Source organism: Lithobates pipiens, unplaced genomic scaffold (genome assembly GCF_037356315.1).
Source record: "Lithobates pipiens isolate NorthernLeopardFrog02 unplaced genomic scaffold, aLitPip1_a1.2 Scaffold_28, whole genome shotgun sequence".
NCBI classification, from domain to species: Eukaryota; Metazoa; Chordata; class Amphibia; order Anura; family Ranidae; genus Lithobates; species Lithobates pipiens.
The window spans coordinates 229,093,574-229,237,376 of record NW_027507789.1 but is presented as its reverse complement, the minus strand read 5'-3'; the positions used below and the strand labels follow the sequence as shown (position 1 = coordinate 229,237,376).

Sequence of the window (143,803 nt, the reverse complement as noted above, 5' to 3'; positions counted from 1 at the left end):
CATCGAGGAACAAGCCTCCATCGAGGAATGAGTCTTCATTGAGGAATGACCCTTCATTGAGGAATGAGTCTTCATGGAGTAATGAGCCTCCATCGAGGAATGAGTCTTCATCGAGGAACAAGCCTCCATCGAGGAATGAGTCTTCATTGAGGAATGACCCTTCATTGAGGAATGAGCCTCCATTGAGGAATGACCCTTCATTGAGGAATGAGCCTCCATTGAGGAATGAGCCTTCATGGAGTAATGAGCCTCCATTGAGGAATGAGCCTCCATTGAGGAATGAGCCTTCATTGAGGAATGAGCCTCCATCGAGGAATGAGCCTTCATCGAGGAATGAGCCTTCATCGAGGAATGAGCCTCCATCGAGGAATGAGCCTCCATTGAGGAATGAGCCTCCATCCAGGAATGAGCCTCCATCGAGGAATGAGCCTCCATCAAGGAATGAGCCTCCATCCAGGAATGAGCCTCCCTCAAGGAATGAGCCTCCATCAAGGAATGAGCCTCCATCGAGGAATGCGCCTCCATTGAGGAATGAGCCTCCATTAAGGAATGAGCCTTCATCGAGGAATGAGCCTCCATCGAGGAATGAGCCTCCATTGAGGAATGAGCCTCCATCCAGGAATGAGCCTCCATCGAGGAATGAGCCTCCATCAAGGAATGAGCCTCCATCCAGGAATGAGCCTCCCTCAAGGAATGAGCCTCCATCAAGGAATGAGCCTCCATCGAGGAATGCGCCTCCATTGAGGAATGAGCCTCCATTAAGGAATGAGCCTTCATCGAGGAATGAACCTCCATTGAGGAATGAGCCTCCATCGAGGAATGAACCTTCATCAAGGAATGAGCCTCCATCGAGGAATGACCCTTCATTGAGGAATGAGCCTCCATTGAGGAATGAGCCTTCATGGAGTAATGAGCCTCCATTGAGGAATGAGCCTCCATCGAGGAATGAGCCTCCATCGAGGAATGAGCCTTCATCGAGGAATGAGCCTCCATCGAGGAATGAGCCTCCATTGAGGAATGAACCTCCATCCAGGAATGAGCCTCCATCGAGGAATGAGCCTCCATCAAGGAATGAACCTCCATCCAGGAATGAGCCTCCATCAAGGAATGAGCCTCCATCGAGGAATGACCCTTCATTGAGGAATGAGCCTCCATTTAGGAATGAGCCTTCATTGAGGAATGAGCCTCCATCGAGGAATGAGCCTTCATTGAGGAATGAGCCTCCATTGAGGAATGAGCCTTCATCGAGGAATGAGCCTCCATCCAGGAATGAGCCTCCATCCAGGAATGAGCCTCCATCAAGGAATGAGCCTCCATCCAGGAATGAGCCTCCATCCAGGAATGAGCCTCCATCAAGGAATGACCCTCCATCAAGGAATGAGCCTGATGTAAGGGGGTGCTGATGGGACACTCTGATGTAAGGGGGCTGGTGATAGGACACTCTGATGTAAGGGGGCTGGTGATGGGACACTCTGATGTAAGGGGGCTGGTGATGGGACACTCTGATGTAAGGGGCTGGTGATGGGACACTCTGATGTAAGGGGGCTGCTGGTGGGACACTCTGATGTAAGGGGGGCTGGTGATGGGACACTCCGATGTAAGGGGGCTGGTGATGGGACACTCTGATGTAAGGGGGCTGGTGATGGGACACTCTGATGTAAGGGGGTGGTGATGGGACACTCTGATGTAAGGGGGCTGCTGGTGGGACACTCTGATGTAAGGGGGGCTGGTGATGGGACACTCCGATGTAAGGGGGCTGGTGATGGGACACTCTGATGTAAGGGGGCTGGTGATGGGACACTCTGATGTAAGGGGGTGGTGATGGGACACTCTGATGTAAGGGGGCTGGTGATGGGACACTCTGATGTAAGGGGGTGCTGATGGGACACTCTGATGTAAGGGGGTGGTGATGGGACACTCTGATGTAAGGGGCTGGTGATGGGACACTCTGATGTAAGGGGGCTGGTGATGGGACACTCTGATGTAAGGGGCTGGTGATGGGACACTCTGATGTAAGGGGGCTGGTGATGGGACACTCTGATGTAAGGGGGCTGGTGATGGGACACTCTGATGTAAGGGGGCTGGTGATGGGACACTCTGATGTAAGGGGTCTGGTGATGGGACACTCTGATGTAAGGGGGTGCTGATGGGACACTCTGATGTAAGGGGGCTGGTGATGGGACACTCTGATGTAAGGGGGCTGGTGATGGGACACTCTGATGTAAGGGGGCTGCTGGTGGGACACTCTGATGTAAGGGGGGCTGGTGATGGGACACTCCGATGTAAGGGGGCTGGTGATGGGACACTCTGATGTAAGGGGGCTGGTGATGGGACACTCTGATGTAAGGGGGTGGTGATGGGACACTCTGATGTAAGGGGGCTGGTGATGGGACACTCTGATGTAAGGGGGTGCTGATGGGACACTCTGATGTAAGGGGGTGGTGATGGGACACTCTGATGTAAGGGGCTGGTGATGGGACACTCTGATGTAAGGGGGCTGGTGATGGGACACTCTGATGTAAGGGGGCTGGTGATGGGACACTCTGATGTAAGGGGGCTGGTGATGGGACACTCTGATGTAAGGGGTCTGGTGATGGGACACTCTGATGTAAGGGGGTGCTGATGGGACACTCTGATGTAAGGGGGTGCTGATGGGACACTCTGATGTAAGGGGGCTGGTGATGGGACACTCTGATGTAAGGGGGCTGGTGATGGGACACTCTGATGTAAGGGGGCTGGTGATGGGACACTCTGATGTAAGGGGGCTGGTGATGGGACACTCTGATGTAAGGGGGCTGGTGATGGGACACTCTGATGTAAGGGGGCTGGTGATGGGACACTCTGATGTAAGGGGGCTGGTGATGGGACACTCTGATGTAAGGGGGCTGGTGATGGGACACTCTGATGTAAGGGGGCTGGTGATGGGACACTCTGATGTAAGGGGGCTGGTGATGGGACACTCTGATGTAAGGGGGCTGGTGATGGGACACTCTGATGTAAGGGGGCTGGTGATGGGACACTCTGATGTAAGGGGGCTGGTGATGGGACACTCTGATGTAAGGGGGCTGGTGATGGGACACTCTGATGTAAGGGGGCTGGTGATGGGACACTCTGATGTAAGGGGGCTGGTGATGGGACACTCTGATGTAAGGGGGCTGGTGATGGGACACTCTGATGTAAGGGGGCTGGTGATGGGACACTCTGATGTAAGGGGGCTGGTGATTGGACACTCTGATGTAAGGGGGCTGGTGATGGGACACTCTGATGTAAGGGGGCTGGTGATTGGACACTCTGATGTAAGGGGGCTGGTGATGGGACACTCTGATGTAAGGGGTCTGGTGATGGGACACTCTGATGTAAGGGGGCTGGTCTGGATGAAGTCCAGGGCCAAATTTCTGTCCCAGTCCAGTCCTGGGGGGAACCTGAAGCATCACCTTCTGGATGACTGGGATTGTCCTACAGTGGAATAGGTTGGTGAAGTGGCGTCCATGGACCATTTTGCTTGACATAGAAGTGTATAGAAGGTTGTGGGGGGGGGGGGGCTCTGGGGATCCATTTTCTTTATCACATGAATTATGCAGAGTGAGTGTTAAGCAGGGGCGGATCCAGGGGGGGGGGGCAACGGAGCAATTTCCCCCTCCGAGAATACGGCCGGCGGGTGACGGCACGGCCGGTTCACCTGGTATGGACTTAAAGGGGAAGCCCTACGGTGAAAAAACGGCGTGGGGGTCCCCCCCAGGTCTATATTGGACCCTTATCCAAGCACGCTACCTGGCTGGTCAGCAAAGGGGGTGGGGACAAGCAAGCGCCCCCCTCCTGAGCCGTACCAGGCCGCGTGCCCTCAACATAGGGGGCGCTTTGGGGAAGGGGGGGCCGTGCGGCCCCCCCACCCCAAAGCACCTTGTTCCCATGTTGGTGAGGACAAGGGCCTCTTCCCGACAACCCTGGCCGTTGGTTGTCAGGGTCTGCGGGTGGGGGGGCTTATCGGAGTCCGGGATGCCCCCTTTAATAAGGGGCCCCCCGGATCCTGGCCCCCCACCCTATGTGAATGAGTATGGGGTACAATGTACCCCTACCCATTCACTTGTGAAAAAAATGTAAATAAAACACAACACACAAGGGTTAAAAATAATTTATTGCACAGCTCCGGGGGTCTTCTTCCGTCTTGGGGGGTCTTCTCGCCAGACTCCTTCGCTATCTTATGCTAGCTCTTTTACTAGTGGAGGAGCCCGGCTTTCTTCTTCGCCGCCGCCCGGGGGTCTTCTTCCGACTTCGGGGGTCTTGTCCCCCTCTTCGGGGGTTTTGTCCCCCTTTTCGGTTCTTCTTGCCGGGCCTCCGCTCCTTCTTCCAGCTCTTTTACTGGCGGTGGCCCGGTCTTCTGTCGCCGCTGTCTTCGCCGCCTTCTGTTCTTCTCTTCTTGAGAACCGAAGAGGGGGACAAGACCCCCGAAGTCGGAAGAAGACCCCTGGGCGGCGGCGAAGAAGAAAGCTGGGCTCCCCCGCTAGTAAAAGAGCTAGCAGAAGATAGCGGAGGAGTCCGGCGAGAAGACCCCCCAAGACGGAAGAAGACCCCCGGAGCTGTGCAATAAATTATTTTAAACCCTTGTGTGTTGTGTTTTATTTACATTTTTTTCACAGGTGAATGGGTAGGGGTACAATACTCATTCACATAGGGTGGGGGGCTGGGATCTGGGGGCCCCCTTATTAAAGGGGGCTCCCGGATTCCGATAAGCTCCCCGCCCGCAGACCCCAACAACCAACGGCCAGGGTTGTCGGGAAGAGGCCCTTGTCCTCATCAACATGGGGACAAGGTGCTTTGGGGTGGGGGGGCCGCACGGCCTCCCCTTCCCCAAAGCGCCCCCTATGTTGAGGGCACGCGGCCTGGTACGGCTCAGGAGGGGGGCGCCCCCCCTTCCCCAAAGTACACCTCCATGTTGAGGGCACGCGGCCTGGTACAGCTTAGGAGGGGGGGGCGCTCGCTCGTCCCCACCCCCTTTCCTGACCGGCCGGGTAGCGTGCTCGGATAAGGCCCTGATATGGTGATATGGACCCACTACCGTTTTTTCGGCATAGGGTTTCCCCTTTAAGTCCATACCAGGTGACGGGGCCGGCGACGTGTCAATCTCGCCACCAAAGGCGGTGAGATAAACGTCCTTCGCTAGTCCTGGCTACCTGGAGCCGCGCTCAAAATGAACGGACTTTCCTCCTTGCGGGAAAGTCTGTTCATTTCAAAAGTATGGCGGACTAGCACACACACGGCCGTAGCAGGCCGGCGGACAATATTTGAGTCAAAACTACCTTTTAAATACGCCGGACTTTTGGGTAAAAAAAAAGTCCGCCAGAGCCCACACACGGACTTTTCCGACGGATAGTTTGATCGTGTGTACGCGGCATCAGACTAAAACTAAATAGAAATTTGACTTCAAAATTAACATTGGTCTGTAGTGCATAGTCATACCTCAATGCCATAATAAATAACATATTAGATTTTTCACTCCAGCGGTATATAATGAGTTTGGAGATTGTAGAGAAATGTTAAAGAGGAAGTAAACCCTGATGAGTGTTACTTCCTCTTTTTTTCCCTGCAAAGGTAAAGCATAATGGACTACTATGCATCGCATCGCATCGCATCGCATTAGTAGCCCATTATGTGTCACTTACCTGACACAGGAGCCAGCGAAGTCGCCGCTGTCCCCTGTAGTCCGCCGCATCCATCTTGCTTGTGGCGTCTCGCAGCTCCGCCGCTGTCATTCGGCGAAGCCGCGATGACGTCACTCCCGCGCATGCGCACGGGAGTCGACAAATGCGGCAGCTCCATTTTTGGAACTGCCGCGTTTAGTGCGCCTGCGCGCCGCTGTCTACGGCGCATGCGCCGTAGACAGCGGTGCCTGTCTTCAGGCAAATATCTCCTAAACCGTATAGGTTTAGGAGATATTGCTTGGACCTACAGGTAAGCCTTAATCTAGGCTTACCTGTAGGTCAAAGTGGTTTGTAAGGGTTTACAACCACTTTAAAGTGCATCTTTGTACAGATTTCAACTTCTTCTTTACATTTGCTTATAAGCACCGCCCCCTCCCTCCCAATAATGTCTGGGAGGACAACGGGGAGAGGCAGACGTTCCCTTGGCACTGTAAGGGGGGCAGCAACAAATGTGTCCACAGGCAAAGGTGGACATGGTGGTCACTCCTCAGGCAGAGCATCATTTCCTCTGTTTAGTGAGTTTGCCCGTGCTATTCAGCCAAACCTTTCCTCATCCTCCTCATCCTCTGTCAGGCAAGCAGAGACAAGTGTGGAGTCCCCTGCAGTTGCCAAAGTGTTAGGGCTGGACTCAGCCCTTCCTTCTCTGAGCTGGCCGCTCAGCTGTTGGCTAATTGTCAGCTCCGGTCTCTCCATAGTTACTCAGCTGTTGATGATATCCTGCTCGTCAGTCCTGCCTACATAAGCCGTCCGGCCCAGAGGACCTCTGCTTTCACCTTGGTCAACAGCACAGAAACTTTTCTGACATGCCTTCTGGCTCCAGATCCTGCTTGCTGTTCCATTATATTGATCCCTGACTTCTGGCTTGGCTGACTATCCCTTCTAGTTACTGAACTTTGGCTAAGTTTTGACTACGTTTGTTCCTTTTACTTTTATTATTAAACAAGTGTGATTTAACTGTACTTCTGTCTCGGTCTGATTTCATGGTTTCTGACAGTAGACGAAGGCCATTGAGAATCTCTGCTCCTGTGTTGGCACATCCTGATCCTACATTGCCTTTTATCCTAGAAGTTGATGCTTCTGAGACTGGAGTTGGCGCCCTTCTGTCACAACGTCCTACCTCTGAGAGCGCTATGCATCCGTGTGGCTACTTTTCTAAGAAATTGTCACCTGCTGAGTGCAATTATGAGATTGGGGACAGAGAGCCGTTGGCGATCATTTTACCCCTGAAAGAATGGAGACATCTCCTTGAAGGTACCACTGTGCCCGTTCTTATTCTTACTGACCATAAGAATCTTACATTCTTGTCTGAGGCTAAGCGACTCTCTCCCAGAAGGGTGCGGTGGGCTCTTTTCTTGTCGAGCTTTAATTACATTGTCTCATTCTTACCCGGTACTAAGAATGTAAGGGCGGATGCCTTGTCACAATAATTTTCCTCCACTTCCAAGTCGGAGTCGGTTCCGGTTCCTATGATTCCTCCTGATCATATCTTGGCTATGATTCGCACCAGTCTTACTTCTCCTCTGGGTGACAAAATTCTTGCTGCTCGGGTCCATGCTCCTCCTGATAAACCTTGTGACCGCTGCTTTGTCCCCGAGAGTCTCCGTACTGCAGTGCTCCAGACTTACCATTCTCCCAAGGCAGCTGGCCATCCTGGGAAGAATCAACTCATTTGGCTCATCTCCCAACAATTCTGGTGGCCTAGTCTACGGGCTGATGTTACTGCCTTCGTAGCTGCCTGTCCCGTGTGTGCTCAGAGTAAGACTCCACCACACCTTCCAGTGGGCCTCCTACAACCCATACCCAATGGAGAGAGGCCCTGGACCCACCTGTCTATGGATTTCATTGTGGAATTGCCCAACTCCCAACGCAACACTGTTATCCTTATGGTGGTTGACCGGTTCTCAAAAATGTCTCATTGTATTCCACTTAAGAAGTTGCCCACCTCTAAGGAACTGGCTTCCATTTTTGCTCGGGAGATCTTTCGCTTACATGGGCTACCCAGGGTGATTGTTTCGGATAGGGGCAGTCAGTTTGTCTCCCGGTTCTGGCGAGACTTTTGTACACAGTTGGGAATCCAGCTTGCTTTTTCCTCTGCGTATCACCCGCAGTCTAATGGGGCTGCAGAACGAGCCAATCAGTCCTTGGAGCAATTCCTATGTTGCTATATTTCTGACCATCATAACAACTGGTCAGACCTCTTACCATGGGCAGAGTTTTCTCACAACAGTGCCTTGAATTCTGCTTCCCGATTGTCTCCATTTATGGCGAATTATGGTTTCCAACCTTCCATGTTGCCCGACTCGTTTATTCCGCAGAGTATTCCGGCATTAGAGGAGCATCTCCGTGGTCTTTGTTCCATTTTATTTCTATTACAAGGGGTATACAGATCCTTTGTGATAGAAATAAGGGATGACAGGTCCTCTTTATGGAGAGATCTGGAGTCTATAAGAACCCCAAATCTCTCTTCTACTTTTAAAAACAAAAGATTAACCAAAAAAAAAAAAAAAATTATCTTTTGCTTTTAAAAAATAAAAATAGTTTTCTCCTGGAAGTTCCAGCACCTATTCTCTGAGATAAAAATCCCTGGGGGCCCTTATCCAAGACCTTGGGGCTGCGCGTCCGCCATTCGAGACGTCATTTCCAGTTTTCGATCTGGTTTGAACATTCGGACGGTTTGGAATGCACGCCGGCTCGGACCGAGCGGTGGGGAGGATAATCGAACAGGCTGGTTGTGTTGGTGCTGACTATGGCACCTCGAAATGTGAGTGGCAAATTTTATATTTTAATTTAATCCTTGTTTTGACTTTTAATAAAAGGGTATCGCACTTTGCTGGATTATTATCTCTCCCTGGGTCTCGGTTATTGGTGTTTGAGGAGATCAGCTGGTGGTGGTTTCCCATCTACCATTCTCAAGGTGGGACATTGTGAAAACAACATGCAAAAAAGGGTGGTACCCTATGATTTGGAAGGCGCAAATCATAGATGCTGTTGGTAAGTGTGCATTTTGTACACTTTGTGGTGGAGCACTTATATGAGGACTATCTGAGGCACCTTTAAGACCAGGAGCACAGTGATTGGAGCTTTCTTCAGCAAGATTTAGGAAAAAAATTTTGGACTGTGCAAAATGTATTAATAATTCTTATAAATAATTTTTTTTTTTTACCTTTTGGACTCTCAAGTATATTTGAATTTTTTTTAAATCCTTTATTCACTTGCAATTATGACAGATGTGTTAGCGCCTTGCTTTTCATTGGTTCCCTTTATCCAGGACCGACTCACACCAGTCCCTGACACAATAAGGACTCTTATCCCAGACCAACTCGTATGTAGATCATCAATAACCCCCACCACAATGAATGGAATGTTACCCCCAGAGACCCTGGGCTCCTTACATGTAGGTCATCAATAACCCCCACCACAATGAATGGAACGTTACCCCCAGAGACCCTGGGCTCCTTATATGTAGGTCATCAATAACCACCACAACTATGGAACATTACCCCCAGAGACCCTGGGCTCCATACATGTAAGTCATCAATAACCCCCCCACCACAATGAATGGAATTTTACCCCCAGAGAAGCTGGTCTCCATATATGTAGGTCATCAATAACCCCCACCACAATGAATGGATTGTTACCCCCAGAGACCCTGGGCTCCTTATATGTAGGTCATCAATAACCCCCACCACAATGAATGGAACGTTACCCCCAGAGACCCTGGGCTCCTTATATGTAGGTCATCAATAACCCCAACCACAACTATGGAACATTACCCCCAGAGACCCTAGGCTCCATACATGTAGGTCATCAATAACCCCAACCACAATGAATGGAATGTTACCCCCAGAGACGCTGGGCTCCATACATGTAGGTCATCAATAACCCCCACCACAATGGATGAAACGTTACCCCCAGAGACCCCGGACTCCCTATATGTAGATTATCAAAACCCCCCCACCACAATGGATGGAATGTTACCCCCCAGAGACCCTGGGCTCCATACATGTAGGCCATCAATAACCCCTACCACAATGGATGGAATTTTACCCCCAGAGACGCTGGGCTCCATACATGTAGGTCATCAATAGCCCCCACCAAAATGGATGGAATGTTACCCCCAGAGACCCTAGGCTCCATAAATGTAGGTCATTAATAACCCCTACCACAATGGATGGAATGTTACCCCCAGAGACCCTGGACTCCATACATTTAGGTCATCAATAACCCCCCACCACAATGGATGGAGCATTACCGCCAGAGACCCTGGTGTCCCTATATGCAGATCATCAAAAACCCCCACCACATTGGATGGAATGTTACCCCCAGAGACCCTGGGCTCCATACTTGTAGGTCATTAATAACCCCCACCACAATGAATGGAACATTACCCCAAGAGACGCCGGACACCCTAAATGCAGATCATCAAAAAACCCCACCACAATGGATGGAACGTTGCCCCCAGAGACCCCGGGCTCCCTATACATAGATCATCAATAACCCCCATCACAATGGATCAAACATTACCCCCAGAGACTCTGGGCTCCCTATATATAGGTCATCAATAACCCCCACCACAATGGATGGAATGTTACCCCCAGAGAGCCCAGGCTCCATAGGCGTGCGCACATGGTGTGCCAGAGCCCTAATCACCCTGTGTGGTGCATATTCCCCCTGTTTAGACCCCTAATATTTCATCAAATAAAAATAAAAAAAGATCTCCTTTTTTCTGCAATTTTTTTTTTTTTAAATAATAAAAATAAAGGTATATGCACACACACACCCAACATGCTGTACAGACCTATGCTGGGCTCCATATACAGGTGATACTTGAAAAATTAGAATATCGTGCAAAAGTTCATTTATTTCACTAATGCAACTTAAAAGGTGAAACTGATATATGAGATGGACTCATTACATGCAAAGCAAGATAGTTCAAGCCCTGATTTGTGATCATTGTGGTGATTATGGCTTACAGCTCAGGAAAACCCCAAATCCACAATCTCAGAAAATTTGAATATTATGTGCAATCAATAAAACAAGGATTGTACATAGAACAATATCGGACCTCTGAAAAGTATAAGCATGCATATGTACTCAGTACTTGGTTTGGGCCCCTTTTGCAGCAATTACTGCCTCAATGCGGCGTGGCATGGAAGCGATCAGCCCGTGGCACTGCTGAGGTGTTATGGAAGTCCACGATGCTTCAATAGCAGCCTTCAGCTCTTCTGCATTGTTCAGTCTCATCTTTCTCTTGGCAATGCCCCATAGATTCTCTATGGCAGTGGTCATCAATCCTGTCCTCAAGGCCCATTAACAGGCCAGGTTTTATGTATTACCTCGGGGGAGATGCAGACTAGAATACGGCAATCACTGAGCAGCAAATGATATCACCTGGGATGTATTTTAGTTATCTGGCAAACCCGGCCTGAGCACAGGAGTTGATGACCACTGCTCTATGGGGTTCAGGTCAGGCGAGTTTGCTGGCCAATCAAGCACAGTAATCCCACGGTCATTGAACCAGGTTTTGGTGCTTTTGGTATTGTGGGCAGGTGCCAAGTCCTGCTGGAAAATGAAGTCAGCATCCCCGTCTGCGGAAGGAAGCATGAAGTGTAGGGTTGCCACCTTTTCTTCAAGTCGAACACTTTAGCGGCGCACAGCAATCTTTTTTTTATAGTATAAACTATACATATATTTTGCTACTAAATAACATTTCTAATTATATGAAGTTAATAACAAGAGTTCCCCCTTTACATCTGAACTTGCAGAGTTTACTGTAAGGGGGGACTCTTCAGACTCTGATGTAAGGGAGAACTCTGGGGACTCTAACATAAGGGATGCTCTGGGAACCCTCATCTAAGGGGGGACACTGAGAACTCTGATGTACGGAGAGGACTCTGATGTAAGAGGGAACACTGTGGCCTCTGGTGTAAAGGGGAACTCTGATATAAGGGGTGCTCTAAGAACCCTGATTTTCCTTAGTGTACTTACTCAGAGGCAAGAGAGTGAAGGGGGGAGACTTCAGTCACAGATGGATGGATGGTGAGATGGATGGTGAGCTCACTCACCTCTTGACAGTCAACGCCTCTCATCCAGTTGGATCTGAGGCTGCTGGACTTCAAATTTCTGGCCCAAATTTCCCTTTTCTGAGGCACAGTGCCAGGGATTGGAGTGTGGGCAGACAAAGAGGGGTAGGGGTGGGGGGGAGGGGAGAGGTACAGATCAAGCCCTCTCTCCTCTCCCGTCTGTATGTGTTTGGGGGGGGGGGGGTTGTTAGTGCTGGCTTTTGGGAGTGTGAAAAAGAGTGTAACAGGCACTCTCAGCTTAGACAACTGCAGCCAGTAACCCTGCTGGGAAGCCATAGGCCAGTCTAAATAATGTGTCCGGGTTGCAGACAGTCTGAAACCCGGACACATGATTCCAAATCCGAACTGTCCGGGTGAATCCTGGACAGATGGCAACCCTAATGAAGTGCTCCAAAATCTCCCGGTAGATGGCTGCGTTGAGCCTGGACTTAATGAAGCACAGAGGACCAACACCAGCAGATGAAACGGCTCCCCAAATCAACACTGACTGTGGAAACTTTAAACTGGACTTCAAGCATCTTGCAGTGTGTGCCTCTCCATTCCTCCTCCAGACTCTGGCTCCTTGGTTTCCAAATGAGATGCAAAATTTGCTCTTATCAGCAAAGAGGACTTTAGACCACTGAGCTACAGACCCGGTCTGATTTTCTTTAGCCCAGGTAAGACGCTTCTGACGTTGTTTAGAAGTTGGTTCACAAGAGGAATAGGACATTAGAAGCCCATGTCCAGGATCCTTCTGTGTGTGGTGGATCTTGATGCACTGACTCCAGCCTCAGAGCCCGTTCACACTGAGGCGGCACGACTTGCAGCGCGAGTGCCTCAGGCGACCGGGATCCGACTTTAGCGGCGGCTTGCGAAATGACTTCTGTATAGAAGTCAATGCAAGTCGCCCCAAAAGTCGTACAGGAACCTTTTTCTAAGTCGGAGCGACTTGAGTGGCTCCGATTAGGACGGTTCCATTGCATAGAGCGGGACGCGACTTGTCAGGCGGCTAAGTCAGCTGACGGGTCGCCCCCTGTGTGAACCGGCTCTTAGTCCACTCCTTGAGAAAGTCCCCAACACATTTGAATGGCCTTTTCCTGACAATCCTCTCCAGGCTGCGCTCATCCCTGTTGCTTGTGCACCTTTTTCCTTCCATATAACTTTTTATTAACCTCCCTGGCGGTATTCACAAGCCTGGCTCGGGGTGAGATTTAATTACCATAAGCGGTATTCCCGAGCCAGACTCGGGATCGCATCGCTGGATCCATGGAGGGGGTTACTTACCTTGTCCCCTGGATCCAGCGATGTCTCCCCGCTGTGATCAGCGTGAGCCGCCGTGTCTCACTTGATCTGCGACAGCGCAGAGCTGCATTTCCAGCGAGCGTTGCGACGCACGGGGACGGAGGTCGGCGCCAAATTCAAAAAAGTCAATAACACTGTATAGAAACAGCAATCTTACAGATGACAGTACTGTATAAAATAATCACACATCCCCCTCTGTCCCTCGTGGTCTGTCCCGTGTCCTGCATGCAGTTTTATATTATAAATACTGTTCTTTATGCCTGGAAACTGGAGATTGTCCATAGCAACCAACACACGTCCCTTTACATCAAAAGTGGTTATAGACCAGCTAGAAAACAGCGACTATAAATTAGAATCACTCGTAGAATTGAGCGATAGCGATTTGTGGGGAACTTTGTCATCAAACACTAAAAGTAACGACAGCGACAATTCTGCAACTCCACATATTCCAGTGTTTTTGATTTGATTACATTATTGAATAATTTTTATTATTATTATTTGTTATAATTATTTATAGTTATTTATTTTATTATTATAAATTATTTATATATATATATATATTATGATTACATATTTCAAATTTTATCATACCCGGGATGTCTATTAGACTCTTGTTTGGACGGATTTAAGTGAATTATTTCTAAGAATTCCAGGCCTACAATATAAAATGCCAAATTTCCATGCAAAATAATGGTACCGCTTTCAGCACCTAAAATCTAAAATAATCGTCCCGCCAGGGAGGTCAATGTGTTTGGATGCAGCACTTTGGGAACATCCAACTTCTTTTGAAATTACTTTTTGAGGGTGTCGGTGATGTTTTTCTGCACAACAGTCCAGCCAGCAGTCTTTCCCATGTTTGTGATTCCTACTGAACCAGACAGAGAGATCCATTTACACTTTGCAGGTGTTAGGACTTAAAGCGGGAGTCCGCCGGGAGTTCCGCTGTTTTTTTTTTTTTTTAAAAGCCAGCAGCTACAAATACTGCAGCTGCTGACTTTTAAAATAATGACACTTACCCGCCCAGCGCGCCCGCGATGTCGGCACCCGAAGCCGATCTCTCGGTCGTCTCTCGGGTGCTGCCGCCGCCCTACTTGGGTATGGGAATCAGGAAGTGGAGCCTTGCGGCTTCATTTCCTGGTTCCCTACTGCGCATGCGCGAGTCGCGCTGCTCAATAAGGACGGTCCCCGCTGTCTCTGGGATCCGTGTGTTTCCCAGCAGGCAGCGGGGGACCTTCAGAAAGGGGCGTAGATTCTGCGGAAAGGGGCGTACCTTCTGCAGATATCTATGACGGAAGTGGGTGCAGATACCTGTACTGTACAGGTTCCTGCACCCCCCTCCCCCCTGAAAGGTGCCAATTGTGGCGCCAGAGGGGGGGGAGGGTTCCAATGAGCGAAGCTCCACTTTAGGGTGGAGCTCCGCTTTAATTATCTGATTAGAGTGGAAGACTTTAAGCCTAGAATGTCGCACCTTTTCACAATATTCTAATTTTCTGAGATTGTGGATTTGGTGTTTTCCTGTAGCTGTAAGCCATGATCATCACAATTATGACAAATCAGGGCTTGAACTATCTTGCTTTGCATGTAATGAGCCCATCTCATCTATCAGTTTCACCTTTTCAGTTGCATTAGTGAAATAAATGAACTTTTGCACGATATTCTAACTTTTTGGGTATCACCTGTATGTAGGTCATCAATAACCGGCATCACAATGGATGGGAAGTTCCCCCCAGAGACCTTGGGTTCCATATATAGTAGGCCACCACTAACCACCATCACTGCAATGGATGGAAAGTCCCCCAAGAGACCCCGGGCCACATACTGTATATGTAGGTCATCGATGACCACCCCAACACAATGGATGGAAATTCACCCTCAGACACCCTGGGGCGCCATATATGTGGATAATCACTTATTTTTATTTTATTAAAGGGGCTGCAAACCCTTAATGCATCCTATGCATGAGGTGAAAAAACTTTTGGCAGCCACGCCCCCCCCCCCATTTTACTTACCTGAGCCCCGTATTTTCCTCTTTGGAGAGACGCTGTCCCTCTCTTCTGCACGGGGCCCCCGGCTCTTGATTGGATCGTTTGATAGCAGTGCAGCCATTGGCTCCCGCTGCTGCAGTGTTAATTTTGGCAGCAATTTTCTATTTAGTTTTAGTCTAATGCCCCATACACGCGGTCGGATTTTCCGACGGAAAAAAGTCAGATCGGATCATGTCGTTGGAACATCCGACCGCATGTGTGGGCCCCATCTGACTTTTTCCGTCAGACTTTCCGACGGAAAATGTGCGATCGGATCGTGTTGTCGGAAAAATCCGACCGTGTGTGTGGGGGCTCCATCTGACTTTTTCCGTTGGATTTTCTGACGCACAAAGTTTGAGAGCAGGAATCTAAAATTTTCCGACAACAAAACCCGATCGCATAAATTCCGATTGCGTGTGTAGACAATTCCGACGGGCAAAGTGCCACGCATGTTCAGAATAAACGAAGAGACGAAAGCTATTGGCTACTGGTCCCGTTTATAATCCTGACGTACGTGTTTGACGTCACCTCGTTTAGAACGATCGGATTTTCCGACAACTTTGTGCGACCACGTTGTATGCAAGACTAGTTTCGGTCAAAATCCGTCTGAAAAAATCCGACGGATTTTGTGGTCAGAATGTCCGATCGTGTGTATGGGGCATTAGTCTTAGGACTAAAATGGCATTTTAGTTTTTTAGTTTTAGTCCCATTTTAGTCTTCAGCAGTTGTTTTAGTTTTACTCGTATTTAGTTGTCTAAAAATCAAATAGGTGTAATTCAATTGTAATGCATTAGTTAACCACTTGCTTACTGGGCACTTAAACCCCCCTCAGTCCCAGACCAATTTTCAGCTTTCAGCTCTGATGCACTTTGAATGACAATTACGCGGTCATACAACACTGTACCCAAATGACATTTTTATCATTTTTTTCCCACAAATAGAGCTTTCTTTTGGTGGTATTTAATTACTGCTGGGAGTTTTATTTTTTGCTAAACAAACAAAAAAAGATGCAAAAAAAAAAAAATCATGTTTTAATAGTTTGTTATAAAATTTTGCAAACGGGTCATTTTTCTCCTTCATTGAAGTGCGCTGATGAGGCGGCACTGATAGGCTGCATTGGTGGGCACTGATGGGCTGCATTGGTGGGCACTGATAGGCTGCACTGGTGGGCACTGATAGGCATAGTTAAGGCGGCACTAATAGGCACAGATAAGGCGGCACCGATGGGCACAGATAAGGCGGCACTGATGGGCAAAGATGGGCACAGATAAGATGGCACGGATGGGTGGCACGAATGGGTGGCACGGATGGGCACTGATAGGTACCACTGATAGATGGGACTGATGGGCACTGATAGGTGGCACTGCTGGGCACTGATGGGCGGCACTGCTGGGCACTGGTAGATGACACTGATGGGCACGGATATGTGGCACTGGGGTGCAGCACCTTTGAGGCAGATTGTGGGCACTGCCGGGTGGCACTGCTGGGTGGCACTGTGGGCACTGCTGGGTGGCACTGACGGGGGGCACTTACTTTTATTAAATGTGGCACTGCAGGGGGCAGGTGGGCACTGGCAGGGGGCAGGTGGGCACTAGCAGGGCTGGCCGTGATCGGGACTGATGTCCCGATCACGGCCGCCGGTGATCAGCTTTTTTTTTTCTCCTTGCGCTGACAGCATGACAGGAATAATAGCCGATTACCGGCTCCGTTATATCACATGATCAGCTGTCATTGGCTGCACGGATCGGTGATCAGGCGAGTCTCACGGACTCGCCGATCACAAAGCGCGCCGCGCGCCCCTCAGTACACGGGACTACGTCTATTGACGTCGTCCCGAAAAAGGAGATCCGCGCTTTAGCCGTCATTTGGCTATAGCGCGGGTCTCAAGTGGTTAAAGTGGTTGTAAATCCTTACAAACCACTTTGACCTACAGGTGAGCCTAGATTAAGGCCTTCCTGTAGGTCCAAGAAATATCTCCTAAACCTGCACGGTTTAGGAGATATTTGCCCGAAGACAGGCACCGCTATCTACGGCGCATGCGCCGTAGACAGCGGCGCGCAGGCGCACTGAGCGCGGCATTTCCAACAATGGAGCTGCCGCGCGTGTCGGCTCCCGTGCGCATGTGCGGGAGTGACGTCATCGCGGCTTCGCCGAATGACAGCGGCGGAGCAGTGAGACCCCACCGAGAAGATGGATGCGGCGGACTACAGGCGACAGCGGTGACTTCGCTGGCTCCTGTGTCAGGTAAGGGACACATAATGGACTACTATGTGATGCGATGCGATACGATGCGATGCGATGCGATACATAGTAGTGCATTATGCTTTACCTTTGCAGGGAATGAAAGAGGAAGTAAACTCATCAGGGTTTACTTCCTCTTTAATCAATGTAAAGAGGTGTTAGGTGTAATAATAATTCTATACTCACACTACACAGACACACTCCACAGATATGTATCTATGTCTATAGTCTATACTGAGTCTTTTCTGATAGCGGCTGGCTCTAGGTGTGAGGTTTATCTCCAGGACCATCTCCCAGCTCCAGAGTCTGCTCTGTATCTATGTCTATTCTGAGTCTTTTCTCAGACAGATATGGTAGAGGAGAGCTTGGCTGAGGCTGGATCCCACCCAGGAAATATCTGTACGTTGGCGGGATCCGCTCTCAGACGGCCCGTGATACCCGGCACATGGAAGTCCCTGCGCCATTGGGATCAGCATGGTTAACTGTTCACATGCTGGGGGAGGGGGGAAGACAGACATGAAGGACCGGGCTGGTGTTTGATGTGGTGAGTGGGGGTCACATGCGATAACCCGGGGGGACTCAGATCATAGATATCATCTGCTGCTAAATGAAATACATAGAATGTTGGGGGGGGGGGGGGGACAAAGTCCCATCAGTCTGGGAGATGATATCAGCATCCAAGAGAATGAGGACTAACTCTCGACTGAACTTGGTGCATGTGACCAAGATGGCCGCTACATGGACGCGGGAGGGGCGTAAACAGGCCATGGCAGTGAGAAGTGACTCAGTAGACATGTGCAATTCTTTTCATTCATAATTTTTTTTTGAAAGAATTTCAACAAATTTGTTAATTTGGAAATATCCAAATTAACGATAACCAGTAAAAATTAAAATTTTTTAAAACATTTGTGAATTCGGAAATTTGAAAACCCTTGAAAATTCGAAAATCTGAAATAATAACTAATAATAACTTAATTATAACTAAATATTAAATGATCGGTATTGCAATTTCTTTTCAAATTTGGCTATTAGTGAAGGTAACGAATACGAATTTATCCGAAGTTTACGAATTATGCGAAAATAACGAACGCTGCATCTAAACGAATGGAACATAACAAATTAATAATAATAAATAACAATAATAATAATAATAAAAAAACTTTTTATTATTATTATTTAATATTAATTTGTTCCGTTCCATTTGTTTAGATGCGGCGTTTGTTATTTCGGATAATTCGTAAACTTCAGAGATACATTTTTATTCGTTACGTTTCACTAACAGCCAAATTTGAAAGGAAATCCCAGTGCCTAGAATTGAATATTTAGTTAGTTATTCTTTCGAATTTTTGGATTTTCTTTCTTATTTTCGAATTTACGAATTTTCAAAGTTGCGATTTGCTGTCATATAACGAATAACCCCCCAAAAAAACAAAAAAATAAATAAACAAAAGAAACGTAAACAAACTGATTTTTCGGCAGTGCACATGTCTATGACTCTGTGTGACTGGGTGGATTTGGTGATATATTCTGTAAGGGCCAACACAGCCAGATTCAGCAGGCTTTTTACAGTGCATCCAAGGAAGTGTACACTGTGCTGTCCCCTAATGCTTTTAATGAGTCGGTGGAGCCACTATGAGCTCATAGAGGAGGGGGCGGACCTGCAACCTAGGAACACACAATCTGCATTTCTCAGAGAGAGAGAGAGAGAGCAGAGCTGTGGGAGGGGCCCAGCAAGCTCCACCCACTACTGAAGACTACAGGAGGGGGGCGGAGACAAGACCAGTCCCCCTGCACAAGTAGAGAGCGGTCTTTATTAGGCTTGGTTCACATCTGTGCATTTTTTTTTGCAGTCCATTTAACATGGTTTCCTATGGGACACGTTCACATCTGTGCATTTTTTTGGAAAGGGTCAGGGACTTTTCCTCCCGCATCAGATTGCATTTTTTGCATGTAATCGACTTCAGTGGACCCGCAGCAAAAATACAAGCGTTGCGTTTTTGATGCGTTTTTGCCTGCGGTTTGTGTTTATTTTTTTATTTTTTTGTGTTTTGTTTTCTAATAGGAAAGGTACCTTTTTAAAAAGTGTGAATAGACAGTTGTTAGGAAGCTGGCGGCTGCCACGTGCCTTAACAACCAATGACTCATCAGCTGTCAGCGGGCTTCCCCACTGACAGCTGAATGTAAACAAATCAATGAAAAGCTTTAAAAAAAAACCTTCGGGTCTGGTAAGGATTTTAAGAGGAACCCCACGCCAACATTTTTTAAGAAAACAGTGTGCCCCCCCCCCCCCCCAAAAAAAAAGGAATCTATACCACACCCTTATTCGAGCATGCAGCCCGGCAGAGCCAGGAAAGGAGGGAACAAGCGAGGGCCCCCACCCCCTCCTGAACCATACCAGGTCCCATGCCCTCAACATGGAGGGGGCGGTGTTTGGGGTGGGAGGGGTAGGGGGGCCCTTCCCCCAAAGCACCTTGTTCCCATGTTGATGAGAGCAAGGGCCTCTTCCCCACAACCCTGGCCCGGTGGTTGTGAGGGTCTGCGGGCAGGGGGGCTTATTGGAATCTGATAGACCCCTAACTAAGCATCTTAACAAGGCCCCCCCCACCTATGTGAATGAGTTTGGGATACATAGTACCCATACTCATTCACTACCCCCCCCCCACCAAAAAAAAAAAAGTGTAGTGTAAAAAAAACACAGGCGGCAGTTTTTTAAAAATTATTTTATTTAAAAAAAAAAACAGAAATGTAAAAAAAAGCCCCCCCCCCCGGTGTAGATCCATCATCACTCACAATGTCCACCACCGCCGGCGTGCGAACAGAGCAAGAGCAAGCAAAGAAAAAAAGACGCATGCAAAAACGCAAAACGTGTCAAAAATCCACATCAACCGCATACATATGAACTCTGGGATCCTATTGGCTGGGGGGGGGGGGGGGGGCTTGGGTTATAGGAGATATTGGGCCTCCCCGGGTGTCTAATGAATACAATGTCCCGGATGGTTTCCAGATCTCTTATTGAATACACAGAGAGAGATGGAGAGAGATGTGAGGACAATGCCCCCCCCCCCCCCCCGCACAGGTTCACTTCCTCTTTCTGGACGCACACAGCAGCAGGTTTGGTGACGTCACCAACATAAAAATACTTTCACTTCTGTGAAATCTCTGCAGACTGTCACTCCACCCAGACCCAGCGCTCAGCCCTTCACCCACTTCTCCACCGCCAACAATACACAGTCCTCACCACCCCGGGGGGCGATCCTGGGGGGGGGCTTAGTGTTGTAGATAGGGCCGGGACAAGGTGACAACATTGTGCTCACCCTTGTGTGGGAAAAGCACACAGAACGTGGGTTTCCCACACTTTTTTCTGGTGTGAGCCGGTGTCCTATCATATAAGGTCCCCCATCGGATAGTGTCCTCTGTGTAGTGCGCATGCGCAGTACACAGCACACGCAGATTCCGACAATTGCCGAGGATGAACGGCGCCTGCGCACTGAGTCCAGGTTCTATCCCCACCATCCAAGTGGATATAGAGTAGGAATATAAAAGAGCCGAGCGCGAAGCGTGGCGAGCGAAGCGTGGCGAGCGAAGCGAGGGGCCCTCTAATATTCCCAACCCTATGTCCGCTTGGATGGTGGGGCTACCACCTCCACTCACCGCGCAGGCGCCGCGCAGGCGCCGTTCAGCTTCTGAGATTTTCCCAAGCTTCGTCTGCCCCGTACTGCGCATGCGCAGTACGGGGCGGACACTATATGATGGCCGGACGCTATACGACAGAACACCGGCCCTCAAACTCAGTCCTGACAGCCAGAGAACTAGCATTTCCTGAAACAAAGGTCAGCAGTGACTGCCTGCTAGTTATTCCCCTTTTATCCCCTCAATCAGCATGAGGGAATGGGGCCAGTGGAATATCCTGGGAATCATCAGCCAGCGGGGATGGGGCCCTTGGAATATCCTGGGAATCCTTAGCCGGCGGGGATGGGGCTCCTGGAATATCCTGGGAATTCTCAGCCGGTGGGGATAGGGCCCTTAGAATATCCCGGGATTCCTCAGCCGGTGGGGATGGGGCCCTTGCAATATCCTGGGAATCCTCAGCCGGCGGGGATGGGGCCCTTGGAATATCCCGTCATTCCTCAGCTGGTGGGGATGGGGCCCTTGCAATATCCTGGGAATCCTCAGCCTGTGGGGATGGGGCCCTTGGAATATCCCGTCATTCCTCAGCTGGTGGGGATGGGGCCCTTGCAATATCCCGGGAATCCTCAGCCAGCGGGGATGGGGCCCTTGGAATATCCCGGGATTCCACAGCCGGTGGGGATGGGGCCCTTTGAATGTTCTGTGAATCCTCAGCCAGCAGAGATGGGGCCCTTTGAATATCCCGGGATTCCTCAGCCGGTGGGGATGGGGCTCCTGGAATACCCTGGGAATCCTCAGCCAGCGGGGATGGGGCCCTTGGAATATCCTGGGAATTCTCAGCCGGTGGGGATAGGGCCCTTAGAATATCCCGGGATTCCTCAGCCGGTGGGGATGGGGCCCTTGCAATATCCTGGGAATCCTCAGCCGGCGGGGATGGGGCTCCTGGAATATCCCGTCATTCCTCAGCTGGTGGGGATGGGGCCCTTGCAATATCCTGGGAATCCTCAGCCTGTGGGGATGGGGCCCTTGGAATATCCCGTCATTCCTCAGCTGGTGGGGATGGGGCCCTTGCAATATCCCGGGAATCCTCAGCCAGCGGGGATGGGGCCCTTGGAATATCCCGGGATTCCACAGCCGGTGGGGATGGGGCCCTTTGAATGTTCTGTGAATCCTCAGCCAGCAGAGATGGGGCCCTTTGAATATCCCGGGATTCCTCAGCCGGTGGGGATGGGGCTCCTGGAATACCCTGGGAATCCTCAGCCAGCGGGGATGGGGCCCTTGGAATATCCCGGGAATCCTCAGCCGGTGGGGATGAGGCCCCTGGAATATCCTGGGAATCATCAGCCAGCGGGGATGGGGCCCTTGGAATGTTCTGGGAATTCTCAGCCAGCGGGGATGGAGCCTCGGGAATCCTCAGCCGGCAGGGATGGGGCCCCGGGAATCCTCAGCCGGCAGGGATGGGGCCCCGGGAATCCTCAGCCGGCAGGGATAGGGCCCCAGGAATCCTCATCCGGCAGGGATGGGGCCCCCCGGGAATCCTCAGCCGGCGGGGATGGGGCCCCATGAATCCTCAGCCGGCGGGGATGGGGCCCCGGGAATCCTCAGCCGGCGGGGATGGGGCCTTATTGATCTTGGTGGTATTTTCCCGAGTTACAATGTATCATTATACAGAATAAAGGAAAAGATTTCTTATATTGCAGCTGGCCAATCCTTAGATGTGACGGCTGCATTTGTTTTTCTTTTTTTAGGCTTTCTTTGCCTTATTTTTATCTGGTGATCCAGCCAGTAAGTCTGTTGTTTCTCAACAGAACAAGTTCTCCAGTAGAATGTATCAGTTTACAGGGATGAGACAAACCATTTTACCCCTGACAGGGGTGCTTACAATGATCAGCTTTTATTGATGTAAATAATTTATCCCAAAAGCACAAAAGAATCCGTGTTGCTGTAACTGATTATAAAAAGTGAGGTGGGGGGGTTTGTCTTTATTGTGTTGGTGTATCTAAATCTGCTAGTCCAGCCTGTGACACCAGTAAAAGCCTTCCAGGGGCGCTAGCCTTCCCCTATGGAAACAAGGAAAAGCATTTGTATTTCTATGTGCCCTTGTTGCAGATTTCCCCTCACTTCCTGTCTGGTAAAATGTTGTCACCAGGACAGGAAGTGAGGAGCGATCTCTGTCATGAAGTCTTGGATCGCAGTAAAAGCCTGACAGGGAACCCTTCCTCCCTATACCAGTCCAGAATGGGAAGTGTTTTGTCTGTAGGACGAGGGGGGGAGGGGAATGGGGTGAGTTCACCCCACACCAATACAGAAGTGAAAGGGGAAGTGGGCCGCCCGGCTCTGTGTGTGATCCATCCTTGGGACCCTCTGCCTTCTCCCTCCCCCCCGGGGAATGGAACTTGTCCCCCACCAGAGACGGAGCTCCCACCTTTCCCGAGACATTCCAGGGGCCCCACCCCCCCCTGGCTGAGAATTGCTGGGACATTCCAGGGGCCCCACCCCCCGGCTGAGGATTCCCAGGACATTCCAGGGGCCCCACCCCCCCGGCTGAGGATTCCCAGGACATTCCAGGGGCCCCATCACCCCTGGCTGAGGATTCCCAGGACATTCCAGGGATCGTAACCCCCCCCGACTGAGGATTCCCAAAACATTCCAAGGGCCCCATCCCCACTGGCTGAGGATTCCTGGGACATTCCAGGGGCCCCACCCCCCTCCCCGGCTGAGGATTCCCGGGACATTCCAGGGGCCCCATCCACCCCGGCTGAGAATTGCCGGGACATTCCAGGGGCCCCACCCCCCCGGCTGAGGATTCCCAGGACATTCCAGGGATCATAACCCCCCCCCGACTGAGGATTCCCAAAACATTCCAAGGGCCCCATCCCCACCGGCTGAGGATTCCCGGGACATCCCAGGGGCCCCATCCCTGCTGGCTGAGGATTCCTGGGACATTCCATGGGCCCCATCCCTGCCAGCTGAGGATTCCCGGGACATTCCAGGAGCCCCATCCTCACCGGCTGAGGATTCTCGGGGCATTCCAGGGGCCCCATCCCTGCCAGCTGAGGATTCCCAGGACATTCCCCGGGCCCTATCCGCGTGGGCTGAGGATTTCTGGGACATTCCAGGGGCCCCATCCCCCCTTCTTAGGATTCCCAGGACATTCCAGGGGCCCCATCACCACCAGCTGAGGATTCCAAGGACATTCCAGGAGCCCCATCCTCACCGGCTGAGGATTCTCGGGGCATTCCAGGGGCCCCATCCCTGCCAGCTGAGGATTCCCAGGACATTCCACAGGCCCCATCCCCGTGGGCTGAGGATTTCTGGGACATTCCAGGGGCCCCATCCCCCCTTCTTAGGATTCCCAGGACATTCCAGGGGCCCCATCACCGCCAGCTGAGGATTCCCAGAATTTGGATTCTATACATTCAGAACTGACATTTCTGGAAGTTCCGTCTTCATCCGTAACAGGAGGATCCCAATGTGCGGGAAGTTGGTCACATCCCCCCCCCCCCCCCCCCCGCACACAGAGATCTCCTGATTGTCACAATGTATCCAAAGAGCAGATTGTATCTCATCATCCCAATTCTTCACCTGGGGATCCTGTCCTAGGGTGACAACACTGACTGCATGGGAAAAGAGCAGTGACTACAGAACCCCTCCCCTCCATGTGTGGCGGCATTATCTTCACCGTACACAAGACCTGAGATGAACCCATACACCTCCCATCATAGGTCAGAAAATCTGCCAATCACCCAATCTGTAAAGGGGAACTCCACCCACACCTAACATTACTCACCCGCTGTGCCCATTATGAGGGGTTCCCCCCATCCCTGTGCTGAGTTCCCGGGTCTGTACACCCGCTGTGCCCATTATGAGGAGTTCCCACCATCCCTGTGCTGAGTTCCCAGGTCTGTACACCCGCTGTGCCCATTATGATGGGTTCCCACCACCCCTGTGCCAAGTTCCCGGGTCTGTACACCCGCTGTGCCCATTATGAGGAGTTCCCACCATCCCTGTGCTGAGTTCCCAGGTCTGTACACCCGCTGTGCCCATTATGATGGGTTCCCACCATCCCTGTGCTGAGTTCCCGGGTCTGTACACCTGCTGTGCCCATTATGAGGGGTTCCCACCATCCCTGTGCTAAGTTCCCGGGTCTGTACACCCGCTGTGCCCATTATGAGGGGTTCTCACCATCCCTGTGCCAAGTTCCCGGGTCTGTACACCCGCTGTGCCCATTATGAGAGGTTCCCACCATCCCTGTGCTGAGTTCCCGAGTCTGTACACCCGCTGTGCCCATTATGAGGGGTTCTCACCATCCCTGTGCTGAGTTCCCGGGTCTGTACACCCGCTGTGCCCATTATGAGGGGTTCCCACCATCCCTGTGCTGAGTTCCCGGCTCTGTACACCCGCTGTGCCCATTATGAGGGGTTCCCACCATCCCTGTGCTGAGTTCCCGGGTCTGTACACCCGCTGTGCCCATTATGAGGGGTTCTCACCATCCCTGTGCTGAGTTCCCGGGTCTGTACACCCGCTGTGCCCATTATGAGGGGTTCCCACCATCCCTGTGCTGAGTTCCCGGGTCTGTATACCCGCTGTGCCCATTATGAGGGGTTGCCACCATCCCTGTGCTGAGTTCCCGGGTCTGTACACCCGCTGTGCCCATTATGAGGGGTTCCCACCATCCCTGTGCTGAGTTCCCGGGTCTGTATACCCGCTGTGCCCATTATGAGGGGTTCTCACCATCCCTGTGCTGAGTTCCCGGGTCTGTACACCCGCTGTGCCCATTATGAGGGGTTCCCACCACCCCTGTGCTGAGTTCCTGGGTCTGTACACCCGCTGTGCCCATTATGAGGGGTTCCCACCATCCCTGTGCTGAGTTCCCGGGTCTGTATACCCGCTGTGCCCATTATGAGGGGTTCTCACCATCCCTGTGCTGAGTTCCCGGGTCTGTACACCCGCTGTGCCCATTATGAGGGGTTCTCACCATCCCTGTGCTGAGTTCCCGGGTCTGTACACCCGCTGTGCCCATTATGAGGGGTTCTCACCATCCCTGTGCTGAGTTCCCGGGTCTGTACACCCGCTGTGCCCATTATGAGGGGTTCCCACCATCCCTGTGCTGAGTTCCCGGGTCTGTACACCCGCTGTGCCCATTATGAGGGGTTCCCACCATCCCTGTGCTGAGTTCCCGGGTCTGTACACCCGCTGTGCCCATTATGAAGGGTTCCCACCATCCCTGTGCTGAGTTCCCGGGTCTGTACACCCGCTGTGCCCATTATGAGGGGTTCCCACCATCCCTGTGCCGAGTTCCCGGGTCTGTACACCCGCTGTGCCCATTATGAGGGGTTCCCACCATCCCTGTGCCGAGTTCCCGGGTCTGTACACCCGCTGTGCCCATTATGAAGGGTTCCCACCATCCCTGTGCTGAGTTCCCGGGTCTGTACACCCGCTGTGCCCATTATGAGGGGTTCCCACCATCCCTGTGCTGAGTTCCCGGGTCTGTACACCCGCTGTGCCCATTATGAGGGGTTCCCACCATCCCTGTGCTGAGTTCCCGGGTCTGTACACCCGCTGTGCCCATTATGAGGGGTTCCCACCATCCCTGTGCTGAGTTCCCGGGTCTGTACACCCGCTGTGTCCATTATGAGGGGTTCCCACCATCCCTGTTCTGAGTTCCCGGGTCTGTACACCCGCTGTGCCCATTATGAGAGGTTCCCACCATCCCTGTGCTGAGTTCCCGGGTCTGTACACCCGCTGTGCCCATTATGAGGGGTTCCCACCATCCCTGTTCTGAGTTCCCGGGTCTGTACACCCGCTGTGCCCATTATGAGGGGTTCCCACCATCCCTGTGCTGAGTTCCCGGGTCTGTACACCCGCTGTGTCCATTATGAGGGGTTCCCACCATCCCTGTGTTGAGTTCCCGGGTCTGTACACCCGCTGTGCCCATTATGAGGGGTTCTCACCATCCCTGTGCTGAGTTCCCGGGTCTGTACACCCGCTGTGCCCATTATGAGGGGTTCTCACCATCCCTGTGCTGAGTTCCCGGGTCTGTACACCCGCTGTGCCCATTATGAGGGGTTCCCACCATCCCTGTGCTGAGTTCCCGGGTCTGTACACCCGCTGTGCCCATTATGAGGGGTTCTCACCATCCCTGTGCTGAGTTCCCGGGTCTGTACACCCGCTGTGCCCATTATGAGGGGTTCTCACCATCCCTGTGCTGAGTTCCCGGGTCTGTACACCCGCTGTGCCCATTATGAGGGGTTCCCACCATCCCTGTGCTGAGTTCCCGGGTCTGTACACCCGCTGTGCCCATTATGAGGGGTTCCCACCATCCCTATGCTGAGTTCCCGGGTCTGTACACCCGCTGTGCAAATTATGAGGGGTTCCCACCATCCCTGTGCTGAGTTCCCGGGTCTGTACACCCGCTGTGTCCATTATGAGGGGTTCCCACCATCCCTGTGTTGAGTTCCCGGGTCTGTACACCCGCTGTGCCCATTATGAGGGGTTCTCACCATCCCTGTGCTGAGTTCCCGGGTCTGTACACCCGCTGTGCCCATTATGAGGGGTTCCCACCATCCCTGTGCTGAGTTCCCGGGTCTGTACACCCGCTGTGCCCATTATGAGGGGTTCTCACCATCCCTGTGCTGAGTTCCCGGGTCTGTACACCCGCTGTGCCCATTATGAGGGGTTCCCACCATCCCTGTGCTGAGTTCCCGGGTCTGTACACCCGCTGTGCCCATTATGAGGGGTTCCCACCATCCCTGTGCTGAGTTCCCGGGTCTGTACACCCGCTGTGCCCATTATGAGGGGTTCTCACCATCCCTGTGCTGAGTTCCCGGGTCTGTACACCCGCTGTGCCCATTATGAGGGGTTCTCACCATCCCTGTGCTGAGTTCCCGGGTCTGTACACCCGCTGTGCCCATTATGAGGGGTTCCCACCATCCCTGTGCTGAGTTCCCGGGTCTGTACACCCGCTGTGCCCATTATGAGGGGTTCCCACCATCCCTATGCTGAGTTCCCGGGTCTGTACACCCGCTGTGCCCATTATGAGGGGTTCCCACCATCCCTGTGCTGAGTTCCCGGGTCTGTACACCCGCTGTGCCCATTATGAGGGGTCCCCACCATCCCTGTGATGAGTTCCCGGGTCTGTACACCCGCTGTGCCCATTATGAGGGGTTCCCACCATCCCTATGCTGAGTTCCCGGGTCTGTACACCCGCTGTGCCCATTATGAGGGGTTCCCACCATCCCTGTGCTGAGTTCCCGGGTCTGTACACCCGCTGTGCCCATTATGAGGGGTTCCCACCATCCCTGTGCTGAGTTCCCGGGTCTGTACACCCGCTGTGCCCATTATGAGGGGTTCCCATCATCCCTGTGCTGAGTTCCCGGGTCTGTACACCCGCTGTGCCCATTATGAGGGGTTCCCACCATCCCTATGCTGAGTTCCCGGGTCTGTACACCCGCTGTGCAAATTATGAGGGGTTCCCACCATCCCTGTGCTGAGTTCCCGGGTCTGTACACCCGCTGTGTCCATTATGAGGGGTTCCCACCATCCCTGTGTTGAGTTCCCGGGTCTGTACACCCGCTGTGCCCATTATGAGGGGTTCCCACCATCCCTGTGCTGAGTTCCCGGGTCTGTACAACCGCTGTGCCCATTATGAGGGGTTCTCACCATCCCTGTGCTGAGTTCCCGGGTCTGTACAACCGCTGTGCCCATTATGAGGGGTTCTCACCATCCCTGTGCTGAGTTCCCGGGTCTGTACACCCGCTGTGCCCATTATGAGGGGTTCTCACCATCCCTGTGCTGAGTTCCCGGGTCTGTACACCCGCTGTGCCCATTATGAGGGGTTCCCACCATCCCTGTGCTGAGTTCCCTGGTCTGTACACCCGCTGTGCCCATTATGAGGGGTTCTCACCATCCCTGTGCTGAGTTCCCGGGTCTGTACACCCGCTGTGCCCATTATGAGGGGTTAATTTTGTTTTATTGAAAATCTTACAAACAACAACTTATATACAATAAAACCATAATAAATAAATAAAAACATATTTACAAAATAATTGAATATCATTATACAGACCAGAAAGAACAAGAACAAAATAAACAGTGCAAAAACAGATTGCGCATTACATAATCCCTATGGGAGAGCCAGACTAAGGAACATCACCGTCACCATGCATGGAGCCTTTTATCAAAATTGTATTTGATCTGAAAATCTAAGGGAGTGAAAGAAGAATACAAAGAAAGCCGCACACCCCGAGATCAACAGGCAGCAGCTACAGAGCCCTGATATTCCTCCACGCCTTTATCCAGGCCTCCTGCTGCCACCTGTCTTTCTCAAGACCCCGAATCTTCCCAACCTCACCCAGAATGTTCTGCATCACCACTTCCACAGGGAGGATTTTACCCCGTAAGGATACCTGACACCGTGCACTCCACGTGAAATAACGGACTACTAAACTAACTAAAAAAAGTGTTTCCAAATCATAATCCCGACGAGTCTGGAAAGCCCCATACACCCACTCTGCATAACTCATATGGGGGAGGAAGGGTATACTCAGAGCCCTCCCCACCCTCTTGTACACCTCTATATTAAAAGGGCACTGAAGTAGAAAGTGATCCATGGACTCCACCACTCCTCCACACTCCACTCTCGGGCAGCCCCGATCACTCATGGAAAGAAACTTCAAGTTGCCCTTCACATATAGTTTTCCATGAAAGGCAAGCCAAGCCTGATCCCTAAACTTCATTGGGATTCTCTCCAAATTAATCAACCGCAAACCCACCCCCAAAACCAGGCTTGGGCAATCCCTCAAGGCCAGTGGCTCGCAAAAAACAGAGCTCATGATCCGCTTCTCAAGAAGTTTCCTTGGAAGAGATCTGACTTCTCCTGCTGTTACTTGCCACTGCCGAAGCATTTTCAAACACGGGGCAACATAAGCCGGGAGCTTATCATGCTTGACCCTCAGGCTCTTCACTGGCCCACCATTTTCCCAGTCTCGCAGAAAGGGCCTAAACCAGGACTGGAAAATACCAACCCACCCAGGCGGTCTCTCTGCCAACATGTTACCAAGATTGTACTTCACAAACATCAGAGAGAAAAAGACTACAGGGTTGATCATCCCTAGACCACCCTCCCGCCTAGAAAGGTAAGTCACATTCCTTTTGACAAGGTTTATTCTGTTCCCCCATAACAGCTGGAAGAAACAAGTATAGACCCTGGTATAGAGAGAAGCTGGCAAAACGCAAACAAAACTGACATATAGAAAAATCGGAATCAGGTAAGTCTTGATCAGATCAACCTTTTCCCTCAAGGAAAGCTGCCAACCTTTCCAGCTTGCCACCTTGGCATCGGCATTCTCCAGCCTGTTCACCCAATTTGCATGACCATAGTCACCTGGGCCAAATTCAATGCCTAGAACTCTAATTTTTTGCTGGGGCTCCGGGAAGTCATCCGGGAGAACAAAGCTCTCACCTTCCACGCCCATCCAGAAAGCTTCACACTTGTCCTGGTTGACCTTTGAACCTGATGCCTCTGAATACTGCGTTATCACTGAGACCACCTCCTGCGCCTCTCCAGTCCCAGAGACAAAAACAGAAACATCATCAGCATAGGCCACAACTTTCAAAGGAGGCTCACCAGCGATGCCCAAAGGTACTCCACACAATGGCCCATTCTCCAGCCTTCTGATGAAGGGGTCAATTGCAAATGCATATAACAGAGGACTCAATGGGCACCCCTGACGCACACCCGAGCCGACCACAAAGGGTTGCCCGACCCAACCATTAACTAGCGGAAAGCTTTCAGCCCCTTTGTACAAAATCTTAAGCCAATCAATGAAACCCCCCTCCAGGCCATATCTGCCAAGAAGCAGCCATAAGTACTCATGATTAACCCGATCAAAGGCCTTAGCCTGATCCAATGTCAGCAAAAATTTACCCCAACCAGCAGCCCTACAACGCTCCAAGGCCTCCCGGACGGCTAACACTGCTGAGAAAGTGCTTCTACCTTGGACCGAACAGTGCTGGTGGTGGGATAACAAACTGCCTGCCACTGGCGAAAATCGCCAGAAAAAAATCTTTGCCAGTATCTTTCTATCGACATTAAGAAGGCTAATGGGGCGCCAATTCTCAATCATCGAAGGATCTTTACCCTTTGACAGAAGGATCACTGCAGATTGCCTCATGGAGGGAGGGAGAGAACCCTCCTGCAAACAGCTATTAAAAACCTCCGCAAGGTAGGGAGCCAGGATCGTCTTAAAACATTTATAAAACTCAGCTGTCAACCCATCTGGCCCTGGCGTTTTCTTGATGGCCAGTTTATCAATAGCCTGGACTACCTCATCTGCAGTGATTTCATCTGTCAAATTCATCAAAGGAACATTACTCTCCAGTCCTGGTGTAGAGTCCAAAAAACCCAACATCCTTGTCCGATCAAGGTTCCTTCCTCCCAGGAGATCTGCATAGTATGACCTGACCACCTCCAGGATCCCTGACCTAGACTTCGTCAGGGAGCCCGTACTGTCCTTCAGGCCATGGACCGTCTTAACTGCTACGCTCTGTTTACAGTTCTGGTAAGGGTCAGGTGAATGGTATTTCCCGTAATCCCTCTCCTGAACCAAAGAGGCGTGCCGGTCATATTCATGTCTCCTAAGGAGGAGCTTCACCTCAGAGATCGCCCCAGAATCTCCTCCATTCGAAACAAGGCGGTCAAGTTTCCTCCGCAAACGCTGGTAGGTGATATACTTATCTTGCTGCTTCTTTCTTCCTATGGCCTTGAAAAGCCTAACAGTCCGCTGTTTTACAAGCTCCCACCATTCTGACTTGCTGTTGCAAAAGTCTAGGATCGTTACCTGTGCTTGAAAAAAATCCTCAAAGGATTGTCTTACTCTCTCGTCTTCCAGGAGGGCCGAATTCAATCTCCAGATACCCCTCCCCCTAGGTGGCATGTCTGAGGCATTCAGAGTCACAGACAGAATACAGTGGTCAGAAAACTCCACTGCCCGACACACAGGGGCCGAAAAAGCAGAGTCTCCCTTTAAAAAAAACCTATCTATCCTACTCTGACTACTACCTCTCTGAAAAGTGAACCCCGTGCTGTCTGGGCAACGCTTAATGTGCGCATCTACCAGACCTGCTTCCCTAACTATCGCATTGAGAAAAAGGGTGTCATAGCCCAGCTTATCTCTGAAACCTCTCCTGTCTTTAGACCTAGTAATGGTGTTGAAATCACCTCCAAAGATAACCTGCTGGGCCGTAAAAAGAAAAGGCTTAATCTTTGTAAGGAGGCATTTCCTGCCCCACTTTGTCTGGGGACCATAGATGTTAATCAGGCGCAAGTCCTGCCCCCTTACAGAGACGTCCAAGACCATGCATCTCCCAATCTCTACCTCAATTACCCGCCGGCACGTTACCATACCAGAAAAAAGGACTGCAACCCCGCTGTAAGGCTCGGCCGCAAGAGACCAAAATGAGGGACCACGTCTCCACTCCTTCTTTGCCAGATGTATATCGGCCAGACTACTCAGATGGGTCTCTTGTAAAAACAAAATGTCAGCATCAAACTCGCTGAGCAAAAATAAGGCCATATGACGAGCACTTACTGATCTCAAACTGGCAACATTAATGGTTGCCACTTTTAACGGAGTGGGAACTGCCATTAGGGTAATTGAGGCAGACGTTTCTTAGCCTGACTACTCCCTCTGCCTGGAGAACCAGCACGCTTTGTTGCGCCCTGGCACTCATCGTCCATGGAGGACGCTGAACTGAACGAGTCCCAATCATCATCATCGTCCGACAGGACCTTAAACTTATTTTTCAAAGGCAAAACTTCAGGATTGAAGGGAACTGAACCCCTTTTTTTCCTTATTTTGCCCCTCCTCCTCCTATCCTCCAACCACTCCATATCATCTTTGGATAAACCACAACCAGCCTCCCCACACCTATCCTCCCCTTCAACCCCCTCCCCCCCACTCTCCCTTCCCTTATCTACCACCAGGCCAGCCTCCCCACTATTTTCCCCACTCCTCTGGCCCCCACGATCTGCAATAGGAACCCTGCAGCGTCGGGGGAGGGGGACTGGCACCACACCTGATGCACCAGCCTCAGCACCTCTTGCTGCCTCTGCAATTTTAGAAGACACAGAAGGATAAGACACAGAAGGATTGGACACATTCTTGGCAACTGAAACTTTACATACAGGCTGGGAGGACACAGGCACATTGGGTACTGGCACAGACTGGGGAGACACAGACCCATTGGGTATGGGCACAGACTGGGGAGACACAGACCCATTGGGTATGGGCACAGACTGGGGAGACACAGACCCATTGGGTATGGGCACAGACTGGAGAGACACATTGGGTATTGGCACAGACTGGGGAGACACATTGGGTATTGGCACAGACTGGGGAGACACATTGGGTATTGGCACAGACTGGGGAGACACATTGGGTATTGGCACAGACTCAGATGGGATCACAGGCCCTCCAGCTGATGAGCTCTGCGCATCCTCCATGTCCGGACGGAAAAACTCCCTCATGAGCTCAGGCTTATTGTGCATTGCCTCAGGACACTGACTATAAGGATGTCCCACTGCATTGCACAGATTACACCTTATAATATTACAATCCTTTGCCAAATGCCCTATACCCTGACACAGGGAGCACTTCATTACTGGACAGGAGGATGCAAGATGCCCTTTATCTCCACATTTATTGCAGAGCTTTGGCTGGCCCGGGTAGAAGATGGTCAGCCTGTCCCTCCCCAGGAAAGCTGAGGATGGCAGATGTTGGACAACATTGTCAATAACCTTTAGTTTCAGCTGCACAGACCATCCCCCTGTCCATATTCCCCGATCGTCCAAAATCTTTCTCAGGGGGCTCAGGACATCCCCATACCTCCTCAACCATACAGTCAGATCCCCTTGTGGTATGGATTCATTGCGCACAAGAATTGTCACCATCTTAATGAGGGGCTGGCGGGAAATAAGTTTGGGGATGAGCCCTTTCCAGTCCGGCAGGCCCCTACACACGTGTTCAAACTTCTCCCAAAATATGTCCAGAGACTCGGGACGGATAAAGGACAAATCATATTCATAGGAACCTGCCGGACTGATCAGGGCGAAGATATCCGCAGGCCTAAACCCCATCTGCAGAATTTTATCCACCACCACCCTCCTATGTGGGGGGTTTCCATCACCTTCCCATTTCAATTGTACAACATTCCTCCTTTTAAACAGGGAGAAAGATAGAAAGTCCCCATGCTCCTTCCCTGCTTGTTCCCCCTTTCCAGATCCTGTGGCAGCAACACCAGCATAAGTTTTTCTTCCAGCATTTGCAGTCTTGTCCTCAGATACATTCAGACCTGCTGGCAGAGAGTGTGAATCAGCTGGGATAGCAGTCTTCTGATTAGCAGGACCCACCCCCTCCCCCGAACACTCAGCTGCAATCCTGGGAGATATCACAGTCTTGGCTGCTGCAGACTCCTGGAGAGCTGTAGTACTACTGCTCCCAGCATCTCCTCCACCATTCACAGGAACAGCCGCTGTGCCTGGTCCAGGCAAAGTCACTGTATTGTCCATGGACCTCTCTGCAGACTGAAGCTGACAGTTATTAGCAGATGTATTTGCTTGCTGTATATTGTCTATGGGTCTGGGCTGACTGTCTGCAGTACCACAACCCTCAGCAGGCCCATTGTTATTAAAGATCCCACCATCCTGCACACACACAGTACCTGCACCTGCTCTCTCCACAGGAATAGGAACGGTGTCCATCTTCTCCTCACCTTCCTGGGGAGCTGAATCTGGACTGGCCTCCAGTTTGCTGATCAGATCCAACATGTTAGAACCTTCATCCTCCTGCTGGGATGTTCCACATTGCTGGGGAGGGAAGGGGACAGAGGCCTCCGCCATTGAGGGTTCAGCAGATGTCTGAGATGTTGAAGAGCTGGGCTCATCCTCCGGGCCCACTTTCTCACTCTCTGCTTCCATCTCCTCGCTCTCCATGCAGGAAGAAGCTCCTTTCCTCAGTTGATTAAATCGCTCCTCGTTTTTATATTTTTCTTTAAAAGCTCCACTATTCTCCTTCAGAGAACTCACCAATTCTTTCTGCTTCCGCAGAGCTTGTTCCAGGTCCTTCAATTCAGGCCTCAGAGCCGGTCTCTTCTTACTGAAGACTTTGGCACAAATCTGCTTCTTCTTTTTAAATTCAGCTTTCAAAGCTCCCAACTTCTCCTCTTCCTTCTCAATCCGCTTCAGCGTTTCCACAATCCTCCGTCTAAAGGAAGACAGAGATTCATCCTTCCTTGGGCCAGGCCCAGAATCTTCCGCAGGTTGAGGCCTATCCAGGGGGCCCCCGCCAGGGTCCTCCCCAGGATCCAGCATCCTTCCTGGGGCAGAGGAGTAACTCTAGCCCCTGGTCTCTGGAAGCACAGGAGCAAAGGAACTAGCAACCTCTCACCTCGCTGTCAAGGAGAGGAATGGCAGTTTCCCACCATCCCTGTGCTGAGTTCCCGGGTCTGTACACCCGCTGTGCCCATTATGAGGGGTTCCCACCATCCCTGTGCTGAGTTCCCGGGTCTGTACACCCGCTGTGCCCATTATGAGGGGTTCTCACCATCCCTGTGCTGAGTTCCCGGGTCTGTACACCCGCTGTGCCCATTATGAGGGGTTCCCACCATCCCTGTGCTGAGTTCCCGGGTCTGTACACCCGCTGTGCCCATTATGAGGGGTTCCCACCATCCCTGTGCTGAGTTCCCGGGTCTGTACACCCGCTGTGCCCATTATGAGGGGTTCTCACCATCCCTGTGCTGAGTTCCCGGGTCTGTACACCCGCTGTGCCCATTATGAGGGGTTCTCACCATCCCTGTGCTGAGTTCCCGGGTCTGTACACCCGCTGTGCCCATTATGAGGGGTTCCCACCATCCCTGTGCTGAGTTCCCGGGTCTGTACACCCGCTGTGCCCATTATGAGGGGTTCCCACCATCCCTATGCTGAGTTCCCGGGTCTGTACACCCGCTGTGCCCATTATGAGGGGTTCCCACCATCCCTGTGCTGAGTTCCCGGGTCTGTACACCCGCTGTGCCCATTATGAGGGGTTCCCATCATCCCTGTGCTGAGTTCCCGGGTCTGTACACCCGCTGTGCCCATTATGAGGGGGTCCCACCATCCCTGTGCCGAGTTCCCGGGTCTGTACACCCGCTGTACTATATGTCAGAGCTATATAAATGTATAATAATAGTGTATGACTGTGGGGGAGGGGACATTAGAGTGTAAGCTCCTCTGTACAGAGACTGATGTGAGTGGCTGTGTTCTCTGTGCGGCACTGTGGTATATGTCAGAGCTCTATATACACATAATTCTGTGAATAGTAATAAGAAGACAATATATAATCAGGCAGGCTTGTTTCTGTTGCTCTGGCTGGTAAAGGGTTAATTGCTGTCAGCTCTCACCCTGTACAGAGCGCCTCTAGTGGTCAGAAAATGAAGTGGCTCTTCTTTAGAATGGAGGTGCCCAGTGCGCCCTCTGGTGGCCTAATTCCGTGCTGCAGCCACTCAGCTGAGCATGCAAATGAGAACAGCTGCTGTGTGGCTGCTGATTGGCTGCAGTTTGGAGGATCCTGAGCTGGGAGAGGGGCAGAATCCCTGAGCCCACCACAACCTGAGTGTCTGCTGTGTGTGTGCTGCTATCTCTCTGCAGCCAACATGACTGTCAAACACCTAGACCAGGGCCAGCACTACAGGCCCAGGATGGCATTCCTGAGAAAGGTGAGCATTGCTGCCAGTGCAGAGTGTGGGCAGAGCTCTGACATTTGTTGCTTGCATGGAGTGTGTACAATATGTGTGCATGGAGTGTGTACAGTGTGTATGTCATGTACAGTGTGTAGTGTTTATGTTATGGAGGTGATCATTGGTTATACACTGTGTGCTCTCAGTGTTTGTTTACTGTACCTCTGATCAATGTTTATACAATGTATGTGATCAATATTTATATATACAATGTATGTGATCAGTGTTTTATGTAATAGATCTGATCAATATTTATATATAAAATGTGTGTGATCGGTATTGATACATTGTGTGCATTCGGGTTGTTGTTTAATGTATCAATTGATTAATGTGCTTCTGATCAATGTTTATGCAATGTTTGTGATCGATATTTATAATTAAAATGTGACTGATCAGTATTGATACAGTGTGTCCAATGTTTACACAATGCGTGCATTCAGTTGTTGTTGTTGTTGTTTACTCTATCAATTGATGAATGGACTTCCGATCAATGTTTATACAAGGTATGTGATCAGTGTTTATATTATAGATGTGATCAATTTTTATATATAAGATGTGTCTGATCGATATTGATACAGTGTTTACACAATGTGTGCATTCAGTATTTAATGTATCAATTGAGGAATGTTTATTTCCACTATAAATGCGCAGAATCTGTGTGCGGGATACAAATCGCACACAATGTATCTATGTGTCACACAGATGGGTACATATAAAGTGTACATTTATATATATATATCCATATTCACAATGAGGTTTATGATTTGGTGATTGAAGTGAATACTCAATCAATGTATTGATCCTGAAGTACTTTTAATCATCCCCCCGGGTCTGTGCAGTGTATGATTTACAGTGTGTCTAGGTGATCGGTGTACATTTTTGGTGATCGATGTGCGGTGTGTTATACAAGGTGTTGAGTTGTCACCCTGCCATGGTCATCCTTGCTCATGCTGTGTGTGTATAATCTCCAGCCGGCTCCTCGATTGGCTGTTGGTATCTCCATGTATTGATCTGTATCCTATAATTGGGTAATGGAGCGTGGGGTGTACATTTCCTTATATGATATAAATTGAGGGACGCTGGCGGTGGGATCGCTGTCCTGGTTCCTGAGAAGCGGTCATCTCGCTGACTGACATCCGTCTGTAGGGTCCCCGTAGAACCATCTCCAGATATGGTTGAATCTGGATACGTTGATGTCTGTGGGTGCCTGGCAACCCTCTAGGTGACCAATTGGTCCCACAGAATAGTTTTTTTTTTCTGGCCAATCAGGTCTGTTCGCCTGAGGATACAGTACATTACATAACATGTGTGCTCACCTAATATAGTGTTCATGTGAAGGGCGTTATCAGTCTAAAGGCGGGTACAAACTATAAGAAAAATTCTGTATGGGGATCGATCGTTTTGATTTTCTTATACTGAGTGCACAACTTTCCACATCCAATTCAGACTTTCTAAATGAAAACTTCCGAAGGTACAATCGAATATTCCCCGGATCAACTTTACCTATAAATGCCAGTACCCAGTTCTATTATTATTATATTATGTACACATAGGAAAGAATCCAGGACTTTTTTTTAAAGCAATCTACTGAGCTGGCCAGAACGACCTCTGGAGGGAGTCATTTTCATACAGGAAAAATCAGATTCGAAAAACTGCGCATGATCAGAAGTCATAAACAACAAAAAAAGCCTTTGTCATTCAATTTTTAAATGATAAGTTCCATCCTTGGGTTCAACTTGCTGTTAAACATCAAGGAATCCTTTGCTCGATTTTCTTTTAGTGTGTACCCAGTTTTAACAATAGTTCATGGATTGGATTATTTGATGTCCTCCTTTCTGGGATGGATTTGTGTTGGTCGGTTTCTGGGATGGATCTTGTGTTGGTCGGTTTCTGGGATGGATTTGTGTTGGTCGGTTTCTGTTTCAAATCCATTCTTTATTATTTTTATAAAAAACATTAACCAACCATATCCATTTACAACAACATCATACAACAATATTCCCAAAACATAAGACATTTTACTCAACCTAAAAAAAAAAAAAAAAAAAAAAAAAAAAAAGATTTGTGTTGGCCGGTTTCTGGGATGGGTCTTGTGTTGGCCGGTTTCTGGATTGGATCTTGTGTTGGCCGGTTTCTGGATTGGATCTTGTGTTGGTCGGTTTCTGGGTTGGATTTGTGTTGGTCGGTTTCTGGGATGGATTTGTGTTGGTCGGTTTCTGGGTTGGATTTGTGTTGGCCGGTTTCTGGGATGGGTCTTGTGTTGGCCGGTTTCTGGATTGGATCTTGTGTTGGCCGGTTTCTGGATTGGATCTTGTGTTGGTCGGTTTCTGGGTTGGATTTGTGTTGGTCGGTTTCTGGGATGGATTTGTGTTGGTCGGTTTCTGGGTTGGATTTGTGTTGGTCGGTTTCTGGGATGGATCTTGTGTTGGCCGGTTTCTGGGATGGATTTGTGTTGGTCGGTTTCTGGGATGGATTTGTGTTGGTCGGTTTCTGGGATGGATTTGTGTTGGCCGGTTTCTGGGTTGGATCATGTGTTGGCCGGTTTCTGGGTTGGATCATGTGTTGGTCGGTTTCTGGGTTGGATCTTGTGTTGGCCACCAATGTAAGGAACATTCTTCTCACTGATCACCAATGTAAGGAACATTCTTCTCACTGATCACCAATGTAAGGGACATTCTTCTCACTGATCACCAATGTAAGGAACATTCTTCTCACTGATCACCAATGTAAGGAACATTCTTCTCACTGATCACCAATGTAAGGGACATTCTTCTCACTGATCACCAATGTAAGGAACATTCTTCCCACTGATCACCAATGTAAGGAACATTCTTCTCACTGATCACCAATGTAAGGAACATTCTTCTCACTGATCACCAATGTAAGGATCATTCTTCCCACTGATCACCAATGTAAGGAACATTCTTCTCACTGATCACCAATGTAAGGAACATTCTTCTCACTGATCACCAATGTAAGGAACATTCTTCCCACTGATCACCAATGTAAGGAACATTCTTCTCACTGACCACCAATGTAAGGAACATTCTTCCCACTGATCACCAATGTAAGGAACATTCTTCCCACTGATCACCAATGTAAGGAACATTCTTCTCACTGATCACCAATGTAAGGAACATTCTTCTCACTGATCACCAATGTAAGGAACATTCTTCCCACTGATCACCAATGTAAGGAACATTCTTCCCACTGATCACCAATGTAAGGAACATTCTTCTCACTGATCACCAATGTAAGGAACATTCTTCCCACTGATCACCAATGTAAGGAACATTCTTCCCACTGATCACCAATGTAAGGAGCATTCTTCTCACTGATCACCAATGTAAGGAACATTCTTCTCACTGATCACCAATGTAAGGAACATTCTTCTCACTGACCACCAATGTAAGGAACATTCTTCCCACTGATCACCAATGTAAGGAACATTCTTCCCACTGATCACCAATGTAAGGAACATTCTTCCCACTGATCACCAATGTAAGGAACATTCTTCTCACTGATCACCAATGTAAGGAACATTCTTCTCACTGATCACCAATGTAAGGAACATTCTTCTCACTGATCACCAATGTAAGGAACATTCTTCTCACTGATCACCAATGTAAGGAACATTCTTCTCACCGATCACCAATGTAAGGAACATTCTTCCCACTGATCACCAATGTAAGGAACATTCTTCCCACTGATCACCAATGTAAGGAACATTCTTCCCACTGATCACCAATGTAAGGAACATTCTTCCCACTGATCACCAATGTAAGGAACATTCTTCTCACTGATCACCAATGTAAGGAACATTCTTCTCACTGATCACCAATGTAAGGAACATTCTTCTCACTGATCACCAATGTAAGGGACATTCTTCTCACCGATCACCAATGTAAGGGACATTCTTCTCACTGATCACCAATGTAAGGGACATTCTTCTCACTGATCACCAATGTAAGGGACATTCTTCTCACCGATCACCAATGTAAGGGACATTCTTCTCACCGATCACCAATGTAAGGAACATTCTTCTCACTGATCACCAATGTAAGGAACATTCTTCTCACTGATCACCAATGTAAGGAACATTCTTCTCACTGATCACCAATGTAAGGAACATTCTTCTCACTGATCACCAATGTAAGGAACATTCTTCTCACTGATCACCAATGTAAGGAACATTCTTCTCACTGATCACCAATGTAAGGAACATTCTTCTCACTGATCACCAATGTAAGGGACATTCTTCTCACTGATCACCAATGTAAGGAACATTCTTCTCACTGATCACCAATGTAAGGAACATTCTTCCCACTGATCACCAATGTAAGGAACATTCTTCCCACTGATCACCAATGTAAGGAACATTCTTCCCACTGATCACCAATGTAATGAACGTTCTTCTCACTGATCACCAATGTAAGGAACATTCTTCTCACTGATCACCAATGTAAGGAACATTCTTCCCACTGATCACCAATGTAAGGAACATTCTTCTCACTGATCACCAATGTAAGGAACATTCTTCTCACTGATCACCAATGTAAGGAACATTCTTCTCACTGATCACCAATGTAAGGAACATTCTTCTCACTGATCACCAATGTAAGGAACATTCTTCTCACTGATCACCAATGTAAGGAACATTCTTCTCACTGATCACCAATATAAGGAACATTCTTCTCACTGATCACCAATGTAAGGGACATTCTTCTCACTGATCACCAATGTAAGGAACATTCTTCTCACTGATCACCAATGTAAGGAACATTCTTCCCACTGATCACCAATGTAAGGAACATTCTTCTCACTGATCACCAATGTAAGGAACATTCTTCTCACTGATCACCAATGTAAGGAACATTCTTCTCACTGATCACCAATGTAAGGAACATTCTTCTCACTGATCACCAATGTAAGGAACATTCTTCTCACTGATCACCAATGTAAGGGACATTCTTCTCACTGATCACCAATGTAAGGAACATTCTTCTCACTGATCACCAATATAAGGAACATTCTTCTCACTGATCACCAATGTAAGGGACATTCTTCTCACTGATCACCAATGTAAGGATCATTCTTCCCACTGATCACCAATGTAAGGAACATTCTTCCCACTGATCACCAATGTAAGGAACATTCTTCTCACTGATCACCAATGTAAGGAACATTCTTCTCACTGATCACCAATGTAAGGGACATTCTTCTCACTGATCACCAATGTAAGGAACAGTCTTCCCACAAATGAATAGGTTTAGAAGGGGTTCCCTAAGACATAAAACTAATGTTGGGGTTGTTTAGGGGTGGGATGGTGGAGAAATGATCTCATCTCATAAAGTTGGGACATATGAATACACAGCAAATGGTGGAAGGAGGGAATGTAGACAGGAAGTGGCTGAGAGAGGTTGAAGTAGATCAGCAGCACTGAGACGCAACAATGGATGAAACTAATGTTTTTTGAAAGGGAAGTGGTAGAGCCATGGAAGAATGGCTTTATGGATGCAGCGAGTGACATCTTGTCCCCCATCGTTCATTCACATCTGCATCATCTTCATTGTCATTGTGTGTGTGTGTGTGTGTGTGTGTGTGTGTGTGTGGCGGGGGGGGTTGTGACTCCTGTTTAAAGGGGGGTTCCGGATTCATATCTGAGTGGGACACCTTGCTGGGACCCGGGCCCCTGCCGCCTGTCCTCCAGGCTGGGTGCAGTGGATGAAGCCTTCCAATCTGCTCTAATCCCGGAACTCTGTCTTATGTCTCCTCCACCCGAGGCTTATCCCGCTGAGGAGAATTACACTGATGGCCTGTGACAAGGCCAGCTGCTCCCTGCGGCCGATGCGCTTCTTGGGCTCTGTACCGGCACTGAGGAGATTTGTGCCGTCCGGCCTGTCGAGGCTTAAAGTATACCCAAAACTTGTTCAGCTGGAGTGTGAATGGTGTCAGGTATTTAATCCTGAAGGTGATCAGTGTACGGAGGAGTCCCCCCTTATCTTCTCCATATCCCTGAAGGTGATCAGTGTACGGAGGAGTCCCCCCTTATCTTCTCTATATCCCTGAAGGTGATCAGTGTAGGGAGGAGTCCCCCCTTATCTTCTCTATATCCCTGAAGGTGATCAGTGTACGGAGGAGTCCCCCCTTACCTTCTCCATATCCCTGAAGGTGATCAGTGTACGGAGGAGTCCCCCCTTACCTTCTCCATATCCCTGAAGGTGATCAGTGTACGGAGGAGTCCCCCCTTATCTTCTCCATATCCCTGAAGGTGATCAGTGTAGGGAGGAGTCCCCCCCTTATCTTCTCCATATCTCTGAAGGTGATCAGTGTAGGGAGGAGTCCCCCCTTATCTTCTCCATATCCCTGAAGGGGATCAGTGTACGGAGGAGTCCCCCCTTATCTTCTCCATATCCCTGAAGGTGATCAGTGTACGGAGGAGTCCCCCCCTTATCTTCTCCATATCCCTGAAGGTGATCGGTGTACGGAGGAGTCCCCCCCTTATCTTCTCCATATCCCTGAAGGTGATCAGTGTACGGAGGAGTCCCCCCCTTATCTTCTCCATATCTCTGAAGGTGATCGGTGTACGGAGGAGTCCCCCCTTATCTTCTCCATATCCCTGAAGGTGATCAGTGTATGGAGGAGTCCCCCCTTATCTTCTCCATATCCCTGAAGGTGATCGGTGTACGGAGGAGTCCCCCCTTATCTTCTCCATATCCCTGAAGGTGATCAGTGTATGGAGGAGTCCCCCCTTATCTTCTCTATATCCCTGAAGGTGATCAGTGTAGGGAGGAGTCCCCCCTTATCTTCTCTATATCCCTGAAGGTGATCAGTGTACGGAGGAGTCCCCCCTTACCTTCTCCATATCCCTGAAGGTGATCAGTGTACGGAGGAGTCCCCCCTTACCTTCTCCATATCCCTGAAGGTGATCAGTGTACGGAGGAGTCCCCCCTTATCTTCTCCATATCCCTGAAGGTGATCAGTGTAGGGAGGAGTCCCCCCTTATCTTCTCCATATCCCTGAAGGGGATCAGTGTACGGAGGAGTCCCCCCTTATCTTCTCCATATCCCTGAAGGTGATCAGTGTACGGAGGAGTCCCCCCCTTATCTTCTCCATATCCCTGAAGGTGATCGGTGTACGGAGGAGTCCCCCCCTTATCTTCTCCATATCCCTGAAGGTGATCAGTGTACGGAGGAGTCCCCCCCTTATCTTCTCCATATCCCTGAAGGTGATCGGTGTACGGAGGAGTCCCCCCCTTATCTTCTCCATATCCCTGAAGGTGATCAGTGTACGGAGGAGTCCCCCCCTTATCTTCTCCATATCTCTGAAGGTGATCGGTGTACGGAGGAGTCCCCCCTTATCTTCTCCATATCCCTGAAGGTGATCAGTGTACGGAGGAGTCCCCCCTTATCTTCTCCATATCCCTGAAGGTGATCGGTGTACGGAGGAGTCCCCCCTTATCTTCTCCATATCCCTGAAGGTGATCAGTGTATGGAGGAGTCCCCCCTTATCTTCTCCATATCCCTGAAGGTGATCAGTGTATGGAGGAGTCCCCCCTTATCTTCTCCATATCCCTCATAGTGTACGGAGGAGTCCCTATCACCCCCCCTCCCCCCCCCCTCGGGTCACTGGTACTGCTGGTTCACCAGTCCAGCACTGAGTGCCTTTCCATGTTCTCTCTCTGGGTGAATTGCTCTTTGCAGCGGATGAGACATGAGGGGCCCGACTACATCAAATGAAAAACATTTCTCATGTCATCCGCCATGTTCTGCTCAAACATTCATTAATGGGGGTGTGTGTGTGGGGGGGGGGGGGGCCTGAGGCCACCAATTGGGCTGAACATCTCATTGGTCTCCAGCAGTCGGGATAATAGACGGAGATTGTGATTGGTTGTTGGTGGACGCTAAATGTTTCTAGTGGCTTTCTGGGAGAAGGTAGAAATTTTGAGGAGAACCTGGCTGGGATTGGCTCTTGGGCTGTACAGGACAGTGGGTCATACGTCTCATCACCTGGGGGTCCGGCTATTACCTCCCAGTGGAAGTTTATATCGTTTTATACCACCATAGGTACACTTACAGGTGAGCCAAGACCTGGTCCCACTACCTGCCTCTCTCACCTAGCTGGTCCAGCCCAGCATCCACCAGTTACTACAGTGCCACTACTGACCTCATCTGGGGGCTTAGAGAGACCCCAACGCCAAATACTGAGAGATAACATCAGCTCAGCAGCCATGATACCAGCCTCCTCCATGGGCAGACCCTAACACCAAATACAAGGAGATGCCATCAGCTCACCTATGTGGCCTAGCCCAGCAACCACCTCTTACCGCCACCATGATACCGGCCTTTTCTGTGGGCTTAGAGAGACCCCCCAACCCCAAATACCCAGAGAGGCTATCGTGCTCGGCTAAATGGTGCAGCTCTGCACCCACTGTCAACTGCGGTCATGATCCCGGCTTGGTCCTTGGGCTTAGAGAGACCCCAAAACAAATTAGTTAAACATACCAACAGCTTACCTAACTGGTCCAGACCAGCATCTGCCACTTACTGCCCTGCAATCGGCCTCATCTCTGGTCTTAGAGAGACCCCAACACCAAATGCCCAAAGATGCCACCAGCTCACCCAAATAATACAGCTAAGCACCTGCCATTGATTGCAGCCATGATACTGGCCTCATCTCTATGCTTGGATAGACCCCCAACACCAAATACCCAGCACCCACCTCTTACCGCAGCCAAGATGCCAGCCTTTTCTGTGGGCTCACCAAGATGATCCGGCCCAGAACTTGCCACTTACTGTAGAGCCACTACCAGCCTCATCTGCTGGATTAGATATAACAACCAACACCAAATCCTCAGAGACGCGGTCAACTCACCCATCTGGTCCAACCCAGAACCCACCACCTACTGCAGCCTCAATACCGGCCTCCTCTCTGTGCTTAGAGAGACCTCCACACCAGATACTCCGAGATTCCAATGGTTCATTAAAATGATCCGACCCCCCCAGCACTTACTGTAGAACCGCCACTTACCTCTTCTCTATGCTTAGATAGAACTCAATGCCAGATACTCAGACGCCATCAGCTCACCTATGTGGTCATGCCCAGCACCCACCTCTTACCACAGCCATGATACCGGCCTTTTCTGTGGGCTTAGTGAGTCTCCCAACACCAAATACTCAAAGCTACATCAACTCGCTCAAATGGCCCGACCCTGAACCCGGCACCTAATACAGCCTCAATACCGGCCTCGTTTCTGGGTTTAGAGAGACCCCAACACCAACTACTCATAAAGGTGCCATCAGCTCACCTATCTGATCCAGTGCAGCACCGGGCAGTAACTGGCGCCCCACTAACGGCCTCCTCTCCGGGCAGACACCAACTACTCAGAAATGCCACCAGCTCACCGAAATAGTCCGGCTCTGCACCCGCCACTTACTGCATCCGTGATACTGGCCAAATACTCAGACACCATCAGCCCACCTATTTACGTCTGGCCCAGCACCCACCTCTTACCCCAGTCCCTCTCGTGGATTCATCTATGGGCTTGGTGAGACCCCCAGCACCAAATACTCAGAGGAAGCCATCAGCTCATCTCACTGATCCGGTGCAGCACCCGCCAGTTACTGGCACCCCGCTACCGCCCATATTTGTGGGCAAACTTCAACACCAACTACACAATGATGCCATCAGCTCACGTCATAGTCCAGCTCTGCACCCACCATTGACTGCAGCCGTTAAATCTGTGGGCTTAGAGACCCCAACACCAAACACTCAGAGCCCCACCATCAGCTCTTTCTCTTTTAGTGACCTTTTATTTATTTTTTATACATTTTGTACCTTTTTGCTCTGTCTTCTCCTGCGCTGTCATTGTCGTTGGTGGGCCCTATAACGCAGGTTGGCACATCGCATTATGGGCAGCGCATGTGGACACGTCTCACGGATCTGACCCAGCAGAATATTATACAACGTCTCACCTGTGTGCATGTGATGGTGTGATTCTTATAACACACCCTAGGGGCCCATTTTCTATGCTCAGTATGCATGGATGGCTTTTTGTGGTGCGTCAGTTTGGGTTGTATCAGCCGGTGTGCTTATTATCAGCCCTCAACACATCACACAAATGTTCTGACCTTTGCATTGGCCGGTGCTTTCTGTTGTGTGCATGTGGGTGCCCTGAGGGTCAGGTGTGTGCATGTGGGTGCCCTGAGCGTCAGGTGTGTGCATGTGGGAGCCCTGAGGGTCAGGTGTGTGCATGTGGGTGCCCTGAGGGTCAGGTGTGTGCATGTGGGTGCCCTGAGGGTCAGGTGTGTGTGTGTCCCAAGGGTCAGGTGTGTATGTTGGGGTGTCTTGAGGGTCAGGTGCGTACGTCGAGGTTGTGCTGAGGGTCAGGTGGGTACGTCGCGTTGCACTGAGGGTCAGATGGGTGCACTGAGGGTCAGATGGGTACGTCGGGGTGCGCTGAGGGTCAGATGGGTACGTTGGGGTGAGCTGAGGGTCAGGGGGGTGTGCTGAGGGTCAGGTGGGTACGTCGCGGTGCACTGAGGGTCAGATGGGTGCGCTGAGGGTCAGATGGGTACGTCGGGGTGCCCTGAGGGTTAGATGGGTACGTTGGGGTGCGCTGAGGGTCAGACGGGTATGCCGGGTGTGCGTTAAGGGTCAGGTGGGTACTTTGGGGTTTCCCTGAGGGTCGGATGCGTATGTCGGGGTGTGCTGAGGGTCTTTTGGGTACACCGGGGTGCTCTGAGGGGCTTGTGCGCAAGTCGGGGGGGGGGGGCGGGGGTCTGGTGGGTACGTCGGGGTTGCACTGAGGGGCTGGTGGGTACGTCGGGGTTGCACTGAGGGGCTGGTGGGTACGTTGGGGTGCACTGAGGGGCTGGTGGGTACGTTGGGCTGGTGGGTATGTCAGGGTTGCACTGAGGGGCTGATGGGTATGTCGGGGGTTGCACTGAGGGGCTGGTGTGTATGTCGGGGGTTGCACTGAGGGGCTGGTGTGTATGTCGGGGGTTGCACTGAGGGGCTGGTGGGTACGTCGGGGTTGCACTGAGGGGCTGGTGGGTACGTCGGGGTTGCACTGAGGGGCTGGTGGGTACGTCGGGGTTGCACTGAGGGGCTGGTGGGTACGTCGGGGTTGCACTGAGGGGCTGGTGGGTACGTCGGGTTGCACTGAGGGGCTGGTGGGTACGTCGGGGGTTGCACTGAGGGGCTGGTGGGTACGTCGGGTTGCACTGAGGGGCTGGTGGGTACGTCGGGGTTGCACTGAGGGGCTGGTGGGTACGTCGGGGTTGCACTGAGGGGCTGGTGGGTACGTCGGGGTTGCACTGAGGGGCTGGTGGGTACGTCGGGGTTGCACTGAGGGGCTGGTGGGTACGTCGGGTTGCACTGAGGGGCTGGTGGGTACGTCGGGGTTGCACTGAGGGGCTGGTGGGTATGTCGGGGTGCACTGAGGGGCTGGTGGGTACGTCGGGGTTGCACTGAGGGGCTGGTGGGTATGTCGGGGTTGCACTGAGGGGCTGGTGGGTATGTCGGGGTTGCACTGAGGGGCTGGTGGGTACGTCGGGGGTTGCACTGAGGGGCTGGTGGGTACGTCGGGGGTTGCACTGAGGGGCTGGTGGGTACGTCGGGGTTGCACTGAGGGGCTGGTGGGTACGTCGGGGTTGCACTGAGGGGCTGGTGGGTACGTCGGGGTTGCACTGAGGGGCTGGTGGGTACGTCGGGGTTGCACTGAGGGGCTGGTGGGTACGTCGGGTTGCACTGAGGGGCTGGTGGGTACGTCGGGTTGCACTGAGGGGCTGGTGGGTACGTCGGGTTGCACTGAGGGGCTGGTGGGTACGTCGGGGTTGCACTGAGGGGCTGGTGGGTACGTCGGGGTGCACTGAGGGGCTGGTGGGTACGTCGGGGTTGCACTGAGGGGCTGGTGGGTACGTCGGGGTTGCACTGAGGGGCTGGTGGGTACGTCGGGGTTGCACTGAGGGGCTGGTGGGTACGTCGGGGTGCACTGAGGGGCTGGTGGGTACGTCGGGGTGCACTGAGGGGCTGGTGGGTATGTCGGGGTGCACTGAGGGGCTGGTGGGTATGTCGGGGTGCACTGAGGGGCTGGTGGGTATGTCGGGGTTGCACTGAGGGGCTGGTGGGTATGTCGGGGGTTGCACTGAGGGGCTGGTGGGTATGTCGGGGGTTGCACTGAGGGGCTGGTGGGTACGTCGGGGGTTGCACTGAGGGGCTGGTGGGTACGTCGGGGGTTGCACTGAGGGGCTGGTGGGTACGTCGGGGGTTGCACTGAGGGGCTGGTGGGTACGTCGGGGGTTGCACTGAGGGGCTGGTGGGTACGTCGGGGGTTGCACTGAGGGGCTGGTGGGTACGTCGGGGGTTGCACTGAGGGGCTGGTGGGTACGTCGGGGGTTGCACTGAGGGGCTGGTGGGTACGTCGGGGGTTGCACTGAGGGGCTGGTGGGTACGTCGGGGGTTGCACTGAGGGGCTGGTGGGTACGTCGGGGGTTGCACTGAGGGGCTGGTGGGTACGTCGGGGGTTGCACTGAGGGGCTGGTGGGTACGTCGGGGGTTGCACTGAGGGGCTGGTGGGTACGTCGGGGGTTGCACTGAGGGGCTGGTGGGTACGTCGGGGGTTGCACTGAGGGGCTGGTGGGTACGTCGGGGGTTGCACTGAGGGGCTGGTGGGTACGTCGGGGGTTGCACTGAGGGGCTGGTGGGTACGTCGGGGGTTGCACTGAGGGGCTGGTGGGTACGTCGGGGTTGCACTGAGGGGCTGGTGGGTACGTCGGGGTTGCACTGAGGGGCTGGTGGGTACGTCGGGTTGCACTGAGGGGCTGGTGGGTACGTCGGGTTGCACTGAGGGGCTGGTGGGTACGTCGGGTTGCACTGAGGGGCTGGTGGGTACGTCGGGTTGCACTGAGGGGCTGGTGGGTACGTCGGGGTGCACTGAGGGGCTGGTGGGTACGTCGGGGTTGCACTGAGGGGCTGGTGGGTACGTCGGGGTTGCACTGAGGGGCTGGTGGGTACGTCGGGGTTGCACTGAGGGGCTGGTGGGTACGTCGGGGTTGCACTGAGGGGCTGGTGGGTACGTCGGGGTGCACTGAGGGGCTGGTGGGTATGTCGGGGTGCACTGAGGGGCTGGTGGGTATGTCGGGGTGCACTGAGGGGCTGGTGGGTATGTCGGGGTTGCACTGAGGGGCTGGTGGGTATGTCGGGGTTGCACTGAGGGGCTGGTGGGTATGTCGGGGGTTGCACTGAGGGGCTGGTGGGTACGTCGGGGGTTGCACTGAGGGGCTGGTGGGTACGTCGGGGGTTGCACTGAGGGGCTGGTGGGTACGTCGGGGGTTGCACTGAGGGGCTGGTGGGTACGTCGGGGGTTGCACTGAGGGGCTGGTGGGTACGTCGGGGGTTGCACTGAGGGGCTGGTGGGTACGTCGGGGGTTGCACTGAGGGGCTGGTGGGTACGTCGGGGGTTGCACTGAGGGGCTGGTGGGTACGTCGGGGGTTGCACTGAGGGGCTGGTGGGTACGTCGGGGGTTGCACTGAGGGGCTGGTGGGTACGTCGGGGGTTGCACTGAGGGGCTGGTGGGTACGTCGGGGGTTGCACTGAGGGGCTGGTGGGTACGTCGGGGGTTGCACTGAGGGGCTGGTGGGTACGTCGGGGGTTGCACTGAGGGGCTGGTGGGTACGTCGGGGGTTGCACTGAGGGGCTGGTGGGTACGTCGGGGGTTGCACTGAGGGGCTGGTGGGTACGTCGGGGGTTGCACTGAGGGGCTGGTGGGTACGTCGGGGGTTGCACTGAGGGGCTGGTGGGTACGTCGGGGGTTGCACTGAGGGGCTGGTGGGTACGTCGGGGGTTGCACTGAGGGGCTGGTGGGTACGTCGGGGGTTGCACTGAGGGGCTGGTGGGTACGTCGGGGGTTGCACTGAGGGGCTGGTGGGTACGTCGGGGGTTGCACTGAGGGGCTGGTGGGTACGTCGGGGTGCCCTGAAGGTCAGGTGGGTACGTCGGGGTGCACTGAGGGGCTGGTGGGTACGTCGGGGTGCACTGAGGGGCTGGTGGGTACGTCGGGGTGCACTGAGGGGCTGGTGGGTATGTCGGGGTTGCACTAAGGGGCTGGTGGGTACGTCGGGTGCACTGAGGGGCTGGTGGGTACGTCGGGGTGCACTGAGGGGCTGGTGGGTATGTCGGGGTGCACATCGCTGTCTGCCCTGTCACATGTCATCAGCAAACCTGTCCTAATTACAGCCAATCGCAGAGAAGGACAGAAACCCAAATCCCCCTCCCCTGGGAGGAGTGAGTCTCTCTTGCGGCATTGGGGGTAGAGCTGGGGGCAGAGCTGGGGGCAGAGCTGGGGGCTCTGTGCCGGGGGTCCTCCTCCCAACACTGGATTGTGTATTTTCGGTGGGCAGACGGGACCCCATACACTGCGCCAATACAATGCAATCTACACCGACCGGCCAGAACATTCTGACAGGTGAATAATATGGATTATGTGGTTACAATGCCACCTAGTGGGTGGGCTGTATTAGGCAGCGAGTGAACATGTTGTCCCTGAAGTAGAGAGCAGATGAAATGACTTTGCAGTGTGTGGTGTATGTGTCGGGGTGCCCACGCTGACCCGTCTCCACAGACAAAGGCCCCTACAATGGGCACGTGAGCACCAGAAGGGGAGCAATGGAAGAAGGAGGCCCGGTCTGATGAGTTCAGTAACGGTTTGAGGAACACAACAAGGTTGAAGTGTTGACTTGGCCTCCAAATTCCCATCCAATCGATCATCTGCGGGATGTGCTGGGAAAACATGTCCGATCCATGGAGGCCCCCCCCCCCAACTTACAGGACCTAAAGGATCTGCTAGTGACGGTTTGGTGCCGGAGACCACAAGATACCTTCAGAGGTCTAGTGGGGTCCATCCCTGGAGGGGTCAGGAAAGGGGGACCTACCCAACATTAGGTGGGGGGAGGGGAGGGGGGTCATAATGTTATGGCTGATCGACGGCCCTTCAAGTTGTGAAGAATCTGCTCTCTGGCCGCAGTGTGAGAACATCGAGCAGAGCCGAGACCCAACGTGACCAGAGCAGGCCATGGAATCCAGATCTCCCCGCAGACCCAACGTGACCAGAACAGGCCATGGAATCCAGATCTCCCCACAGACACAACGTGACCAGAGCAGGCCATGGAATCCAGATCTCCCCACAGACACAACGTGACCAGAGCAGGCCATGGAATCCAGATCTCCCCACAGACACAACGTGACCAGAGCAGGCCATGGAATCCAGATCTCCCCGCAGACACAACGTGACCAGAGCAGGCCATGGAATCCAGATCTCCCCACAGACACAACGTGATCAGAGCAGGCCATGGAATCCAGATCTCCCCGCAGACACAACGTGATCAGAGCAGGCCATGGAATCCAGATCTCCCCGCAGACCCAACGTGACCAGAGCAGGCCATGGAATCCAGATCTCCCCGCAGACCCAACGTGACCAGAGCAGGCCATGGAATCCAGATCTCCCCACAGACACAACGTGACCAGAACAGGCCATGGAATCCAGATCTCCCCGCAGACCCAACGTGATCAGAGCAGGCCATGGAATCCAGATCTCCCCACAGACACAACGTGACCAGAACAGGCCATGGAATCCAGATCTCCCCACAGACACAACGTGACCAGAGCAGGCCATGGAATCCAGATCTCCCCACAGACACAACGTGACCAGAGCAGGCCATGGAATCCAGATCTCCCCACAGACACAACGTGACCAGAGCAGGCCATGGAATCCAGATCTCCCCACAGACACAACGTGACCAGAGCAGGCCATGGAATCCAGATCTCCCCGCAGACACAACGTGACCAGAGCAGGCCATGGAATCCAGATCTCCCCGCAGACACAACGTGACCAGAGCAGGCCATGGAATCCAGATCTCCCCGCAGACACAACGTGATCAGAGCAGGCCATGGAATCCAGATCTCCCCGCAGACCCAACGTGACCAGAGCAGGCCATGGAATCCAGATCTCCCCGCAGACCCAACGTGACCAGAGCAGGCCATGGAATCCAGATCTCCCCACAGACACAACGTGACCAGAACAGGCCATGGAATCCAGATCTCCCCGCAGACCCAACGTGATCAGAGCAGGCCATGGAATCCAGATCTCCCCACAGACACAACGTGACCAGAACAGGCCATGGAATCCAGATCTCCCCACAGACACAACGTGATCAGAGCAGGCCATGGAATCCAGATCTTCCCGCAGACACAACGTGACCAGAGCAGGCCATGGAATCCAGATCTCCCCACAGACACAACGTGACCAGAGCAGGCCATGGAATCCAGATCTCCCCGCAGACACAACGTGACCAGAGCAGGCCATGGAATCCAGATCTCCCCACAGACACAACGTGACCAGAACAGGCCATGGAATCCAGATCTCCCCACAGACACAACGTGATCAGAGCAGGCCATGGAATCCAGATCTTCCCGCAGACACAACGTGACCAGAGCAGGCCATGGAATCCAGATCTCCCCGCAGACACAACGTGACCAGAGCAGGCCATGGAATCCATATCTCCCCGCAGACACAACGTGACCAGAGCAGGCCATGGAATCCAGATCTCCCCGCAGACACAACGTGACCAGAGCAGGCCATGGAATCCAGATCTCCCCGCAGACACAACGTGACCAGAGCAGGCCATGGAATCCAGATCTCCCCGCAGACACAACGTGACCAGAGCAGGCCATGGAATCCAGATCTCCCCGCAGACACAACGTGACCAGAGCAGGCCATGGAATCCAGATCTCCCCGCAGACACAACGTGACCAGAGCAGGCCATGGAATCCAGATCTCCCCGCAGACACAACGTGACCAGAGCAGGCCATGGAATCCAGATCTCCCCGCAGACACAACGTGACCAGAGCAGACCATGGAATCCAGATCTCCCCGCAGACACAACGTGACCAGAGCAGGCCATGGAATCCAGATCTCCCCGCAGACACAACGTGACCAGAGCAGACCATGGAATCCAGATCTCCCCGCAGACACAACGTGACCAGAGCAGGCCATGGAATCCAGATCTCCCCGCAGACACAACGTGACCAGAGCAGACCATGGAATCCAGATCTCCCCGCAGACCCAACGTGACCAGAGCAGGCCATGGAATCCAGATCTCCCCGCAGACACAACGTGATCAGAGCAGGCCATGGAATCCAGATCTCCCCGCAGACCCAACGTGACCAGAGCAGGCCATGGAATCCAGATCTCCCCACAGACACAACGTGACCAGAGCAGGCCATGGAATCCAGATCTCCCCGCAGACACAACGTGACCAGAGCAGGCCATGGAATCCAGATCTCCCCGCAGACACAACGTGACCAGAGCAGGCCATGGAATCCAGATCTCCCCGCAGACACAACATGACCAGAGCAGGCCATGGAATCCAGATCTCCCCGCAGACACAACGTGACCAGAGCAGGCCATGGAATCCAGATCTCCCCGCAGACACAACGTGACCAGAGCAGGCCATGGAATCCAGATCTCCCCGCAGACCCAACGTGACCAGAGCAGACCATGGAATCCAGATCTCCCCGCAGACCCAACGTGACCAGAGCAGGCCATGGAATCCAGATCTCCCCACAGACACAACGTGACCAGAGCAGGCCATGGAATCCAGATCTCCCCGCAGACACAACGTGACCAGAGCAGGCCATGGAATCCAGATCTCCCCGCAGACACAACGTGACCAGAGCAGGCCATGGAATCCAGATCTCCCCGCAGACACAACGTGACCAGAGCAGGCCATGGAATCCAGATCTCCCCGCAGACACAACGTGACCAGAACAGGCCATGGAATCCAGATCTCCCCGCAGACACAACGTGACCAGAGCAGGCCATGGAATCCAGATCTCCCCGCAGACACAACGTGACCAGAGCAGGCCATGGAATCCAGATCTCCCCGCAGACACAACGTGACCAGAGCAGGCCATGGAATCCAGATCTCCCCGCAGACACAACGTGACCAGAGCAGGCCATGGAATCCAGATCTCCCCGCAGACACAACGTGACCAGAGCAGGCCATGGAATCCAGATCTCCCCGCAGACACAACGTGACCAGAGCAGGCCATGGAATCCAGATCTCCCCGCAGACACAACGTGACCAGAGCAGGCCATGGAATCCAGATCTCCCCACAGACACAACGTGACCAGAGCAGGCCATGGAATCCAGATCTCCCCACAGACACAACGTGACCAGAGCAGGCCATGGAATCCAGATCTCCCCGCAGACACAACGTGACCAGAACAGGCCATGGAATCCAGATCTCCCTGCAGACACAACGTGACCAGAGCAGGCCATGGAATCCAGATCTCCCCACAGACACAACGTGACCAGAGCAGGCCATGGAATCCAGATCTCCCCACAGACACAACGTGACCAGAGCAGGCCATGGAATCCAGATCTCCCCACAGACACAACGTGACCAGAGCAGGCCATGGAATCCAGATCTCCCCGCAGACACAACGTGACCAGAACAGGCCATGGAATCCAGATCTCCCCGCAGACACAACGTGACCAGAGCAGGCCATGGAATCCAGATCTCCCCGCAGACACAGCTGGAGCCCATTGATTTGCTGCCTCCTGGATTCCTGAGAACATCGCCTGTCACTGATGGTGACACCTGGAGAGAAGTGCCTGCTGATCACAGCTGTGCTGCTACCTGGAATCCAGCAGGATGTGGCCAGTTAGGGTGGAAGGAGGTGGGACGGGTAGGCTGTGCTAATGATTCTGGGACTTCTCTCATACATTGCTGATGGAATTTTTCATCTTTTTCCATTTGTAGAAGTGACGGCGGAGTCATGTGACCCGTTCTGACTCCTCTACATCCTCCAGCTGCTGCAGCATTACAATGGTGGTGGTAGTAGGCCTCTTCTATTCTCTATACAGCAGAGCTCAGACTGGGCGAGGCAGAAGCATTACAATCAGCCCATATGCTAACAAGTATTCTGATAGGAGGAGTGACGGGGAGATGACCTCACACTGATGGGAGGAGAGAGTGGAGTGACGGGGAGATGACCTCACACTGATGGGAGGAGAGAGCAGAGTGATGGGGAGATGACCTCACACTGATGGGAGGAGAGAGCAGAGTGATGGGGAGGTGACCTCACACTGATGGCAGGAGAGAGCAGAGTGACGGGGAGAGAAGCTGTTATATTCCAGGCCCCGCCCGATATTTTTTGTGGTTTTCTTTCATATTTATGAGTCAATGAAGTGAGAGCTGGCCATACAGTGATGTCATGTGGTCAGTCTGAATAACCAATGAGGTGACAGCTGGGTGTACAGTGATGTCATGTGATCAGTCTGAATAACCAATGAGGTGACAGCTGGCCGTACAGTGATGTCATGTGATCGGTGTGGGTGGGTGTTCCTCCGGCCCGGTCAGCGTGTTCCTGCCAGTAGATGGGATGTGGAGTTGGATTGTATGCGGGTTCCTGGTCTCTGAGTATATATAATATATACAACATATGACGGTCTTCTCCTCCCCCTTCAGTAGAAGGTGTGCTGGCTTTGGTGTCCGATGGTCTTCTAATTAATGTGTAACCCCCCCCCGGACGCCCCGTATGGTCGCTGTGCCTGGCGTGCTCCGCTATTAATGACCCCTTGGGGAGCAGACTGGGGGGGGGGGGCGCGTTCATCCTAATTCTTGTTTATTGTAGATGGAAAACAATGAAATTTCCCCTGCCCCCCCCTGACAGCTCAGCCTGGATGGCGTCTTGCCCTTTCGGAGGATTCCGCCCCCTCAGTGGCGCTCAGCGGTCTGCGCTCGGCTCAGAAGTGGGTTAGGTGTGAAGGGAGCGTGAATTATACATCACCATCCACTCTGTGTGTTCCGGGGGGAGGGGGGCTCGGCGCTCCGGCACAGACGCTTTCTGTACTTTTTAATTTTTTACATCAAATTTTATTGAATTTTAATGGCGGCCGAATTCTCCAGACGTTCGGCTCTGCGGAAGAGCGCAGGCGACCTTTCCTGCGCCGGATTATTCTGCATCTGTAATTCAGATCCCCCACCTCCCAGGTTCCTTTATTTATTTATTTATTTATTTAGTTATTTATTAAAATGATGCAAAGTGCAGAACTCACAGCAACCAATCGGGTGAAAGTAAATTCAGATCATTCCTTAAAGTAAAACTCCGGCTCCAAGTGCTTTCTGATATGCAGAGATCAAAAACAAGACAACGTGTGAACACCGGTGCAATGTAAATGGTTTCTAATATATTAGATGTAATGTAACTCAATTTAGTGTAACAGCATGTAAGGTGTTCCGTAGAGGAGGTGCAGCACTAGAGAAGACCTGGAGAAGAGAGTGGGTAGTAAGGAGTTTCATAGAGGAGGTGCATCATTGAGAAGACCTGGAGAAGAGAGTGGGTAGTAAGGAGTTCCGTAGAGGAGGTGCATCACTAGAGAAGACCTGGAGAAGAGAGTGGGTAGTAAGGAGTTTCATAGAGGAGGTGCAGCACTAGAGAAGACCTGGAGAAGAGAGTGGGTAGTAAGGAGTTTCATAGAGGAGGTGCATCACTAGAGAAGACCTGGAGAAGAGAGTGGGTAGTAAGGAGTTTCATAGAGGAGGTGCATCACTGAGAAGACCTGGAGAAGAGAGTGGGTAGTAAGGAGTTACATAGAGGAGGTGCATCACTGAGAAGACCTGGAGAAGAGAGTGGGTAGTAAGGAGTTTCATAGAGGAGGTGCATCACTAGAGAAGACCTGGAGAAGAGAGTGGGTAGTAAGGAGTTTCATAGAGGAGGTGCATCACTGAGAAGACCTGGAGAAGAGAGTGGGTAGTAAGGAGTTTCATAGAGGAGGTGCATCACTGAGAAGACCTGGAGAAGAGAGTGGGTAGTAAGGAGTTTCATAGAGGAGGCGCATCACTAGAGAAGACCTGGAGAAGAGAGTGGGTAGTAAGGAGTTTCATAGAGGAGGTGCATCACTGAGAAGACCTGGAGAAGAGAGTGGGTAGTAAGGAGTTTCATAGAGGAGGTGCATCACTGAGAAGACCTGGAGAAGAGAGTGGGTAGTAAGGAGTTTCATAGAGGAGGTGCATCACTGAGAAGACCTGGAGAAGAGAGTGGGTAGTAAGGAGTTCCGTAGAGGAGGTGCATCACTAGAGAAGACCTGGAGAATAGAGTGGGTAGTAAGGAGATGCATAAAGAGGGTGCATCACTAGAGAAGACCTGGAGATTAGAATGGGGGGTAAGAAGTTCCACAGAGGAGGTGAGCTGCCCCCAGTGACTCATAGTGACTGGAAATTTTGTGTGTCTTCCAGATCGAGGCGTTGTTGCTGGAGATGCAGGACGTGGAGGTGGGAATAAAGACTCACACCCAGCGCCTGATGATCACCACCATCCCTCATGCAATCACAGGTAACTCATATTTTTGGTACCCCACTTCAGAGACCCCCATGATCTGGATTTCTGCTTTTGCTAAGAAATTCTGTTCTAAAATCCTCTCCAAACAAATGCTTCACATGGAAGGTATTGTCAGCCACTGGCCAATGGGGACATTTCTCCACTGTAGCACAGTAGTCAGTGTCTCCACCCCTCCCACAATGATGAGGTTTCCCCACATTATTTGTGTCTCTGTCCCTCCCACAATGATGAGGTTTCCCCACATTATTTGTGTCTCTGTCCCTCCCACAATGATGAGGTTTCCCCACATTATTTGTGTCTCTGTCCCTCCCACAATGATGAGGTGCCCCCACATTCTCTTGTGTCTCTGCCCCTCCCACAATGATAAGGTGCCCCCACATTCTCTTGTGTCTCTGTCCCTCCCACAATGATGAGGTGCCCCCACATTCTCTTGTGTCTCTGCCCCTCCCACAATGATGAGGTTTCCCCACATTATTTGTGTCTCTGCCCCTCCCACAATGATGAGGTGCCCCCACATTCTCTTGTGTCTCTGCCCCTCCCACAATGATGAGGTTTCCCCACATTATTTGTGTCTCTGCCCCTCCCACAATGATGAGGTGCCCCCACATTCTCTTGTGTCTCTGTCCCTCCCACAATGATGAGGTGCACCCACATTCTCTTGTGTCTCTGTCCCTCCCACAATGATGAGGTGCCCCCACATTCTCTTGTGTCTCTGCCCCTCCCACAATTATGAGGTTTCCCCACATTATTTGTGTCTCTGTCCCTCCCACAATGATGAGGTGCCCCCACATTATTTGTGTCTCTGCCCCTCCCACAATGAGGTGCCCCCACGTTCTCTTGTGTCTCTGCCCCTCCCACACTGATGAGGTTTCCCCACATTATTTGTGTCTCTGCCCCTCCCACAATGATGAGGTTTCCCCACATTATTTGTGTCTCTGCCCCTCCCACAATGATGAGGTGCCCCCACATTCTCTTGTTTTTCTGCCCCTCCCACACTGATGAGGTTTCCCCACATTATTTGTGTCTCTGTCCCTCCCACAATGATGAGGTGCCCCCACATTCTCTTGTGTCTCTGCCCCTCCCACAATGATGAGGTTTCCCCACATTATTTGTGTCTCTGTCCCTCCCACAATGATGAGGTGCCCCCACATTCTCTTGTGTCTCTGCCCCTCCCACAATGATGAGGTTTCCCCACATTATTTGTGTCTCTGCCCCTTCCACAATGATGAGGTGCCCCCACATTCTCTTGTGTCTCTGTCCCTCCCACAATGATGAGGTGCACCCACATTCTCTTGTGTCTCTGTCCCTCCCACAATGATGAGGTGCCCCACATTCTCTTGTGTCTCTGCCCCTCCCACAATGATGAGGTGCCCCCACATTCTCTTGTGTCTCTACCCCTCCCATAATGATGAGGTTTCCCCACATTCTTTTGTGTCTCTGCCCCTCCCACAATGATAAGGTGCCCCCACATTCTCTTGTGTCTCTGCCCCTCCCACAATGATGAGGTTTCCCCACATTATTTGTGTCTCTGTCCCTCCCACAATGATGAGGTTTCCCCACATTCTTTTGTGTCTCTGCCCCTCCCACAATGATAAGGTGCCCCCACATTCTCTTGTGTCTCTGCCCCTCCCACAATGATGAGGTTTCCCCACATTATTTGTGTCTCTGCCCCTCCCACAATGATGAGGTTTCCCCACATTCTCTTGTGTCTCTGCCCCTCCCACAATGATGAGGTGCCCCCACATTCTCTTGTGTCTCTGCCCCTCCCACAATGATAAGGTGCCCCCATATTCTCTTGTGTCTCTGCCCCTCCCACAATGATGAGGTGCCCCCACATTCTCTTGTGTCTCTGCCCCTCCCACAATGATGAGGTTTCCCCACATTATTTGTGTCTCTGCTCCTCCCACAATGATGAGGTTTCCCCACATTCTCTTGTGTCTCTGCCCCTCCCACAATGATAAGGTTCCCCCATATTCTCTTGTGTCTCTGCCCCTCCCACAATGATGAGGTTTCCCCACAATATTTGTGTCTCTGTTCCTTCCACAATGATGAGGTTTCCCCACATTCTCTTGTGTCTCTGCCCCTCCCACAATGATGAGGTTTCCCCACATTCTCTTGTGTCTCTGCCCCTCCCACAATGATGAGGTGCCCCCACATTCTCTTGTGTCTCTGCCCCTCCCACAATGATAAGGTGCCCCCACATTCTCTTGTGTCTCTGCCCCTCCCACAATGATAAGGTTCCCCCATATTCTCTTGTGTCTCTGTTCCTCTCACAATGATGAGGTGCCCCCACATTCTCTTGTGTCTCTGCCCCTCCCACAATGATGAGGTGCCCCCACATTCTCTTGTGTCTCTGCCCCTCCCACAATGATAAGGTTCCCCCATATTCTCTTGTGTCTCTGCCCCTCCCACAATGATGAGGTGCCCCCACATTCTCTTGTGTCTCTGTTCCTCCCACAATGATGAGGTTTCCCCATATTATTTGTGTCTCTGTCCCTCCCACAATGATGAGGTTCCCCCATATTCTCTTGTGTCTCTGCCCCTCCCACAATGATGAGGTGCCCCCACATTCTCTTGTGTCTCTGCCCCTCCCACAATAAGGTTCCCCCATATTCTCTTGTGTCTCTGTTCCTCCCACAATGATAAGGTGCCCCCACATTCTCTTGTGTTTCTGGCCCTCCCACAATGAGATTTCATGCCATCCATTGATGAAATCTATGTCCATCGTGATGACCGGTGGCCCCTCCCAATCTGCACAGGCCACACCCCCTTTGCTAAATGACAAATTCCTGTCTGCAGAGAAAAATATTCAGCCAGCAATCTTGGGTAACGTCTCCTGGGATCCCCAAATTTGGTCATTGACGTCACCTGGGATTGCCAAATTTGGCCATTGACATCACCTGGGATCTTCAGATTTTGGCAATGACGTCTCCTCGGATCACCTGCGTTTAAATTTAAGGGACACCGGCCCGGGAATCGGTCATTTAGCAGCGGGAGTGCGGCATGGACTGCCCACTGGAATTTTGTCACCATTGACATCTTTAGATTTTCAGCCTGTTGGCAAATCTACCAGGAAGGTTACCGGCCGTCCCCAGACCTGAACGTTCTGCGCTGCAGCTTTATTCTATGAGAATACAGAGAAGGGGAAATGAGGTCCTGTATTGGAGGAGGTGATGGCAGCTGTTGGCGATATGTCATGGACTTCCCCAGGATACCCTCTGTGTTCGGTGAAGGAGGAATGTCCCCCCTGTTATCTGTCTATGGTAGTCAGGGCCATCTTTAAGGCAGGGCAAAAGGGGCAGCTGCCCTGGGCCCTGTCATTGTTGTGGGGCCCAAATCAGCTGCCTCATACATGCCAACTATCCCAGTTTAAATTCCCTTGTCCCTTGAAGTTTTAGTCCACAATAACAATGGTGGTATCTGTCTGTGATAGTCATGAAGAACCCCCAAGGACAGAACAATAATGGGGGTTCTTCATGACTACCATAGATAGATACCACCATTGTTCTGTCCTCGGGGGTTCTTCATGACTACCATAGATAGATACCATCATTGTTCTGTCCTCGGTATCTATCTATGGTAGTCATGAAGAACCCCCGAGGACAGAACAATGGTGGTATCTATCTATGGTAGTCATGAAGAACCCCCGAGGACAGAACAATGGTGGTATCTATCTATGGTAGTCATGAAGAACCCCCGAGGACAGAACAATGGTGGTATCTATCTATGGTAGTCATGAAGAACCCCCGAGGACAGAACAATGGTGGTATCTATCTATGGTAGTCATGAAGAACCCCCGAGGACAGAACAATGGTGGTATTTGTCTATGGTAGTCATGAAGAACCCAGAGATCAGAACAATGGTGGTATCTGCAGACTGACGCACACACCGCAGCACTGCCTCTATGTGACGCAGAGGAACATCTCGCCATCTTCTGGAATTGGATGGAGATGACCTTGTCTGACCTCTTCCGTCACACTGACCATTGGATGGGGCTGATATAGATCTAGGGAAATCATTACACCATGTGACAGACCGTTCTCTTCTCAGCCAATCACATCTTACCCCAGGGTACAGAGCGATGAAAGATTTTGATTGGCTGCAAACCCCCTATGTGTGAAGAAGTCTGTATACACTGAGTTATGTGACCCGACATCCTGACAGGTAGATATATAATGGTACACACGCCCTTCACCTGTGGAGGGAAGACGAGTCCCAGCAATCCTTGTCAGTCCTTTTCTGGGGATTGTAGTGCAGTTTTACAGCCCAGCAGGCGGGGTGATGTCTAATGAATGGCGGCCAGCCTTTGCTGTTCCATATTTCTGATGAGGATGTGAATTGTGAAATGATTGGTGTTGGTGATTCCTCCTGATTGGTGTGTTTTATTGGACAGGTCACGACATCCTGGAGTGGCTCATTCAGAGGTTACAGATCGGAGATGAAGGTGAGTGAACGACGCTCGATGTTCTGGCAAGTGTGCATGACGATGAGGTAGGGGGGGCCAGAGTGTGCATGACTATGAGGGAGGGGGCCAGAGTGTGTGTGACGGTAAGGGAGGGGGGGCGAGTGTGCATGACGATGAGGGGGGGCCTGAGTGTGTGTGATGATGAGGAGGGGACCTGAGTGTGCGTGATGATGAGGGAGGGGGGACCTGAAGTGTGTGCGTGATGATGAGGGAGGGGGGGCCGAGTGTGTGTGTGTGTGATGATGAGGAAGGGGGGCCCGAGTGTGTGTGTGTGTGTGTGTGATGATGAGGGATTGGGGCCCAAGTGTGCATGACGATGAGGCAGGGGGCTGAGTGCGTGATGATGAGGGAGGGGGGCCAGAGTGTGCGTGATGATGAGGGAGGGGGCTGAGTGCGTGATGATGAGGGAGGGGGGCCAGAGTGTGCGTGATGATGAGGGAGGGGGGCCTGAGTGTGTGTGTGTGTGTGTGTGATGATGAGGGAGGGGGGCCCGAGTGTGCGTGATGATGAGGGAGGGGGGCCCGAGTGTGCGTGATGATGAGGGAGGGGGGCTCGAGTGTGCGTGATGATGAGGGAGGGGGGCCCGAGTGTGTGTGTGTGTGTGTGATGATGAGGAAGGGGGGCCCGAGTGTGTGTGTGTGTGTGTGTGTGTGTGTGAGATGATGAGGGATTGGGGCCCAAGTGTGCATGACGATGAGGCAGGGGGCTGAGTGCGTGATGATGAGGGAGGGGGGCCCGAGTGTGTGATGATGAGGTAGGGGGGCCCGAGTGTGTGTGTGTGTGTGATGATGAGGGAGGGGGGCCTGAGTGTGTGTGTGTGTGTGATGATGAGGAAGGGGGGCCCGAGTGTGTGTGTGTGTGATAATGAGGAAGGGGGGCCCGAGTGTGCGTGATGATGAGGGAGGGGGGCCCAAATGTGTGTGTGACGTTGAGGGGGGCCCAAGTGTGTGTGATGAGTGAGGGGGGGGGGATCAAGCGTGCATGACGATGAGTAAGCATATCCCCAGTCTCCAGCCTAACCTGCAGCATATCCCCAGTCTAATCATCTGTTATTTATGTCCTGTATTCCGGGTACTAAACATTGTGTGGCCCTTTGGTGATGTCAGGGGCCACAGTTGAGGCCCCTAGATCTTATGCTGCCAACCATGTTTTAAATCTTCCCCGCCCCATCGTAGAGAAGAGAAGTTTGGGCTTTAGATAACATTTCCGCAGCATTTCTCTGGAGACAAAAGGAAGGATTCCAGTTGGCTGGCGATGAGCGGACACATGGAATGGCCGGAGACTTGGCAAATGTCCGCCATCTTTTCTGCCTCCTGCAGTGCAGTCCATATAACAATGGAGTCCACATTGAGTGGTGATGTTTTGTGTAATGAGAAGGGATCTATACATGGCAGATATATCAGGAAGGTGGTGCCCCCCCTGTGGCCCCCCCAGGCCCGGGACCCCTCTGGACTATTTCAGGTACAAAGCTGCTTCTTCCTGGTGAGTTAATTACCGCAAAGGTCATCGGAGAGATCACCAGTGTGCCGGGAAGACATTTACCGCTCTTGTATAATGGCCAATTATCTAGCCTCATTATTGGCGTGGCTGATCCGTGTCTTCCCTGTGTCGGCGCATGTTGGGCTCATGTTACTTGGAGGGCTTTGTAGTGCCATTGTCCTCCATCTGGGGGCGCAGATGAATCATCTTCTCTATATTAGATGAAATGAGGGAAACGATGCTGTCAGGGGCCAGGTCATTGCTGACTGGTTGTCACCTCACAGCGCCCCCCAGTGGAAGGATGATCATGAAGCTGTGTGTCTGATATCTTCAATCTGCAGAAAGACACCCAAGTGTGAAGTGTCAGCTCTGCAGGGTAGTAGATTGCATCTTTTATCATGTTCACTGTCCATCCTGTATTTACTCCATATTCCAATATTCTATATGGATATTCAATTTCATTTCTCACTTTTAATGTTGTGTTACCACAGAGGGGATCGGCCTGACAGACCTTCTCCATGATACCTGTCCATTATCTGCTGATCTGTACTTCTTCTTCTCCTAATGCCTGTCCTCCCACCCTAATACTTCCCCTGTCATCCTGATCCCTTCCTGCCCCCTGCTTTGTCATCCTGATCCCTTCCTGCCCCCTGCTTTGTCATCCTGATCCCTTCCTGCCCCCTGCTTTGTCATCCTGATCCCTTCCTGCCCCCTGCGTTGTCATCCTGATCCCTTCCTGTCCCCTGCCTTATCATCCTGATCCCTTCCTGCCCCCTGCTTTGTCATCCTGATCCCTTCCTGCCCCCTGCTTTGTCATCCTGATCCCTTCCTGTCCCCTGCCTTGTCATCCTGATCCCTTCCTGCCCCCTGCTTTGTCATCCTGATCCCTTCCTGTCCTCTGCCCTATCATCCTGATCCCTACCTGTCCCCTGTCTTGTCATCCTGATCCCTACCTGTCCCCTGTCTTGTCATCCTGATCCCTACCTGTCCCCTTCCTTGTCATCCTGACAAGGAATGATGAGTGAGGGGGCTCGAGGGTGTGGAGCAATGAGTAAGCATGTCCCCGGTCTGCAATGTAACCTGTCATGCTGTCCCCAGCCCTGTCATCCTGTCCCCTGTCCCCTGTGACGATGAGCGAGGGGGCTTGAGCTGGCGGGACAATGAGTGAGGGGGCTCGAGGGTGCGGAGTGATGAGTAAGCATGTCCCCAGTCCTCGGCCCCCATGACGTCCCGTCCCCGGCCCCCATGACGTCCCGTCCCCCATGACGTCCCGTCCCCGGCCCCCAGACGTCCCGTCCCCGGCCCCCTGTCATCCCATCCCCGGACCCCGCCCTCTGTCCCCCTGTTATCCTGTCCCCAGCCCCCAGTCATTCTGTCCCCAGGCCCCCTGACGTCCCGCCCCCGGCCCTCTGTCCCCCTGTTATCCTGTCCTTAGCGCCCGCTCATTCTGTCCCCGGCCCCCGGTCATCCTTATCCCAGTCTATCCTCTGTCTTCTTTTTCCTGCCCTTTTGTTTCAGTCACCTGGCAGCGCTCCTCTGTTCTCTGTGGTCATCACTGGTTTTAATTTGTTTTCTCTCCACAGAGGGGCAGCATTTGGGCAATTTGATGGTGAAATGCGGCTACATCTACCCTCTGCAGGAGCCCACCAACCTCATCCTGAAACCAGACACCAGTCTGTACCGCTTCCAGGTCTGGGGGTGCAGAGCGGGTGTATGTTGTGAAGATGGAAATAGGGCAGGGGGAAGGGAATGTGGGAAATGGGTGATGATGGGTTGAAGGTGTGGAGATGAGCTGGAGGGTAATAGAAAGGGGGTGAAGCTGGTCGAAGAGGTGATATTTGGGATTCAGGGTGGGGAGGTTGCAATGAAGATGGTTTGCAGGAGGAGAGGAAGGGGTTGCAGGGGAAGAGGAAGGTGATTAAGATGGAGGAGGTGAAGATGGGGTTCAGGCTGAGAGGAGGAGGAGGTGAAGATGGGGTTCAGGCTGAGAGGAGGAGGGGGTAAAGATGGGGTTTAGGCTGAGAGGAGGAGGAGGTGAAGATGGGGTTCAGGCTGAGAGGAGGTGAAGATGGGGTTCAGGCTGAGAGGAGGAGGGGGGGAAGATGGGGTGCAGGCTGAGAGGAGGAGGGGGTGAAGATGGGGTTCAGGCTGGGAGGAGGGGGAGGTGAAGATGGGGTTCAGGCTGAGAGGAGGAGGAGGTGAAGATGGGGTTCAGGCTGAGAGGAGGGGGAGAAGATGGGGTTCAAGCTGAGAGGAGGAGGGGGTTCAGGCTGAGAGGAGGAGGAGGTGAAGATGGGGTTCAGGCTGAGAGGAGGAGGAGGTGATGATGGGGTTCAGGCTGAGAGGAGGAGGTGAAGATGGGGTTCAGGCTGAGAGGAGGAGGAGGAAGTGAAGATGGGGTTCAGACTGAGAGGAGGAGGGGGTGAAGATGGGGTTCAGGCTGAGAGGAGGAGGGGGTGAAGATGGGGTTCAGGCTGAGAGGAGGAGGGGGTGAAGATGGGGTTCAGGCTGAGAGGAGGAGGGGGTGAAGATGGGGTTCAGGCTGAGAAGAGGAGGAGGAAGTGAAGATGGGGTTCAGACTGAGAGGAGGAGGAGGAGGTGAAGATGGGGTTCAGGCTGAGAGGAGGAGGGGGTGAAGATGGGGTTCAGGCTGAGAAGAGGAGGAGGAAGTGAAGATGGGGTTCAGACTGAGAGGAGGAGGTGAAGATGGGGTTCAGGCTGAGAGGAGGAGGGGGTGAAGATGGGGTTCAGGCTGAGAAGAGGAGGAGGAAGTGAAGATGGGGTTCAGACTGAGAGGAGGAGGAGGGGGTGAAGATGGGGTTCAGGCTGAGAGAAGGAGGGGGTGAAGATGGGGCTCAGGCTGAGAGGAGGAGGAGGTGAAGATGGGGTTCAGGCTGAGAGGAGGAGGAGGAAGTGAGGATGGGGTTCAGGCTGAGAGGAGGAAGGGGTGAAGATGGGGTTCAGGCTGAGGAGGAGGGGGTGAAGATGGGTTTCAGGCTGAGAAGAGGAGGAGGAAGTGAAGATGGGGTTCAGGCTGAGAGGAGGTGGTGGTGAAGATGGGGTTCAGGCTGAGAGGAGGAGGTGGTGAAGATGGGGCTCAGGCTGAGAGGAGGAGGAGGAAGTGAGGATGGGGTTCAGACTGAGAGGAGGAGGGGGTGAAGATGGGGTTCAGGCTGAGAGGAGGAGGGGGTGAAGATGGGGTTCAGGCTGAGAGGAGGAGGAGGTGAAGGTGGGGTTCAGGCTGAGAGGAGGAGGGGGTGAAGATGGGGTTCAGGCTGAGAGGAGGAGGGGGTGAAGATGGGGTTCAGGCTGAGAGGAGGAGGAGGAGGTGAAGGTGGGGTTCAGGCTGAGAGGAGGAGGAGGTGAAGATGGGGTTCAGGCTGAGAGGAGGAGGGGGTGGTAAAGATGGGATGCAGGCTGAGAGGAAGTAGATGGAGAAAGAGGTGAAAATGGGGGGCAGGCTAAGAGGAGAAGAGGTGAAGATGGGGTTCAGGCTGAGAGGAGGTGAAGATGGGGTTCAGGCTGAGAGGAGGAGGAGGTGAAGATGGGGTTCAGGCTGAGAGGAGGAGGGGGTGGTAAAGATGGGATGCAGGCTGAGAGGAAGTGGATGGAGAAAGAGGTGAAAATTGGGTGCAGGCTGAGAGGAGGAAGAGGTGAAAATGGGGGGCAGGCTAAGAGGAGAAGAGGTGAAGATGGGGTTCAGGCTGAGAGGAGGTGAAGATGGGGTTCAGGCTGAGAGGAGGAGGAGGAGGAGGAGGAGGAGGAGGAGGAGGGGGTGGTAAAGGTGGGATGCAGGCTGAGAGGAAGTGGATGGAGAAAGAGGTGAAAATTGGGTGCAGGCTGAGAGGAGGAAGAGGTGAAAATGGGGGGCAGGCTAAGAGGAGAAGAGGTGAACATGGGGGGGCAGGCTGAGAGGAGGATGAGGGGAAGATGGGTTGCAGGTTGAGAGGAGAAGAGGTGAAGATGGGGTTCAGGCTGAGCGGAGGAGGTGAAGATGGGGTGCAGGCTGAGAGGAGGAGGAGGAAGTGAAGATGGGGTGCAGACTGAGAGGATAAGAGGTGAAGATGGGGTGCAGAATGAGAGGAGGAGGAAGTGAAGATGGGGTGCAGGCTGAGAGGAGGAGGAGGAGGAGGAAGTGAAGATGGGGTGCAGGCTGAGAGGAGGAGGAAGTGAAGATGGGGTGCAGACTGAGAGGAAGAGGAGGTGAAGATGGGGTGCAGGAGGAGAGGAGGAAGAAGTGAAGATGGGGTGCAGGCTGAGAGGAGGGGGAGGTGAAGATGGGGGGCAGACTGAGAGGAGGAGGAGGTGCAGATGGGGTGCAGGAGAACTGGAAGGGGGTGAAGATGGGGTGCAGGGTGAGAGGCGGATGAGGTGAAGATGGGGTGCAGGAGGAGAGGAGGAGGAGGAGGTGAAGATGGGGTGCAGGAGGAGAGGAGGAGGAGGTGAAGATGGGGTTCAGGAGGAGGAGGAGGAGGTGAAGATGGGGTGCAGGCTGAGAGGAGGAGGAGGTGAAGATGGGGTGCAGGCTAAGAGGAGGAGGTGGTGAAGATGGGGTGCAGGATGAGAGGAGGAGGAAGTGAAGATGGGATGCAGGCTGAGAGGAGGAGAAGGAGGTGAAGATGGGGTGCAGGCTGAGAGGAGGAGGTGAAGATGGGGTGCAGGCTGAGAGGAGGAGGTGAAGATGGGGTGCAGGAGGAGAGGAGGAGGTGAAGATGGGGTGCAGGAGGAGAGGGGGAGGAGGTGAAGATGGGGTGCAGGCTGAGAGGAGGAGGAGGAGGTAAAGATGGGGTGCAGGAGGAGAAGAGGAGGAGGTGAAGATGAGGTGCAGGCTGAGAGGAGGAGGAGGTGAAGATGGGGTGCAGGAGAAGAGGAGGAGGAGGTGAAGATGGGGTGCAGGCTGAGAGGAGGAGGAGGTGAAGATGGGGTTCAGGCTGAGAGGAGGAGGTGAAGATGGGGTTCAGGCTGAGAGGAGGAGGAGGAAGTGAAGATGGGGTTCAGACTGAGAGGAGGAGGGGGTGAAGATGGGGTTCAGGCTGAGAGGAGGAGGGGGTGAAGATGGGGTTCAGGCTGAGAGGAGGAGGGGGTGAAGATGGGGTTCAGGCTGAGAAGAGGAGGAGGAAGTGAAGATGGGGTTCAGACTGAGAGGAGGAGGAGGTGAAGATGGGGTTCAGGCTGAGAGGAGGAGGATGTGAAGATGGGGTTCAGGCTGAGAGGAGGAGGGGGTGAAGATGGGGTTCAGGCTGAGAGGAGGAGGGGGTGAAGATGGGGTTCAGGCTGAGAGGAGGAGGGGGTGAAGATGGGGTTCAGGCTGAGAGGAGGAGGAGGAAGTGAGGATGGGGTTCAGGCTGAGAGGAGGAAGGGGTGAAGATGGGGTTCAGGCTGAGGAGGAGGGGGTGAAGATGGGTTTCAGGCTGAGAAGAGGAGGAGGAAGTGAAGATGGGGTTCAGGCTGAGAGGAGGAGGAGGTGAAGATGGGGTTCAGGCTGAGAGGAGGAGGTGGTGAAGATGGGGTTCAGGCTGAGAGGAGGAGGTGAAGGTGGGGTTCAGGCTGAGAGGAGGAGGAGGTGAAGATGGGGTTCAGGCTGAGAGGAGGAGGGGGTGGTAAAGATGGGATGCAGGCTGAGAAGAAGTGGATGGAGAAAGAGGTGAAAATTGGGTGCAGGCTGAGAGGAGGAAGAGGTGAAAATGGGGGGGCAGGCTAAGAGGAGAAGAGGTGAAGATGGGGTTCAGGCTGAGAGGAGGTGAAGATGGGGTTCAGGCTGAGAGGAGGAGGAGATGAAGATGGGGTTCAGGCTGAGAGGAGGAGGAGGAGGAGGAGGGGGTGGTAAAGGTGGGATGCAGGCTGAGAGGAAGTGGATGGAGAAAGAGGTGAAAATTGGGTGCAGGCTGAGAGGAGGAAGAGGTGAAAATGGGGGGCAGGCTAAGAGGAGAAGAGGTGAACATGGGGGGGCAGGCTGAGAGGAGGATGAGGGGAAGATGGGTTGCAGGTTGAGAGGAGAAGAGGTGAAGATGGGGTTCAGGCTGAGCGGAGGAGGAGGTGAAGATGGGGTGCAGGCTGAGAGGAGGAGGAGGAAGTGAAGATGGGGTGCAGGCTGAGAGGAGAAGAGGTGAAGATGGGGTGCAGAATGAGAGGAGGAGGCGGAAGTGAAGATGGGGGGGCAGACTGAGAGGAGGAGGTGAAGATGGGGTTCAGGCTGAGAGGAGGAGGGGGTGAAGATGGGGTTCAGGCTGAGATGAGGGGGTGAAGAAGGGGTTCAGGCTGAGAGGAGGAGGGGGTGAAGATGGGGTTCTGGCTGAGAGGAGGAGGTGAAGAAGGGGTTCAGGCTGAGAGGAGGAGGGGGTGAAGATGGGGTTCTGGCTGAGAGGAGGAGGGGGTGAAGATGGGGTGCAGGCTGAGAGGAGGAGGAAGTGAAGATGGGGTGCAGGCTGAGAGGAGGAGGAGGAGGAGGAGGAGGAAGTGAAGATGGGGTGCAGGCTGAGAGGAAGAGGAGGTGAAGATGGGGTGCAGGAGGAGAGGAGGAAGAAGTGAAGATGGGGTGCAGGCTGAGAGGAGGGGGAGGTGAAGATGGGGGGCAGACTGAGAGGAGGAGGAGGTGCAGATGGGGTGCAGGAGAACTGGAAGGGGGTGAAGATGGGGTGCAGGGTGAGAGGCGGATGAGGTGAAGATGGGGTGCAGGAGGAGAGGAGGAGGAGGAGGTGAAGATGGGGTGCAGGAGGAGAGGAGGTGAAGATGGGGTGCAGGAGGAGGAGGAGGAGGTGAAGATGGGGTGCAGGCTGAGAGGAGGAGGAGGTGAAGATGGGGTGCAGGCTAAGAGGAGGAGGTGGTGAAGATGGGGTGCAGGATGAGAGGAGGAGGAAGTGAAGATGGGATGCAGGCTGAGAGGAGGAGAAGGAGGTGAAGATGGGGTGCAGGCTGAGAGGAGGAGGTGAAGATGGGGTGCAGGCTGAGAGGAGGAGGTGAAGATGGGGTGCAGGAGGAGAGGAGGAGGAGGTGAAGATGAGGTGCAGGCTGAGAGGAGGAGGAGGTGAAGATGGGGTGCAGGAGAAGAGGAGGAGGAGGTGAAGATGGGGTGCAGGCTGAGAGGAGGAGGAGGTGAAGATGGGGTGCAGGAGAAGAGGAGGAGGTGAAGATGGGGTGCAGGCTGAGAGGAGGAGGAGGTGAAGATGGGGTGCAGGCTGAGAGGAGGAGGTGAAGATGGGGTGCAGGCTGAGAGGAGGAGGTGAAGATGGGGTGCAGGAGGAGAGGAGGAGGTGAAGATGGGGTGCAGGAGGAGAGGGGGAGGAGGTGAAGATGGGGTGCAGGCTGAGAGGAGGAGGAGGAGGTACAGATGGGGTGCAGGAGGAGAAGAGGAGGAGGTGAAGATGAGGTGCAGGCTGAGAGGAGGAGGAGGTGAAGATGGGGTGCAGGAGAAGAGGAGGAGGAGGTGAAGATGGGGTGCAGGCTGAGAGGAGGAGGAGGAGGTGAAGATGGGGTGCAGGCTGAGAGGAGGAGGTGAAGATGGGGTTCAGGCTGAGAGGAGGAGGAGGAAGTGAAGATGGGGTTCAGACTGAGAGGAGGAGGGGGTGAAGATGGGGTTCAGGCTGAGAGGAGGAGGGGGTGAAGATGGGGTTCAGGCTGAGAGGAGGAGGGGTGAAGATGGGGTTCAGGCTGAGAAGAGGAGGAGGAAGTGAAGATGGGGTTCAGACTGAGAGGAGGAGGAGGTGAAGATGGGGTTCAGGCTGAGAGGAGGAGGATGTGAAGATGGGGTTCAGGCTGAGAGGAGGAGGGGGTGAAGATGGGGTTCAGGCTGAGAAGAGGAAGTGAAGATGGGGTTCAGACTGAGAGGAGGAGGGGGTGAAGATGGGGTTCAGGCTGAGAGGAGGAGGGGGTGAAGATGGGGTTCAGGCTGAGAGGAGGAGGGGGTGAAGATGGGGCTCAGGCTGAGAGGAGGAGGAGGTGAAGATGGGGTTCAGGCTGAGAGGAGGAGGGGGTGAAGATGGGGCTCAGGCTGAGAGGAGGAGGAAGTGAGGATGGGGTTCAGGCTGAGAGGAGGAAGGGGTGAAGATGGGGTTCAGGCTGAGGAGGAGGGGGTGAAGATGGGTTTCAGGCTGAGAAGAGGAGGAGGAAGTGAAGATGGGGTTCAGGCTGAGAGGAGGAGGAGGAGGAGGTGAAGATGGGGTTCAGGCTGAGAGGAGGAGGTGGTGAAGATGGGGTTCAGGCTGAGAGGAGGAGGAGGTGAAGGTGGGGTTCAGGCTGAGAGGAGGAGGAGGTGAAGGTGGGGTTCAGGCTAAGAGGAGGAGGAGGTGAAGGTTGGTTTCAGGCTGAGAGGAGGAGGAGGTGAAGATGGGGTTCAGGCTGAGAGGAGGAGGGGGTGGTAAAGATGGGATGCAGGCTGAGAAGAAGTGGATGGAGAAAGAGGTGAAAATTGGGTGCAGGCTGAGAGGAGGAAGAGGTGAAAATGGGGGGGCAGGCTAAGAGGAGAAGAGGTGAAGATGGGGTTCAGGCTGAGAGGAGGTGAAGATGGGGTTCAGGCTGAGAGGAGGAGGAGATGAAGATGGGGTTCAGGCTGAGAGGAGGAGGAGGAGGAGGGGGTGGTAAAGGTGGGATGCAGGCTGAGAGGAAGTGGATGGAGAAAGAGGTGAAAATTGGGTGCAGGCTGAGAGGAGGAAGAGGTGAAAATGGGGGGCAGGCTAAGAGGAGAAGAGGTGAACATGGGGGGGCAGGCTGAGAGGAGGATGAGGGGAAGATGGGTTGCAGGTTGAGAGGAGAAGAGGTGAAGATGGGGTTCAGGCTGAGCGGAGGAGGAGGTGAAGATGGGGTGCAGGCTGAGAGGAGGAGGAGGAAGTGAAGATGGGGTGCAGGCTGAGAGGAGAAGAGGTGAAGATGGGGTGCAGAATGAGAGGAGGAGGCGGAAGTGAAGATGGGGGGCAGACTGAGAGGAGGAGGAGGAGGTGAAGATGGGGTTCAGGCTGAGAGGAGGAGGGGGTGAAGATGGGGTTCAGGCTGAGATGAGGGGGTGAAGATGGGGTTCAGGCTGAGAGGAGGAGGTGAAGAAGGGGTTCAGGCTGAGAGGAGGAGGGGGTGAAGATGGGGTTCTGGCTGAGAGGAGGAGGGGGTGAAGATGGGGTGCAGGCTGAGAGGAGGAGGAAGTGAAGATGGGGTGCAGGCTGAGAGGAGGAGGAGGAGGAGGAAGTGAAGATGGGGTGCAGGCTGAGAGGAGAAGGAGGAGGAGGAAGTGAAGATGGGGTGCAGGCTGAGAGGAAGAGGAGGTGAAGATGGGGTGCAGGAGGAGAGGAGGAAGAAGTGAAGATGGGGTGCAGGCTGAGAGGAGGAGGAGGAGGAAGTGAAGATGGGGTGCAGACTGAGAGGAAGAGGAGGTGAAGATGGGGTGCAGGAGGAGAGGAGGAAGAAGTGAAGATGGGGTGCAGGCTGAGAGGAGGGGGAGGTGAAGATGGGGGGCAGACTGAGAGGAGGAGGAGGTGCAGATGGGGTGCAGGAGAACTGGAAGGGGGTGAAGATGGGGTGCAGGGTGAGAGGCGGATGAGGTGAAGATGGGGTGCAGGAGGAGAGGAGGAGGAGGAGGTGAAGATGGGGTGCAGGAGGAGAGGAGGAGGAGGTGAAGATGGGGTGCAGGATGAGAGGAGGAGGAAGTGAAGATGGGATGCAGGCTGAGAGGAGGAGAAGGAGGTGAAGATGGGGTGCAGGCTGAGAGGAGGAGGTGAAGATGGGGTGCAGGCTGAGAGGAGGAGGTGAAGATGGGGTGCAGGAGGAGAGGAGGAGGTGAAGATGGGGTGCAGGAGGAGAGGGGGAGGAGGTGAAGATGGGGTGGAGGCTGAGAGGAGGAGGAGGTAAAGATGGGGTGCAGGAGGAGAAGAGGAGGAGGTGAAGATGAGGTGCAGGCTGAGAGGAGGAGGAGGTGAAGATGGGGTGCAGGAGAAGAGGAGGAGGAGGTGAAGATGGGGTGCAGGCTGAGAGGAGGAGGAGGTGAAGATGGGGTGCAGGAGAAGAGGAGGAGGTGAAGATGGGGTGCAGGCTGAGAGGAGGAGGAGGTGAAGATGGGGTGCAGGCTGAGAGGAGGAGGAGGTGAAGATGGGGTGCAGGCTGAGAGGAGGAGGTGAAGATGGGGTGCAGGCTGAGAGGAGGAGGTGAAGATGGGGTGCAGGAGGAGAGGAGGAGGTGAAGATGGGGTGCAGGAGGAGAGGGGGAGGAGGTGAAGATGGGGTGCAGGCTGAGAGGAGGAGGAGGAGGTACAGATGGGGTGCAGGAGGAGAAGAGGAGGAGGTGAAGATGAGGTGCAGGCTGAGAGGAGGAGGAGGTGAAGATGGGGTGCAGGCTGAGAGGAGGAGGAGGTGAAGATGGGGTGCAGGCTGAGAGGAGGAGGAGGTGAAGATGGGGTTCAGGCTGAGAGGAGGAGGTGAAGATGGGGTTCAGGCTGAGAGGAGGAGGAGGAAGTGAAGATGGGGTTCAGACTGAGAGGAGGAGGGGGTGAAGATGGGGTTCAGGCTGAGAGGAGGAGGGGGTGAAGATGGGGTTCAGGCTGAGAGGAGGAGGGGGTGAAGATGGGGTTCAGGCTGAGAAGAGGAGGAGGAAGTGAAGATGGGGTTCAGGCTGAGAGGAGGAGGAGGTGAAGATGGGGTTCAGGCTGAGAGGAGGAGGATGTGAAGATGGGGTTCAGGCTGAGAGGAGGAGGGGGTGAAGATGGGGTTCAGGCTGAGAAGAGGAAGTGAAGATGGGGTTCAGGCTGAGAGGAGGAGGGGGTGAAGATGGGGTTCAGGCTGAGAGGAGGAGGGGGTGAAGATGGGGCTCAGGCTGAGAGGAGGAGGAGGTGAAGATGGGGTTCAGGCTGAGAGGAGGAGGAGGAAGTGAGGATGGGGTTCAGGCTGAGAGGAGGAAGGGGTGAAGATGGGGTTCAAGCTGAGGAGGAGGGGGTGAAGATGGGTTTCAGGCTGAGAAGAGGAGGAGGAAGTGAAGATGGGGTTCAGGCTGAGAGGAGGAGGAGGAGGAGGTGAAGATGGGGTTCAGGCTGAGAGGAGGAGGTGGTGAAGATGGGGTTCAGGCTGAGAGGAGGAGGAGGTGAAGGTGGGGTTCAGGCTGAGAGGAGGAGGAGGTGAAGGTGGGGTTCAGGCTGAGAGGAGGAGGAGGTGAAGGTTGGTTTCAGGCTGAGAGGAGGAGGAGGTGAAGGTGGGGTTCAGGCTGAGAGGAGGAGGAGGTGAAGATGGGGTTCAGGCTGAGAGGAGGAGGGGGTGGTAAAGATGGGATGCAGGCTGAGAAGAAGTGGATGGAGAAAGAGGTGAAAATTGGGTGCAGGCTGAGAGGAGGAAGAGGTGAAAATGGGGGGGCAGGCTAAGAGGAGAAGAGGTGAAGATGGGGTTCAGGCTGAGAGGAGGTGAAGATGGGGTTCAGGCTGAGAGGAGGAGGAGATGAAGATGGGGTTCAGGCTGAGAGGAGGAGGAGGAGGAGGAGGGGGTGGTAAAGGTGGGATGCAGGCTGAGAGGAAGTGGATGGAGAAAGAGGTGAAAATTGGGTGCAGGCTGAGAGGAGGAAGAGGTGAAAATGGGGGGCAGGCTAAGAGGAGAAGAGGTGAACATGGGGGGGCAGGCTGAGAGGAGGATGAGGGGAAGATGGGTTGCAGGTTGAGAGGAGAAGAGGTGAAGATGGGGTTCAGGCTGAGCGGAGGAGGAGGTGAAGATGGGGTGCAGGCTGAGAGGAGGAGGAGGAAGTGAAGATGGGGTGCAGGCTGAGAGGAGAAGAGGTGAAGATGGGGTGCAGAATGAGAGGAGGAGGCGGAAGTGAAGATGGGGGGGCAGACTGAGAGGAGGAGGAGGAGGTGAAGATGGGGTTCAGGCTGAGAGGAGGAGGGGGTGAAGATGGGGTTCAGGCTGAGATGAGGGGGTGAAGATGGGGTTCAGGCTGAGAGGAGGAGGTGAAGAAGGGGTTCAGGCTGAGAGGAGGAGGGGGTGAAGATGGGGTTCTGGCTGAGAGGAGGAGGGGGTGAAGATGGGGTGCAGGCTGAGAGGAGGAGGAAGTGAAGATGGGGTGCAGGCTGAGAGGAGGAGGAGGAGGAGGAGGAAGTGAAGATGGGGTGCAGGCTGAGAGGAGAAGGAGGAGGAGGAAGTGAAGATGGGGTGCAGGCTGAGAGGAAGAGGAGGTGAAGATGGGGTGCAGGAGGAGAGGAGGAAGAAGTGAAGATGGGGTGCAGGCTGAGAGGAGGGGGAGGTGAAGATGGGGGGCAGACTGAGAGGAGGAGGAGGTGCAGATGGGGTGCAGGAGAACTGGAAGGGGGTGAAGATGGGGTGCAGGGTGAGAGGCGGATGAGGTGAAGATGGGGTGCAGGAGGAGAGGAGGAGGAGGAGGAGGTGAAGATGGGGTGCAGGAGGAGAGGAGGTGAAGATGGGGTGCAGGAGGAGGAGGAGGAGGTGAAGATGGGGTGCAGGCTGAGAGGAGGAGGAGGTGAAGATGGGGTGCAGGCTAAGAGGAGGAGGTGGTGAAGATGGGGTGCAGGATGAGAGGAGGAGGAAGTGAAGATGGGATGCAGGCTGAGAGGAGGAGAAGGAGGTGAAGATGGGGTGCAGGCTGAGAGGAGGAGGAGGTGAAGATGGGGTGCAGGAGAAGAGGAGGAGGAGTTGAAGATGGGGTGCAGGAGGAGAGGAGGAGGTGAAGATGGGGTGGAGGCTGAGAGGAGGAGGAGGTAAAGATGGGGTGCAGGAGGAGAAGAGGAGGAGGTGAAGATGAGGTGCAGGCTGAGAGGAGGAGGAGGTGAAGATGGGGTGCAGGAGAAGAGGAGGAGGAGGTGAAGATGGGGTGCAGGCTGAGAGGAGGAGGAGGTGAAGATGGCGTGCAGGAGAAGAGGAGGAGGTGAAGATGGGGTGCAGGCTGAGAGGAGGAGGAGGTGAAGATGGGGTGCAGGCTGAGAGGAGGAGGAGGTGAAGATGGGGTGCAGGAGAAGAGGAGGAGGAGGTGAAGATGGGGTGCAGGCTGAGAGGAGGAGGTGAAGATGGGGTGCAGGGTAAGTGGAAGGGGAATAAGATAAAGGAGCTAAAGATGGGGTACAGGCTGAGAGCCAGTGGATGGATAAGGAGGTGAAAATGGGGTGCAGGGTAAAATGTAGGGGATGTTGGGCTTGGGGGTGCGGGGTAAAATGTAGGGGATGTTGGGTTTGGGGGTGCGGGGTAAAATGTAGGGGATGTTGGGTTTGGGGGTGTGGGGTAAAATGTAGGGGATGTTAGGGTTGGGGGTGCGGGGTAAAATGTAGGGGATGTTAGGGTTGGGGGTGCAGGGTAAAATGTAGGGGATGTTAGGTTTGGGGGTGCAGGGTAAAATGTAGGGGATGTTAGGTTTGGGGGTGCGGGGTAAAATGTAGGGGATGTTAGGGTTGGGGGTGCGGGGTAAAATGTAGGGGATGTCAGGTTTGGGGGTGCGGGGTAAAATGTAGGGGATGTTAGGGTTGGGGGTGCAGGGTAAAATGTAGGGGATGTTAGGTTTGGGGGTGCAGGGTAAAATGTAGGGGATGTTAGGGTTGGGGGTGCAGGGTAAAATGTAGGGGATGTTAGGTTTGGGGGTGCAGGGTAAAATGTAGGGGATGTTAGGGTTGGGGGTGCAGGGTAAAATGTAGGGGATGTTAGGTTTGGGGGTGCAGGGTAAAATGTAGGGGATGTTAGGGTTGGGGGTGCAGGGTAAAATGTAGGGGATGTTAGGGTTGGGGGTGCAGGGTAAAATGTAGGGGATGTCAGGTTTGGGGGTGCGGGGTAAAATGTAGGGGATGTTAGGTTTGGGGGTGCAGGGTAAAATGTAGGGGATGTTGGGTTTTGGGGTGCGGGGTAAAATGTAGGGGATGTTAGGGTTGGGGGTGCAGGGTAAAATGTAGGGGATGTTAGGTTTGGGGGTGCGGGGTAAAATGTAGGGGATGTTAGGTTTGGGGGTGCAGGGTAAAATGTAGGGGATGTTAGGGTTGGGGGTGCAGGGTAAAATGTAGGGGATGTTAGGTGTGGGGGTGCAGGGTAAAATGTAGGGGATGTTAGGGTTGGGGGTGCAGGGTAAAATGTAGGGGATGTTAGGTTTGGGGGTGCAGGGTAAAATGTAGGGGATGTTAGGGTTGGGGGTGCAGGGTAAAATGTAGGGGATGTCAGGTTTGGGGGTGCGGGGTAAAATGTAGGGGATGTTAGGGTTGGGGGTGCAGGGTAAAATGTAGGGGATGTTAGGTGTGGGGGTGCGGGGTAAAATGTAGGGGATGTTAGGTGTGGGGGTGCAGGGTAAAATGTAGGGGATGTTAGGGTTGGGGGTGCAGGGTAAAATGTAGGGGATGTTAGGTTTGGGGGTGCAGGGTAAAATGTAGGGGATGTTAGGTTTGGGGGTGCAGGGTAAAATGTAGGGGATGTTAGGTTTGGGGGTGCAGGGTAAAATGTAGGGGATGTTAGGGTTGGGGGTGCAGGGTAAAATGTAGGGGATGTTAGGTTTGGGGGTGCAGGGTAAAATGTAGGGGATGTTAGGTGTGGGGGTGCGGGGTAAAATGTAGGGGATGTTAGGTTTGGGGGTGCGGGGTTAGGGTTGGGGGCGCTCTGTATATGGTAATGATAATGTTCCCTCTGCTTTGTGGCTGTGAAGTTCTACGTTTCCCATAATGCTTAGCGCGGTTCTCTCTCTCATTCCAGACTCCATACTTTTGGCCAACACAGCAGTGGCCAGCGGAGGATACGGACTATGGTGAGTGGGAGGGGTTATATGGTGGGGAGGGGCAACAAAGAATGATTAGTTTTTGGCTAAGATCAAGTGTAGTATCTGTTCTTATCAGTTGCCAATAGGTGGCGCTTGCTTCCGTCCCTGCTCTACGGCGAGGTGGAGTAGGGGTGGCGGTTGCTATGCAAAGCCTGTTGGTGTAAAGGTGACCCGGACTGGTTTGTAGCCGGTTCGGGAAGCCTCCTGATGAGGGCGGAGAACCACGGGTCGGCGCCAGGGGAGGGGACCCTGGCAGATCGGCTTGGATTGTGGCAGCTTTAGCCCCGGTCAGTTTTTCGGGAGGGAACGCTTAGCTCTCCTGTTCCAGCAGGGGGGCGGCCTGTACCTCTTGACTATAATTAGGTAGGAGTGATGGGAGTGAGGGTTTGACCGGATGGCAAAGGGTCTCACCAAGCTCCTGGATCTCCATGCCTTTCTGGCTGTGGTGGGGGTTGTTGTGGTCTGGGTTGGGGGGTCGGGGATGCTTTTGTTAGAAAGCCCATGGTGATGTGCCCCTGGAGTGGCAGTCCAGGGGTGCCTTCTTTCACTGTGCTCTGCACTTTGATATTCGGCACCTAGGTCACGTCACCATTAACACGCTTTTTTTACACCTGCCTCTAGGGCCCGGCCTTTTGGCTAGGACCAGAGGAATTTTTGATTCCTGACCGGAGGGCCGATCATTGTATATTGTATTGCACAATGGCCACTTTTTACTCTCCTCTCCACTATCCCTTTCCTCACTTTTTATTTATTTTATTTGTGTGTATTTTGTCACTGTTTGTCACTGCACGTGTGATGAGTAGGGTGTCGGTCCTCGGACCAATCCTGAAAGTCTTTGGGAGAGCGGACATAGGCCTTCTGGCTTGGCCCAATCTCCATGAGGGGGGGCCTACCTTCGGGGAAGCCCCCACAGTACCAAGTACCTAGGAGGTTCTGTTTCGGCAGTCCTCCCGGGGAAAGGAGGTCTTCCGGTTTCGTCCGGGGCCCACTTGTTGAGTCTGGTACCTCAGTCCCCGTCCGGAGCCTAACGCCCCGGGGGATCAGGGTATGGTCCTTCTTTTGGAGGACATCAGACACCCGTCTGCACTTTTTAGTGTTTCACTCTTTGTGTGTCTGCACTTTTTTTATGCACCGGATGGAAGTTTTTTGGGTGTGTTTTGCACGCCATGGGCTTTTTCAATAGAAAAAAAACAAAGAATGATTAGTGATCAGAAAAGTATCAATGCATTCAGTGTGCTGTATGTAAAGGGGGCGGAGACAATGAATGGCAGTCTTTGGTTGGTGAGGGCGGGGATCCTAGAGGATTAGCAGATATCTGACTGACATTCACAAAGCCAATGATATTCACGTCTAAGAAAGCGACAGTTATTTTCAGTCCAATAGGATGTGAGGATTGCAGTCACATGGATAATATAGAGAGACCTATCCTTGTGTTAGAGCTTTGTGAATTGAGCCAATTCTTTCCTGTAGTGATTATTTGTCGGGGTTTGTGTTGCAGCGATTTACCTGGCGAAGAAGAATATCCGGAAGAAGGGGATTCTGGAGGAGTATGAGAAGGTAAGTACACAGGGGCGGGGACAGATCACAAGGGCGGGGACAGATCTGGCCATTCAGAAGTGATCCACCACACCCACTGAGAATCCTCCAATCACAGCTGATGATGTCACGAATCTTGGCTCAAAGATCCGTTCCACCGACCTGAATATCCAACATCTCCAACACTTACCATTCCTCTCACATTTATAGTGCTTCCAAGAGAACCTGTCAGTAAAAATGTATCAAACTGACGCATTGCCATTCTATTCAACCCTAAAACCAGGTCCTTAGAGTACTTCTAGATATCTGCCCCCCCCTTCTCCTTTCCAGATATTCCCCCTCCCCCTTCTAGATATCTGCCCCCTTCTCCTTTCCAGATATCCCCCCTCCACTTCTAGATATCTGTCCCCCCCTTCTCCTTTCCAGATATACCCCCTCCCCCTTCTAGATATCTGTCCCCCCCTTCTCCTTTCCAGATATCCCCCCTCCACTTCTAGATATCTGTCCCCCCCTTCTCCTTTCCAGATATACCCCCTCCCCCTTCTAGATATCTGCCCCCCCCTTCTCCTTTCCAGATATACCCCCTCCCCCTTCTAGATATCTTCCCCCCCCTTCTCCTTTCCAGATATACCCCCTCCCCCTTCTAGATATCTTCCCCCCCCCCTTCTCCTTTCCAGATACCCCCCTCCCCCTTCTAGATATCTGCCCCCCCCCTTTTCTCCTTTTTCAGATATCTCCCCCCTCCCCCTTCTAGATATCTCCCCCCCAGATATCTGACCCCCATTATAGACGTTAGTTTCCTCTCTAAACCCCGGTACGTTCTGTTCCCTGCTCCCCTTCTCTATGCCCCAGTACTCAACTTATGTTCCGTACCCCACCCTGTGTACCCCAAGGTACTGACATTCTGTCCCCTTCCCCATTGCACCCCAGTGCTCGCGTTCTGTTCCATAAACAAACCCCTTTACCTCCTTCATACCCCAGTACTCTCATTTTGCTCCATGCTTCACCCTGCGCCCCAGTACTCACATTACCCCTGCCTCCACCTGCGCCCCAGTATTCACTTTCTGTTCTACCCCCCTGCACCCCAGTATTCATGTTTTCCTACCCTCCCCCTCCGCCCCAGTATTCACAAAATATGCTACATTCCTGCACCCCAATACTCACTCCGTTTCCCCCTGTACCCCAGTATTCAGATTCTGCTCCCCCCTGCACCCCAGTATTCACATTCTGTTTGCCCCCTGCACCCCAGTATTTACCCTTTCTTTGACACCCCCCCCCACTGCACCCCGGTACTGACACTCTGTTCCCTGCCCTCACTCACAGATAGCGCTGTGTTTTTCCACCTCCTCTCCCCGCCGTCTCCCTGGACTCTTCATAATTTATGCAAATTTCTATAAGAGCTCATTAGCTTTCCCTTCCTCTTTCCGTTCCAGGAAAACTACAGCAATTTGAATAAGAAAATTAACCACAAATGGGACTTTGTCGTCATGCAGGCGAAGGAGCAGTACAAGTGAGTACTCCGCCCCTGTACGTGTCGTCTTGTTAACTCCTTTCTTCCAACATGGAGAGGAGATCGCAGTGCCGTCTGGTAACCCGCCACTACCGCTATCACTTATAGGTTGTGAGATGAGATGGGTGTGATCACCTCGCCGACACCCGCACAGGTTTGGGACCCGATTCCTCAACCTGCAAAGCAGCACCTAACCATCCTAAAGGCATGCCAAAGTCACCTCTCAGTCATTGTTCTCTCATGTCATTTAGCATGCCTTAACATGGGCCTCAAAACTGTTCTGTTATCGGGAACACCTAGAAATGTTCAGCCTACCTACACCGTACCCCGACTTCTGTCCTCCATTCCTCCTGAAAGCTAGCAGTGCACTTCCTGTGCCTAGCCACGCCTCCTGTTATGTAGCCTCACATATCTGCCTTAGGGCACTATTCCCCCCACTGACACCATAGATGGGGCACTATTCCCCCCACTGACACCATAGATGGGGCACTATTCCCCCCACTGACACCATAGATGGGGCACTATTCCCCCCACTGACACCATAGATGGGGCACTATTCCCCCCACTGACACCATAGATGGGGCACTATTTCCCCCACTGACACCATAGATGGGGCACTATTCCTCCCACTGACACCATAGATGGGGCACTATTCCTCCCACTGACACCATAGATGGGGCACTATTCCCCCCACTGACACCAATGATGGGGCACTATTCCCCTCACTGACACCAATGATGGGGCACTATTCCCCCCACTGACACCATAGATGGGGCACTATTCCCCCCCACTGACACCATAGATGGGGCACTATTCCCCCCCACTGACACCATAGATGGGGCACTATTCCCCCCCACTGACACCATAGATGGGGCACTATTCCCCCCCACTGACACCGTAGATGGGGCACTATTCCCCCCCACTGACACCGTAGATGGGGCACTATTCCCCCCCACTGACACCATAGATGGGGCACTATTCCCCCCCCACTGACACCATAGATGGGGCACTATTCCCCCCCACTGACACCAATGATGGGGCACTATTCCCCCCCACTGACACCATAGATGGGGCACTATTCCCCCCACTGACACCATAGATGGGGCACTATTCCCCCCACTGACACCATAGATGGGGCACTATTCCCCCCACTGACACCATAGATGGGGCACTATTCCTCCCACTGACACCATAGATGGGGCACTATTCCCCCCCACTGACACCATAGATGGGGCACTATTCCCCCCCACTGACACCATAGATGGGGCACTATTCCCCCCCACTGACACCATAGATGGGGCACTATTCCCCCCACTGACACCAATGATGGGGCACTATTCCCCCCACTGACACCATAGATGGGGCACTATTCCCCCCACTGACACCATAGATGGGGCACTATTCCCCCCACTGACCCCATCGACGGGGCACTATTCCTCCCACTGACCCCATCGACGGGGCACTATTCCTCCCACTGACCCCATCGACGGGGCACTATTCCTCCCACTGACCCCATCGACGGGGCACTATTCCTCCCACTGACCCCATCGACGGGGCACTATTCCTCCCACTGATACCAATGATGGGGCGCTATACCACTGACACCAATGTTGGGGCACTATTCCTCCCCCTGACACCAATGTTGGGGCACTCTTCCTCCCACTGATACCAATGTTGGGGCACTATTCCTCCCACTGATACCAATGTTGGGGCATGTTCTACTCCTAATGGCCACAGTCTGGCCCTCCTAAAGTACAGTAAACTGGCCCTTTATTTGTAAGGTTTGGAGACCCCTGATTGCAGGAGACTTGGAGTGAGATTTGGTGATGTCACTAGTGGGCTGGTCACTGTTCTCCTTGCTGGAGTGGCAGCTGTACCCGAGGACCAGTGGGAGGATCTCCCTGCTTCTACATCATCCATTCTGTGGATCCGCCTCTCTAATTACCCCACCATTCACCAGGGGAGGGGGCAGATCTGACATGAGGAAGCAAAGTCCTGCTTCTACCAAGATGGCCGTCTTCATGAAGATGCAGTCCAGAACACGACTTAGTCAGTAATGAGGTAAAGATCAGCTGCAGGAAGACCATAGGCTGTATTGGGGACTCGTCCTTCGCTCTCTACTTGCCGTTTTTCCTGGGTTTCAGAGTTCAGGTCCTCTGTTCATACTTTTAAGGTGGTAGGCTTAAAAAAATAAAAAAATAAATAAAAAAAATCTGAGGATAAATGTCACAAGCATTCACCCAGCCCCCCCCCCCCCCACAAATTCTGACCATATTTCGCTAAGTATGTTGATTTCCTATGATTGTTAGCTCCATCTAGTGGCCATATTACTTTCTTTCCTAAAATGCCTTAAATGGGGAAGTGCCCCGTTATGGCCACTATATGGCGCTGTGGATCATAAAAATTTGTTGTTTTTTTCATTTCTGTGATGATTGATACTCTGTTATTCTCTCGTTGGTGGATACAGACAATACTTCATGAATATTATCTGTGAAATGTGACATTGTTATCATTCATTTCAGGGCGGGAAAGGAGCGGAAGAAGGCGGACCGGCTGGTGCTGGATTGCCAGGAGAAGGCCTATTGGCTGGTACACCGGCCACCAGTGAGTGACCCGCCACCTGGCCGCAAATTTATTGTACGATTTGAATTATTATTTTTTTTTTTTTAATCCATGAATGAAATGAACCCCGCCCCTTTTCTTCCAGCCGGGGATGCTGGACGTGTTGGATTATGGGATGGACAGGGCCAATGACCCCAACGTTGTCAAGGTAAACAGGTGAGGCTCCGGTGCAGGCGCTGCGGATGTACAGAGCGCTGAGATACAGGATGGTGCCATGTGAGGCGGGTGATGTCACGGGGGAGGGGGGGGGTGGTTTTTCTAAACTGAGGATTTTACCCCCCCCCCCCCAGGGAAATTTGGGGTGTTTGGAATATGGTGAACAAATGAGCAGTTGGCAAGTTTTCTGCGCTGGAGGTGAAAGGGTTAAGGCCAGACCGCTCGGCGTCCTTCCTAATTGTATTGGCACGGCGGTCCTGCAGGGCAGAATTATGCGGTCGCGCTCGGCGGCCGGGGTGACGGGACGCACCATGAAGGATTGCTGATAAACTTCCCATCAAGGCCCTCGGAGGAGTCGGAGATGAGAGATTAGTGGGGTCTGGTGGGATCTGTTGCTATGGCAACGCCGTGCGTGTAATAAGGCCAAGGAGGGGGTCTCAGGAAGACAAGCGGAGACGAGTTCCTCTGACTCATCTCCTGTACAGCCAAACCGACGCAGACTGAAGGGGGGAACTATAAGAGCCTGCGCTATTTTCTGATTGCGTCACCGAGGAGAGGGCTCCTTTAATGATTTCAGCTCCACGGGGGAGGGGGGGGGGGCAATTCATCAAATCAGAATCCCTTCCCTTCACTAAAATAGATCTTTATCCTTCATTTACACAGTGGAGGCGGGATGTCAGTATTGCAGTGTCTGGTTTCTATGGGTTACCGCACTTTACAAATGATTGTTACTAATGGCTGTAACTCTTTTATCAATGGTTGTTACTCTATATCAGTGCTCTCCAAACTGCAGCCCGGGGGCCGGATGTGGCCCTTTGCTTGCCTTTATCAGGCCCTTGGGTTACTAATCCTCCCACTGATGCAAGGAACTATACCTTCTTCACCAACAATAGGACACAAATCCTACCACTGACCCCCAACAATGGGGCACTATTCCTCCCACTGACCCCCAACAATGGGGCACTATTCCTCCCACTGACCCCCAACAATGGGGCACTATTCTTCCCACTGACACCAATAATTGGGCACTATTCCTCCCCCTGGCACCAACGATGGGGCACTATTCCTCCCCCTGGCACCAACGATGGGGCACTATTCCTCCCACTGACACCAACGATGGGGCACTATTCCTCCCACTGACACCAACGATGGGGCACTATTCCTCCCACTGACACCAACGATGGGGCACTATTCCTCCCACTGACACCATCGATGGGGCACTATTCCTCCCACTGACACCATCGATGGGGCACTATTCCTCCCACTGACACCATCGATGGGGCACTATTCCTCCCACTGACACCAATGATGGGGCACTATTCCTCCCACTGACACCAATGATGAGGCACTATTCCTCCCACTGACACCAATGATGGGGCACTATTCCTCCCACTGACACCAATGATGAGGCATTCTTTACTCTCATTGATACCAAAGGATTTTCTACTCCCACCGGCCCCCTCAAGCTCTGAAGGACAGTAATCTGGCCCTTTGTTCAGAAAGTTTGGAGACCCCCTGATTTATATCCTTGGTTGTTACTCTATCAGTAGCTCCTCTATCTGCTGTCCCCATGAACTGTCAATTACCTCCCACTTATCTGTGTTCTATGGACCTTCGGTCTGTGTCCTCCCCCTACTGACATAAATGGAGTGGAGTAGATGCAGTGTGTCCTAGCGAGGTGTATCAGAACTGATAGTATAGCCAGTGTCCTATCATATAGTGTCCCCCATCGGATAGTGTCCGCTGTGTACTGCGCATGCGCAGTACACAGCACACACATATTCCGAAAATAGCCGAAGATGAACGGCGCCTGCGCACTGAGTCCAGATTCTAGCCCCACCATCCAAGTGGACATAGAGTTGGAATAAAAAGAGCCGAGCGCAGCGAGGCCGAGCCCGAAGCGTGACGAGCGAAGCGAGCCTGCAAGGGGCCCTCTAGTTTTCCCAGCCCTATGTCCGCTTGGATGGTGGGGCTACCACCTCCACTCACGGAGCAGGCGCCGAGATTTTCCGAAACTTCTTCTGCTCCGTACTGCGCAAGCGCAGTACAGGGCGGACACTATATGAAGGCAGGACACTATATGCCAGAACACCGGCCATACAAAGCCCTTTTTAGTCCAATCTTGAGTTTTCCATATGGAGACACGGTGCTGGGTTTGACCAGAGCCCTTAATCTGTTATTGTCTATGCTCAGAACCATATTTTTCCTCGATGAGTCCTAAGACTCCAGTACAGAGGACATTCAGATATAGACATGGCAGGTGACAATTGTTCCATAGTTCTCCTCTGTGGGTCCTAAGACTCCACATAGTTCTCCTCTATGAATCCTATGACTCCAGTACTGAGGTCATTCATACTATAGACATGGTGGGTGGTGGTTGTTCTCTAGTTCTCCTCTATGAGTCCTATAACTCCAGTACTGAGGTCATTCATACTATAGACATGGTGGGTGGTGGTTGTTCTCTAGTTCTCCTCTATGAGTCCTATGACTCCAGTACAGAGGATATTCATACTATAGACATTACGGGTGGTGATTGTTCCATAGATCTCCTCTGTGGGTCCTATGACTCCAGTACAGAGGATATTCATACTATAGACATTACGGGTGGTGATTGTTCCATAGATCTCCTCTGTGGGTCCTATGACTCCAGTAATAGATTTCTGTGCAGAGTTTCCTCGGATCTACATTGTAATCCGGGTTTATGGTGCAGATTTTACAATCAGAGATTATTATAACTGAGAACCCAAATCAAATAGATTGAGCTGGGGAGAAGAAAAAAACATTCTATGTTCACAAATGTATGACACAGCTCAGCCCCTCCTGCAGACTCTCACCTTGTGATTACAACGTTACAATGTACAGTCTGATCGCAGAGGGAAGGGAGACCGAGGAAATGGTTCCTCCTTCCTGCAGCAGACTGAGGACATCTCATTCTAGGCAAAGTCACTATCTGGAGATCAAGGATGACTTTTTAATGATAAAAGATTGAGCTTTTCTGAGGAATGATCCTGTTGCTGTAGAGTGTGACATTACCGACAGGTCCACGTGAAGTGTGGTAACCCATAACGACCAATAAGAATGCATCCTGCACTGGTGTGACATGCAGCTAGAGGCGACTTGTAGCTGCCCACAGGGGGAGAATATTTGTAGATGCCCACAGACTTGTAATGGCCTTCAGGGGGAGGAGACTTGTGGTGGCCCACGGGGGGTGGAGACTTGTAGTGGTCCACAGGGGGAGGAGACTTGTAGTGGTCCACAGGGGGAGGAGACTTGTAGTGGTCCACGGGGGGAGGAGACTTGTAGTGGCCCACAGGGGGTGGAGACTTGTAGTGGTCCACAGGGGGAGGAGACTTGTAGTGGTCCACAGGGGGAGGAGACGTGTAGTGGTCCACAGGGGGAGGAGACTTGTAGTGGTCCACGGGGGGAGGAGACTTGTAGTGGCCCACAGGGAGAGGAGACTTGTACTGGTCCACGGGGGGAGGAGACTTGTACTGGTCCACGGGGGGAGGAGACTTGTAGTGGCCCACAGGGGGAGGAGACTTGTAGTGGCCCACAGGGGGAGGAGACTTGTAGTGGCCCACAGGGGGTGGAGACTTGTAGTGGTCCACAGAGGGAGGAGACTTGTAGTGGCCCGCAGGGGGAGGAGACTTGTAGTGGCCCACAGGTAGGGGGTGCAGTATGAAGGGCTGTGTGCATAGTATGACGTATTGGCGGTCTCTGTAATGTGACGTTTCTTCTCTCTTCTCCTCTCTCCGCAGATCGCTCTTTGAACTCTTCTCTGGGGAATGGTGGTGAGAATGTGGCGGTGAGGTGGAGGCCGGGGTGTCGGATTATAAGGACTTTTCTTCAATAAAGGACCCTGGAGACACCACGGGGCCGTTTTATTCTCACTCCTCGCTCTGCCCGGCACGCCGCGCTCACATTTATCCCCCAATTTATCAGCACTCGGCGCACACGGCGCCTGACACAACAGATTTCATTATGTGTCCCCAGAGAGGCCGAGCGCACCCCTCACTTTGTAAGAGTGCAAAGGGTGTGTTTACATATGGGAAGTGTGAGTGGGCCCCTAAAGTTCATCTATGACTCTAGTGTCCGCAGGTGACAACACTGCCCCATGATTTCACTGCAGAATGAGCCGTGTTGTCACCCTGTTACAGGAAGTATAAAAATAAACCAACTTGCTGGGAGAATCAACAGGTAATAATACTATGCTAAAGGGGGACTCAGAAATTCATAGACTGGAGCTGAGGGGTGTTCATTCTACTGATGGACTCCGCCATATACATCCTCATTTCACATTGTACTTTATTACTGCAGAGTACAACTATACGGTGCTGGAGGCGAAGCGTTGTTTATATTCCAGAGTAAGTTCAGGAGTAGACAGGTGAAGAGGGGTTAGTACAGGCGAGGGGATTAGTACAGGCGAGGGGGTTAGTACAGGCGAGGAGGGGGTTGTACAGGCGAGGAGGGGGTTGTACAGGTGAGGGGGTTGTACAGACGAGGAGGGGGTTAGTACAGGCGAGGAGGGGGTTAGTACAGGCGAGGAGGGGGTTAGTACAAGCGAGGAGAGGGTTAGTACAAGCGAGGAGGGGGTCAGTACAAGCGAGGAGGGGGTCAGTACAAGCGAGGAGGGGGTTAGTACAGGGGAGGGGGTTGTACAGGTGAGGGGGTTGTACAGGTGAGGAGGGGGTTAGTACAGGCGAGGAGGGGGTTAGTACAGGCGAGGAGGGGGTTAGTACAGGCGAGGAGGGGGTTAGTACAAGCGAGGAGGGGGTCAGTACAAGCGAGGAGGGGGTCAGTACAAGCGAGGAGGGGGTCAGTACAAGCGAGGAGGGGGTTAGTACAGGGGAGGGGGTTGTACAGGTGAGGGGGTTGTACAGGCGAGGAGGGGGTTGTACAGGTTCGGGGGTTGTACAGGCGAAGGAGGGGGTTAGTACAGGCGAGGAGGGGGGGTTAGTACAGGCGAGGAGGGGGTTAGTACAGGCGAGGGGGTTGTACAAGCGAGGAGAGGTTAGTACAGGCGAGGAGGGGGGTTAGTACAGGCGAGGCGGGGGCTGTACAGGGGAGGAGGGGGTAATATAGGCGAGTAGGTAGTTAGTACAGGTGAGGGGGTTGTACAGGCGAGGCGAGTGACAGTGACCAGTATGAGAGAGTGAGAGCGATAACACCAAATTTAACACACCTGAGACCTAATGAGTCACATGACACCGAAGAGGGAAAATGGCTAATTGGGCCTAATTTGGACATTTTCCCTTAGGGGTGTACTGACTTTGTGACATATTGTATATCACTCTGCGTATAACGCATCTATATACAATATAGGAGTTTCACTTTTTGAATTGAATTACTGAAATATATGAACTTGTTGATGATATTCTAATTTTATGAGAGGCTCCTGTTTATACCGACTAATCATTTCACTGAGCGCTGCGGAGCTCCCGCCCTGATGGAGTTTAGTAAAAAGCGATATCGGTGTGACCGTCCCTCTCATGTAGTCTCTTCTCTCTTCTCTTCTCCTCTCCTCTCTTCTCTCTTCTCTCTTCTCTTCTCTTCTCTTCTCTTCTCTTTGTGTCTTGCAGAAGAAGACGGTGGATTTCTACAGGAGAGAAGTGAGTATGTGTTCCTGGAAAGACGGGGAACAGGCGTGATTACACCTTGTGGAATGAAAACACCATTCCTTCCACTCTATATATATCTGGGTGGGCGGCTGGCTCGCCAATAATATACACCATTAACTCTTCACTCCCCGCATCCGATTCCATCTTATACACCATTAACTCTTCACTCTCCGCATCCGATTCCATCTTATACACCATTAACTCTTCCCTCCCCGCATCCGATTCCATCTTATACACCATTAACTCTTCACTCCCCGCATCCGATTCCATCTTATACACCATTAACTCTTCCCTCCCCCCATCCGATTCCATCTTATACACCATTAACTCTTCCCTCCCCCCATCCGATTCCATCTTATACACCATTAACTCTTCACTCCCCCCATCCGATTCCATCTTATACACCATTAACTCTTCACTCCCCCCATCCGATTCCATCTTATACACCATTAACTCTTCACTCCCCACATCCGATTCCATCTTATACACCATTAACTCTTCACTCCCCCCATCCGATTCCATCTTATACACCATTAACTCTTCACTCCCCGCATCCAATTCCATCTTATACACCATTAACTCTTCACTCCCCGCATCCGATTCCATCTTATACACCATTAACTCTTCACTCCCCACATCCGATTCCATCTTATACACCATTAACTCTTCACTCCCCACATCCGATTCCATCTTATACACCATTAACTCTTCACTCCCCGCATCCGATTCCATCTTATACACCATTAACTCTTCACTCCCCGCATCCAATTCCATCTTATACACCATTAACTCTTCACTCCCCCCATCCGATTCCATCTTATACACCATTAACTCTTCACTCCCCACATCCGATTCCATCTTATACACCATTAACTCTTCACTCCCCGCATCCGATTCCATCTTATACACCATTAACTCTTCACTCCCCGCATCCAATTCCATCTTATACACCATTAACTCTTCACTCCCCCCATCCGATTCCATCTTATACACCATTAACTCTTCACTCCCCGCATCCAATTCCATCTTATACACCATTAACTCTTCACTCCCCGCATCCGATTCCATCTTATACACCATTAACTCTTCCCTCCCCACATCCGATTCCATCTTATACACCATTAACTCTTCACTCCCCACATCCAATTCCATCTTATACACCATTAACTCTTCACTCCCCGCATCCGATTCCATCTTATACACCATTAACTCTTCCCTCTCCACATCCGATTCCATCTTATACACCATTAACTCTTCCCTCTCCACATCCGATTCCATCTTATACACCATTAACTCTTCCCTCCCCCCATCCGATTCCATCTTATACACCATTAACTCTTCCCTCCCCCCATCCGATTCCATCTTATACACCATTAACTCTTCACTCCCCCCATCCGATTCCATCTTATACACCATTAACTCTTCACTCCCCCCATCCGATTCCATCTTATACACCATTAACTCTTCACTCCCCACATCCGATTCCATCTTATACACCATTAACTCTTCACTCCCCCCATCCGATTCCATCTTATACACCATTAACTCTTCACTCCCCGCATCCAATTCCATCTTATACACCATTAACTCTTCACTCCCCGCATCCGATTCCATCTTATACACCATTAACTCTTCACTCCCCACATCCGATTCCATCTTATACACCATTAACTCTTCACTCCCCACATCCGATTCCATCTTATACACCATTAACTCTTCACTCCCCGCATCCGATTCCATCTTATACACCATTAACTCTTCACTCCCCGCATCCAATTCCATCTTATACACCATTAACTCTTCACTCCCCCCATCCGATTCCATCTTATACACCATTAACTCTTCACTCCCCACATCCGATTCCATCTTATACACCATTAACTCTTCACTCCCCGCATCCGATTCCATCTTATACACCATTAACTCTTCACTCCCCGCATCCAATTCCATCTTATACACCATTAACTCTTCACTCCCCCCATCCGATTCCATCTTATACACCATTAACTCTTCACTCCCCGCATCCAATTCCATCTTATACACCATTAACTCTTCACTCCCCGCATCCGATTCCATCTTATACACCATTAACTCTTCCCTCCCCACATCCGATTCCATCTTATACACCATTAACTCTTCACTCCCCACATCCAATTCCATCTTATACACCATTAACTCTTCACTCCCCGCATCCGATTCCATCTTATACACCATTAACTCTTCCCTCCCCACATCCGATTCCATCTTATACACCATTAACTCTTCACTCTCCACATCCGATTCCATCTTATACACCATTAACTCTTCACTCCCCACATCCGATTCCATCTTATACACCATTAACTCTTCACTCCCCCCATCCGATTCCATCTTATACACCATTAACTCTTCCCTCCCCCCATCACCTTCCTGCTCCGAATTCTTATTATTTGTCATATTTGTATCTTTCATGTCTTTCTGCTTTTTTTCCCATGGAGTCACCATTATATTTTATATCATGCAGGAAAATAAAACCAGATTATGTCTGATAGATATCACTGGAGGTCTTCATATGGGGAATGATGGGTGATAGGGATCACTGGAGGTCTTCATATGGGGGATGATGGGTGGTAGGGATCACTGGAGGTCTTCATATGGGGGATGATGAGTGATGGGGATCAGTGGAGGTCTTTATATGAGGGATGATGGGTGATAGGAATCACTGGGGGTCTTCATATGGGGAATGATGGGTGATAGGGATCACTGGGGGTCTTCATATGAGGGATGATGGGTGATGGGGATCAGTGGAGGTCTTTATATGAGGGATGATGGGTGATAGGAATCACTGGGGGTCTTCATATGAGGGATGATGGGTGATAGGGATCAGTGGAGGTCTTTATATGGGGGATGATGGGTGATGGGGATCACTGGAGGTCTTTATATGGGGAATGATGGGTGATCGGGATCACTTGAGGTCTTCATATGGGGGGTGATGGATGATAGGGATCACTGGAGGTCTTCATATGGGGGAATGATGGGTGATCGGGATCACTTGAGGTCTTCATATGGGGGGTGATGGGTGATAGGGATCACGGGATGTCTTCATATGGGGGATGATGGGTGATAGGAATCACTGGAGGTCTTTATATGGGGGATGATGGGTGATGGGGATCACGGGAGGTCTTCATATGGGGGATGATGGGTGGTAGGGATCACTGGATGTCTTCATATGGGGGGTGATGGGTGATGGGGACCACTGGAGGTCTTTATATGGGGATGATGGGTGATGGGGATCACTGGAGGTCTTCATATGGGGGTGATGGGTGATGGGGACCTCGGTTATCTCTCCAGAGAACAGATGACAGAGGAATGTAGATTTTCGGGTGTGAAGGACAGAAGGAGGGAAATGTCTGATGTGGATCTTCTTCATATTGAGGCTCCCGGGTGGAAATCCTCCTTATTCTGTGTAGAGTTGTGTTGTGTAGGGATCGCCATAACTTGGGATAAACAGAATTTTATTTGGTGATTTCATCTCTTTCTGATCTCCTGTGATTGTTGAAAAGCGTCATTACTGATCTATATAGTAAGGGGCATAATATATAGGTATAGGGAGCAGCGTAATATATAGATATAGGGATCTATGTAATATATAGGGAGCGGTGTCATATATATGGGGAGCGGTGTATTATATAGGGAGCGGTGTAATCTTGGATGGGAACATTCTGTACAGATCAGAAGTGACGTCTCTGGTGTTGCTGGTTGGAGAGGAGTTGTAGAGGAGATGAGAACATTATCGGTGATATTGTCTGTACTCTTCTCCTGTGCAGATCATGTACTATCAGCAGTCTCTTATGAGATCCACAGTGAAATCCTCCGTGTCTGTGAATGGGTAAGAAATGTCTTCCTGGATAATAAATATGTCCCCCCTTCTTCCCTCCCACCTCTCCATTACTCCTCCCTCTCCATCCCCTCTCTATCTATATACAATGTAACAATTGTAGAGAACACTAGAGGGAATGGGTCATCACTGGTTACATGTATTAGCCGGCTCCCTCTAGTGTAAGCTGTGATGTAGAGAAATTAAAGCGGGAGTCCGCCGGGACTTCGCGTTTTTTTTTTTTAAAAGCCAGCAGCTACAAATACTGCAGCTGCTGACTTTTAAAACAATGACACTTGCCCGCCCAGCGCGCCCGCGATGTCGGCACCCGAAGCCGATCTCTCGATCGTCTCTCGGGTGCCGCCGCCATCTTGGGTATGGGAATCAGGAAGTGGAGCCTTTCGGCTTCATTTCCCGGTTCCCTACTGCGCATGCGCGAGTCGCGCTGCGCAATAAGGACGCTCCCCGCTGCCTCTGGGATCCGTGTGTTTCCCAGCAGGCAGCGGGGGACTTTCGGAAAGGGGCGTAGACTCTGCGGAAAGGGGCGTACCTTCTGCAGAATCTACGCCGGAAGTGGGTGCAGATACTTGTACTGTACAGGTACCTGCACCCCCCTCCCCCTTGAAAGGTGCCAATTGTGGCGCCGGAGGGGGGGAGGGTTCCAATGAGCGGAAGGTCCACTTTAGGGTGGATCTCCGCTTTAATGTCACCATACAAAGAAATGTACAATCACATCTCTGCTTCCTGAAGTGACCCCACCGTCACCCATAACACTAACCCAGAAGGGGGTGTCACCCTTCCAGCTGTATCTGGTGGAGGTGTGTGAATTAGAAATCCTTTGGATAGATGAAAAGAAAGGACGCCCGGCGTCTGGAGAAATGTGACTTCTAAGATATGGTTCATGGGTCTTTAATAAAAATGAGCAACATGTTCATCAAGCCAACGCATTTCGGGGGAATAGACTCCCCCTTCTTCAGGGCTGTTGCTGCACTATTTGGTGGGAAAGATTCCTATGAGTGCTTATGTTGGATCAAAGTTTCTGAATGGCAGCATGTCGGCTTTCCTTCCTGTTTATACCAAGAAAGCCGAAATCCCATGTGTACTTATGTACATGGGAGGAGCCTGTGATACTTATGTACATGGGAGGAGCCTGTGATACTTATGTACATGGGAGGAGCCTGTGATACTTATGTACATGGGAGGAGCCTGTGATACTTATGTACATGGGAGGAGCCTGTGATACTTATGTACATGGGAGGAGCCTGTGATACTTATGTACATGGGAGGAGTCTGTGATACTAATGTACATGGGAGGAGCCTGTGATACTTATGTACGTGGGAGGAGCCTGTGATACTTATGTACGTGGGAGGAGCCTGTGATACTTCTGTACATGGGAGGAGCCTGTGATACTTCTGTACATGGGAGGAGCCTGTGATACTTCTGTACATGGGAGGAGCCTGTGATACTTCTGTACATGGGAGGAGCCTGTGATACTTCTGTACATGGGAGGAGCCTGTGATACTTCTGTACATGGGAGGAGCCTGTGATACTTCTGTACATGGGAGGAGCCTGTGATACTTCTGTACATGGGAGGAGCCTGTGATACTTCTGTACATGGGAGGAGCCTGTGATACTTATGTACATGGGAGGAGTCTGTGATACTAATGTACATGGGAGGAGCCTGTGATACTTATGTACGTGGGAGGAGCCTGTGATACTTATGTACGTGGGAGGAGCCTGTGATACTTCTGTACATGGGAGGAGCCTGTGATACTTCTGTACATGGGAGGAGCCTGTGATACTTCTGTACATGGGAGGAGCCTGTGATACTTCTGTACATGGGAGGAGCCTGTGATACTTCTGTACATGGGAGGAGCCTGTGATACTTCTGTACATGGGAGGAGCCTGTGATACTTCTGTACATGGGAGGAGCCTGTGATACTTCTGTACATGGGAGGAGCCTGTGATACTTATGTACATGGGAGGAGCCTGTGATACTTATGTACATGGGAGGAGCCTGTGATACTTATGTACATGGGAGGAGCCTGTGATACTTATGTACATGGGAGGAGCCTGTGATACTTATGTACATGGGAGGAGCCTGTGATACTTATGTACATGGGAGGAGCCTGTGATACTTATGTACATGGGAGGAGCCTGTGATACTTATGTACATGGGAGGAGCCTGTGATACTTATGTACATGGGAGGAGCCTGTGATACTTATGTACATGGGAGGAGCCTGTGATACTTATGTACATGGGAGGAGTCTGTGATACTTATGTACATGGGAGGAGCCTGTGATACTTATGTACATGGGAGGAGCCTGTGATTCTTCTGTACATGGGAGGAGCCTGTGATACTTCTGTATAAAATAATGAATTCCATTTTGGAATAAGGCTGTAACATAACAAAATGTGGAAAAAGTGAAGCGCTGTGAATACTTCCGGAAGCTCTGTATATATGGTAGATAACATACACACAGACAGATATATTGTGTATGATGTGATGTACACTGGACCCCCCATAATCTTCCCTGTGCCCGGTCTCTTGTGCTCACTATACGATCTCCACCATATCTAATGCTGTGTTCTCCCATCAGGATCCTGAAATACTGCGAGCAATACTTCACCCATGACCCCATCATGTCCGGCTGCCTCCCCAGCAACCCCTGGATCACAGATGACGCCCTGTTCTGGGAGCTGAATGCCAAGCTGTGAGTGGTCTGTATGGGGGGGGGGGGGAGGGGAATAGCTGCCTGGACACTGAACATTGACCTGTTAACCTCCTTGTCCATGTGCTGCCCCCTGCTGGAGGCACAGACAATACTAATCGTAAGATGCTTTGGTATACTGCCCCCTGCTGGAGGCCCAGACATAACTAATGGTAAGATGACCTAGTGTGCTGCCCCCTGCTAGAGGTACTGACATTTACTAGCAGCAAGATGCCCTGGTGTAGTGCCCCCTGCTGGAGGCACAAACAATACCAATCATATGATGCTTTTGTATACTGCCCCTTGCTGGAGGTATAGACATTACTAATGTTAAGATGACCTAGTGTGCTGCCCCCTGCTGGAGCCACAGATATTACTGATAGTCGGATGTCCTGGTGTACTGCCCTCTGCTGGAAGCACAGACCATATAAGATGCCCCCATGTACTGCCCTCTGCTGGAGGTACAGACATTATAATAAGATGCTTTGGTTTACTGCCCCCTGCTGGAGGCATTTCTGTGAACTTTTAAAATGCCAGGTGGTGTATTCAGGGACACACGGGTATCCATGCCATCCCTCGCTGTAACCGATCCTTCTTCCCTGCGCTTACATGTGTCCTGCATGTTGGTGGGCTGGGGTCTCGTTGTCTCTCACACACCAGCAATACATTAGAATTGATCTTCTATGCTTGTAGAGGGAGATGAGGGCTGCCTACAACAGAATCCAGGGCAGAACACAACCAGAAGGGGGCGCCTTAGATTTTATGTTTTTTAGATATGCAATAATTAAATTTTCGATGAGGACAATGAACCTGAAAGTTGTGAAGAATAAACCCCAGTAGGACGGCCCCGGGTCCCCCCACCCCTTGGGATGACTGACCCGCTGCCCACCATTGGTGACGCAGCGTTGGCCCCCCGGTGTCTCTACATCCCGGTGATTGATGATTTTTAATCGGCCTTCAGACCGTTTATAGAGACACTGTACCCCTATTCTCAGGGTTTCCATGGAATCCAGACCCCCCCATATTACTGGTGGACCCCCCTGTACTGACAGCTGTATGGGGGGGTGATGTACTAAACTTGTGTTTCCTCCTATGTCTCCACCAATGACCAAGCCTTCCATGTCCATCAATGTGTCCTGTAGGGCGGAGGTCCCCACCAAGCTGCGTGTGGAGCGATGGGCGTTCAATTTCAGCGAGCTGATCAGAGACCCCAAGGGGCGGCAGAGCTTCCAGCAGTTCCTGAAGAAAGAGTTCAGCGGTGAGTGTAATGGGGGAGGGGGGGGGGCATTAGATGGGGGTCATTCACTTGGCCAGCAAGAGAGAAGGTCACCAAAGGGCAGATCTGGGACTTGTTACCACTCATAGTCAATGTGTATCTATAACCAAGTGTGATACTGAGCCTCCATGATTGAAAGAACTACATCCAATGAGTCAGGCTAGGGAGGAAAGAGCTTTATGATGCTGGATGTCTTTCAGCCAGGAAATGAGGGCTGGGCTCTATCTGACTGGCTGAAGCTTCTAATGCACATTGTGAGACACTCGCAGTGTGCAGTGAAATCAGAGGAAGCTTTTCAATTATTAGCTTTCTGCAAAAAGCAGGTAAGGTTGGGTTTGATTTGATGAGGGGATACGGTTGAAGGGGAATTTATGGGGGGGGGGTGATGGTTTGGGGGGGGTGGTTTAAGGGGGATAGTTTAGGGGGGTGTATTGAGGAGATTGTATTTAGGGGGATGGTTTGGGGAGTGTAGTTAGGGGGGTTGTTTGGGGGGAGTGTATTAGGGGGATTGTTTGGGGGGGTGTATTAGGGGGATGGTTTGGAGAGAATTGGGGGGGGGGGTGGTTTAGGGGGGATAGTTTAGGGGGGTGTATTGAGGAAAATGGTTTGGGGGGAGTGTATTTAGAGGGCATGTTTGGGGGGAGTGTATTTGGGGGATTGTTTGGGGGGAGTGTATTTGGGGGATTGTTTGGGGGGGTGTATTTAGGGGGCATGTTTGGGGGGTGTATTTAGGGGGCATGTTTGGGGGGTGTATTTAGGGGCGTGTTTGGGGGGAGTGTATTGGGGGGATGGTTTGGGGGGGTGTATTTAGGGGGCATGTTTAGGGGGAGTGTATTTGGGGGTTGGTTTGGGGGGTGTATTTGGGGGATGGTTTGGGGGGGTGTATTTGGGGGATGGTTTGGGGGGTGTATTTAGGGGGCATGTTTGGGGGGAGTGTATTTGGGGGATGGTTTGGAGGGAATTGGGGGGGGTGGTTTAGGGGGGGTGTATTGAGGAAAATTGTTTGGGGGGGTGTATTTAGGGGGCATGTTTGGGGGGATGGTTTGGGGGGGTGTATTTAGAGGGCATGTTTGGGGGGAGTGTATTTGGGGGTTGGTTTGGGGGGGTGTATTTGGGGGATGGTTTGGGGGGGGGTGTATTTAGGGGGCATGTTTGGGGGGAGTGTATTTGGGGGATGGTTTGGAGGGAATTGGGGGGTGGTTTAGGGGGGTGTATTGAGGAAAATTGTTTGGGGGGGTGTATTTAGGGGGCATGTTTGAGGGGAGTGTATTGGGGGGATGGTTTGGGGGGGTGTATTTGGGGGATGGTTTGGGGGGGTGTATTTAGGGGGCATGTTTGGAGGGAGTGTATTTGGGGGATGGTTTGGAGGGAATTGGGGGGGTGGTTTAGGGGGTGTATTGAGGAAAATGGTTTGGGGGGGTGTATTTAGGGGGCATGTTTGGGGGGGTGTATTTGGGGGATGGTTTGGGGGGGTGTATTTAGGGGGCATGTTTGGGGGGGTGTATTTGGGGGATGGTTTGGGGGGGTGTATTTAGGGGGCATGTTTGGGGGGGTGTATTTGGGGGATGGTTTGGGGGGGTGTATTTAGGGGGCATGTTTGGGGGAGTGTATTTGGGGGATGGTTTGGGGGGGTGTATTGAGGAAAATTGTTTGGGGGGTGTATTTAGGGGGCATGTTTGGGGGGGTGTATTTGGGGGATGGTTTGGGGGGGTGTATTTAGGGGGCATGTTTGGGGGAGTGTATTTGGGGGATGGTTTGGGGGGAATTGGGGGGGGGTGGTTTAGGGGGGTGTATTGAGGAAAATTGTTTGGGGGGGTGTATTTAGGGGGCATGTTTGGGGGGTGTATTTGGGGGATGGTTTGGGGGGGGTGTATTTAGGGGGCATGTTTGGGGGAGTGTATTTGGGGGATGGTTTGGGGGGAATTGGGGGGGGTGGTTTAGGGGGGTGTATTGAGGAAAATGGTTTGGGGGGTGTATTTAGGGGCGTGTTTGGGGGGTGTATTTAGGGGGCATGTTTGGGGGGGGTGTATCGGGGGTTCTGATATCTGAAGGTGACTTGTCTCTCCCCCTAGGTGAGAATATGAGCTTCTGGGAGGCTTGTGAGGACCTGAAATATGGTGACCAGTCCAAGGTGAAGGAGAAGGCGGAGGAGATCTACAAGTGAGTGGGGCGGTTGGATCTCTGAGGTCCTGAGATGACTTGTAGAATTTCCCTCATTCACCTGACTCTCATTAGTGATAATCTGGAGGGGGAGGGGACAATTGGTGATTACAGTAACAATAGTCAGTTCGGGTCCAAGAAGGTCCCCTTCACACCTCCGCCTCTAAGGTTCTAAGCACCTTTCCTGATGCTCTTCTGCCCCCAACATCAAGATTCCCATTCTATGGAATGGGGGTGGTTCACACCTGAGGGTTGTGGTGCTTGAAGCTCAAAAAAGTACCTGAGCGCCTCCAGGATAGTCGTTCCCTTTTTGGTCCTTATTGACTTCACTGGGAGAAGATGAAAAACTATCATCAGCGAAAATTAAAAACACTCAAGTCTGAAAAATGCCTAAAATTTGACTATTAATCCTCCTAAACCACTGGAAGACGCGGTGGAAGGCGGTGGAAGAAGTGGTGGAAGGCGTGGAATACGCGGTGGAAGAAGTGGTGGAAGAAGCGGTGGAAGGCGTGGATTGAAGACGCGGTGGAAGACGTGGTGGAAGACGCGGTGGAAGACGCGGTGAAAGAAGTGGTGGAAGACGCGGTGGAAGACGCGGTGGAAGACGCGGTGGAAGACGCGGTGGAAGACGCGGTGGAAGGCGTGGATTGAAGAGGCGGTGGAAGACGCGGTGGAAGGCGTGAATTGAAGACGCGGTGGAAGACGCGGTGGAAGACGTGGTGGAAGACGCGGTGGAAGACGCGGTGGAAGACGCGGTGGAAGGCGGTGGAAGAAGTGGTGGAAGAAGTGGTGGAAGAAGCGGTGGAAGGCGTGGATTGAAGACGTGGTGGAAGACGTGGTGGAAGACGCGGTGAAAGAAGTGGTGGAAGGCGTGGATTGAAGAGGCGGTGGAAGACGCGGTGGAAGGCGTGGATTGAAGAGGCGGTGGAAGAAGCGGTGGAAGAAGCGGTGGAAGACGCGGTGGAAGGCGTGAATTGAAGACGCGGTGGAAGACGCGGTGGAAGACGTGGTGGAAGACGCAGTGGAAGAAGCGGTGGAAGGCGTGGATTGAAGAGGCGGTGGAAGACGCGGTGGAAGGCGTGAATTGAAGACGCGGTGGAAGACGCGGTGGAAGACGCGGTGGAAGACGCGGTGGAAGACGCGGTGGAAGGTGTGGATTGAAGACGCGGTGGAAGAGGCGGTGGAAGACGCGGTGGAAGAAGCGGTGGAAGGCGTGAATTGAAGAGGCGGTGGAAGACGCGGTGGAAGGCGTGAATTGAAGACGCCGTGGAAGACGCGGTGGAAGACGCGGTGGAAGACGCGGTGGAAGGTGTGGATTGAAGACGCGGTGGAAGAGGCGGTGGAAGACGCGGTGGAAGGCGTGAATTGAAGAAGCGGTGGAAGGCGTGGATTGAAGAGGCGGTGGAAGGCGTGGATTGAAGAGGCGGTGGAAGGCGTGGATTGAAGAGGCGGTGGAAGAGGCGGTGGAAGAGGCGGTGGAAGGCGTGGATTGAAGAGGCGGTGGAAGAGGCGGTGGAAGAGGCGGTGGAAGGCGTGGATTGAAGAGGCGGTGGAAGGCGCGGTGGAAGAGGCGGTGGTGGGGAGTGGGGAGCTCGTTTTATAGGGAACTTGTGAAACGCTCAGTGAAGGACATCAGCAAATGCAGCATTGAATAGAATACAGATAAACGTTTCATTGTATTCCATTCTATGACTATAATATGTCACATTATCTTCTGTTATACACAGGGGGGTGGGCGGCACCATCCATAATTCTGATGCCCCTTCCCAGCTTGAGAATTGAAGGTAGGATAAGTAAAAAAGAGGTAGAGAGTGATCTATAGAGAGAGAGGAGACTGTTCTGCAGCTGTGGTCTTGCTCACTGAGCCACTCTCACTCTCATCCCCCCTTGGGCCTGGCCCAGGCTCTCTGCCCGCCCCCCTCCCCCACTGGCCCCGGTCCAGGCTCTCTGCCCCCCCCTGGCCCCGGGCCAGGCTCTCTGCCCCCCCCCGCCCCCGGGCCAGGCTCTCTGCCCCCCCCCGCCCCCGGGCCAGGCTCTCTGCCCCCCCCCGCCCCCGGGCCAGGCTCTCTGCCCCCCCCCCGCCCCCGGGCCAGGCTCTCTGCCCCCCCCGCCCCCGGGCCAGGCTCTCTGCCCCCCCCCCGCCCCCGGGCCAGGCTCTCTGCCCCCCCCCGATCCCGGGCCAGGCTCTCTGCCCCCCTCGACCCCGGGCCAGGCTCTCTGCCCCCCTCGACCCCGGGCCAGGCTCTCTGCCCCCCTCGACCCCGGGCCAGGCTCTCTGCCCCCCTCGGCCCCGGGCCAGGCTCTCTGCCCCCCTCGGCCCCGGGCCAGGCTCTCTGCCCCCCCTCGGCCCCGGGCCAGGCTCTCTGCCCCCCCCCCGGCCCCGGTCCAGGCTCTCTCTGCCCCCCCCCCTGTCCAGGCTCTCTGCCCCTCCCAGCCCTGGTCCAGGCTCTCTGCCCCCCCCTGTCCAGGCTCTCTGCCCCTCCCAGCCCTGGTCCAGGCTCTCTGCCCCCCCCTGTCCAGGCTCTCTGCCCCTCCCAGCCCCGGTCCAAGCTCTCTGCCCCCCGGCTCCAGTCCAGGCTCTCTGCAGTCCATGGCCCAGGCTCTCTGCCCCTCTGCCCCCCTCTGCCCCCCCCGTGCCCGGCCCAGGCTCTGTGCCCCTCTGCCCCCCTGTGCCTGGCCCAGGCTCTCTGCCCACCCCCCGGACCCGGCTCTCTGCCCACCCCCCGGACCCGGCTCTCTGCCCACCCCCCGGACCGTGCCCAGGTTCTCTGCCCACCCCCCGGACCCTGCCCAGGTTCTCTGCCCACCCCCCGGACCCGGCCCAGGCTCTCTGCCCACCCCCGGACCCGGCTCTCTGCCACCTTGGCCGGGCACAGGCTCTCTCTATACAATAATCCTCATTTTTGATTGTCCGCTTCAGCTGAGGAAGGGGCACAGTCCTGTACAGTCCTGCTGCTCAGTAATATCCACCACACGTAATCGTTATCTGTGCCAGGCACCCTCCCCACACACACTGCCCACACACCCTGCCCACACACCCTGCCCACACACCCTGCCCACACACACACCCGGCTCCTCTGGGCTCTCCTCTGGGCCCCATTGGCTGCAGTTCCCCATTGATTAGGTATGTATAATGTGGAGGACTGTGTAGCTGAATCTCTCTGCAAAGTTGCTGCCTCCCCTCCTGATCAAGTATTGATTACCTCCCCAGAGATCAGTGGGGGGAGGGGGATTCATAAAATCTGTGTGGGGCAGCAGAGCGCGGGGTGGGGGGTGGGGGGGGTTTAGATTGGGTGAAAACTAAAGACAAAGGTTTGGGCTTTATAACTGATTGAACAGAGAGGAGTGCGGTGATTGGATATCGGTGGTAGACGAATCTCATGCTTCTCTCTCTCCCATCGCAGACTCTTCCTGGCGCCGGGCGCACGGCGGTGGATTAACATTGACGGTAAAACGATGGACATCACGGTGAAGGGACTGAAGCACCCCCATCGCTATGTGCTGGACGCGGCCCAGACCCACATCTACATGCTGATGAAAAAGGTTTGTCGCTCTTCTGCGGCGGGGTGGGCGTGTCTGGCCCCGCCCCCTGCGCTCATTTTACCATCTTCTCTTGTCTCCTAGTAGGATTCCTACGCTCGCTATCTGAAATCGCCCATCTACAAGGAGATGCTGAACAAGGCCATAGAGCCCCTGGAGACGAAAAAGAGGTGGGTGGCGCTTTGTGCGCGGACTGGCTACGTTCTGACCGTCTGTAACGCGGGAACACGCCCAGTCCGAGGGATTGATCCTATAGGATCTTGTGTTGTCTTGGATGTAGCTCTATCGTAATAATTTCCCCTTTGGGTTTATTAAAGTATTTTGAATCTGAAATAAACAGAAGAGGGCGCCAGCGTCTAAATGTAGTGCATTCTCAGCGCCCTCTTCTGTTTACTTGCTATATGTGCAATAGGTTACTACATTCATCTATAGTGCCTTCCCCAGTTCTTCTTATGGATTTGTCTCACCCAACCCCATTCACAGTACTGATTGAGGGATTGATCCCGCTACCTTTGTAGGGTCAGCGCCGAACGTTTTTGCTCCCATAGGCTTAATTTTTCCCTGGGGATCGGATGGAGGAAGGTTTTTTTTTTTACCAAAACCAAAAATCGATAATATGGCCTCACAAAGGGCAGAAATTACACTTTTATTGGTCAGATGTGTCAGATTTTACTGGGATTTGATTGGTCAGATGATTCCATTCTCCTGGACTAAAGAACACACCCCTCTCATTATCTGCATAAAATACTGTGGAGATGTTCTGTAGTTCGGCAGGGGCCCCGTCCTGTGTGCCGTGTCTGGCAGGGGCCCCGTCCTGTGTGCCGTGTCTGGCAGGGGCCCCGTCCTGTGTGCCGTGTCTGGCAGGGGCCCCGTCCTGTGTGCCGTGTCTGGCAGGGGCCCCGTCCTGTGTGCCGTGTCTGGCAGGGGCCCCGTCCTGTGTGCCGTGTCTGGCAGGTGCCCCGTCCTGTGTGCCGTGTCTGGCAGGTGCCCCGTCCTGTGTGCCGTGTCTGGCAGGTGCCCCGTCCTGTGTGCAGTGTCTGGCAGGTGCCCCGTCCTGTGTGCAGTGTCTGGCAGGTGCCCCGTCCTGTGTGCCGTGTCTGGGAGGGGCCCCGTCCTGTGTGCCGTGTCTGGCAGGGGCCCCCGTCCTGTGTGCCGTGTCTGGTAGGGGCCCCGTCCTGTGTGCCGTGTCTGGTAGGGGCCCCGTCCTGTGTGCCGTGTCTGGTAGGGGCCCCGTCCTGTGTGCCGTGTCTGGTAGGGGCCCCGTCCTGTGTGCCGTGTCTGGTAGGGGCCCCGTCCTGTCTGAGGAATTGTAGTACATTATATTATTATGTTGGAGCTCTTTGGTCAGCTGAAGTTACGCAGAAATATTCTCAGTGCTCTGCTGCCCTCTGATGGCCATTTGTGGCATTGCAGGCAGGTGGTCAGACTGTCCCGAGTGTGTATACCTTTTCTTTCCTCTTCAGCTAATGTGGAAGGTCAAATACCCCCCGGGGCAAATTATACCCAATTTTACCCCATTGGAAGGAAGCGGCATTTCCTGCCGGACCCCAGAAAGACAGTTGGATCATCTCCACCTTCAAAATATCCTAAAACTGTCCTTTATAGATTAAAGTGGTTGTAAACCCTTACAACACACTTTGACCTACAGGTGAGCCTAGATTAAAGCGGGAGTCCGCCGGGACTCCGCGTTTTTTTTTTTTTAAAAGCCAGCAGCTACAAATACTGCAGCTGCTGACTTTTAAAATAGTGACACTTACCCGCCCAGCGCGCCCGCGATGTCGGCACCCGAAGCCGATCGCTAGGTCGTCTGTCGGGTCCTGCCGCCGCCATCTTGGGTATGGGAATCAGGAAGTGGAGCCTTTCGGCTTCATTTCCCGGTTCCCTACTGCACATGCGCGAGCCGCGCGGCGCAATCCGGACGGTCCCCGCTGCCTCTGGGATCTGTGTGTTTCCCAGCAGGCAGCGGGGCACTTGCGGAAAGGGGCGGGCAGTTGCGGAAAGGGGCGTAATCTACGCCCCTTTCCGCAGACAGCTATCCCGGAAGTGGGTGCAGTTACCTGGATTATCCAGGTAACTGCACCCCCCTCCCCCCTGAAAGGTGCCAATTGTGGCGCCGGAGGGGGGGGGGGATTCCGATGAGCGGAAGGTCCACTTTAGGGTGGACCTCCGCTTTAAGGCTTACCTGTAGGTCCAAGCAATATCTCCTAAACCTATATGGTTTAGGAGATATTTGCCCGAAAACGGGCACCGCTGTCTACGGCGCATGCAGGCAGGCGCACTGAGCGCGGCATTCTCAGCGACGGAGCTGCCGCGCGTGTCGGCTCCGGTGCGCATGCGCGGGAGTGACGTCATTGCGACTTCGATGGGGGAATGATGGTGAAGATTACGTTGGGAATGATATTGGAGATGATTTTGGGGATGATGGTGGAGTGGTTGTTGTGAATGATGTTGGGACTGATTTTTTGATTGAAAATGTATACTTTATTTTGCAAGAAAATATACAAAAAACAAAATACTTTGAACAGGGTACATTCCGCTCTGTACTGCGACGCAGCGCATAAAATACACTACATAACAATACATTCCAAACATACAAATAAATTACATTCATCCTGCGGTGTGATGCCTGATGTGTTGTGCAGAGTAATAATACCCCGAAACATCACATCATGCATGACGCCGCATTACCCTGAAAGCATTACCAAAAACCATTACCAAATACATGTCAAGTCATACAGTCTTAGTCAAAGTCAAAATGGCATTTCAATGAGCAACAGGTGTGATGGGGGGGTTGGAGAAGGTGGGGAGGGGAGGGAAAAGAGTTCACAGGCCCGAAGCTTTATTGAACTGCCAAAAAGGGTACATAGTGGTGGGGGGGGGGGGGGGGGAGGGGAAATCTTCAGACCTCCTCTTCCTCCATGTTGTCCATCAGGTGATAGTCTCTGAGCGGACTGTGAATCAGTCTGCGGCAGTCCTCGATGGACATCCTCTTTCTCTGGTGGATGAGGCGCTTTCTGGCGCACCAAACAGCGTCCTTAAAACAACACAGCACCCGCCAGGCACTATCAATGTCCTCTTGTGAGTGAGTCCCACAAAAGAGTCCGTTCAGCACCCCAAAGTGTGTTATAGCCGTCTGTGGCACAAAGTCTTTCAGATCAGGTTGCAGAGCCCTCAACAGGCCCTGTGCAAAGGGACACTCCCAGAAAACATGCAGAGCAGTTTCCTCCTGGATGATGCAAAAGGGGCAGTGTCTGTATCTGCACAGGTCTCACCCCCCTTGGATTGCCATCCATGCCAGATCTTTGTGCCTGTTGGTAAGTCTCTTTAAAGAAACATTCCTCCAGACCACTTTACAAGTGGCTGAAGAGAGGCCTGGAACAGTCTCAACAATGTCCGATGCTCTGATCAACTTGTGGATAGTTTTTGGCTTCCACAAGTCGGGCTTCACTCCATGTAGCCCCCGCTCCTTAATAAACTTGAAAGTATCCAAGTAATACCAAGGAGTGTCCCAGTTGTAGGGGATGGAGCTGTCCCATTTGTCCCATCCAAGGGACCTCCAGAGAGGCAGGAGGAAAAAACGGGACATGGAGTTACCGCCCGAGTCTACAGTTCTGTCCACCAAAGTTCTGCGGATGCAGTTACAGGCAAAGAAGACCCTCAGTAGAGTGGCGATGTCGGGCACGCCCTTACCGCCCTTGAGGGGTTCCTTGAACATAACCGCCCGCTTTACTCTGTCCATTTTGGAGCTCCAGATGAAGTGAAACACTGCCCTGGTGATGGCCTTGCAGGTGTTAACCCGGGGGGGGCCAGGCCTGGGCGAGGTACTGCAACACAGGAGAATCTCGCTGCGGAGTACCAGTGTTTTACCTTCGATGGTGAGTTCTCGGAGGCTCCAAAGTCCAAACTTCTGTCGCATCTTTGCCAGTCTTTCTTCCCAGGACTTCAGGGCTGCGCCCTCTGCTCCAAACCAGACCCCAAGGATTTTGATGAAGTCTGCTTTGACGCTGAAGGGCATGGGTGCAGAAGAAGGCAGGAACCACTTTCCGAAGAGCATGACTTCCGACTTCCCTCAGTTGACTTTTGCCCCTGAATCTTGGCCGAAGTCCTCACACGTCTGGGCGAGTGTGTCGATGGAGTGCCGGTCGGCACAGAACACCGTCACGTCATCCATGTAGAGCGAGCACTTGACCTCCCGTCTGTCCGGTCCTGGTGCGGTGATCCCTCTGATCTCTGGGTTCCGTCTGATGCTTCGGGCGAAGAGCTCTATACAACAGACAAAAAGCAGAGGTGAGAGAGGGCAGCCTTGTCTGACCCCAGACAACACTGGAAAGGGGTCAGTTTTCCAACCGTTCACCAACACCACACTACAAATTTCATTGTACATTACATTTACATATGAACAGAACATTTCCCCAAGACCAAACCTGCGCAGAGCGCTGCACATAAACTCATGGGAGACACGGTCAAAGGCCTTCTCCTGGTCAAGACTGACCAGGGCCGCGTGCACACGGCGGCCATGAATGTACTGGACCGTGTCCCGGACAAGCGCGAGGCTGTCCGCAATCCTGCGACCAGGAATGCCACAAGTCTGATCCGGGTGGATGATCTGTCCGATGACAGATTTCAGCCTGTTGGCCAAAACCTTGGCGAGGATTTTGTAGTCCACGTTCAGAAGAGAGATCGGACGCCAGTTTTTCAGGTCCGATCTCTCCCCCTTGCGCTTATACAAAATCGTGATCATCCCCTCCCTTAGGGTCGGAGGCATTCTGCCCTCCACCACCATCTCCTCGTACAGCTCGAGCAGGTCCGGGCCTACGAGATCCCACAGCGTTACATAAAGTTCAACTGGGAGACCATCGCAGCCCGGGGTCCTGCCTTGCCTAAAGGATTTAGCGGCAGAGTGCAGCTCCTCCAACACCAAGGGGGCGTTGACGTCCGACGAACCTGCAGGATCAATTTAGTTAGAGATACCTGACAGGAACCTGTCGGCTGCCTGTGTGTCTGTTGTTTTCGGGGAGTAGAGGTTGGTGTAGTAGTCGCTGACCACTTGCATCACAGCCTCCTTTCCCTTCTGGAGTGTTCCGGTCTCGTCACGCAGCTCAGACAAGGGTGTGTGTCCTGAGTGGAGTTTCCTGAAAAAGAAAGAATTACACTTCTCACCTTTCTCAAGGTTCTCCACCTTGGCACGGAAGACAATGTGCCTGGATTCTTCCTCAAAGTGCCCTTTCAGGCTCTTCTTGGTGTCCTCCAGGTCCTGCCTAACGTCCCAGCCACAGTGGTGAAGGTCCTGCAGGGACTGCAACTGACGTTGCAGTCTCCTGAGTTCCTTCTTCCTGGCACACACTTGCTGGGGTCCCCTTGCCTGAAAGAAGCTGCGTAGCTTGACCTTCACAAACTCCCACCAGTCACTTACCCTTCCGAAGAATCGCTTTTCCTCCGTCCAGGTGGCATAGGCCTCCCGGAGTTCCCCCATCAGTTCCTCATTTTCCAGCAGGGTGCTATTCAGCTTCCAGGAGCCTGGTCCGCGGGCAAAGCCCTCGCCCAGGTCGCCCCGAAAGTGAATAGCCCTGTGGTCAGAGAAAAAGCAGGGGATCATGGAGAAATCGCGATGCTTGACTGCTCTTGAAGTGAGCACGAAGTCAATCCTGGAACGCACTGATCCATCGGGACGGCACCATGAGTAGTTCACGGTACCTTTCCCTATGGATCCCACGGCGTCCTGCAGGGAAGCCTCCGAGATCATCTCCTTGAGCAGCCTGGATGTAGCATCAAGTTTTGCATACATGCTGGAGCTGCGCCCGTCCTCCTCTATCGGACAGTTAAAATCACCGCCGATTACTACTGCCCTGGTGGTGACGAGTTGGGTCCGCAGGGTCTGGAAAAGTTCCAGCCGCTCACTCTTATCTGGGGGGGCGTACACGTTGATGAGCCTAATTGGCTCTCCCACCCACGAGCCGTCTATGACCAGAAGACGGCCACAGACTAGCTCATGGATGGAGTCAACCGCGAAGCGCCCACCCCTGACAAGAATGGCTACAACTGCAGACTTACAATCGCCACCCCCGGACCAGTAGGAGGGACCGAGGGTCCACTGGGAGGTCAGATGGGTGTACCTCCTCAGAGGAGAAAGTGCGCACTCCTGGAGCATGTAGACATCAGAGATCTCTGCCATAATGAAAAAGGGTATGAGGTCTAGTCAGCAAGGGACCGAACTTACCTCCCCGGAGGGGGGTCTTCCATTGCCTCCTCTGCTTGTCCTGTTTTCTGCTCAGACAGGCCGAGCTCCTCCAGGACAGCATCCATCATTGTCTGGGTGATGGTGACATGGAGGTCGGAGGGGAGGTCAGGCTCAGGGACGGCCATGACCTCCACCTCCCCCCCCCACGTCCTTATCCTCCTCCCTCGCTGACTCGAGGTCCTCCACTATTGGCTCTGGTCCCTCGCTTTCACGCTGGTCGCCAGTGGGCCTTTTAGTGGAGGAAGCGGGTTCCTCTGCTGTTGGACTCCTAGGCTTCCGTTTCTGGCTTCCTGAGGGTCCACTGGTGGGGGTGGAAGGGAGGGTGGGGAAGTCCTCCAGGGAGGACAGGTCCGGGGTGGGTGGGGGAAGGGTGGGGGGGTCTCCTCCAGCACAGAGGTGGTGGGTGGGGGGGTGCTGGAGACAGGGGTTGGGGCAGGGGCTGTGGCCTGGGTGGGCTTACCAGTCTTCTTCTGTGGTTCTTTTTCCGGCTGCTTCTTCCCGGTGCTGGCGGATGGCTTGCCCTGGATCAGGACGCCAGCGTAGGACCGGGACCGCTGGGGGCAGTGTTTAAACACGTGCTCAGCCGCTCCGCAGAGGTTGCAGGCTTTGGACCTCGGACAATGCTTGGTCTCGTGGCCTGTGACCCTACAGAACCTGCAAGCAAGTTCTTTGCAGTCCTTCCCCATGTGTCCGGTGTTGCTACACCTGTTGCAGGTGAAGGGTATACCGGGGTAGAAAAGGATGCCTGCGGAGTTGCCCAGGGAGAAGCATGGCTGCAGGTGCAGGATGTCCCCCGAAGGGTCCTTCCTGAACTTGCAGAGTACTGACCACTTACCTATCCAGAAGTCGTTGGCATCGAGGATTCGGACGGGGTCCTTCACCACGGTGCAGAACCTCTGGAGGTAAGAGGCTATGTCCTTACCTGAGGTATGGGGGTTCCTCATGTCACCGTCACCCACTTCTCGTCCCGTGTTATGGGGCAGTTCGCAGCGAACTTACAAAAGGGGGATTCGGGACCACTCGCCTTTACCATATCCCAGTACCTTCTGCAGACCTGGAACGACACAAAAGTTATAAAGAATATACCTCTTGTGAAGGCCTGTACCGAAAGCGTTTCCGCTTTGCTGAACCCCTGCTCCAGGATCATCTTCTTTCCGAAGATCTCCGGGGTCATGTCGGGGACCCTTCCGTCCACCTCCTTCAGCTGTAGCACGACCGTCTGCTTCATCCAAGGCTCCAGGGTAGGGAGCCCGTCTGCAGGGGGGGAAGGCTTGGCTGGATTCGGCTGGCTAACACCGGCCGGGTTGGGGGTGGATGTTGAGGCCGCGACATCCTCGGGGGTCTCGGAGGAAGTGGCTGGAGCGGGGGTTCCTCTTGTTCTTTCCGGTCTTCCCGGTCTTTTTCTCGCTCTTCCCCATCGTCTTGGAGATGGAAGTCGCTTCAGGTGTTCTTTCGGCGGCTTCCTTCTGGTTTCCTCAACGTCTTCGCTCTGAAGGCTCTTGCATCTACTGCCCGGAGGTAGTAATGCGGAGGAGGGGGGGGAGGAGGGAAGACCGCAATCTCGTTCCTTGTGGGGGCCAAGCCTCTGGCCCAATAGCAGCAAGTAGGTGAAGCTGAATTTAATCAACAATCCTACAAGGCCGAGCAGAGGGTACCCCACAAGGACCTAATGGCTTGGATAGATACAAGTGGTTCTCAACGTCCTAACTGTGAAGCAGAGACACCCCTAAGGGCTATAGTCCATACTTCACTTGATCTTAGCCAAAAGGCAGAGAAGCGAGGGACCGATGGTGGAGATGATGGTGGAGATGACGTTGGGAATGATGGTGGAGATGACGTTGGGAATGATGGTGGAGATGACGTTGGGAATGATGGTGGAGATGACGTTGGGACTGATGGTGGAGATGACGTTGGGAATGATGGTGGAGATGACGTTGGGAATGATGGTGGAGATGACGTTGGGACTGATGGTGGAGATGACGTTGGGACTGATGGTGGAGATGACGTTGGGAATGATATTGGCGATGATTTTGGGGATGTTGGGACTGATGGTGGAGAGGTTGTTGCGAATGATGTTGGGACTGATGGTGGAGATGACGTTGGGAATGATGGGGGAGATGACGTTGGGAATGATGGTGGAGATGACGTTGGGAATGATGGGGGAGATGACGTTGGGAATGATGGGGGAGATGACGTTGGGAATGATGGGGGAGATGACGTTGGGAATGATGGTGGAGATGACGTTGGGAATGATGGTGGAGATGACGTTGGGAATGATGGTGGAGATGACGTTGGGAATGATGGGGGAGATGACGTTGGGAATGATGGTGGAGATGACGTTGGGAATGATGGTGGAGATGACGTTGGGAATGATATTGGAGATGATATTTTGGTTGTTATTCTCTCACTGTTATAATAAACCGACCAATAAAATGATAGACGATCGTTTCTTTGTAGGTGGGGCAAACGTACAAAATCAATCATTCTTGTCTTGTATATTGTGGGGTGTCGGGATTGGTTCATGGAGATTTGTAAAGTTACTGACGGGTCCGATTGAATAAAATGTCCCATTTGTTCCACAGCAGTAATTTCCCGTTCATGCGGAGACATCGGCGGTCCAGCCCCAGCCCGGTGATCCTGCGGCAGCTTGAGGAAGAGGCCAAAGCCAAAGAGGCAGCCAACACCGTGGACATCACGCAGGTCATGAGCAAACTAGACCGCAGGAATCAGCCAAACCAGGCGGCTCCAAAGGCCACCTAAACTCGGGGGCCCCATAAATATCACGGTGACATCCCATGTAGTTTCAGAGAGAGAGGGAAAAACGTAGAGAAGGTCTAGAAATGGAAAGACTTCTACAGTTCTAGAACTCGCCACTAGAGGGCGCCATGGCTTCACCTTTCTAGGACAGGCTGTTAGAGTGTAGAGATAGGAGAGGAAACTTCCAAGTTATCACATTTCTTATTCCACAAAAACTCCGCTCAGCAAATCACAGCGCAATATACCTGTCATGTCTCCCGACCACTGCACATCACAGCACAGTCCTCCAGCAGTGCAGAGTATTACAGGAGAGGAGAGTTATAGAGGAAGGAGCAGAGTCCTCCAGCAGAGTATTTCAGGAGAGGAGAGTTATAGAGGAAGGAGCAGAGTCCTCCAGGAGAGGAGAGTTATAGAAGAAGGAGAGCAGTCATCCAGCAGTGCAGAGTATTTCAGGAGAGGAGAGTTATAGAGGAAGGAGCAGAGTCCCCCAGCAGTGCAGAGTATTACAGGAGGGGAGAGTTATAGAGGAAGGAGAGCAGTCCTCCAGCAGTGCAGATTATTTCAGGAGAGGAGAGTTATAGAGGAAGGAGCAGAGTATTTCAGGAGAGGACAGTTATAGAGGAAGGAGCAGAGTCCTCCAGCAGTGCAGAGTATTACAGGAGAGGAGAGTTATAGAGGAAGGAGAGGAGTCCTCCAGCAGAGTATTTCAGGAGAAGAGAGTTATAGAGGAAGGAGCAGAGTCCTCCAGCAGTGCAGAGTATTTCAGGAGAGGAGGGTTATAGAGGAAGGAGCAGAGTCCTCCAGCAGTGCAGAGTATTACAGGAGAGGAGAGTTATAGAGGAAGGAGAGGAGTCCTCCAGCAGAGTATTTCAGGAGAAGAGAGTTATAGAGGAAGGAGCAGAGTATTTCAGGAGAGGAGGGTTATAGAGGAAGGAGCAGAGTCCTCCAGCAGTGCAGAGTATTTCAGGAGAGGAGGGTTATAGAGGAAGGAGCAGAGTCCTCCAGCAGTGCAGAGTATTTCAGGAGAGGAGATTTATAGAGGAAGGAGCAGAGTATTTCAGGAGAGGAGAGTTATAGAGGAAGGAGCAGAGTCCTCCAGCAGAGTATTTCAGGAGAGGAGAGTTATAGAAGAAGGAGCAGAGTCCTCCAGCAGTGCAGAGTATTTCAGAAGAGGAGAGTTATGGAGGAAGGAGCAGAGTATTTCAGGAGAGGAGAGTTATGGAGGAAGGAGCAGAGTCCTCCAGCAGAGTATTTCAGGAGAGGAGAGTTAAAGAGAAAGGAGCAGAGTCCTCCAGCAGAGTATTTCAGGAGAGGAGAGTTATAGAGGAAGGAGCAGAGTCCTCCAGCAGAGTATTTCAGGAGAGGAGGGTTATAGAGGAAGGAGCAGAGTCCTCCAGCAGTGCAGAGTATTTCAGGAGAGGAGAGTTATAGAGGAAGGAGCAGAGTCCTCCAGCAGTGCAGAGTATTTCAGGAGAGGAGGGTTATAGAGGAAGGAGCAGAGTCCTCCAGCAGTGCAGAGTATTTCAGGAGAGGAGGGTTATAGAGGAAGGAGAGGAGTCCTCCAGCAGAGCAATAATCCAGGTTTATGTGGACAGGCAGGAGAAATTTGTACAGACAATTTACAAGTAAAATACGTTAACAGAAATCCGACACTTTTCAGGCTTCTAGAAACCTCTTCATCGGGGTTATACAGAATGATAAAAAATACATTTATAGAAAAGAATAAACAAAATGTACAACATGAATGGATAAAAAATAATACATTGAAATTACAGAATAATGAAAAAAAACATTTATAGTAAAGAATAGAAAAGAATACAAAAAAAAAACACTTTTATACGGAAGAATAGAATAGAGATTTATTATATGAAGTAATAATCAACGTTCATAACAAAAACATTCATAGTGAAGAATAATGAAATGATAGAAAGTGATACATTTATAGAATTTGTATCCCTGATGAAGGGAAGTTTCTCTGTTTTGTCGTCTTATAAACCATAAAGTGTTTTTTTTTTTTTCCATTTGAAATGTCAGTTCAGATTTCTTCTGAAGCTCCACACAAAGCCGGACATCCCGGTATAAACTCGACCCCCCCCCCGCCCCCCCCCAACTTCCTCATCTGAAGAAGAGGCTGTGCCCGGAGTTGTTCTTTATTGATAAAATATGTCCGCTCTTTCATCTGTCACCTTATTTAATTCCTGTTACATTTATACAGTAAAACCTCGGATTGTGAGCAGAATTTGTTCCAGGAACACGCTTGTAATCCAAAGCACTCGTATATCAAAGCGAATTTCCCCATAAGAAATAATAGAAACTCTGATGATTCGTTCCACAACCGTTTATTTATAAGTCCTTCAGTTTATAGTCCCATATAAAACGATTATAGCGATGTGATTGGTTGTGTGACCATAAAATTTCCATCTATAAATGGAATCCTCCACAAGGGGATTACAAGCAAAATCCAACAGGAGCTCCAGAGTATAAAAGAGAAGAGAGGGCGCCTCTAAGTGTAGCACTATGGTTGGTTACATTTAATGAAGGTCCAACATTTGGCAACTCACATGGTTGATGATTAAGAGGCACATCTAAGGATGCAGACATCCGGGGTAAAGCTGTCCACATAGACCGTCCAACAAACGCCGGCTCTCACCGATGTCAGTCTGCAATTGTGACCGGGAAGACTCCCCCGCAGTAGAGGCTTGAAGCGCTCGTGGAGCGTAGGGTGGTCAGGATGACTTTGATAGCGGGGGACGGTCTATGTGGACAGCTTTACCCCAGACGTCTGCATACTTACATCTGCCTCTTTTAATCATCAACCATGTGAGTTGCTAAATGTTGTACCTTCATTGTAACCATATTGCTACACTTAGAGGCGCCCTCTCTTCTCTTTTAGGCCCCATTCACACCAGAGCGTTTTATGGCTTGAAGCCCGAGGCTACAAAACGCTGGAGGGGAAAAAAATCAATTATTCTCTATGGAGACGGTTCACATCTCCACTCCAAAACGCCTGAAGCGCAAACAAGTTCTGGAACCTTTTTTTTTTTTTTTTTTTATTTCTTTTATTTTTTTTTAGGCAGATTTTGGCGACAAAACACAGCAAAAAACGCTGCGAAATCGTGGTAAAATCGTGCAAATTTTTCTACGCTCAGGTGTGAATGGGGCCTTATACTCAGTTGTGACGTGACACTACTCTTATATCAAGACATCGCTTGTATATCAAGTCAAAATTTATTAAAACATTTTGCTTGTCTTGCAAAATGCTCTCAAACCAAGGTTTTACTGTAGTCTCTAATTTTCTGTATTTTATATTGGTGATGGCTCCGCCCTCTCCATGACATCACTGTCTTTTCTGTTGCACACAATGGAGAAGAATATAAATGTATCAGAAAAGAAAAGACCGTGACAATATGGAGAGGGCGGAGTCACCAACAATAAAAGACATACGCTTGGAGAGGAATATAAATGTATTTAAATTGGGGTGACTCCGCCCTCTCCACGGCATGGCTATTTTTTTTTTTGTTCTATTTATATTCTTCTCCAATTTTATGCATTTTATTAGCAGTGACTCCGCCCTCTCCATTACATCGCTGTCTTTTCTGTTAGCTATATTCTTCTCCGTTGTATGTATTTATATTGGTGATGACTCCGCCCTTTCCATGACATCACTGTCTTTTCTGTTACACTTCTAGTTTTCACAGTTATATGTATTTATATTGGTGGTGGTTTCTCGATCTCCATGACATCACTGTCTTTTCTGTTACACACAATGGAGAATATAAATGTATCAGAAAAGACCGTGACGTCATGGAGAGGGCGGAGTCACCAACAATAAAATACATAAAATTGGAGAAGAATATAAATGTATTTATATTGGGGTAACTCCACCCTCTCCATGACATCACTATCTTATTTTTTATTTTTTTTTCCAGTTATATTCTTCTCCAATTTTATGTATTTTATTAGTAGTGACTCCGCCCTCTCCATGACATCACTGTCTTTTCTGTTGCACACAATGGAGAAGAATATAAATGTATCAGAAAAGTCAGTGACGTCATGTAGAGGGCGGAGTCGCCACCAATATAAATACATTCAACTGAAAGAAATATAAATGTAACAGAAAGGAAAGTGATATCATGGAGAGGGCGGAGTCACTAACAATAAAAGACTTAAAATTGGAGAAGAATATAAATGTATTTAAATTGGGGTAACTCCGCCCTCTCCACGACATCACTATCTTTTTTTTTTTTTTTTCCATTTTCTATTATTCTCCAATTTTATATATTATATTAGCAGTGACTCCACCCTATTTTTAGTGGTGCTTTATCTTAACTTTTGTGGCGCTCTTCGGCCGCTAGCGGAGTGCTTTTACCCCCCGTTAGGAGCTGAGAAAGGGTTAAAACCACTGCAAAGCGCTGCTTCAGCAGCGCTATGCCGGCGGTATAGCCGCCCTGCCCCACTGATTTCAATGGGTAGGAGGGGTGTACACACCGCTCCTTCACCGCTCCAAAGATGCTGCTAGCGAGACCTTTTTTAGCGTCCTGCCAGCGCACCGCTCCCTCGGGACTTTCGCATTGGAGACACAGCAGCGGCTTTTTCAGGGAGCTTTGCAGGCGCTATTTTTACCAATGTAGCGCCTGCAAAGTGCCCCGGTGTGAAAGGGGTCTTAGCTATATTCTTCTCCGTTGTATCTATTTATATTGGTGATGACTCCGCCCTCTCCATGACATCACTGTCTTTTCTGTTATTCTTATATTCTTCACGGTTATCTGAATTTATATTAGTGATGACTCCCCTTTTCTATGACATCACTGTCTGTTCTGTTACAGTTATATTCTTCTCTGTTATATGTATTTATATTGGCGGTGACTCCGCCCCCTCCATGACATCACTGTCTTTTCTGTTATTCTTATATTCTTCTCTGTTATATGTATTTATATTGGCGGGGACTCCGCCCTCTCCATGACATCACTGTCTTTTCTGTTATTCTTATATTCTTCTCTGTTATATGTATTTATATTGGCGGTGACTCCGCCTTCTGCATGACATCACTGTCTTCTTTATTTCCTTTTACAATTATATTCTTCCCCAATTTTATGTATTGTATTAGCGGTGACTCCGCCCTCTCCATGACATCACTGTCTTTTCTGTTACATTTATATTCTTTTCTGTTGTATGTATTTCTATTGATGGTGGCTCCGCCCTTGCCATGACATCGCTGTCTTCTTTTTTTTTCCTGTTACATTTTGTATTCTTCTTCAGTTTTATGTATTTTATTAGCAGTGACTCCTCCCTCTCTATGACCTCACTGTCTTCACGTTCAATAAACACGTTCCGTTTTGCGTTCTTGTCTTCCGTCATTTCTGTTCGCACACTGTATGTGTGAAATGTGTTCTGTTGTCTGTGTGAGTGAATGCTCCTGTAGGGGGCGCTCCTAGTTCCCCTAGTGATATCCTCTGCTCTCTCCTTACAGCTCTGCCATTACACGGCTCCCATCCCCCACCTGACCGTCTACACGGGTACCTGCGCTCCTCCATCCCCCACCAGCCCCTTCCTGTCCTGCCGCCCTACAGTGGAGCTCTCCAGTCCCTCCCCCGCGCACATTGCCCTGCCCAACTCTGCTGTCTGCCCCTCCCCCATCAGCGTAGCTATAGAGAGCACGCCGGGCATGGAGAGGAAATGGGAGGCCAACGGGGCCGGCGACTCGGACTACCAGTTTTCGTCTTCCACCGACAACACGGAGGCGTCGTTCAGGTCGGAGTCTGAGACGGGCGGGAACCACCATCTCTCCGTCCCGGTGGAGATCAAGGCCGTGCCAAAATCCAAAGTCACCCTGTCCTTCAGCAAGCTCCTGAAGAGGGGGTGCTCCAGCTCGCCCGTCTTCGCCACCCTTTCCCCCAAGTGCCCGGCGGTGAACCACGGCAAAGTGCAGCCGCTCAACGAACTGGAGCAGCAGCTGCAGCAGACGTCCAGGAAGGTGACCAAGTAAGTAGACTGGGGTGGGGGAGAGTTCACCAAGGACAGCCTTTTATTCGTTACAGTGGGTGCCTTTTTATAAAAGAATTAAATAAAATAAAAATATTCAGAGCGATTCATCCCGCGAAAACTGAATGTACATATAGGGGCAAAATCGAATGTTACTGGGCTGTTTTCTTTCCAGGTTCAATGTTAATTGTCCAGAAAGAGTCAATAGGGAAGATGTCACAATTTCACCACTAGATGGAGCTGAGGATCAGTATTGATTTCCTGTGATCCTTTTCTCCATCTAGTGGCCATAATGTAGTATAGACATGTGCGTTTCGTTTCGGTCTCAATTCAAATTCGGACACATTTTTGGTTATTCCTTCTGTAAGAAAACACATTTCTTAGAGAACGAATATATGAAATAAAATGAAACTAATTCCATTTTTTTTTCTAAACAATTTGAATTTTGGGGGACCCCACGCCATTTTTTTTTTTTTTTGGAAGTTTATTATTTTATTTTGGTGCAGGTTCCCCTTAAAATCATACCAAGGGCCTGGTATGGATTTTGGGGGGGACGGGGGGACGCAGTTTTTTTTTTCTGAATTTATTTATTATTATTTTAAAATGTTATAATAACATTTTATAATAATACAATTCCTATTATTATTATTATACAGGATTTATATAGAATTATTATTATTTATTTATTCGTTACATTTCAGCTCGCGGTAGGGAAGCATGCCGACAACTGATGAGTCCTTGGTTGTGAAGGATGCAGCGACTGCCTTCCCGGCATGTTCCTTAACCAGCTATTCTTCACACAGAATTCAAATTGGTCGATTCATTTTTTTGACCGATCCAAATTCGAGTTGATCCGAAAATTTTGAATTTGTTAAAAAAAAACAAAAAAAAAAAAACAAACAAAAAATGAAACGTATTCCGAAATGAACCAATTAAAGGAAAATGAGTAACCTCGTGAATCTGTCGCGAATGAAACAAAACACATTTTTCCATTCTGCATTTATCCAATTGTCACTCTTTTTGTGTGAATAACTTTTGACCTGTAGAGGAAATATAAAGAAAACATTCGATTTTTGCCCAGTACTAGTGTACTAGCAGTTTCACTGGATTACACTCTCACCTACCTATTCAGGGTGGAGTGACCATGTCTTCTGATACTCCACCCCCCCCCAACAATTACTATTAATGCCCACTCCCTCCATAGTTCAGGATGTATACCTTGTAGGGGGCGCATTCCTTGTTGGGGGTGCACCCCCACTCTGCCCATTGAGCCTGTCTCTTTAACAAGTCATTGAATGCGTATAGAAATACTATAAATACCTAAATCGGTCTTCATATGAGCTTCCCCCCTCACTTCCTGTCCTGGTGACTCCTTGTATGTCACTGTGTTGTAGGGTGTCACCCAGACAGGAAGTAAATGAAATGTCTAGTTTTTACCAATCACCATGAATGTTGGTATTGTCACAGACTTCGTATGACGTGTTCAGGTAGAGGATATTCCCAGGTGGGATTTGATTCCCAATTAATAAAGAAGCTCTACCCAGAAGGAGAGGTGTGGGTGGGGTTTGATCCCTATTTACTGAAGCTCTACCCAGGAGGAGAGGAGTAGGTGGAGTTTAATCCCCATTTAATAAAGAAGCTCTATCCAGGAGGAAAGGCATAGGCAGGGTTTGATCCTCATTTAATGAAGAAGCTCCTCCCAGGATGAGGCGTAGCTGGGATTTGAGCCCCATTTAATGAAGACGCTCCACCCAGGAGGAGAGGGATAGGCGGTGTTTGATCCAGATATACATGAAGCTCCACCCAGGAGGAGGGGCGTAGGTGGGGTTTGATCCAGATATACATGAAGCTCCACCCAGGAGGAGGGGCGTAGGTGGGGTTTGATCCAGATGTACATGAAGCTCCACCCAGGAGGAGAGACATAGGTGGGGTTTGATCCCCACTTAATAAAGCAGCTCCACCCAGGAGGAGAGACATAGGTGGGGTTTGATCCCCACTTAATAAAGCAGCTCCACCCAGGAGGAGAGGGGTAGGCGGTGTTTTATCCAGATTTAAGTGAAGCTCCACCCAAGAGGAGAGGCGTAGGTGGGATTTGATATCCATTCAATGAAGAAGCTCCACGCAGAAGGAGAGGTGTAGGTGGGGTTTGAACCCCATTTAATAAAGAAGCTCCACCCAGAAGGAGAGAGGCAAGCGGTGTTTGACGCAGATTTAATGAAGCTCCACCCAGGAGGAGAGGCGTAGGTGGGAATTGATCTCAATTTAATTAAGAAGCTCCATGTAGGAGAGGTGTACATAGGGTTTGATCCCCATTTAATAAGCTCCACCCAGGAGGAGAGGGGTAGGCGGTGTTTGATCCAAATTTAAATGAAGCTCCACCCAGGAGGGGAGGCGTAGGTGGGGTTTGATCTCCATTAAATGAAGAAGCTCCACCCAGGAGGAGAGGCGTAGGTGGGGTTTGATCTCCATTAAATGAAGAAGCTCCACCCAGGAGGAGAGGCGTAGGTGGGGTTTGATCTCCATTTAATGAACAAGCTCCACCCAAGAGAGGTGCTTGACGTGGGGGGGGGGGGGGGTGTGGATGTAATGATGATGATGAGAATATTTTCCATAATTTCAGATTGGCTCGGGTTCATTTCAATAATAATTTCAATATTCATTATTTTATTGAATTTAATATTTCATTATTCGATTCATTTTTTTTTTTTTTGAATTTCAGTTTCAATTTTTTTTATTATCTGAACGTTATTTGCCATCTAAGTATAGTGGAGCTATATAAAAGGACCTATTATGCTGCATGTAGTCCTAGTGGGTGTGGCTTTGTCACCATTTTATTGGTTCGGCTATTTTCAGTCCTTAGTGACACCTTGTGTCCAATTTGTGAATTGCATTTCTCTGTCTGTTGGCTGATCATTGCTTGGCATTGTTATCTCAGCATGCTTGTTTGTCTTCACATGTCCTCAGAAAAGTCCCCCGTCTTCTGCATGCATGCGTCCAGTTTGTATTGTGTCCGCATTCATCCGCCATCGGTTAATCCTCACTGCATGATCCGCTCAGCTATGGACGGTAAGACGCCATCTTTGCATCTAACCAAGGGTTAAAGTAGACTTGTTGCCTTCCTGAGGCCGCCTGACTGTCATGGTTATCCTCACTTTGGTACTTGGAGTCATTGACCCGAGATAAGCATGCAGATCAGGAACATCAGAGGAAAGACGTTCTCTGTGTACTTGTCAATGACTCAAATTGCTGAATCTGCAGGATCCACATGATGGCTCATCAATGGTCATTAACAACAACTTTCATGTATCCTTTTTGTCCAGTCCCTTCACATTATAGGTGGGCTGCATCAAGGACCATAGCAAGTCGTGAGAGCTGAGGGAAGAGGGAGAGGGGCTGACCTGTCCCGACCCAGCCTGGCTTTTTCTGTTACAGGCCGGCCTGGCTCGTTTTTGTCTTTGTGCAGCCCACCCTCTCCTCTGTCCTGTCCCGGGCCGGCCTGGCCTGTTCTGTCCTGTCCCGGGCTGGCCTGTTTTGTCCTGTCCCGGGCTGGCCTGTTTTGTCCTGTCCCGGGCCGGCCTGGCCTGTTCTGTCCTGTCCTGTCCCAGGCTGGCCTGGCCTGTTCTGTCCTGTCCTGTCCCGGGCCGGCCTGTTCTGTCCTGTTCTGTCCTGTCCTGTCCCGGGCCGGCCTGTTCTGTCCTGTCCTGTCCCGGGCCGGCCTGTCCTGTCCCGGGCCGGCCTGTCCTGTCCTGTCCCGGGCCGGCCTGTCCTGTCCTGTCCCGGGCCGGCCTGTCCTGTCCTGTCCCGGGCCGGCCTGTCCTGTCCTGTCCCGGGCCGGCCTGTCCTGTCCTGTCCCGGGCCGGCCTGGCCTGTTCTGTCCTGTCCTGTCCCGGGCCGGCCTGCTCTGTCCTGTCCTGTCCCGGGCCGGCCTGTTCTGTCCTGTCCCGGGCCGGCCTGTTCTGTCCTGTCCCGGGCCGGCCTGTTCTGTCCTGTCACCGGGCCGGCCTGGCCTGTTCTGTCCTGTCACCGGGCCGGCCTGGCCTGTTCTGTCCTGTCCTGGGCCGGCCTGACTCGTTCTGTCCTGTCCTGGGCCGGCCTGACTCGTTCTATCCTTGCCCAGCCCATCTTGTCCTGTCCTGAGCTGGCCTGGCCAGTTCTGTCCTGGGCCGGCCTGGCCTGTCCTGTCCTGTCCTGGGCCGGCCTGGCCTGTCCTGTCCTGGGCCGGCCTGGCCTGTCCTGTCCTGGGCCGGCCTGGCCTGTGCTGTCCTGTCCTGGGCCGGCCTGGCCTGTCCTGTCCTGTCCTGGGCCGGCCTGGCCTGTTCTGTCCTGTCCTGGGCCGGCCTGGCCTGTTCTGTCCTGTCCTGGGCCGGCCTGGCCTGTTCTGTCCTGTCCTGGGCCGGCCTGGCCTGTTCTGTCCTGTCCTGGGCCGGCCTGGCCTGTTCTGTCCTGTCCTGGGCCGGCCTGACTCATTCTATCCTTGCCCAGCCCATTTTGTCCTGTCCTGGTCCGGCCTGGCGTGTCCTGTCCTGTCCTGTCCCGGGCTGGCCTGTCCTGTCCTGTCCCGGGCTGGCCTGTCCTGTCCTGTCCCGGGCTGGCCTGTCCTGTCCTGTCCCGGGCTGGCCTGTCCTGTCCTGTCCCGGGCTGGCCTGTCCTGTCCTGTCCCGGGCTGGCCTGTCCTGTCCTGCCCTGTCCCGGGCTGGCCTGTCCTGTCCCGGGCTGGCCTGGCCTGTTCTGTCCCGGGCTGGCCTGTTCTGTCCTGTCCTGTCCCGGGCTGGCCTGTTCTGTCCTGTCCTGTCCCGGGCTGGCCTGTTCTGTCCTGTCCCGGGCTGGCCTGTTCTGTCCTGTCCTGGGCCGGCCTGGCCTGTTCTGTCCTGTCCTGGGCCGGCCTGGCCTGTTCTGTTCTGTCCTGGGCCAGCCTGACTCATTCTATCCTTGCCCAGCCCATTTTGTCCTGTCCTGGTCCGGCCTGGCGTGTCCTGTCCTGTCCTGTCCCGGGCTGGCCTGGCTCATCCTGTCCTGTCCCAGCCTACTTTGTCCTGCCCAGCCTGTCTTGGCCCATCCTGTCCTGTCCTGGCCCAGCCTACCTTATCCTGTCCCGGGCCGGCCTAGCTCATCCTGTCTTGTCCCAGCCTACCTTGTCCTCACCAGGGCTTGCCTGGCTCCTCCTGTCCAGGCAGGGCTTATTCTATCCCGGGCCGGCCTGGCTCGTCTTGTCCAGGCCCAGCCCACCTTGTCCTGTCTCCATCTGGCCCGACTCCTGGCCTGGCTAAGCTTGGCCTGTCATTTCCTGGCTATCATTTTGATGCTGTAGCTTAATTTCCCTCTTGTCCCTGACCCAGAACCAGGTTGTAGCTAGGAACATCCAAGCTTCTGCTCTTCAGAAATCCGGCAGCATCAGACAGTATGAGATCCTTGGGCCCGGGGTATATACACTATATTACCAAAAGTATTGGGACGCCTGCCTTTACACACACATGAACTTTAACAACGTCTTAGTCCATAGGGGTTCAATATTGAGTTGGCCCTTTGCAGCTATAACAGGTTCAACTCTTCTGGGAAGGACGCCCACAAGGAGTTCTATTGGGTTGAGGTCAGGACTCTGTGCAGACCAGTAAAGTTCCTCCTCCCCAAACTCCCTCATCCATGTCTTTATGGACCTTGTTTTGTGCACTGGTCCAAACCATTTGGTGGAGGGGGGATTATGGTGTGCGGTGGGGGGGGATTATGGAGTGGGAGGAGGGGGGACTATGGTGTGCGGTTGCATTTCAGGGGTTGGGCTTGGCCCCTTAGTTCCAGTGAAGGGAACTCTTCCAAGACATTTTGGGCAATTTCATGCTCCCAACTTTGTGGGAACAGTTTGGGGACGGCCCCTTCCTGTCCCAACATGACTGCCCACCAGTGTACAAAGCAAGGTCCATAAAGACATGGATAAGCGAGTTTGGGGTGGAGGAACTTGACTGGCCTGCACAGAGTCCTGACCTCAACCCTGTAGAACACCTTTGGGATGAATTAGAGAGGAGACTGCGAGCCAGACCTTCTCATCCAACATCAGTGGCTGACCTCACAAATGCTCTTCTGGAAGAATGGTCAAACATTCCCATAGACACCCTCCTAAACCTTGTGGACGGCCTTCCCAGAAGAGGTGAAGCTGTTATATCTGCAAAGGGCCAACTCAATATTGAACCCTCCGGACTAAGACTGGGGGGGGGGCCATTAAAAGTCATGCGTGTGTAAAGGCAGGCGTCCCAATACTTCTGGGTATATAGTGTGTATTCCTCGATTCAGCCACCCCGGGCCTCGCAGGTGTTGTATGGAGGGGCCGCATTGCTCAGTAATTAGGAATAATTGGACTTTTCTGGGTTGCAGCTTCTTCCAGATAAAGGTGGACATCCCAGCGGAGAGTCGGATCTACCCCATTGACTCGGAGGAGGAGGAGGACAATCAGCTGGCCTGTAAGGACTCTGTGCAGGAAGTAATCTGCCCCTGGGAGCACATCATAGAAGAAGGTAAAGCTGGCTAGCGGCACGCTGCCTATGGACGCTCCCGGGAATGGGGCTCTTCTCATATACTGTGGCCAGGAGCCCCTCTAAGTGCATTAGGATCCGCTACCAACCGAGCGATCGCCTTCACCATTAACCAGATCACTGCCAGCGGGGGTGGGGGTGACCGGACCCCCCCTCAACCCTCCCCCGCCTTCTCACTCAAGCACAGCACTATTAGCCAAAAGCACCCAGAATCCTTTACAGCCAGGGGGCCCCTAGAGGCTCAGGGGCCCTCCCAGCGGTGAAGTGGTTCAGCATACCTGTAGCCGATACATTGTGTTCACAATATCACAGCGGTGGCCTCGAGTCCTCCGAGTGACTGCAGACTGGTTGGACGACGATGATGGAGGACAGTGCCATTCTCCCCCCCCCCCTCCCCCATACTCCACCTGGGGGTAAAGCTCTGCAGAAAGGGGCATCAGACTGAAGGGGGCGCCACACAGAAGAACCATGAACTCACATGGAGGGGGGAGGGGGGGATTTTGGGGCATTTCAGTAGCAATGTTATGTTATCCTCGCTTCTCTTCCCCGGGGGGTGGGGGGGGGGGGGGCATAAAACTCGCACCGTCATCAGCTGACATGGAGGTCTCACTCCCAACAGCAGGTTTTATTATTGTTACAGTTTGGAGATTGCAGCAGGAGGAGAGAGACTGCAGAGAGCTACAGAGGGGGAAATCTCACCAATGGAGTGCCAGAAAAACATTTGATGCCAGCGGGGGATTCACCCTTCCAGGATCTCTGTGGGGTTCTGCCTTATCTGCCAAAATATTGGAGATTCTGTTCAGCAAATCCTGTGATTCGCACACCCTGCCGCACAGTATAGACAGGTGGTAGTGTGACCATTCACAGCCTCTAGTACCTCAACTCCTCCCCCTCCAGCCTCTGGTACCTCAACTCCTCCCCCTCCAGCCTCTAGTACTTCAACTCCTCCCCCTCCAGCCTCTAGTACTTCAACTCCTCCCCCTCCAGCCTCTAGTACCTCAACTCCTCCCCCTCCAGCCTCTAGTACTTCAACTCCTCCCCCTCCAGCCTCTAGTACTTCAACTCCTCCCCCTCCAGCCTCTAGTACCTCAACTCCTCCCCCTCCAGCCTCTGGTACCTCAACTCCTCCCCCTCCAGCCTCTGGTACCTCCAACTCCTCCCCCTCCAGCCTCTAGTATTTCAACTCCTCCAGCCTCTAGTATTTCAGCCCCTCCCCCTCAAGCCTCTAGTATCTCAACTCCTCCCCCTCCAGCCTCTAGTACCTCAACTCCTCCCCCTCCAGCCTCTAGTACCTCAACTCCTCCCCCTCCAGCCTCTAGTACCTCAACTCCTCCCCCTCCAGCCTCTGGTACCTCAACTCCTCCCCCTCCAGCCTCTGGTACCTCAACTCCTCCCCCTCCAGCCTCTGGTACCTCAACACCTCCCCCTGCAGCCTCTGGTACCTCAACTCCTCTCCCTCCAGAATCTAGTATTTCAACTCCTACAGCCTCTAGTATTTCAGCTCCTCCCCCTCAAGCCTCTAGTACTTCAACTCCTCCCCCTCCAGCCTCTAGTATCTCAACTCCTCCCCCTCCAGCCTCTGGTACCTCAACTCCTCCCCCTCCAGCCTCTGGTACCTCAACTCCTCCCCCTCCAGCCTCTAGTACTTCAGCTCCTCCCCCTCCAGTCTCTAGTACTTCAACTCATCCCCCTCCAGCCTCTAGTACTTCAGCTCCTCCCCCTCCAGCCTCTAGTACCTCAACTCCTCCCCCTCCAGCCTCTAGTACTTCAGCTCCTCCCTCTCCAGTCTCTTGTACCTCAACTCCTCCCCCTCCAGCCTCTAGTATTTCAACTCCTCCAGCCTCTAGTATTTCAGCTCCTCCCCCTCCAGCCTCTAGTATCTCAACTCCTCCCCCTCTAGTACTTCAACTCATCCCCCTCCAGCCTCTAGTACTTCAGCTCCTCCCCCTCCAGTCTCTTGTACCTCAACTCCTCCCCCTCCTACCTCTAGTATTTCAACTCCTCCAGCCTCTAGTATTTCAGCTCCTCCCCCTCAAGCCTCTAGTATCTCAACTCCTCCCCCTCCAGCCTCTAGTATCTCAACTCCTCCCCTTCCAGCCCTTTGTACCTAAGCACCTCCCCCACAGACTTTATATCCATACTCCTCAAATACATAAACCCCTCCCCCTCTAGCCTCTAATACCTAGATGTCTCCCCCTATAACCACTAATACTTAAACCACTCCCCCTTCAGTACTTAAACTCCTCCTTCCAGTATCTAACCTGACCCCCCCCCCAGCCTCTCTCCCCCCCCCCTTCTTCAGCCCCCAGTGTGTGAAACATGTTTGGATGACAGCACTGTAGAATGCAGGAGATCCTGATTGGCTCTGTGGAGCATTTGGGGGGTGGTAATATAAATACAGATGTCAGGTAGGTGTAGTGCCAATCTTTGCGGGTACAATTGATGCTTTTTGGATATTTTATTTCTGATTTCACCAATTTTAGCCTTAATAAAATGTAGAGTCCTTCTAACCCCTCCCCTCGCAGGGAGGCCATTGTCCCGCAGGGGGGGGCCGCGTACCCTAATAGAGAAGACCAGTGTGAGCATTGCATGTCCCCCGTTAGGGATCCTCCACCTGAGACTCCTCCCCCTGGGTAAGCTCCACCCACCAGCGACTGGCACTTTGTTTCTTTTATGGGAGAAAGGGTGGTACTCCCCTCCGATGGCGATAAGACACCTTGCCCCTCCCCCACCTCCATGTAGCTGAGGCTGGCGGTCTGTAGCGGGAGGACTGCGTCTGATGTCTGTGCTGTGTGCCACGTTGTTGTAGCTCGGCCTCGTGTCCTGTCTGATGCCTTACTCTTCATGTCTCCGATTAAACAGCAATTTTGTGACTCATGGCTCTCCGTGTCCCTTTATTTCCTCCCATCGTTCTCCCGTGACTACGCGCTTTACCTGCTCTTCTTCACTCGCTTGCTGTTCCATATTTTCACGACGGGTTCAGGCTGCAGATAATGTACTCAGCACCCCCGCTGAACAGTTGCTGAGATAAAGTTCCAGGAGACCCAGGGAAGGGTGAGGTGCCCTCAAGATGGTTGAGTTGAGGGGATCCTTTGACAGGAGAAGGGGACCTGAGGAGTAGGGACCAAGGGAAGCAAGGAAGGGATCTGCAGAGCTGGAAACCTGTGTAGTGTGGGACCTTGGTAAGCCGGGCCCGGGGGAAGGGATCTGAGGGGTACAATACCCAGGGAAGGGAAGATGGGATGTAATGGAGGGGATCCCAGAATAGCAGAGGAGCCAATCGGAGGAAATCCTGAGGAGGTAAGAACATAGTGGGAGGGAGAATGGGATCCCAGAATAGCAGAGGGGCCAATTGGAGTGAATCTGGAGGAGGTAGGGACCTATTAGGGGGAAGAAGAGGATCCCAGAATAGCAGAGGGGCCAATCGTAGGGACTCCCGGGATGGTAGGAACCTAGTGGAGGTGAGAAGAGGACACCAGAATGGCAGAGGGGCTAATTAGAGGGAATCTCCAGGAGGTAGGAACCTAGTGGGAGGGAGAAGGAGATCCCTGAATGACAGAGGGGCCAATCAGAGGGAATCTCCAGGAGGTAGGAACCTATTGGGGGAAGTAGGGGATCCCAGAATGGCAGAGGGGCCAATCGGAGTTAAGAACCTAGTGGGAGGGAGAAGGAGATCCGTGAATGGCAGAGGGGCCAATCAGAGGTAATCCTGAGGAGGTAAGAACCTAGTGGGAGGGAGAAGGAGATCCCTGAATGGCAGAGGGGCCAATCAGAGGTAATCCTGAGGAGGTAAGAACCTAGTGGAGGGGAGAAGGGCGGAGGGTTGGAGCAGGGCAGCGTACATTCTATATAGCGGTATATGAGAGAATTTCACACCCCGGGTCTGTGTACTGCTCCATAGTAATCAACTGCCACCAGTTTGGGTCACCCAGATCAGTGTGAGGTGAGTGCTGATTGGTTGATATCGGTGATGTCCGGGACAGTGACCAGAAGAGAGAGAACCAAACTCTGCACTGTGAGAAGTCCCACAAATCAGGTGAGACCAATGAAACATTATCAGCTTTATTTATCATTACTAAAGATAACACATGGATTGTTTTATAATATAAACAGAGCTCTTTGATGTCACACTCTGTCCAAACTCATTTTTTTTCACTGCATTTGCATTCTGATCATCTCCTGTACCATGCCTGCAGTCTCTGATCATCTCCTGTACTATGTCTGCAGTCTCTGATCATCTCCTGTACTATGCCTGCAGTCTCTGACCATCTCCTGTATTATGTCTGCAGTCTCTGATCATCTCCTGTACTATGTCTGCAGTCTCTGACCATCTCCTGTACTATGTCTGCAGTCTCTGATCATCTCCTGTACCATGCCTGCAGTCTCTGATCATCTCCTGTACTATGTCTGCAGTCTCTGATCATCTCCTGTACTATGTCTGCAGTCTCTGATCATCTCCTGTACTATGTCTGCAGTCTCTGATCATCTCCTGTATTATGTCTGCAGTCTCTGATCATCTCCTGTACTGTGTCTGCAGTCTCTGACCATCTCCTGTACTATGTCTGCAGTCTCTGATCATCTCCTGTACTATGTCTGCAGTCTCTGATCATCTCCTGTACTATGTCTGCAGTCTCTGATCATCTCCTGTACTATGTCTGCAGTCTCTGATCATCTCCTGTACTATGTCTGCAGTCTCTGATCGTCTCCTGTAGTATGTCTGCAGTCTCTGATCGTCTCCTGTAGTATGTCTGCAGTCTCTGATCGTCTCCTGTAGTATGTCTGCAGTCTCTGATCGTCTCCTGTACTATGTCTGCAGACTCTGATCGTCTCCTGTACTATGTCTGCAGACTCTGATCGTCTCCTGTATTATGTCTGCAGTCTCTGATCATCTCCTGTATAATATCCGCAGTCTCTGACCGTCTCCTGTACTATGTCTGCAGTCTCTGATCATCTCCTGTACCATGCCTGCAGTCTCTGACAGTCTCCTGTAGTATGTCTGCAGTCTCTGATCGTCTCCTGTAGTATGTCTGCAGTCTCTGATCGTCTCCTGTAGTATGTCTGCAGTCTCTGATCGTCTCCTGTAGTATGTCTGCAGTCTCTGATCGTCTCCTGTAGTATGTCTGCAGTCTCTGATCGTCTCCTGTAGTATGTCTGCAGTCTCTGATCATCTCCTGTACTATGTCTGCAGACTCTGATCGTCTCCTGTACTATGTCTGCAGTCTCTGATCATCTCCTGTATAATATCCGCAGTCTCTGACCATCTGCTGTATTATGTCTGCAGTCTCTGATCATCTCCTGTATAATATCCGCAGTCTCTGACCGTCTCCTGTACTATGTCTGCAGTCTCTGATCATCTCCTGTACCATGCCTGCAGTCTCTGACAGTCTCCTGTAGTATGTCTGCAGTCTCTGATCGTCTCTTGTAGTATGTCTGCAGTCTCTGATCATCTCCTGTACCATGCCTGCAGTCTCTGACAGTCTCCTGTATTATGTCTGCAGACTCTGATCGTCTCCTGTACTATGTCTGCAGTCTCTGATCATCTCCTGTACTATGTCTGCAGTCTCTGATCATCTCCTGTACTATGTCTGCAGTCTCTGATCGTCTCCTGTACTATGTCTGCAGTCTCTGATCGTCTCCTGTACTATGTCTGCAGTCTCTGATCATCTCCTGTACTATGTCTGCAGTCTCTGACCGTCTGCTGTATTATGTCTGCAGTCTCTGATCATCTCCTGTACTATGTATGTCTGCAGTCTCTGACCATCTGCTGTATTATGTCTGCAGACTCTAACTGTCTCCTGTAGTAGGTATTCTGCAGATTATTCCCTCACTGACCTCTCACTGCAGAGCATTGCTCCATCCCACCCCCCTTCCTATTGTTATCTTCTGCAGAGTATCGCTCCCTGACCTCTGCGGAGGTATTATTTCCATCTATCTTCTATTTCTGTTCATTTAGCCTGTTTGGAAAGTTTTTTTTTTTTCCTCTTTTTACCCAGAACCCCCCAGTCCAGCGTCTCTCTGTATGGCTTCCACGCCGCGCTCCTCTTTGAAGGCGAATGAACAAAGGCAGAGCGGCAGACAGATCTGTCTTCAATCCCTCTTTGTCTGCGATCAATGGGGTGCATTTGTTATTTTGTTTACCGGATCCACCCTCCGGCAGCATCAAGGCTCGGCTATCTACCTAGCGAGCGGCGGGGGAGCGTCAGACAGTCCGCCCTCCTCGCACCGCGCTCCAGCCTTGACATTTGACGATCTCCTCTATTCAGGAGACGAGATAAAAAGCGAAAAAAAAAGAAAAAGGTTTTGAGTTCTTCTGGCTTCAGTTGATCGTGCTGCGCCGGAGCCCATTTAATCCGCCTGTATCCACCTGTACGCAACAGCCCGCCGCGGCAGCGTCAGGAACACAATGCCTTGATATAATGCACGGGGACGGGCGAGGTTAACGATGGAAAAAGTGAACTCTCCTGCCGGGCAGTTAAGGAACCGGAGGAAATGTTCCCCGCTGTTCTGGAAGACGAACAAAGAGTTATGTGTAATCGTGGCGGCGAGGACCTCTAACCTCAAAACGCGCGGGACGCCGCCGCACCTGCCTTTGAGAGCCGGGTGGCGGGAGAGAAAGCGTTTTTCATCTACTAAGAGAACGCCGAAAGTTCCTTCAAGATCCGCTCACCTCTGATAAGTGGCGGCGTACGCACTTTCGCACAGTAAAACGCGCCACGCCTGCGGCGGTGGAGAGACCTCGCTGCCGGAAAAAAAGCGCCAGGCGCCTTCCTCCTCGCTCCTACTTATGTAAGTGCCCATTGATCCCCCAGGCAGCCTTTGATGGGTTTTGGCCAGCTGAGTTGGCCATTGGTAGGAGGATTGTGATTGGGCCGCTGGCACCCGGCCTGCATGGCTGGAGTTAAAACTGAAAGAACCGACCAATAAGAATATTCCTGCACTGCCTATCGACCAGTGTTCATTTTGGCATCAAGTTTAGTTTTAGTTTTCGTCTTTTGACTAAAATTCTATTTTAGTCGCAATTTTAGTAATCAGCAATTGTTTTATTTTTAGTCATATTTAGTTGACTAAAATTGAATGGGTGTGGTTACATTGTGATGCATTATTAAAGGATTTCTCTAGAATTTCCAAACTCCTATATTCCTGGAGAAAATGTAATCTGTTATTATTTATGGTATTCGGGTTTGAGCAAACTACAACTCTAGACGGTGGTCTAAGGAGACCTGTATTGCACAGTGCTCTGATCCTCTGGACAGTTGGGACTCTGGAGGCCTGTAATGCACAGTGCTCTAGACGGTCATCTGAGGAGGCCTGAAATGCTGCACAGTGCTCTGGACAGCCGTAAGTCGGGACTTTCAGGAGGCCTGTAATACAAAATGCTGTGGTCCTCTGGACTGTCAGGACTCGGGAAGCCTGCAATGCAAAGTGCTCTGGACGGTCATCTGAGGAGGACAGAAATGCTACACAGTGCTCTGGAAGGTCGTAATTCAGGACTCTCAAGAGGCCTGTAATGCACGCAGTGCTTTGGATTGTGGTCTGAGGAGACCTGCAATGCACAGTGCTCTGGATGGTGGTCTTAGGAGGCCTGCAATACACAGTGCTCTGGACGGTGGTCTGAGCAGACTTGTAATGCACAGTGCTCTTGATGGTGGTCTGAGCAGACCTGCAATGCACAGTGCTCTAGATGGTGGTCTGAGGAGGCCTGCAATTCACAGTGCTCTGGACAGTGGTCTGAGGAGGCCTGCAATACACAGTGCTCTGGACGGTGGTCTGAGGAGGCCTGAAATGCACAGTGCTCTGGATGGTGGTCTGAGGAGGCCTGAAATGCACAGTGCTCTGGATGGTGGTTTGAGGAGGCCTGGAATACACAGTGCTCTGGATGGTGGTCTGAGGAGGCCTGCAATACACAGTGCTCTGGATGGAGGTCTGAGGAGGCCTGCAATGCACAGTGCTCTGGACAGGGATCTGAGGAGGCCTGCAATGTACAGTGCTCTGGATGGTGGTCTGAGGAGGCCTGCAATACACAGTGCTCTGGATGGAGGTCTGAGGAGGCCTGCAATGCACAGTGCTCTGGACAGTGATCTGAGGAGGCCTGCAATGCACAGTGCTCTGGACAGTGGTTTGAGGAGGCCTGAAATGCACAGTGCTCTGGACAGTGATCTGAGGAGGCCTGCAATGCACAGTGCTCTGGACAGTGGTCTGAGGAGACCTGTACTGCTGCATAGTGCTAAGCATGCCACACCATTAAGCACGATACGGTTGCTACCTTGCTTGGTGGGAGGGGAAGCACTCACGGGCTTTATAGGCAGAGCTCAGAGGAAACCGGAAGTTCACGTGGGTAAACGTCCCTCCCTCATATTTTCATTGGTTGGCAAAAAAGAGAATTGATTTTCGTCAGTTTTCGTAGATTGATGAATGTGGGGTCATTTTTGTTGGTTTTCGTCACTGAAGATATGCCGCTGACAAAAATTATGACGAAAAGAGATTGGACCAGTCGGCACAGCGAACATTTATTTTATGAAGAATAATCATACAATGACCAACAACCTGGGGGGTGGAGGAGCATCCTCTGCAATGAGGGGGGGGGGGGGGGGGGCTGCCAATAAACACTGGACGAGGAAAATTGAGGCTGGATGCAGTAAGGGGGTCTGGGTAAGGTGAGGCTATGCTGGGTTCAGTGAGGCGAGCCAGTAAAGATGAGCTCTTACGTGGACCAATCACTGACAGAGTTCAGACAGGTGTCAGGATGTGGAAATATCTGCAGCCTCATAGAATGGAGTCTGACTGGTCAGAGTAAAGCGACGTCTCTGAGTGGTGACCGACGCAGTTCTGCTTTTCTTTAAGAGGCGCTTGGTGCTGCGTTCTCGCCCCCCGGAGGCCCGCTGTCACTTGTCACCGCCGCAATCCTTCCTTGTTAGGACTGTGAAACATCTGAGCGTGGCGTAGACACGCTCTGCCTTTTATCAGGCGGTTCAGCGTTTTATCGCATTAGCGCTACGTGTAATGGAATAAATGAGTTCTGGCTGCGAGGAAGAATCTCATTTCAATGTGTTTAACAATCTCACATACACGCCGCCATCTCCATCCCGGTGTCACATACACGCCGCCATCTCCCTCCCGGTGTCACATACACGCCGCCATCTCCCTCCCGGTGTCACATACACGCCGCCATCTCCCTCCCGGTGTCGCATACACGCCGCCATCTCCCTCCTGGTGTCGCATACACGCCGCCATCTCCCTCCCGGTGTCGCATACACGCCGCCATCTCCCTCCCGGTGTCGCATACACGCCGCCATCTCCCTCCCGGTGTCGCATACACGCCGCCATCTCCCTCCCGGTGTCGCATACACGCCGCCATCTCCCTCCCGGTGTCGCATACACGCCGCCATCTCCCTCCCGGTGTCGCATACACGCCGCCATCTCCCTCCCGGTGTCGCATACACGCCGCCATCTCCCTCCCGGTGTCGCATACACGCCGCCATCTCCCTCCCGGTGTCGCATACACGCCGCCATCTCCCTCCCGGTGTCGCATACACGCCGCCATCTCCCTCCCGGTGTCGCATACACGCCGCCATCTCCCTCCCGGTGTCGCATACACGCCGCCATCTCCCTCCCGGTGTCGCATACACGCCGCCATCTCCCTCCCGGTGTCGCATACACGCCGCCATCTCCCTCCCGGTGTCGCATACACGCCGCCATCTCCCTCCCGGTGTCGCATACACGCCGCCATCTCCCTCCCGGTGTCGCATACACGCCGCCATCTCCCTCCCGGTGTCGCATACACGCCGCCATCTCCCTCCCGGTGTCGCATACACGCCGCCATCTCCCTCCCGGTGTCGCATACACGCCGCCATCTCCCTCCCGGTGTCGCATACACGCCGCCATCTCCCTCCCGGTGTCGCATACACGCCGCCATCTCCCTCCCGGTGTCGCATACACGCCGCCATCTCCCTCCCGGTGTCGCATACACGCCGCCATCTCCCTCCCGGTGTCGCATACACGCCGCCATCTCCCCGGTGTCGCATACACGCCGCCATCTCCCCGGTGTCGCATACACGCCGCCATCTCCCCGGTGTCGCATACACGCCGCCATCTCCCCGGTGTCGCATACACGCCGCCATCTCCCCGGTGTCGCATACACGCCGCCATCTCCCCGGTGTCGCATACACGCTGCCATCTCCCCGGTGTCGCATACACGCTGCCATCTCCCCGGTGTCGCATACACGCTGCCATCTCCCCGGGGTCGCATACACGCTGCCATCTCCCCGGTGTCGCATACACGCTGCCATCTCTCTGGTGTCACATACACGCTGCCATCTCCCTGGTGTCGCATACACGCTGCCATCTTCCCGGTGTCGCATACCCGCTGCCATCTTCCCGGTGTCGCATACACGCTGCCATCTCCCTCCCGGTGTCACATACACGCTGCCATCTCTCTGGTGTCACATACACGCTGCCATCTCCCTGGTGTCACATACACGCTGCCATCTCCCTGGTGTCACATACACGCTGCCATCTTCCCGGTGTCGCATACCCGCTGCCATCTTCCCGGTGTCGCATACACGCTGCCATCTCCCTCCCGGTGTCACATACACGCTGCCATCTCCCTCCCGGTGTCGCATACCCGCTGCCATCTTCCCGGTGTCGCATACACGCCGCCATCTTCCCGGTGTCGCATACACGCCGCCATCTCCCTCCCGGTGTCACATACACGCCGCCATCTCCCTCCCGGTGTCACATACACGCCGCCATCTCCCTCCCGGTGTCACATACACGCTGCCATCTCCCTGGTATCACATACACGCTGCCATCTTCCCGGTGTCACATACACGCTGCCATCTTCCCGGTGTCACATACATGCCCAGCTAATAGGAGGACCGCCATCTCATCTGGTGTCACAGCTTCACCGAAATTATGACTTCGGGGACCTGTCATCTCACCGTGTAAGTTGCTACAAGGTTGCAATGTACATCTGATCACTGGGGGAGGGGAGACTGAGAAAATGCTTCCTCCTCCTGGTCTACGGGCGGGGGGTTAATCGGAATCCGGAAGCCCACTTTATTAAGGGGGCCCCCAGATACCGGCCCCCCACCCTATGTGAATGAGTATGGGGTACAATGTACCCCTACCAATTCACCAGTGAAAAAAATGTAAATAAAACGCAACACAAGGTTTTCAAATAATTTATTGCACAGCTCTGGGGGTCTTCTTCCGTCTTGGAGGGTCTTCTCGCTGGACTCCTCCGCTAACTTCTGCTAGCTCTTTTACTAGCGGAGGAGCTTTCTTCTTCGTTGCCACTCGGGGGTCTTCTTCTGACTTCGGGGGTCTTGTCCCCCTCTTTGGTTCTTCTTGCCGGGCCTGCGCTTCTTCTTCCAGCTCTTTTACTAGCGGTGGCCCGGTCTTCTGTCATCGTCGTCGCTGCCGCCGCCGCCGTCTTCTCTTCTTCTTCCTTGAGATGTTGACTCAACGCTCTCTCTGGCCGTAATGACAGAGACGCGTTGTGTGGTGACTGATATAGGGACAATGGGCGGGGTTACCTGGTGATGTCCCCGCCCCTTTGATGTCACAGTCCCGGAGGATGCTGGGACTGTGACATCATAAGTGGCGGGACATCACCCAGTGACCCCGCCCATTGTCCCTATATCAGTCACCACACAACGCGTCTCTGTCATTACGGCCAGAGAGAGCGTTGAGTCAACATCTCAAGGAAGAAGAAGAGAAGACGGTGACAGAAGACCGGGCCACCGCTAGTAAAAGAGCTAGGAGAGGAAAGTGGATCCCCGGCAAGAAGAACCGAAGAGGGGGACAAGACCCCCTAAGTCGGAAGAAGACCCCCGGAGCTGTGCAATAAATTATTTGAAAACCTTGTGTTGTGTTTTGTTTAAATTTTTTTTCACCAGGTGACTGGGTATGGGTACATGGTACCCCAATACTCATTCACATAGATGGGGGGGCCAGTATCTGGGGGCCCCCTTATTAAAGGGAGCTCCCGGATTCCGATAAGACCCCCGCCCGCAGACCCTGACAACCAACGGCAAGGGTTGTTGATGAAGATGCCTTTGTCCTCATCAACATGGGGACAAGGTGCTTTGGGGTGGGGGGGACGCAGGGCCCCCCTTCCCCAAAGCACCCCCCCATGTTGAGGGCACGTGGCCTGGTATGGCTCAGGAGGGGGGGCGCTCGCTCGTTCCCACCCCCTTTCCTGACCAAACAGATAAGGGACTGATATGGGCTTTGGGGGGGACCCCCACGCCGTTTTTTTAGCGTTGGGCTTCCCCTTTAAGTCCATACCAGGTGACGGGGCTAGCGAGGTGTCAATCTTGCGCCGAAGGCGGTGACATTGACTTCCTTCGCCAGTCCTGTCTACCTGGAGCAGCGTTCAAAATGAACGGACTTTCCTCCGTGTGTGGGCAAGTCCGTTCATTTCAAAAGTCCAGCGGACTCCCGCCAAAGTCCGCCGGACTTAGCCCGCCGGAAAATCCGGTCGTGTGTGGGCAGGTCCACCAGTTCGGAAAGTCTGGCGGACCTCCGCTTCAAAGTCCGGTGGTTTGTCCGCCCGGCTAAGTCCGCCGGATATTCTGATCATGCGGCATAAGTGGCAAAACTGCTTAGGTAAAGACGGAGCTATATTTTGAAGGACGCACCTCTGTTTCCAGGTGTAGTTTGGCCTCTCTCTTTATCCAGCATTCTATGATATAATTGACTCTGCCCATTAAAGGGCCTTTTCGTAAATGAGAAGGTCAGGGTGGTGCAGCATATGCATTACATTGTTCATACTTCACCCAAATGTGTAGCATTTGCACGTAAGTGACTGTGGCCCCAAGCCAGACAACCTTCTCACCTACCCTCATGCACTGCAGTGGATCACATGTGGTGTGAGAGGGGTTTTCTGATAAGTGTTCCATGTTTAGCAGAATCCGGGTCCAGGCTATATCCTCCATGTTTGGTGTGATCCAGGTCCAGGCTATATCCTCCATGTTTGGTGTGATCCGGGTCCAGGCTGTATCCTCCATGTTTGGTGTGATCCAGGTCCAGGCTATATCCTCCATGTTTGGTGTGATCCGGGTCCAGGCTGTATCCTCCATGTTTGGTGTGATCCGGGTCCAGGCTGTATCCTCCATGTTTGGTGTGATCTGGGTCCAGGCTGTATCCTCCATGTTTGGTGTGATCTGGGTCCAGGCTGTATCCTCCATGTTTGGTGTGATCCGGGTCCAGGCTGTATCCTCCATGTTTGGTGTGATCTGGGTCCAGGCTGTATCCTCCATGTTTGGTGTGATCCGGGTCCAGGCTGTATCCTCCATGTTTGGTGTGATCCAGGTCCAGGCTATATCCTCCATGTTTGGTGTGATCCGGGTCCAGGCTGTATCCTCCATGTTTGGTGTGATCTGGGTCCAGGCTATATCCTCCATGTTTGGTGTGATCCGGGTCCAGGCTGTATCCTCCATGTTTGGTGTGATCCGGGTCCAGGCTGTATCCTCCATGTTTGGTGTGATCCGGGTCCAGGCTATATCCTCCATGTTTGGTGTGATCCGGGTCCAGGCTGTATCCTCCATGTTTGGTGTGATCTGGGTCCAGGCTGTATCCTCCATGTTTGGTGTGATCCGGGTCCAGGCTATATCCTCCATGTTTGGTGTGATCCGGGTCCAGGCTGTATCCTCCATGTTTGGTGTGATCTGGGTCCAGGCTTGTATCCTCCATGTTTGGTGTGATCCGGGTCCAGGCTATATCCTCCATGTTTGGTGTGATCTGGGTCCAGGCTGTATCCTCCATGTTTGGTGTGATCTGGGTCCAGGCTGTATCCTCCATGTTTGGTGGGATCCTGGTTTTGGCAGCATATTCAGTGTTTGGTGCGATCCTGGCTCCTGGCTGTGTATTCCATGTTTGGTGTGATCTGGATCCAGGCTGCATCCTCCATATTCAGCTGAATCCAGGTCCAAGCCTTGTTCTCCATCTTTAGCAGTATCCTGGTTTCAGGTCATGTCCTCCATCGCTAGTGGGATCTAGGCCCAGGCCGCAACCTCCGTGTTTGGGGGGAATCTATGTCCAGTCCATATTCTCCATATTAGCAGGATCTGGGTCCAGGCCACATCCTTCGTCTTTAGAAGGATCTAGATTCAAACTGCATCCTCTGGCAGGATCTAGGTCCAGATGTGTCTTCAATGTTTGGCACGATCCATGCTTAGGTTGTGTCCTCTTCCTTTAATAGGATCCAGATCCAGTCTGCGCCCTCTATCTTTAGCTGGATCCAAGTCCAGGACATGTCCTCCCTCTTTAGTGGGATCTTTGTCCATACTTTGTCCTCCCATTTATGCACAATCCGGGTCCAAGCCACCTTCTCCATCTTTGGCGAGCCATGTCCTCCATGTTTGGCAGGATTTCAGTTTCCATGTTTGGTGGGATCTAGGTCCATACCTCCTCTTTCATGTTTGGTAGGACCTTAATCCAGGCCATGTCCTCTATGGTTGGTGGGATGCAGGTCCTGGCCATTTCCTTCATGTATGCCGGGATCTTGGTCCAGGCTGTGTCTTCTGTTGGGATCCAAATCCAGGCCCTGTCCTCCATGGTTGATATGAGATCAGAGTCCTGGTCATCTCCTTCAGGTTTAGTGGGATCTTGGTCCAGGCTGTGTCCTCCATGGTTGACGGATCCAGATCCAGACCACCTTCTTAATGTTTGGCAGGATCTGGGTCCAGGCTCTGTTCTCCATCTTTAGCAGGATCCAGGTCCTGGCCACCTCCTTTATGTATGCCAGAATATTGCTCTAGGCTGTGTCCTCCATGTTTTGTAGGATCTGATTCCAAGCTGTGTCCTCCATGCTTGGTGGGATCTTGGTCCAGGCTGTGCCTTCCATGGTTAGTGGGATCAGGGTCCTGGACATCTCCTTCATATATAGCGGGATCTTGGTACAGGCTGCGTTCTCCTTGGTTGACAGGATCTGGGTCCAAGCCACCTCCTTCATGTGTGATGGGATCTTGGTCTAGGCTGTGTCTTCCATGGTTTGTGGGATACAGGTTCAGCCACCTCCATCATGTTTGGTGTGATCTGGGTCCAGGCTGTATCCTCCATGTTTGGTGGGATCCTGGTTTTGGCAGCATATTCAGTGTTTGGTGCGATCCTGGCTCCTGGCTGTGTATTCCATGTTTGGTGTGATCTGGATCCAGGCTGCATCCTCCATATTCAGCTGAATCCAGGTCCAAGCCTTGTTCTCCATCTTTAGCAGTATCCTGGTTTCAGGTCATGTCCTCCATCGCTAGTGGGATCTAGGCCCAGGCCGCAACCTCCGTGTTTGGGGGGAATCTATGTCCAGTCCATATTCTCCATATTAGCAGGATCTGGGTCCAGGCCACATCCTTCGTCTTTAGAAGGATCTAGATTCAAACTGCATCCTCTGGCAGGATCTAGGTCCAGATGTGTCCTCAATGTTTGGCACGATCCATGCTTAGGTTGTGTCCTCTTCCTTTAATAGGATCCAGATACAGTCTGCGCCCTCTATCTTTAGCTGGATCCAAGTCCAGGACATGTCCTCCCTCTTTAGTGGGATCTTTGTCCATACTTTGTCCTCCCATTTATGCACAATCCGGGTCCAAGCCACCTTCTCCATCTTTGGCGAGCCATGTCCTCCATGTTTGGCAGGATTTCAGTTTCCATGTTTGGTGGGATCTAGGTCCATACCTCCTCTTTCATGTTTGGCAGGACCTTAATCCAGGCCATGTCCTCTATGGTTGGTGGGATGCAGGTCCTGGCCATTTCCTTCATGTATGCCGGGATCTTGGTCCAGGCTGTGTCTTCTGTTGGGATCCAAATCCAGGCCCTGTCCTCCATGGTTGATATGAGATCAGAGTCCTGGTCATCTCCTTCAGGTTTAGTGGGATCTTGGTCCAGGCTGTGTCCTCCATGGTTGACGGATCCAGATCCAGACCACCTTCTTAATGTTTGGCAGGATCTGGGTCCAGGCTCTGTTCTCCATCTTTAGCAGGATCCAGGTCCTGGCCACCTCCTTTATGTATGCCAGAATATTGCTCTAGGCTGTGTCCTCCATGTTTTGTAGGATCTGATTCCAAGCTGTGTCCTCCATGCTTGGTGGGATCTTGGTCCAGGCTGTGCCTTCCATGGTTAGTGGGATCAGGGTCCTGGACATCTCCTTCATATATAGCGGGATCTTGGTACAGGCTGCGTTCTCCTTGGTTGACAGGATCTGGGTCCAAGCCACCTCCTTCATGTGTGATGGGATCTTGGTCTAGGCTGTGTCTTCCATGGTTTGTGGGATACAGGTTCAGCCACCTCCATCATGTTTGGTGTGATCTGGGTCCAGGCTGGGTCCTCCATGATTGGCAGGATCAAAGTCGAGGCTACCTCCATGTTTGGTGTGAACTGGGTCCAGGCCCTGTTCTCTAGCTTTAGCAGGACCTGGGCCCGGGCAGTGTCCTCTCCCCCCCCCATTAATCCCGGAAAGGTCACTTGTGAATGGAGACGATTAGCAGGCTTTGCGGTGGCGGATGAGACAAGCGCCGGAGAAGACTCTAATTTCTAAGAGATCCGCCCTGAATAATTGATGGAGCCGCCGCTGCGCCGGGAGGTAATTTCAGCCGTTCCGGCTCGGCACAAAGACATTTAGCATTGATTGAGATCAAAGTGCCGGGAAACCCCCCGCCGAGCCGCTGAATGAGGCCTCCGAATCCGCCGGCCCGGCTCTAATAATGCCGTCTCTTTATGTCGATAATAAACTGTGCTCCGCACTCATCGCAGATCATTAGGAGTGGGGTGGGGGGAGGAAAGTCGCTCATTGGCGCAAGAGTTACTTCGCTCTGCGGGGCCAGTGCAGGTTCTTTGGGGGGGGGGGGGGTGCACCGAGGGCCCCAACTCCACTTTGGGACCCTTGTTCTAATCTGCCTCCTGGACTTGGAGGGGTTTTTCCTGAACTGACCGAAAATGGGATTTTAGATCTCATCTGCAGGTGGGCCGGGAGGTAATTCCCCAGCACCCACCGAGCACTGGAATATCAGTTCTGGGTGGAGAGATCCTTAAGAATGATCCTTCACATAATGATTGGGTGTGTAGTGAACAGCGGTGTGATTGGAGGACCAACTCTGCATCAAGAGAGTCCCTGGTCATGGCCTCACATGCACTCCTGGCATCCCTTATGAACTTTCAGTGCAGTAAACCTCAGGACAGTGCAGGGGATGCTGGATTTCATTGCTGCCTATAATCTGACATGTTCAGTTCTAGGTGGAGAGATCCTTTTCAGAATGATTCTCCACTGCACACCCAATTGTAATGGAAAGGATCATTCTTAAAGGATCTCTCCACCCAGAGCTGAACAGGTTCGATTATAGGCAGCAATGAAATCTGGCATCCCTTGCACTACACTGAGATTTTTATAAGGGGTGCGTGGAGACCAGGGACACGCTTGATGCTGAGGTGGTCTAGGGGGTCCTCCCATTACACCACCATTTACTGCACACCCAATCATAATGGTAATGGGAGGACCACCTAGACCACCTGTCCCAAGTCATGGCCTCCACGCAGATCCCGGCATTCCCTTATAAAATTCTCAGTGCAGTAAAGCCCAGGACAGTGCAGGGGATGCCATTTCATTGCGGCCTATTGTCTGACCTTTTCGGGTTTTGGGTGGAGAGATGCTTTAACAATGATCCTTCCCATTATGATTGGGTGTACAGTGAGCGGTGGTGTAATGGGAGGACCACCAAGACCACCTCAGCATCAAGCGTGTCCCTGGTCATGGTCTCCAGGCATTCCCTATAAAACTTTTAGTGCAGTAAACCTCAGGACAGTGCAAGGGATGCCAGATTTCATTGCCGCCTATAAACTGACCTGTTCATTTCTGGTTGGAGAGATTCTTTAAGAATGATACTTCCCATTCGGATGTGCAGTGAAGGATCATTCTTAGAGGATCTCTCCACCAAGAACTGAACAGGTCAGATTATAGGCGGCAATGAAATCCGGCATCCCCTGCACTGTCCTGAGATGGTCTAGGTGGTCCTCCTATTACACCACCATTCATTGCACACCCAATCATAATTGGAATGGGAGGACCATCTAGACCACCTTGGCTTCAGCGTGTCCCTGGTCATGGCCTCCACGCACCCCCAGCATTCTAAAACCTTCAGTGCGGTAAATATCAGGACAGTGCAGGGGATGCCAGATTTCCTTCCGCCTATAATCTGACCTGTTCAGTTCTGGGTGGAGATTTGGTGCGGTTAAGTTGGGGTAAGAGGCCAGCCACCATTCTCGGGATGGTGCCACTGACCACACCGTTATATGGAACACTCTGTGCTGCACCTGTGACTGGTCCCGGGGCCTCGGGGGATGAATAGAAGCCTCTGGTTGATACCATCCTACCACATTGGCCCCCAGGGGCCACTAATACCCCTCACTACAATCAATGTCTCAGATCGCCTCCATCGCGTGTCTGCCCCGGGCCAGGCGGGCAGGAGGAACGGTTGCCCTGGGCACAATGGTTTATTGCAGGGATTTGGGTACTCTAACCCTAAGGGAAGGTGGGGGGGGGGTACAGTTTGGCAATGCCCTG

At 52.4% G+C, this 143,803-nt stretch overlaps 1 protein-coding gene across 3 annotated transcripts; it reads left to right on the top strand.

Moving 5' to 3' along the window:
• The first annotated feature begins 36,531 nt into the window (after positions 1–36,531).
• RGS9 (regulator of G protein signaling 9) lies at positions 36,532–128,129 on the top strand. Of its 3 annotated transcripts, XM_077460668.1 has the most exons (20): positions 36,532–36,708; positions 58,034–58,130; positions 62,530–62,580; positions 65,664–65,770; positions 78,708–78,759; positions 80,270–80,328; positions 81,741–81,817; positions 84,340–84,421; positions 84,525–84,587; positions 90,175–90,204; positions 94,020–94,081; positions 96,672–96,785; positions 97,925–98,040; positions 100,131–100,218; positions 103,623–103,761; positions 103,846–103,928; positions 112,579–112,696; positions 118,224–118,735; positions 121,700–121,801; positions 125,099–125,238. In XM_077460668.1, the coding sequence occupies exons 1-19, from the start codon at positions 36,646–36,648 to the stop codon at positions 121,767–121,769; spliced, it is 1,983 nt and encodes a 660-aa protein (XP_077316794.1). In that variant the 5' UTR covers positions 36,532–36,645; the 3' UTR covers positions 121,770–121,801; positions 125,099–125,238. The 3 variants fall into 3 exon arrangements, with proteins under 3 accessions (XP_077316794.1, XP_077316793.1, XP_077316792.1); XM_077460667.1 differs by lacking the exon at positions 121,700–121,801 and having other exon boundaries at positions 112,582–112,696; positions 125,099–128,129; XM_077460666.1 differs by lacking the exon at positions 121,700–121,801 and having other exon boundaries at positions 36,534–36,708; positions 125,099–128,129.
• The last annotated feature ends 15,674 nt before the right edge of the window (positions 128,130–143,803 follow it).

Coding starts and splice junctions, on each gene's coding strand:
- RGS9 (XM_077460666.1), top strand. CDS start 36,646: ATGACTGTCAAACACCTAGACCAGGGCCAGCACTACAGGCCCAGGATG. Junction 78,760..80,269: donor AGCGGAGGATACGGACTATG/GTGAGTGGGAGG, acceptor TTTGTGTTGCAG/CGATTTACCTGGCGAAGAAG. Junction 96,786..97,924: donor TGGGAGCTGAATGCCAAGCT/GTGAGTGGTCTG, acceptor TGTGTCCTGTAG/GGCGGAGGTCCCCACCAAGC.